Genomic DNA, 128,317 nt, shown 5'->3' with positions numbered 1-128,317 from the left:
TGGCTAGCTGGTAGGTTTGGTTTTTTTTAATCAGGCAGGATTTTTTTTCAATCTTCGACAATATTGAGAAATGTCATTTCATTCGGCATATTTCGCCATATCAAACATAAAGGCGGAAACTACCGAGATTAGCCGATTGCTCCATTTCTTGCACTTATCATGTTTATTGCAGAGGTGCAGAGGTGTGGGATAAACGACAAATATTTGAACTGCAATAATCAACAACAGTGTCAAGGTGAAACATGTCCAGGAGATAAATATTGTTGCTCTTCCAAATGTGGAAATATTTGTTGTAAGTATTTTATTTACTTCACATTCATCCCAACTCCGCTGATTTCGTACTCTCAATTCTTCACAACTCGGCCGATTCCGTAGGAGAGTTACGGATTCTACCGATGATTGCCGAATTTATTGCTTCATTGACTATTTTCACATTACCGACTTTTGACTCTCAGACTGAATTAGCCTATATAATTTTTCGACATATCCAGAAATCAACGCCACTTTGCTTATTTGCATATTATACTAAAGAAATCGGATACGGGTCACGGAAATTATATTAAAATGATAGGGAATTTTGAAAAAAAATATCTCTTTTAACTTTTATTTAAGTGATAGACTGGTTGCCGGGACAGAAAATAAATATACACAACAATATACACCATTGAAACGAAACATAATGACTGTTGTTGCAAAAATCCAGGTTCCTGAGCTATTTTAAAAATCGAAGCGAGAGGCTTTTAACATTGCAGTATAAAATACAGGCTAAAATGGCTGAAACGTCAAATTTGCAAACTTCGTGTCGAAAATTGGCTTACAAGGTCATTAGAAAAACAGGTTGCCGGGGTGAAATTTAAAACTTGAATGTCCAAAGAATAAGCAAGTCCAAACCTTGTATGTGTAGTCGTTAAACTATAGGTTCCCACGTAAAGTGAAAATGGCCCTATTTCAAGAAGAATTAACTCACGAAAACACGAACAATTGACTAAATTCGCGTTCAATGTTTTGATTTTGACCGCCTGACAACTTTACGGAAATACCAGAGTGATTATAATCAAGGACTCTGTGACGGGCAACTTATAATATCCGTGTATTAAAGATTTTATTGATATCAAGCCAGTCCAGTTCAAACTATTATCACGTGGTACAATTCTCATTTACATATTATGAATATTAATTAGCAAAAGCGTTACTAATTTTTGGCTATGACAGGTAACCCAATCTTCATTTAGTTGGACATCCTGGTGCTCGGTCAAAGGGGAGCAACTTAAAGTAGAACAAATATATCAAATTGTATGCGTTGTGATCTGATAAAACCGAACTTCGGCCAAAACCAAACAAAATCTTAAGTCCCGAAGAGCTTCGGTTTAAACAAGTTTCCCTGTTCACCTAAATATAACACATGGTACTAAACTCCATTTTTGAAAAATGTCTCCTGGTCGTGAACTTCCGTTATCTGTATTTCACTGTTGTCAACCCTTCCAAAATTTGTTATGCTGTAAATCATTTAAATTGATGTAATTATCTTCACAATGATGTGGGATATTTTTTCTTAGAATAGTGCCTGTGACCTTGTCGACTTTTCTATTTATTTTCATTTTTTTCACGAAAGTTACAACCTATTTAAAGACCATGATTTACATATATGTAGTTACACATAAATGAATGTGATTGGTCAAACGATATTTTTCTTTTGTTGCACCTCGATAAACCATGAAAAGGTATAAAAGTTTATAATGTTACAGCCGATTTCATTTAGTGTATAACCAAAGGTTATATCTTTGATTGGCTTGCTTGTTAGCCGAACCGTGAATTCATTGTTAGGTCAGATAAACGACCCTCCTTAAAGAGTAGACTAGTCCAGCAGACAACCAATTTATCTGTCTGTTGGACTAGGCTACTTTGAAAAGAGGGTATTATACCTGACATAATAATGATTTCACGGCTCGGCTTACAAGCAAGCTAACACCAAAATATAACCTTTGACTACACACTCAATGAAATCGGCTGTAAAACTAGTTAAATACTTGCTAATAATTTTATGTCACAACTAAATGAGGTTTTTTTTTCAGTATGCCATCCCATTCCACAGAACTGTTCCAAGCACTGTATATATGGGTACCAACTTGGAAATAACGGCTGCTATATCTGCGAATGTAACACCAGCAAACGAAGTAAGAACTTGTAATCCTAGCTTTTGAATGTTCCTTTTTAAATTCGCCGTTTCATAATTTATAGGACTATGGGAAATTACACTGTTCGTGCCCCAAATAGAAATAAGTCATGTTTTTGTTGATTTAAATTGTTACAATGTTGGTTTATTTTTCCCCAATCGCAACTGATTGATATAAGTCAGTGCAATGCTAGATAAAAGACGATAAATATTAGATTAACGTCGATACATCTAAGATTGAAGACGATACATATGACGTTATAGACGATTAAGAATTACCGACTCCGCTCCATCAAAAGTTTTAAGTTTTATGAATATCTTTAGAAAAATTATAGATATGAATCCTACGTATATTTTTATCTTCCGTCATCTATGGTTTTATATGTCTATCGATTTACGAAATATAATCATCGTGGAAAAGAGAGACAATAAATAGAAGATAAAACGTACGATGACCTTTAATTTACATCATCGTTCTTTTCGTGTCTGATAGTTGTCCCATTGACAAACATACCACATATCCTTCTTATAAAAAAACGGCCAATCTATTTATAAAGCATGTAGTCTACATATATATATATATATATATATATATATATATATATATATATATATATATATATATATATATATATATATATATATATATAATGTCTAAGAATATAACTAAAACACACTAATTGATACATTAAAAAGTTCTATTAGATGTTAAATAGAAATACGCAATATTTCGCTAAACAAATTAGCTTCATCAGGCGTGTGCATCTCTCAAGGTGAAATCGGATGCATGACAAAAAAATATTTTTGTAGCTTAATCTATACAAGATTTGAGGGATGGGTGTAACATATTAATTCGGTCATAAAATATGTTTGTAGCTACAACTACATGAAGTTGGAATAAAAGTTTAACACATTTATAGATGTTCGATTAATTGTATGAATTTTTATAAATTAATCTGTATGATTTCAAGATAGCTATGGTTTTGATTTGCTTTGAAATCTTTTTTCGTCTCTCTCATTGAGTCCATCAGGTTCAAGAGTTCGTAACTGGTGCATCCAAAATCTCTCTCTTTTTTGTCTTCCTTGTGTATCCCAATTTTGATTTTTCTCAATGATTTGAAATGTGATGTTTTCAAAATCATGTCCTGCTCTAAAAAGGTGTCTTGTAATTGGGCAGTTCCTTTCTTTTGTATAAAATGACCGATGGTTATTTAGTCGGATGTTAAATGGGGTTTCTGTTTCACCAACATATTGTAATTTGCAAGTTCCACACGTTAGAACATAAATGCAATTTTGCGTTTTGCAATTTGATGTTATAAATATGTTGTAATTTTTCTTTGTGACTGTGCTGATGAACTGGGTTTCTATATTGGCGACTTTGCAGCACTTACAATTGCCCCTTCCGCATTGTTTATAACCTCCGATTGTTGATATCTCCCGTTTAGATACTTTGGATGATACTAGAATATCTTTGAGGTTTTTTGGTCTGCGGTAAGCCATAACGGGAGGTGATGGAAAAATCTCGCTTAAGGAAGGATCATTTTCAATAAGACGCCAGTGTTTGTGGACAATTGATGAAATATTTGTCAGATGAGGATGAAAGCTAACAACAAACGGGATTTTATTTGTCTGGGCCGTCTTTTCTTTGTATTCAAGTAGGTTTGTTCGTTCTTTTTCGTTTGCTTTTCCGAAAGCTTCTGAAATGCTTTTGTTCTTATAACCTCTTGATTTGAGTTGCTGTCTGAGTTGCCCTAAACGATGGTTTAACTTTGATTCCGATGAACAAATCCGTTTTAACCTGATGGCTTGGCTGTACGGAATGCTCCGGGAGCAGTGTTTCGGGTGACAACTCTTCGGAGAGAGAAATTGGTGTTTATCAGTTTTTTTGGTGTGAAGGTCTGTTGTCATGACTCCGTTTTCTAAAGTTATGGTGGTGTCGAGAAACGCAATTTTCTCATTTGAAACTTCAGATGTGAACTTGATCGATTGATGAAAGTTGTTACAGAAATCGAGAAATTCTTGCAGGCGTTCTGCAGTTTCGTTCCATTTGATGTCGATGTCATCAATATAACGGAGCCAAGACAAGGGTTTGTATGGTACATTCGAAAGGATGCGTTCTTCGAGACTCCCCATGAAAATGTTGGCAAAAGAAGGTGCCATTTTGGTTCCCATACTGGTACCGTCAACCTGCAAGTAGTGCTGGTCGTTGAATACAAAATTGTTGTTTTCAAGCACTAGTCTCAGCAACTGAACCAGACAGTCTGTTGGGGGATGTTTATCCTTACGATTGTTCCATACCTGTTCACAAGCGACTATTCCTTCATTTTTGGGAATATTTGTGTACAAAGAAGACACATCCATCGATACCAAAATTGTGTTGTTTGGTAAGGGGTTTAATGAATCCATTTTCTTCAAATAATCTGTAGTATCTTGAATGTAAGATGGCATTGTTCTAACATGTGGTCTGAGATGGTAATCCACGAATTCAGATATTTTTTCGGTTGGATGGCCATTTGCAGATACTATCGGTCTTCCCGGAATCCCTTCTTTATGGAGTTTTGGGAGCAAGTAAAATCGACCGGCTGTGCAGGTTTCATCAGGTCGTAGATAGTCGTACGTGTCGGATGTTGCCAATTGTAAGGGGCAATTGTAAGTGCTGCAAAGTCGCCAATATAGAAACCCAGTTCATCAGCACAGTCACAAAGAAAAATTACAACATATTTATAACATCAAATTGCAAAACGCAAAATTGCATTTATGTTCTAACGTGTGGAACTTGCAAATTACAATATGTTGGTGAAACAGAAACCCCATTTAACATCCGACTAAATAACCATCGGTCATTTTATACAAAAGAAAGGAACTGCCCAATTACAAGACACCTTTTTAGAGCAGGACATGATTTTGAAAACATCACATTTCAAATCATTGAGAAAAATCAAAATTGGGATACACAAGGAAGACAAAAAAGAGAGAGATTTTGGATGCACCAGTTACGAACTCTTGAACCTGATGGACTCAATGAGAGAGACGAAAAAAGATTTCAAAGCAAATCAAAACCATAGCTATCTTGAAATCATACAGATTAATTTATAAAAATTCATACAATTAATCGAACATCTATAAATGTGTTAAACTTTTATTCCAACTTCATGTAGTTGTAGCTACAAACATATTTTATGACCGAATTAATATGTTACACCCATCCCTCAAATCTTGTATAGATTAAGCTACAAAAATATTGTTTTGTCATGCATCCGATTTCACCTTGAGAGATGCACACGCCTGATGAAGCTAATTTGTTTAGCGAAATATTGCGTATTTCTATTTAACATCTAATAGAACTTTTTAATGTATCAATTAGTGTGTTTTAGTTATATTCTTAGACATTTATATAATTTTAATTCAGTAACTGTATCAGTTTATCTTCACAAACTGATCCACGCTTAATTAGATTGAATGTTGATTGTTGCTATTTTTAGACATTATATATTATTCTCGCAGGCAACACGCATTACACATATTTTTGTGTGTAATCCTTTCATATCTATTTCCTGTTACGATCATGGAACAAAGAACTTATTTTAACAAACTACGAAGTTTAACAAAACAGAAAATACAAGTTGAACATCACGTTTCAAACATTAAATCATATATTTATAACAACAAAATACCAAACGGGTTAAATATTAAATTGACACCACAAACACCGGGTGTAAAGTCCTTCAGATTTCTGAAACGTTGGGACGAAACTTTATTCAATTGTTCTTTTCGGCTTCTCCAACTTTTACTCTCCTTTTCTATCTATTCATATAAACAAATCAACTCTGGAATAAATGAAATGCTTTCTACACCACCAATGTCCATTACTAACGGAGACATGGATTTAATCAAGAAAAGATTATCCGATATTGAAAGAATAGAAAGTCAAAATTACAAAACCAAGCAACAAAATAAATTTGCCAGAGATGGTCTTAAACAATTTTCAAATTTTGATACAAATAATATTTTAAAAGAGAGTAAGTTAAAACAACCAAGAAAAAGACGTTTTAAAAAACGGACACGACCTGCGGAGAATAATTTAGTTGTTAATCTATCGTCAACAGAATTAACCAACTCCGAAGAAAAATTATTAAGTAGAGGTCTTAACTTCTGTCCTATACCAGCAAACATTAACAACCTACAACTGGAGACAGATGTGGATCAATTTGCTAGACGCCTTCGCCTAAAAGAACATTTTAATAGGCAACACAAAAAAACCTTACAAGAAGCCGGAATGAATGATTCGGAATATGAGAGTGATAAAGAGGACAAGTGCATCCCAAGATTTAAAAAGAAAAGCGAATGGAATCCACCAAGGAGTAAGAACGACAATTTAGAATCCTTTATATCATCAATTAAAACTGAAGTAAAATCATCAGTCAGTGGCAAACGTTTAAGGAATCTCTCTGAACAAGAAAGCCAGGCCATAAATAATTTAAAAAGCCGTGATGATATTGTTATTAAACAAGCAGACAAAGGAAGTGCAGTTGTAGTGATTAACAAAACCGACTACATTGAAGAAGGGAATCGCCAGCTTTCAAATACAAAATTTTACAAACATTTAGAAAGTGATCCTACAAAAGAAATAAGTAAACAAATTAATGAGGTCCTTTCAGACATGAACAGCAAAAAACATATTGATGACGACACGTACGACTATCTACGACCTGATGAAACCTGCACAGCCGGTCGATTTTACTTGCTCCCAAAACTCCATAAAGAAGGGATTCCGGGAAGACCGATAGTATCTGCAAATGGCCATCCAACCGAAAAAATATCTGAATTCGTGGATTACCATCTCAGACCACATGTTAGAACAATGCCATCTTACATTCAAGATACTACAGATTATTTGAAGAAAATGGATTCATTAAACCCCTTACCAAACAACACAATTTTGGTATCGATGGATGTGTCTTCTTTGTACACAAATATTCCCAAAAATGAAGGAATAGTCGCTTGTGAACAGGTATGGAACAATCGTAAGGATAAACATCCCCCAACAGACTGTCTGGTTCAGTTGCTGAGACTAGTGCTTGAAAACAACAATTTTGTATTCAACGACCAGCACTACTTGCAGGTTGACGGTACCAGTATGGGAACCAAAATGGCACCTTCTTTTGCCAACATTTTCATGGGGAGTCTCGAAGAACGCATCCTTTCGAATGTACCATACAAACCCTTGTCTTGGCTCCGTTATATTGATGACATCGACATCAAATGGAACGAAACTGCAGAACGCCTGCAAGAATTTCTCGATTTCTGTAACAACTTTCATCAATCGATCAAGTTCACATCTGAAGTTTCAAATGAGAAAATTGCGTTTCTCGACACCACCATAACTTTAGAAAACGGAGTCATGACAACAGACCTTCACACCAAAAAAACTGATAAACACCAATTTCTCTCTCCGAAGAGTTGTCACCCGAAACACTGCTCCCGGAGCATTCCGTACAGCCAAGCCATCAGGTTAAAACGGATTTGTTCATCGGAATCAAAGTTAAACCATCGTTTAGGGCAACTCAGACAGCAACTCAAATCAAGAGGTTATAAGAACAAAAGCATTTCAGAAGCTTTCGGAAAAGCAAACGAAAAAGAACGAACAAACCTACTTGAATACAAAGAAAAGACGGCCCAGACAAATAAAATCCCGTTTGTTGTTAGCTTTCATCCTCATCTGACAAATATTTCATCAATTGTCCACAAACACTGGCGTCTTATTGAAAATGATCCTTCCTTAAGCGAGATTTTTCCATCACCTCCCGTTATGGCTTACCGCAGACCAAAAAACCTCAAAGATATTCTAGTATCATCCAAAGTATCTAAACGGGAGATATCAACAATCGGAGGTTATAAACAATGCGGAAGGGGCAATTGTAAGTGCTGCAAAGTCGCCAATATAGAAACCCAGTTCATCAGCACAGTCACAAAGAAAAATTACAACATATTTATAACATCAAATTGCAAAACGCAAAATTGCATTTATGTTCTAACGTGTGGAACTTGCAAATTACAATATGTTGGTGAAACAGAAACCCCATTTAACATCCGACTAAATAACCATCGGTCATTTTATACAAAAGAAAGGAACTGCCCAATTACAAGACACCTTTTTAGAGCAGGACATGATTTTGAAAACATCACATTTCAAATCATTGAGAAAAATCAAAATTGGGATACACAAGGAAGACAAAAAAGAGAGAGATTTTGGATGCACCAGTTACGAACTCTTGAACCTGATGGACTCAATGAGAGAGACGAAAAAAGATTTCAAAGCAAATCAAAACCATAGCTATCTTGAAATCATACAGATTAATTTATAAAAATTCATACAATTAATCGAACATCTATAAATGTGTTAAACTTTTATTCCAACTTCATGTAGTTGTAGCTACAAACATATTTTATGACCGAATTAACATGTTACACCCATCCCTCAAATCTTGTATAGATTAAGCTACAAAAATATTTTTTTGTCATGCATCCGATTTCACCTTGAGAGATGCACACGCCTGATGAAGCTAATTTGTTTAGCGAAATATTGCGTATTTCTATTTAACATCTAATAGAACTTTTTAATGTATCAATTAGTGTGTTTTAGTTATATTCTTAGACATTTATATAATTTTAATTCAGTAACTGTATCAGTTTATCTTCACAAACTGATCCACGCTTAATTAGATTGAATGTTGATTGTTGCTATTTTTAGACATTATATATTATTCTCGCAGGCAACACGCATTACACATATTTTTGTGTGTAATCCTTTCATATCTATTTCCTGTTACGATCATGGAACAAAGAACTTATTTTAACAAACTACGAAGTTTAACAAAACAGAAAATACAAGTTGAACATCACGTTTCAAACATTAAATCATATATTTATAACAACAAAATACCAAACGGGTTAAATATTAAATTGACACCACAAACACCGGGTGTAAAGTCCTTCAGATTTCTGAAACGTTGGGACGAAACTTTATTCAATTGTTCTTTTCGGCTTCTCCAACTTTTACTCTCCTTTTCTATCTATTCATATAAACAAATCAACTCTGGAATAAATGAAATGCTTTCTACACCACCAATGTCCATTACTAACGGAGACATGGATTTAATCAAGAAAAGATTATCCGATATTGAAAGAATAGAAAGTCAAAATTACAAAACCAAGCAACAAAATAAATTTGCCAGAGATGGTCTTAAACAATTTTCAAATTTTGATACAAATAATATTTTAAAAGAGAGTAAGTTAAAACAACCAAGAAAAAGACGTTTTAAAAAACGGACACGACCTGCGGAGAATAATTTAGTTGTTAATCTATCGTCAACAGAATTAACCAACTCCGAAGAAAAATTATTAAGTAGAGGTCTTAACTTCTGTCCTATACCAGCAAACATTAACAACCTACAACTGGAGACAGATGTGGATCAATTTGCTAGACGCCTTCGCCTAAAAGAACATTTTAATAGGCAACACAAAAAAACCTTACAAGAAGCCGGAATGAATGATTCGGAATATGAGAGTGATAAAGAGGACAAGTGCATCCCAAGATTTAAAAAGAAAAGCGAATGGAATCCACCAAGGAGTAAGAACGACAATTTAGAATCCTTTATATCATCAATTAAAACTGAAGTAAAATCATCAGTCAGTGGCAAACGTTTAAGGAATCTCTCTGAACAAGAAAGCCAGGCCATAAATAATTTAAAAAGCCGTGATGATATTGTTATTAAACAAGCAGACAAAGGAAGTGCAGTTGTAGTGATTAACAAAACCGACTACATTGAAGAAGGGAATCGCCAGCTTTCAAATACAAAATTTTACAAACATTTAGAAAGTGATCCTACAAAAGAAATAAGTAAACAAATTAATGAGGTCCTTTCAGACATGAACAGCAAAAAACATATTGATGACGACACGTACGACTATCTACGACCTGATGAAACCTGCACAGCCGGTCGATTTTACTTGCTCCCAAAACTCCATAAAGAAGGGATTCCGGGAAGACCGATAGTATCTGCAAATGGCCATCCAACCGAAAAAATATCTGAATTCGTGGATTACCATCTCAGACCACATGTTAGAACAATGCCATCATACATTCAAGATACTACAGATTATTTGAAGAAAATGGATTCATTAAACCCCTTACCAAACAACACAATTTTGGTATCGATGGATGTGTCTTCTTTGTACACAAATATTCCCAAAAATGAAGGAATAGTCGCTTGTGAACAGGTATGGAACAATCGTAAGGATAAACATCCCCCAACAGACTGTCTGGTTCAGTTGCTGAGACTAGTGCTTGAAAACAACAATTTTGTATTCAACGACCAGCACTACTTGCAGGTTGACGGTACCAGTATGGGAACCAAAATGGCACCTTCTTTTGCCAACATTTTCATGGGGAGTCTCGAAGAACGCATCCTTTCGAATGTACCATACAAACCCTTGTCTTGGCTCCGTTATATTGATGACATCGACATCAAATGGAACGAAACTGCAGAACGCCTGCAAGAATTTCTCGATTTCTGTAACAACTTTCATCAATCGATCAAGTTCACATCTGAAGTTTCAAATGAGAAAATTGCGTTTCTCGACACCACCATAACTTTAGAAAACGGAGTCATGACAACAGACCTTCACACCAAAAAAACTGATAAACACCAATTTCTCTCTCCGAAGAGTTGTCACCCGAAACACTGCTCCCGGAGCATTCCGTACAGCCAAGCCATCAGGTTAAAACGGATTTGTTCATCGGAATCAAAGTTAAACCATCGTTTAGGGCAACTCAGACAGCAACTCAAATCAAGAGGTTATAAGAACAAAAGCATTTCAGAAGCTTTCGGAAAAGCAAACGAAAAAGAACGAACAAACCTACTTGAATACAAAGAAAAGACGGCCCAGACAAATAAAATCCCGTTTGTTGTTAGCTTTCATCCTCATCTGACAAATATTTCATCAATTGTCCACAAACACTGGCGTCTTATTGAAAATGATCCTTCCTTAAGCGAGATTTTTCCATCACCTCCCGTTATGGCTTACCGCAGACCAAAAAACCTCAAAGATATTCTAGTATCATCCAAAGTATCTAAACGGGAGATATCAACAATCGGAGGTTATAAACAATGCGGAAGGGGCAATTGTAAGTGCTGCAAAGTCGCCAATATAGAAACCCAGTTCATCAGCACAGTCACAAAGAAAAATTACAACATATTTATAACATCAAATTGCAAAACGCAAAATTGCATTTATGTTCTAACGTGTGGAACTTGCAAATTACAATATGTTGGTGAAACAGAAACCCCATTTAACATCCGACTAAATAACCATCGGTCATTTTATACAAAAGAAAGGAACTGCCCAATTACAAGACACCTTTTTAGAGCAGGACATGATTTTGAAAACATCACATTTCAAATCATTGAGAAAAATCAAAATTGGGATACACAAGGAAGACAAAAAAGAGAGAGATTTTGGATGCACCAGTTACGAACTCTTGAACCTGATGGACTCAATGAGAGAGACGAAAAAAGATTTCAAAGCAAATCAAAACCATAGCTATCTTGAAATCATACAGATTAATTTATAAAAATTCATACAATTAATCGAACATCTATAAATGTGTTAAACTTTTATTCCAACTTCATGTAGTTGTAGCTACAAACATATTTTATGACCGAATTAATATGTTACACCCATCCCTCAAATCTTGTATAGATTAAGCTACAAAAATATTTTTTTGTCATGCATCCGATTTCACCTTGAGAGATGCACACGCCTGATGAAGCTAATTTGTTTAGCGAAATATTGCGTATTTCTATTTAACATCTAATAGAACTTTTTAATGTATCAATTAGTGTGTTTTAGTTATATTCTTAGACATTTATATAATTTTAATTCAGTAACTGTATCAGTTTATCTTCACAAACTGATCCACGCTTAATTAGATTGAATGTTGATTGTTGCTATTTTTAGACATTATATATATATATATATATATATATATATATATACAAATTTCATTTTGATCTTTTCAACAGGTTTTAAGCAATTTTTGACCAGATTACTTCAAAAGGATGAAGAGAAAGAAGAAATTGAAGACGAAGAACGCAAAGGTGAGTCCTCCTTATATAACAGACTTCTTCGTGTGGAGTCTGTATCATGTGGTATAGTCTCCTGTTTACAGACGACCTCGTGTGGGGTCTGTAACACGTGTCATAGTTTTCTCTTTACAGACGACCTCATGTAGGGTCTATGACACTTTGAAAGACTACGTCGTGTGGGATCGGTGACACTATTCATATAGTAACGTATTTACCTACTTCTTAATGGGATACTATTTCCTTGGGGTTTTCGACTCTTATTCTTTTTACCTTTATTTCAGAACGTTTCTTCGAGGTCTATGGTCCTATGTATTAAATTCTTATCATATAATATGTGTAATAGTCTTTGTTTCGAGTTTGTTTTTCATACTACAGTGAAACCTGGCTAAACCGAATCCTGCATGAACCGAAAACCTGTATAAACCAAACATGTTCTTAAGCACCACAATATCAAACAAATTGTATTCGTTGAGAACCTGGTAAGACCGAACAAAATCTAAGTCCCGAAGAGGTTCTCGGAGATCAAACATATTACACTAGAAGTGGGATATATATCTACCAACTGATTGTGAACTAATTTTATTTAAAATAGCAGGCTACTTTTCAAACCAGATGCTGAAATAAATGATTGAATGATAGGTCATCGGAATGGTTACATAGTCTTTTTTATCGTTAGCAATATGAAATTATTTTTCTGAAAGAATTTTATGGATTTTGACATAATATACATAGTTCGCTTGGATGATATGTATATAATAATTTAAGATTATTTATCTTTTCTTTTTTAGAACTGTCATCTGCAGAGAAATAAACACAGAGAAGAATCGTTATTTTTTTTTTTTTTTTTGTCATCGGCTCACAGTACAGCAGTGAAGACGCCATTTTATAAACATTTTTGTTAACATGCTGTCAGCCGGATATTTTCTATAACACAACTTTGTTTTACATATTTCTCAAGATTGAAATAATTGCCTTCAAAATTAAAATAAATGTGTTATTTTTTTCACTTAAAAAAAGTCATTAAATGAGCAAGATTGCTTTATTTATTTTATGCAATGAAAGATGAGAGAGTAATGCGTGTTATTTTAATGATGGTGCATCTATGCACATAATTAGCAATAGTATACATATAGAGTCAAAACTCCCAGTTGATACGATATTTGAAAGCTTGAATTTCCTTTCACGATTTCCTTACAATTAAGAAATTAACCCAAGATTTTTAATTCGTGAAGTTGAAAAAAAGCCTTACAATTTCTTTCGGACGCAATCAAAATTTGGTTGACCGTTATGAATTATCAATACGACAGCTATGTTCCAATTATCGTAACCACACCCCCTCCTCGAATGTGACCTACCGAATTAGACTCATCATTGGTGTGTAATAACACGAGCAACAAAAACGTAGATCAGGATCTTCCTATCCTTCCGGATCACCTGAAATCATCCACAGTTACGTCACCTCTCTAACGCAATATTCGCCACTGTTTCGTAGTTACAATTTTCTTTTTGTCATATAGGTTTCATTGTTAAGGTAAGTTTCTTCAGACAACGATACAGGATGTATGACATTACGACATGATATAAGAGATTTGCAATAGATGTTTTGAGTCATTTCATGCTTTTCTCGCTTATGTGAATAAACTCTTCATAGATACCTGGATTGAATTTTATATTTGCACCAGACGCGCGTTTCGTCTACAAAAGACTCATCAGTGACGCTCGAATCAAATATATTTAAAAAAGCCAAATAAAGTACGAAGTTGAAAAGCATTGATGACCAAAATGTCCTTACAGTTTTGCCAAATACAGCAAAAGTAATCTATTCCTGAGGTAGAAAAGCCATAGTTTTTTTTTTTAAATTCAAAGTTTTGTAAACAGTTAATTTGTAACTATATGACCGTATCAATGAAAATTCTAGTCAAAACAGAAGTACTGACTATTGGGGTGGTAATACCCTCGGGGAATAAAAACTCCACCAGCAGTGCCATCGACCAAGTGGTTGTAAATGAACTCTATTTACATGTAACATTAAGGCTGTCTTCACTGACAATATTAGCCGTACTACTTTTAATGTTTTGGTTTATTTTTATTTTTTATGTAAATTTTAATGTCGTCATTATATTGTTGTTATTACATGTAATTGTCATGCCTTTGGCCCTCTTATGGGTGTAATTTGTACTTTAATAAAGAATTTCAACTATTTAACAAAAAATCAAACATATTATTGATGTTGAGTGCCATAGCATGCGCAGTCCTCAAGAACAATATATGTGTGCATACATCCTTTAGTCCCTTGCTGACCATAATGAATATGAAAAGAATAAAAAGTAGAGCAGACATCAAAAGGCAATGATAAAAAGTTAACACCATAGTCAAAGGTCGACTGACATGTAATAAAAAGTGTCAAGTACGCAATACGCAATACAACAAACATGACAATTGAGCACCCATTGAAACATCCACGGTGAACTCAGGTGCTTCGGAAAGATTCAAGAAGATAAGTATTAATTCCAATCGCAAAGATAGAATATTACAAAAAAATGACACCATAGTTACAATAAGAAAAACGCACACACACTGTTGAACAGGTTGAACACCATTGATAAATCTGCGTTTTCCTTGGCAACCAACCAAATAAGTGTATCGACATGAGGTATGTGAATACGATGGCTAATAACATCAGCGTGATATCTCATAACAACACGTGACCTTGATGTGATGATTAAAGTTTCATTTGATAGAAGTGGTCTTGAGAAATTCATTCTATAAAAACCCTTAATATAAATTTCCAGCAAACTATTTTGTCGAGTAATTTGATGATTCATTAGACAAGGATATTTTACTATTTTTTCCATAGGCTCTAATTACAAAATTGTTGCCCGTTCCCTTTTCACGAATGTGACCTACCGAATAAGACTATTTACCGGGTTTGAAATAACATGAGCAACTCAACGGGTGCCACAAGTAGAGCAGGATCTGCTTACCCTTCCGGAGCACCTGAGATCGAATAGGGTTTGTGTTGCTTAGTTTTTAGTTTTCTATGTAGTGTCTTGTGTACTCATATTTGACTCTTTGTCATTTTCTTTTTAGCCATGGCATTGCCAGTTTATTTTCTATCTTTGAGTTTGACTTTCCCTTTGGTATCATTCGACCCTCTTTTGCAAAAAAAATGACAGTAGTAAAAAAAAAAACTTCCACATGGAATACTTCTGTGAATTTGGTTTCAGAATGTTCAACTAAAAGATATAAGTTTTCTTGACTTTTTTCATGTCCTTAATTTATTTTCACTAATCTAACAACTTGCAGTTCCATTTTTAATATCTCTGCTGAATACAAGTTTGATATTGTTTTAAACTTGTAAAACATTTCCAAACATTGATTTACCTATTTTCAAAAGGCTCCTATCAAAATTTAAGCTTTGCTGACGTTAAATTTGGTTAAAACGTTCTTAAAAAAATATTGATTCGAAACTTGAAAAATATCCCGGTACAATACAACGTTAAAAAACGTAAAAAAATTGAAAATAAAACCGAAAAAAATCTTTGAATTTATAGAAAATAAATATTCAAATAAACAAGAATGAAACACAAAGAGATCATAATTGCATGTACTATATAAATGAAGAGAAGAAGCATTAAATAATACACGCAATATCTTATATAATAGAAAGTTGTGTGAAAGTGTTAGTGATATCCTTGGTGACGAAAAGTCCGCCAGCACTGGCATCGACCAATACAACCCGAGGGTATCACCAGCCCAATAGTCAGGACTTAGGTGTTGACATGAATATTTATTATATGGTAGTTTTTATAAATAGTATGAATTATTCGAACGACTAAGGATTTTCTTATCCCAGGCATAGATTACCTTAGCCGTAGTTGGCACAACTTTTTTGGAAGTTTGGGTCCTCAATGCTCTTGTTTGGCATTCTAACAATTTGATCTGAACGTCACTGATGAGTCTTATGCTGAAGAAACGTACGTCTGGCGTTAAAAAAATGTAAGACTGGTACCTTTGATAACTAAATACTACAATTTTTATTCTGAGGTAAAAAAAAAATAATTTTAAAATGTATGTTCTTTGAATTTGTTTGGTAAGTGACAGGTACCCGAATATATTAGGGTTTCACTGTTCACGTTTCCAACTTTTACGAAGGGTGCAAATAACTGAAAGCGAAATAAAAATTCACATGCATAAACAGAAAATTTTCTAAGATTACGAAATTGATCCAACAGCAAATAATTTAATGCTTGTTCATCTATATAGTCACAAGGAACATGCGCAAAATTACATTGTTTATCAAGCTATTGACGTGGACCTTTTTTAAGTCTCCCAAACAAAGTTTGGAGACTTATTGTTTTTGCTCAGTTCTTATTATTTTTATTATTCTTCTTTTTCTTTTTCTTTTTCTTTTTCTTTTTCTTTTTCTTTTTCTTTTTCCGCCACTTTAAAAAATGAACTTGTCCGCAGCGTTTCTCCAAAACCACTTGTCAGATTTACTTAGGATTTCATAAAATGTTAGACTAACATGTCTAGGTGAGCCATCAATCGTTCGTTTGTACATTGGGGTCTATTTAGGGGTATTTTGGGGGGCTAAAAGAAGGGAGGGGTTTACTATAGAACCCTATGGGATTTTATTTTAGAAAATTTTCAAATGAATATAACTTTAAAACTTTAAGTGATAAACACACACAGTCTTCAGAAATGATCAAGTGACAATAAAACAAATCACGTGAAATAAAGGGGGAATCTCTAGGGGGTCATCCCCACCCCCTTAAATTTGAGAATATGCTATTATCTTGTAAAGGGTCTAAATCCCCACCCCTAAACCATGTATATTCTTGAATGGGACGATAAAACAAATTTAATGAATTAAAGGAGAAGTCCCTGGGGTCGCCCCCACCCCGTTCAATTTGAGAATGTGCTATTATCTTGTAAACGGTCCAGATCCCCACCCCTAAACCATATATATTCTTGTAGGGGAAAATAAAACAAATCAAATGAAATTAAAGGGAAGTCCCTGGGGGTCGCCCCCACCCCGTTCAATTTGAGAATGTGCTATTATCTTGTAAACGGTCCAGATCCCCACCCCTAAACCATATATATTCTTGTAGGGGACAATAAAACAAATCAAATGAAATTAAAGGGAAGTCCCTGGGGGTCACCCTCACCCCATTCAATTTGAGAATGTGCTATTATCTTGTAAACAGTCCAGATCCCCACCCCTAAACCATATATATTCTTGTAGGGGACAATAAAACTAATAAAAAGAAATCAAAAGGAAGTCCCTAGGGGGTCACCACACCCCGTCGTGTTTGAAAACTTGTAAACGGTCCATATCCCAACCCCTAAACCATGTATATTCTTGTATGGAACAATAAAACACAACAACTGAAATATAGGGAGCGTTCATGGGGGTTACCCCTACCCCGCTCAATTTGAGAATGTTCTATTATCTTGTAAACGGTCCAGATCCCCACCCCTAATCCATATATATTCTTGTAGGGGACAATAAAATAAATGAAATGAAATAAAAAGGAAGTCCCTAGGGGGTCACCCCACCCCCTCTTGTTTGAAAACTTGTAAACGGTCAAGATCCCCACCTCTAAACCATATATATTCTTGTATGGGACAATTAAACAAGTCAAATTAATATGGGAGCTTTGTTTGGGAGACTTCGTAACAGCATCCTGTTACAATTACTTCTTGTTTTAATAAGCCTTTATACATGAAACTTGAAACTGCCAGACTAAATATGAAAACAAAGAGCTCTTCTAAATCCTCCACACAATTTGAGTCGAAATTGCGTGTACTAAAGCAATGACACACATTTGTATAGATGTAGATGAATGCAAAATTTTATCAAAATCATAATTACATAATAAAAAAAGTATTGACAACGATGTGTGAACAAAAGAAACAGATGTAAAAGGTAAAAATGTTTTTAAAAAATGGGCTTCACAGTAGTCAACATTGTGTTATGATATTAATCCCAATTACTTTAAAAAAAATATATGTATCAAAGAAGCACAAAATGACATTTATAAGCAATCATACAGCAAACATTAAAGACAAGAATACACAAATGTACCACCTTACCATAACACAATGACGATATGTATAAGTACATTGATTGATTGATTGTAGGTTGCTCAACATCCAGTGGCAAATATTTCATGCATATTCAGGACGAGAACAAGTTCACAATAAATACAATATGTAGGTTGTTGTAATAGAAGCCATCTAGGATGATGGTCGGGGAAATTTGGACTGCCACTGGAAAATGAGGGTATATTGGATAGGGACATAAATTTTGCCTTCCAACAGGCCACCTATGGACCCCTCAAAGAGTTGTTGCAAGGGTTCTTGACGTGCAAAGAGCGTGACACTTTCTTTACACGAGGCATCGGATTTAACGTCCCCCTTCTGACCGGACGTGACTGCTAACTTGATACATCCCGCACAGCCAAACGGATGCCCCACTTCAGCAAGCGTTTTACTGCCGGAGAAGACCCAGTGACCATATTTCTAGACCCCAGTCACCCTTGGGGTTTGTATAAGTACAGAGTCACGTCACATTTGTATCACAGAAACATAAAAAGGCATTATAGAAAAAGCACATTAGCAAAAAATGAAAAGCAAGAATACAAAAATGTTTTACAATAGCACAATAACGGGATGTATAAGTACAGGGCCACGCCATTTGTATCAAAGAAACAACACAGATTATAACTCATGTTTTCAATTAAATATTTATAACTGTTACTAATAGTAAATAAACAAAATATAAATAAATAAATAATAAATGATTTACAATGATACTCATTATAAAAATAACTTACACAAAGTAAAACCGCTTAATTTGTTTTTGATCTATGTAACAATCTATACAGCCAGAATAAACATCCACTTACAACACAATACAATACAATACAAATATGTTTATTACAGTGACATTGTGTATAACAAATTATGTACAATATTGAAATATTTCAATTAAATTACACCCGGCCCAATGGACCTATAAGTCACTTCAAATAGATACTATAGTATTAATTCAGATTGTCATCAGGAATTATATATACATTTTGTACATGTTAATTATTCAAATATAAGTGTTGTCTGCGTTTTGTTAATGAATGTTCTAAGTATTGAGCTGTTTTCGAGGATATTATTCTGACAATAATAAATTTAACTTTTCACTGTTATTCAAATTTAATACGGTTTCACTAAGTCCAGAGAATAATTTATTACGTAGTCCATTGTAAAATTGGCATTCAATCAGAAAGTGTAGTTCATTTTACACAGGTTTGAATATACATTTTAACTTTTAATTGATTATTTAAGGTGATGACTAGGGCAACAGCTCCTTCTAATGATTTTCCAGTATATTTATACGTAGACGTCACATACCATGATACTTTAAAATGATAATTCCGCATTTTTTAAATAAAAGAGCTGTCACATACCATGATACTTTAAAATGAGAATTCCGCTTTTTTTAAATAAAAGAGCTGCCACTTATGCAATGACATAAAAAAGAAACAAAAGTTGTTTTAACAGATTTCAAAAGATTATTTTACAATCTATATTATCTTTGTATGTCTATATGCTTGTATGCATATTGTTAGCGTTTCATGAGCCTCTGATATAACATACAATTGTAAATGTATTGAATTGTAATTGTGGTGTTAAATTTATATGTATATTGTATCAGGATGCACTTTAGATCATATAAATTTATTATAAATCTAATCTACTTTGTACATTCTATATAAGAACAACGTCGGAAAAACATCGACCTTTTGCAAGTGCACATGTATATACTCATGTTTAAGACTTTGATTAATATTTGAATAAATAAGAAACAAAGAAAAACTTTGGTCTGTTTTGTGAGTTTTAATTTCAACACATTTTTCAAATAATTATAGACCTTAAATAGATATTTTAACAGCATGAAGTTAACAGATGTATTGATATTCATTTGGGTAAGCTCGATTTTCTATTTAGTGTTGGTCATTTATACATACCTGCCAACTGCCACTCTTTATGGGGGGATTTCCCCGATGAAAATTTTGAAAGAGCAAGTTCGTCTACAAGTTTATACAAAACGGTAAATTTTCATTGAATTTAGGCTTTTAAAGTATAAAGAATGTAATAAAAACAACATAAAACTCTATTGGAGGCCCCCTTGAAGGTGTTTGTGGACTTAAAGAGCCCTTTTACACGTAAAACCCCCATGGACATTTTGTTGGCAGGTATGATTACATTACCTTTAGTAATGATAATAGAATATAAAGCTCCATGTCAACTTACATGACCGATATCCTGAATATAGAATCAAATCTAGACAATCTTCTAATCAGGTCAAATATTATCTATTTACAGTAGGTTTGGAATTATTTACAATTATGACAGTGCAAGCTAAAACATTGCTACGTAAGTAGAATAGAACTATTTCATCACATAAGACCACCTTAGAGGGTTGACTTTACTGCATTTGTTTGTACCTATCCTTATAGTTATCAAAGGTATCAGGATTATAATTAAGTACACCAGACGCGCGTTTCGTCTACGTAAGACACATTAGAATCGCTCATATCAAAATAGGTATAAAGCCAAATAAGTACAAAGTTGAAGAGCATTGAGGATTCAAAATTCTAAAAAGGTTGTGCCAAATACGTCTGAGGTAATCTTTGCCTGGGATAAGAAAAGCCTAAGTTTTTCGAAAAAAACAAAGTTTGGTAAACAGGAAATTTATTGATATTTATGTCAACACCCGTCATCGAAGTGCTGACAACTGGGGTGGTGATACCCTCGGGGACAAAACGTCCACCAGCAGAGGCATCGACCATGTGGTGTAAATAGTTATCAAAAATAGGAACCTGATGTTCAGTAGTTTCCGGTTGTTAATTTGGTTTATAAGTGTTATTCGTTTCTCGTTTTTTTTATATAGATTAAACTGTTGATTTTCCCATTTGAATGGGTTTAGAATACTTTTTTGGGGGGCCGTTATAGCTTTATGTTTGGTGTGAGCCGAAGCTCTGTTTTGAAAAATGTACCTTGACAGATAATGGTAATTTTTTATTAATTGTGACTTTGATTGAGAGTTGTAGCATTGGCACTCATACCTCATCATCTTAAGCTTATATATATATTAAATCATTCAACCACTATAATGTTTTGCTAAATATGTATATACTTTAGTTCCCTGTAATCGAAGATGTCGTAATCAATTTCATACTTTATTGTATGAAATTGTTTACGAGCGTCAAAATATTTAACATTGCCATTAAGGCGCGAGTTTTGGCTAGCCGCAAAACCAGGTTCAACCCATCATTTTGTCTTAACATCTCCTGTACAAAGTCAGGAAATTGGCTATTGATATCTCATAGTTCGTTTCTGTTGCATTTGAGTGTTTCTGTTGTGTCGTTGGTCTCCTCTTATATTTGATGTGGTTCCTAAAACTTCTCTCAATTATAGACAGTAGTTTACAGTTTCCGTTGAGAATAAATCTAACAATTTTATTATTCATTTCGTTAAGAAACATTATCTATCTAATAGTATAGGCCAATAGGTTAACTTGAAATGTATAAGGTTCATAGACACGTTATAAATATAAGCGAAGAAAGGGAGATAATCTAATTTTATAAAGCAAAAAAATAATTTGAACATTCCAAGTAGTGAAATTAAAGCTGCCTGGTTAAGGAAGACACAATCTCTAAATCTTGCAGCTATCGTTCTTGTGGCTCTGAAGGCTTTCCTCTTTAAACAGTGGAACAATTTACCTGTAAATGGTCGATGAATTATACATTCATTTGATGTTTTGAGTTATTTCAAAGGACTTTCCTTTTGAAATTTACTTGAAGTTCAGTATTTTGTGATTTTACTTTTTTACACTCTTTTTAGGAATGTGTATACTCAATAGATCTTTCTGAGATTATTAACATATGGAGAAAATGTGATTACATAATTTCCTAAATTATCTGATGTCAACTTATGGACTGTTCTGTTCTAATAAATAACCAGACATTGTAATCTTAAATATAAATTTTCCATGTTCAAAAACACATTTCTTTTTGCTGCATTAACGGTAATTGAATTTTATAGTATTTACACATGTTTTAAAAATGTTGTTCAAAATTTCTATCGATTTTGAACCTCTCCCAAAAAAACTTGTTTTATATTGTAAATAGTGTGGATTCATTTTCGTGGATTGAGGAAATTTTAAATTTTCGTGGATATTTGATTTTGTAGTGTTGCCATTCTGCGCATACAAAGTCTATATCAAATATGTAATGTGTTGAACATTTGAATTCGGGGTTCACCTGTTCCCTCGAAACCCACGAAAATTGATATTTGAAGAATAATTATGAATCCACAGTAAATTGTTTCTATCTTGATATCGCTACTGCAAATTTAGCCTTAGTAAAATATCATTACTTTTTTATTATTTTTTTTTACAGATTTGGTTCTTCTATCTTACGCTTGTTATAATGTAGTAGGTATGTATTGTATTTTCTGACAGAACAGTGAAACCTGTTTATACCAAACCGCTTCGGGACTTAAATTTTAAATTAATTGATTTGCAAGATAAATTGCCCTTAAAATTGTAACGTGTGTGCTCTACTTTACACACACTACTGAGAATAAGTGAATTTGTTAATGTGGTTGGTTTTTTTAGGTATGTTCTAAGATGTTTTTTAATTCATTTTTTAAACTTGAAATTGTTTTGTCTTTTAAAACTTCTGTTCGGTATGAGCCAAGACTCGGTGTTGAAGGCCGTACTTTGAACTTAATTGGTTTACTTTTAAAAATTTTGACTTGGTTTAGTTGGAGAGATGTCTGATTTGCATTCATACCACATCTTCTTTAATCTATTTAACATGTATTTCAAGAAAGGTATTTACACTTCTTGCTTTGCATGAAGTTGATACCTAAATTTTAGACCTGATTCTAAACTGGTAGTTGTTTCATTAGCAATGGCGCCACTCTCCTGACTTTTACAGTGGAAATGATCAAAGCCCTTTCTGATACCTGGAAATTATACATAAATATGACCAGTAATTGTTCTCATCACCAACGAATGAATAAAAAAAAACAGATCCAAAGATGGAGGAAACAAAATTGACAAGGTTCATGTTGTAAATGTTTGAACACTTTGACGGGAAGAATGATAACAAAAAGTAAAAACACAAAAATACTGAACTCCGAGGAAAATTCAAAAAGGAAAATCAAAAATCAAAAGGCAAAATCAAAAGTCCAAACACATCAAACGAATGGATAACAACTGTCATATTCCTGACTTGGTACAGGCATCAAACAAGAAAGGTATTTGTTGAAACACTATAAAATTAAGGTTTTATGGACAACATTAGAAATTTGGTAAAATGTAGATTTGTTTGTTTGATTGTTTCACACATTATTGACAATACAATGGAATTTTATGCGACTGTCATACAAGTGACAGGTTAAGCTAGCAATAAAACCAAGTTTAACTCACTCATAAGTCAGGAATATGTTTTCCATTACTGTAAACTAACTTATTTTCGCAAATATTTTTGCGTTTTACCCTTTCTAGTCCAATTTGCAGATATTTGATTTCGCGATTTTCTAATTAACTTGATGAAGTGTAAAAGGGAAAGATCTCAGTTTAACATATTCGCGACGATTTATTTTCTCGTTATTTCTCTACTCGCGAAAGTCACGAAAATAAATCGCTCGCGAAATTAAGTTGGTTTACAGCAGTTTGATGTGTTTGCACTGTCCGTATGGCCATTTGATAATGGACTTTCCGTTTCAAATTTTCCTCGGAGTTCTGTATTTTTATGATTTTACTTTTTATAAGACACATGTACCAATATGCAATTCAAAGACGTAGACGTAAGTCTATAGAAATATAATACATGTTATCAAAGAAAGTATTCGATCTGATATACAAAAGTCTCAAAAGCCATGCAAGCAACAAGTACCCTTACCAAACAGGGGATAAACTTGTGTGCTTTGGAAGGGGTTCCTTCTTCCATCGTTTTGCTATTGACATAAACAGAATATTGTTATGCATTCACATTTGTCATCCAAGATCATATGATGCTTGTTGTAATGAAGCTGATCAGGGTGTGTTTTTCGTGGCAGGTTTAACTTGTGGTAACTGTCAAGACGTCCTTAAACCAGAACAATGCACAACAAAAACACAGTGTGGGGCTGACCAGGTATGATTTTTCGTATTTAGCTATAAGTAGATGAGGTATGAGTGTCAATGCGACAACCCTCCATCCAAGTCACAATGTGTAAAGGTTAACCATTATAAGTCAGAACGGCTTTCAACTCAGAGCATTGGCTCGCATTGATCAGCAAGCTATAAAAGGTCACAAGAATGACTAGTCTTAAACCATTCAAACATGAAAATCAACGGTCTAATCATTAGAAAAAACGAGAAACATCTATGAACAATGTCAATAAACGACAACTACTGAACAACAACGTGTTAACCATAAATCGATATAAGAAAATGTGGGTAAAGTGCCAATGAGACAACTCTCAATCTAAGTCATAAGGTTTAAAAAGTACAACCATTCAATCAGGACACCCAACGGTCTAATCACATACGAGGGAACGCGGAACACTTGTGAACAATATCAAAAAACATCAGGTTCCAATTCGCAGTATAAAAATTAGCAAAAGTTTGAGGCCCGTGCATACACAAATTAAGGATTACCTATTAAACACTAAGGCGACACACAGAATGTTCAAATATTGTACTAAATATATACGTTGACAGCTCCATTTGCATATTTAATATCAAACACATCGTAACTAGATGTAAAGTTGAGTATAATAGGTTTTGAGGTTTATTTTCTGTTAGATCAAAACAAGACATGTGCGTTTGTTCAATTCGAATAGTTTTTAACAAATTTATACGAAAATACATAGAAATGAAATATACCGTATCGCTGACTTATTAGATACAAATACTAGTACTTATACATATATGTAACATCCTGTTATAAAATAATCATTTTACTAGAAGAGAAAGAATATCGGTTGGTTGATTCATCTGAATTTTGATCCATTGTAAATACTCTTGGCTGTGTCATGTTGGCGAGTTTGTGGAATGTCTTGGGTTTTGTATAATGCTTAGTCCGTTTCTGTGTATGTGTGGTGTGTGTGTGTGTGTGTGTGTGTGTGTGTGTGTGTGTTACATTTTAATGTTGTGTCGTTGTTCTCCTCTTATATTTAATGCGTTTCCCTCAATTTTTGTTTGTTACCCCGATTTTGTTTTTTTGTCCATGGATTTATGAGTTTTGAATAGCGGTATACTACTGTTGCCTTTTTTGATTCATTTGAATGTTGATCCATTGTAAATACTCTTGGCTGTGTCATATTGACGAGTTTGTGGAATGACAGTCAATAAGCATAGATTAGTGTTGATGCAGGCACATGGTTAATGTATGTTAGCCACTAACACCTGTTAGCCACAGACGAACCGCGAAAATGAGAAAGAAGATAGAGATACAAAGGTTCTGCATCAGACGGACAAAATAACAAAGATATTTAGAAGTTTTTACAGGATTAAACAAATTTGTATATAGTTGTTGTGGATAAAAAGAATGGGCCACCGTAGAATGCAAAATTCTACATAAAAGACCATTAATTGGATCACGCCAGTTAAAATATTAGTACACTGAAACTTGTTTAAACCGAACTTCTTCGGGACTTAAGGTGTTAATCGGTTATGGCCGATGTTCGGTTTAATCAGGTTCACAACTTATACAACTTGATATGACGATGTATAAAAACATGTTTGGTTTATACAGGTTTGCGGTTAGTCAGGTTTCACTGTAGTACTTTTAAACCTCTGCGTTACACTTTTGCAACTGTTTCAGCTCAATGTATTCGCTAAGTTTCCGGCTTTGATAGCTACTTCTTAACTGTCGAAATTCTGTAGACGAATTATTTTTTTTCAGTTGTGTGGAATTAATCAATTCATGTCGAACTTTGCCTTAGAACTGAGATTTCAATTACGATGTATGACAAAATCAGTAAGTACTTTGCATTATTAAATCTTCATAGATAGGTTTGGTCTCAGTCCGCTATTTAGAAGATGTTCTCTCGTTAAATAATTCCAAACGTGGTGACTATGTTGAACGCATCTATCTCATCAAACTAGAGATAAAGGATACAGTTGAGTCTGCCTCCTATCTTGACATACCTTGCTTTACATTATACAACTTCTATCGACAATGACGGATTCGGGCGCTGTTAGTTTGAAGAAAACATTCGAAATATGTAAATATGTGTGGAAATATAAAAGTTGGTGATACGGTTTCAAATGGTCCATTTTGACCTTGATTTTGAACACATTTAATTTTGATATGACTTGTTTGATAGTTGAAAACATCAAAAAGTAAAATAACAAAAATATCGTACTCCAAGGAAAATTCAAACCGGCAAGTAATTTCAAATAACATTTTATTCAAGTTAGAATCATTTGATCGTTGTACCCCTATTTTGACATTTTTACTTATTATGTCTGTTTATTATGTTCACACAGCGATGTCAATATAATGGAATTTTAAACGACTGTCAAACAAGGGAGAGGTCAAGCTAGCTGCAAAGCCAGGTTTAATCCTTCATTATCTATATAAGGAAATGTCTGTACCAAGTCAGGAATATGCAAGTTGTTATCCATCGACGCGTTTGGTGTGCTTGAGCTTTTTTTAATTTTTAATTTTATGCAATTATTGATTTGTTTAGCTCCTTTTTTATTTATGTTTGATTTTGCCATTAGATAAGGGATTATCATTAGAGTTCGATATTTTTGTAATTTTACGTTTTACAGTTTAAACAAATTCTACAAAAAAGGACATTTCGTATTTTTTTTGGTTATTAATCATTCTATTTGTTACATTTCAGCTATGCAGTAATCTGCAGTCATTACCGGGTGATAATTTATGTGTTCAGTGTTGTAATACCAGTATGTGTAATACACATGTATGCCGTGAAGGTATAAACTTATATTTGTAATACCAGTATGTGTAATGCACATGTATACAGGGAAAGAATGAATTTATACTTGTAATACATGTATGTGTAATACACATGTATGCCGTGATGGTATGAACTAATATTTGTAATACCAGTATGTGTAATACACATGTATGAAGGGAAGGTATGAACTTATATTTGTAATACCAGTATGTGTAATACACATGTATGTCGTGAAGTTATGAACTTATATTTGTAATACCAGTACGTGTAATACACATATATGCAGCGAACGTATGAACTTATACTTGTAATATTAATATGTCTAATACACGTGTATTCTGTGAAGGTATAAACTTATACTTGTAATATCAGTATGTGTAATACACATGTATGCCGTGAAGGTGTGAACTTATACTTGTAATACCAGTATGTGTAACACACATGTATGCCGTGATGGTATGAACTAATATTTGTAACACCAGTATGTGTAATACACATGTATGAAGGGAAGGTATAAGCTTATACTTGTAATACTAGTATGTGAAATACACATGTATGCAGTGAAGGTATGAATTTTTATTTGTAATACCACTATGTGTAATACACATGTATGCAGGGAAGAAATGAACTAATATTTGTAATAATAGTATGTGTAATTTACTTGTATGCCGTGAAGGTATGAACTAGTATTTATAATACCAGCATGTGTAATACACATGTATGCAATGAAGGTATGAACTTATATTTGTTTTGTTTTTTACTATGTGTATTACACATGTATACAAAGAAGGTATAAACTGATACCTGTTATTTCACTATGTGTAATACACATGTACACAGGAAAGGTATGGACTTATACTTGTTAGTTCACTATGTGTAATGCACATGTATGCAAGGAAGGTATGAACTTATACTTGCTATTTCACTATGTGTAACACACATATCGTCGCTGGGCTTCTAAAATGTTGTAAATAACAAATTTTTCAAGAAAAAAATATCTCACAAAATGCATGCTTCCAAAATGTCGTATGTGAACTTGAACATTTTTGTAAAAAGCAGTGAAATAAAAACTCTGACATTTCTGGATTATCCAAGAACTTAAATTATTTTCACAGAAATAAAGAAAATTACAATTATTTTTTTCCCAAAGCCATTCTACAACGATTTTCAAGTTTTCATACAACATTTGGAAGCAAACTATCCAAACAACTGACATTGGCAATTTTGTAATATGTCTTATTTCACACATTTTGATTGGTCTAACTGTGCGCTATTTTGTAATACCAAAGACTTCCTCCCGCCAAGACCATTGGTGTCAAAAAGTATTTTTAGCCAAAAAAGTCATATACGACATTTTATAAGTCCAGCGACGATATATGCATTGAATGTATTAAGTATGACTTGTGATACCACGTTGAGTGACACACATGTTTGCAACGATGGTTAAAACTTATACTTGTAACACCAGTACGTGTAATACACATGTATGTAGTGAAGGTATGAATTAATAGTTGTAACACCAATCTGTGTATAATTAATATGTATGAATTGAATGTATTATAAAGTAAAACTTGTGATACCACTTTGGGTAAAACTTATAATATATAAATGGGTAAAACACATGTTTTAGTGAAGATACTGGCAACACCATATCTGTAATAAATTCGGTGTCCGAGTGGTTTAAGTAGTTTCTATTAAAAACACTAGCCAGTCATCACTGGGGTTGTGACTTCGGACCCCGCCCGTGCGGGTGCACTCGACTCACTCCAATCTTAATTGACTAGGATTGTCATTTTTCCTATCGAAGGTCGGTGGTTTTTTCCGCGGGACATTTCGGCTTCTTCCACCAATAAAAACTGGCCACAACGAAATAGCCTAAATGCGTGGTTAAAAGTGGCGTTAAAACACCAAAAATCAAAGAAAAGAAAAGAAAAACATGTATTAAGTGAATGTATGAACTAAGACTTGTACTACCACTTTGTGTTATACACATGTACATGCAACAGTGAACTATGGTATAAACTTACATGACTTTTGTATACTTTTACAATGGTGTAATACAACTATGTTTCATACAGATGTCTCAACTGAACACATACAATAAAAATTACACTTTTTTCAATATATTGCGTCTGAGGCGCTGATCACGACAGGTTGGCTCCTATTCTGTTCTGCCTCTGTGATTTTCTTCATTTCCTTCACAATGACGTAACTTCGCCAAATAGAATCCCTAATAAAGTATGTCGCACTATTACAATTATTGGACAATAAATAACTTGTGTCATTTACCGGAGTTGTTGGGTCCATTGTCATTTTCTAGGGACCAGGAAATTTTAAATAGAACATTCTGTTTAGTTTTGTTTTGTAGCTATGGATTGTATACATTTTATTTTCATACAGTTTGTTTCAACTGTTCTCTTTTTAATTCTTAACACATCGACAAAGAGGTTCCTTAAAATAGATTATTCAAAAAATTGTTATTTACGCACGTGAAAAATGGCTGACGAATTTCGAAATTAATTGAAAATTCAATAGAAAACATTAAAAAAATAGATACACTTCAGACAAATGCTTCAAGTCTTCTTGTATATTATCTTTCAAAATCAGGCAACTGACATTGTCGCTCTAAATACACATTAATGTATTGACTGGTCCAACATTTTCAGCAACAACAATACCAACAACATCAATAACAAAAGTTCCGACACCTCCTACAATGAAGCATTCAACAAAAGTTCCAATATTATCAACGAAAATGCAAACAACACCAACAACGAAGCTCGCAACGCAAGTTCCAGCAACAACCATGACGCCGCCTTCACCACTAGTTCTGATTTCTAAAAGCATAATAATTCTCCATTCTGGACATAGTAGAGACCAGTTCACCTGTATAGCTGAAAATGTAGATCACTTGAATATATATGTCGATGGAATGGTAAGTGTTTGACGTATATGTCTTCTTTCTATGTTGTGATGTTACGCTGTTGTTTCAGGTTAGGGTGAAGATTGGTACCTATAATTTTTTTTAAATCAAACTAAAAGCTTAATCACGCATTTTTAATCTTCATTTGAATAAATATCATAGCTAAAAATATCGAAAATTATAAAGTTCCAATTGATCGATCTTATCTTCATATAATCAAATTTACTGTTGAACGATAACTTAGACACGTAAACTAAACAAACATGGAAACAACATGCCAGTAAGACGGACTTTATGCGTGCAATAAAATTATAAAAACAATTATTCAAATTCAGTTTGTCATTTTGATATAATTGTAATTTATCCGTATCAATTTGATTACATATATTTTTATCTATCAAAAGACAGAAATAACAATTAAAAAAGTTTTGTGTAACATATTTTTGTATCGTATATATACACGGACAGAGAAAACAAACTTACTTGGATGAGCGAAACACTTATACTGCAGTATTAATTTCAGAAAATAAAAACAATATCTAAGATAACTGTGAGTAATATTCGATATGAAGGCATAGTTACGATCTGGAGAAATGCAACGTATAAATGTGAGGGAGTCAACATAGGAACGAACCAGAGAGCCAGTGCATCAGTCTCTATATTTGTAAAAGGGAGTAAGTTAGCTATTTTAAAAACACACACAAAGCAATTATCAGGTACCAGGCTTATAATTTAATACGCCAGACGTGCGTTTCGTCTTCATAAAACTCATCAGTGACGCTCAGATCAAAATAATTATATGGCCAAACATGTACAAAGTTGAAGAGCAATGCAAAAAACGTTGTGCCAAATATGATTTAGGTAATCTAAGTCTGGGATAAGAAAATCCTTAGTTTTATAAACATTTATAACAATTACCATATAATTGATATTCATGTCAACATCGAGGTGCTGACTACTGGGCTGGTATTACTCCCGTGCAATCTGTATTACATTTTCGAGAGCGATTGATTATCATTGACCTGAACATTAAAACACGTGAAAAACTTTTTTTGTTTGTTTGAACGATCAATAACACTACCCAAACTTCCGTAAATGCGGAAGTGTTGATAATTAAGTAATGGAAAACAATGGATGTTATTAAAAGGGATACATTTCAGTTCTTCAAAATCTAAATGAGACATGTCAACTTCAACCGACTATGACAAAAGAGGATAAACCGGGAAATATATAAAATAAATATGTTCACGAGGAAGACAATGTATCTCGATCGTCTATCCAATTTGTTTCCATAAATTTGATCCCTTCCACTTTATCCTAATCCCCTTCTCATTTTTCGTATTTTGTTTATTTTTCTGCCTTCATTCTCGTTTCTGTATTTTATTTCTCGTTCTCATCTCTCAATTCCATAGAGTAAGCGTCCAAATAAAAACAAAAAACAAATGGAGATCAGGTTTTTAATTATTCAAAATACTGCCATAGATATATGCTTTTCATGTTTTTCTTTATTTTTTAAAGGTAACGTCTTGAAATTTATTACAAATTGTATTACATTTCAAATATTACAGCTGTTCCTTACTTCCCGGTTAAAGATACGAACGATGTGTATGTACAAGGCGGGGAAACAGTTGGATTGACTTGCATACCGGAAGGTGACCCAAAGCCAACGATCACGTGGACGCTTCCTAATATGGTGACTATTAAGTGAGATATCAGCAAAACATTGATTAATTTATTTGCTAATAAAATCCTCATAGATACCAGGATTAAAATGTGTACGTCAAACGCACGTTTCGAACAAAAAAAATCATCAATGAAGCTGCAAAAATTTAAGTACACTTTAACTAACAAATAAAGGAGAACTTTTGGTAAATTTTCATTTTAACAAAATGATCTTTTATTGAGTTTTGTTATTAAGATCTATGTTTTTAATTTTTTCGAAAAGACTTCATTTTTCATTCTGAAACGTTTGTAACAAACTAAAGCGTTTTTATATATGTGGTCTAGATGGGGCTCAAAGAACAGAGAATAGTTGCAAAACATTTACTAAACTTAGGAAAAGGAGCACGAGAATAACGGGATGCAAAAGAATAAATATAGATTAGCGAAAATAAAACATAAACAAATACAATAACCATTATCTTACAGAAAAATCTAATACAGTGAAACCTGACTAAACCGAATCCTGTATAAACCGAAAACCTGTTTAAACCAAACCTGTTCGTAAGCACCGTCATATCAAATAAGTGCATTGTGAACCTGATGAAACCGAATACCTTCCAAAACCGAACAAAATCTCAAGTCCCGAAAGGGTTCGGTTTAGTCAGGTTTCACTGTAATAATATAATTTATATTAGAATTTACGGAATGAGTGTCATTTTAAAAGATAAAGAAGTATGTCCTGTAAAATAAAAGAATACAGAAATTAAAGACCCCATCAAAACCCCCGTATATACAAGCAACATTTGAAACAAATTTTCTTTTACAGGACAGCAACACTAGACAAACTTTTATTGATTTCTATTATGAACGAGTTGAAATAAGATTAAAGAATATGACACCAATTCTGGCGGGAACGTACACGTGTGCTGCTCACAATCCTCTTGGAACTGCAACGTTCACTTATCATGTTTTTTATAAGAATAGTAAGTTGTAACAATCGATATGATTGCAGTATATTTGCATAATTATATAATAAAAACAAAATATCATATTATTTGCGTATTGCTATGGAACAAGCCATAAAGTTTGATTCTAAACATATGTCAGCAAAGGTTTATTCCCTTTTACAATAAATCGTATGGATTGTTTTAGAATCAAAATACGTGGTGAAAAAAAGAATATTCTTTAGAAATTTAAATGTTGAAAGAATCAATTTGACAATACTTGAGTCCTCAAGTATGATACACTGAATATGATTTGCACCATAGACATATAAAAAAAAATAGTATATGAGATATTTTTTCCTATATTTTTTCATAAAAACCGTTAATATCATTAAAGCACAAGCTTACGGTTTTATCTACCTACGGTGATATCCAGATGACACAAACATTTTATTTTACTGCTCTTTAACAAAAACTGTTTAACTTCGTAATTCGCCCACCTGTTTTGGTGTTAAGCTTCGCCTATTAGTTTCATGTAGACAAAACGCGCGTGTAGCGCACTGAATAATAGCATGAGTTTTTTTTTTTACAACTTCTGGGTATATTACATTGCTGATAAACCTCGTGTTCACCGACATGCAATATCAATGCTGTCATTATCTTTAAATTAATTGTTCCTACGATGGTATAACTTTCGTAACTTTTTCGAATTAATGATTTGCAGTGCTTTTTAAATATAACATTGCACTGTGTTTACGTTGCTTTTGATGATTATTCGTACCGAGATGAAATATTCATGCGTGCTAAATGTTACGCATTGTATTTTTACGGGTTTATTAGCCTTTTTTTCACGTTTCATTTTAATGACTTTATGGAAAAAGACGAACAAGCAAAAATGTCACTTAATCTTCAAAATAGAAAATGATAAATGTGTTTTAAATCGCGGGTGTTATAAAATACTGTAGATGACGTTGGGGTGAGAGAGTACAATCTTTTCTGCTGATTATAATATTGCGAAGGCGAGTTGCTGTATAGTCATCTGTATTAATTGTTTCGCTCGCTTAGCTTTCAAAATATATCAATTGCAAGTTAAAAAAGAAATTATATTTTTCAGCTTCAATAATACCAATCCTTACTACTCAGTCTACGGCATCCTTGCTGATAAAACCAGACATATTCTTACAGCAATCCATAAATGTAACAGAGGGCAGAACCACATTGGCTATCCCATGTTCAGCAGATGGTATTCCTGTTCCTAAAATCCATTGGTCAGTTGACCAGGTAACTAACCTGTGCCATTGTTATTACTTAAATTAACGTTTTTTAAATGTATGTGCGTCAGACGCACTGTCTTGGCTTTCTCTTCTTTCGAAACGCTCAAAACCAAAACATTTTAGAGCCAATATTGTATAACTATAAAGTTTCTTTGAAATTTTTGTATGTACAATTTGCGTGCTAAAATATAGCAGGTCCAAATGGCTCAATAAGTACAATGGACTATCTAAGGTTCTTAAGTGATTTTATTCACACTGACTGCATGTTGTTCGTTCGTTTGATGTGTTTGTGCTTTAGATTTTGCCATTTGATTAGGGACTTTCCGTTTTGAATTTTCCTCGGAGTTCAGTATTTTTGTGATATTACTTTTTGCATATAGTATATGTATTATTAAATCCTACAACATATACAGTGAAACCTGACTAAACCGAATCCTGTATAAACCGAAAACCTGTTTAAACCAAACCTGTTCGTAAGCACCGTCATATCAAATAAGTGCATTGTGAACCTGATGAAACCGAATACCTTCCAAAACCGAACAAAATCTCAAGTCCCGAAAGGGTTCGGTTTAGTCAGGTTTCACTGTACATCAAAAATAAATACTACGTATACATTAAAATCAGGTTTAATCCACTATTTTCTACGTTTGAAAATGCCTGTACCAAGTCAGGAATATGACAGTTTTTTTCCATTCGTTTTTTATGTGTTTTGTCATTTGATTTTGCCATGTGATTATGGACTTTCCGATTGGATTTAATTCTGAGTTCAGTACTTTTGTGATTTTACTTTTTACATAGACAACACATAACAACAGAAAACAAAATCATAGACAAAAGGGGAATAAGTGAAATACTATCTTATACTAAAATGAAATGCACACATACAGTCTCATTATCATGTGCTATAAAGTGTCCGAAAAAAAATGTTTTGAAACATATCATACATATGCAGGACGATAACAAATCACTAAAAAATCGGTAATGTTTATAAAGGTAAAACAACAAAAGAAACTAACTCCGAGAAATATTCAGAACATTTGTCCTTTATCAAATGGCAAAATCATATCAGACGAAAGGATCGTAACAGTCATATTCTAGACTTGGTTTAGGCGTTTTCTTATCTAAATAAAAATATTGGATTAAACCTGTGTTATAGCTAGGTATACTTCTCACTTGCATGGCAGTTGCGTTTAATTCCATAATTTAATGACAGTTTTAGATTTAAACATACACAAATTCTGTTATAATCCTTATTACTATAGACGTATTAAACAAATTGGTTAAAAATTTAGGAATGTTTAACTGCATAGATCAGGGAGTGTATGTTGTATCGGAATATTTATTTTGCATCTTTTTACCTTGTTGTTCATAACTTTACTTAATCATGTATTCCTTCGTTGCCTTTTAATACTTTAATTCGAATTGTTTTGACATTAAATTCTATATCAGACAAGTTATTCATAACAAAAATCGGTAAATAAATATGAGGTAGGAAAACATTGCAGAAAATACGTATCATGTCTAAAGTGTTTATTCATCAGTAAAGTCTTAATATTTGGTTAAAATAGGGCCTTTGGGTGAATACAAAACAAACAAAAGAAAACTAAACTATCGTGGAGAGAAAATACCTGACTCAAGTCCTTTCTATTTGTTGAAATGGGCTTACTGTGTCCCTTGGTCTAAAAGGGGGGTATTCCTCTTAGTTAATCTTCTGATACCATCCCCTTGAAGTTATGTAATTGTATCCACACAATTTGGAGAAAAAGAGTCACCATAATTTGTTCGTTTTAGGGGTCAATGCCAACCAATATCCAACAGTATCAGAATTATCTGATTATACACAACGTTGGTCTACAGGACAGTGGGTTTTATAAATGTACAGCAACAAACAAAGCTGGAACAACAATGAAAGGAATCCGTATCATTGTCAACCCGAAACGTAAGTCCCTAGTCATGCTTCATGCACGTGTTTCGCAATTAACTGCGCATGTTTAACTAATTTCAAAAATATAAAATCACGCAATATTTTCATCACATTTGTCGACTTGAGGATTAACAGTTAATAAGCAGTGACCATGCAGACCTGGAAAATATAAAAATAAACAAGTGCTTGCGTTTATTATCTTTTGATATATCATTGGTAATTTCACTGCATAAGGTAATGTAGTCAAAAGTTTGATGATAGATAAAAAGAAACCATTTGAATAAATATTTTAGCATGTTCCGAGAATTTGAAAAGGTTTATGCACATTTTGTTACGAAAGTGCTATATCATTTTGTGTGAAGTTAATTGTAAAATTTAGTTTCCAATGAATTGATAGATCATTATTGTAGTCATTGATCAGAACTTCAATAAACAAATATAAAACACTTTGAAATAATAATATATTATAATTTTGACAATCTGTTTTTCCAGCTCATATCCCTCCAACAGTTAGCCTAATAACAAACTTACAAGTTCAATACGGATCAACTGTTCACCTCCATTGCAATGCAACAGGTTACCCGGAACCGGAAATCTTGTGGTTTGTCAATGGTGTAAGTATTTTCCTATTGTAATGTTCCCGTTTTTCTAAATTTTCATCATCAGCAACAACAACATCCAGATAACTGTTCATTACCTTTTCATTTCTCTGTCTTATACCCTGTTTTTAGTTATCCTGAATTAAAAAAAAAATAAGAAAGAATTTGGTAAAAGTGGATGACACAACTCTCCAACAGATACCACATAACAACCTACAACTATAAATCAACTATAGATCAGCACTCAGTCTTCAACAATGAGCCAGACTAAAACCACTTTCAAAGATACTAGAACAAAAGGATAAACAATGACATATATAAATCTATTAAAACGAGAAAAATCAAGGGTCTGATTTCTGCATGATGTGTACACATATTTAAACAAATAACAGTTATGATATACAGCAACAAATGGAAACTACAGAATGCAGACTACTGACTCAGGACATAGCAGAAAATTAATTCGTATTTGAATCTCATAGTTCTAGTGTACTTTTATGTAATGGGACAAAAAGAGGTTTTGGAACAAATTTAAATAATTACATTAGATGTATGTTTCATTATAATATTTTATTCTGATTGGCTAATTGCACACCACGTGTTATTCCGTAAGCAGTTCCATTGCTCAATACAACTTTTCATTCATGATAACACGTGCTCCAACAATAAAGTGCACAGGTGAATTAAATAATAAAATATATAAAATTCGTGTTTTCATGATCATAGCTAAAAAATGTAATTATAAGTATTGAATGCTTCTTTTTGTAATTTTATAGGGTTGTAAAAGCGTTGACCGTGCGTACATTTTTAGAATGAAGCGCTTCCGCGCTTCATACAAAATGTACTTCGGTCAACGCTTTTACACCCCAATAAATTTACAAAAAGAAGCATTCAATTCTTAAGTAAAAATCAGAATCTTTAGCATAATATAGGAGAACTCACCTTGTAGATGTAGCTGGGCCTAGCTGCTTTGGGAGTTCATGTTGTTCCCTCAGTTTTGGTTTGTCTGCTCGTGAATCATTTACAAGATTTCATTACCAATAATTTATGGCCTCCTTGATTCGTGCACAAACTCATCATATATATCAGGATTAAATTTTGTATTTACGCGCGTTTCGTCTACAAAAGTATTCAATCTGCATCTAACCAATCATAGTGTCAACATCAAAAGAATAATGTATGAATGTATGATGTTTTATATGGGTACAGAAAAGTGAAATCGAATGAGTTAAAAAACATTATTGTCAACTTCGAATGAATAATGTATGAATATACAGTGAAACCTGACTAAACCGAATCCTGTATAAACCGAAAACCTGTGTAAACCAAACATGTTCGTAAGCACCGTCATATCAAATAAAGTGCGTTGTGAACCTGATTAAACCGAACATTGGCCAAAACCGAACAAAATCTTGAGTCCAGAAGAGGTTCGGTTTTAACAGGTTTCACTGTATAATGTTTCATATATCTACAGAAGAGGGCAATCGATAGAGTCCAATCAAATAAATTGTCGACATAGGAATAGTGTATGAATGTTTGAGGTTTTATATAGCAATGTATAGGTACAAAAGGGAAATCGAATGAGTTCAAACAATTATATTGTCAACAAAAGAATATTGTAGGAATATAGCGGTATGTTATAACTTTGAATTTTTGAAATACTTAGGCTTTTTTTCCGCAGGAATATATAACCTAAGCTGTATTTTGAAAAACCTTTAGGAATTTTTGGTACTCAGTTCTCGTCAACTTCATATTTATTTGTCCTTTTCAACCGTTTTTATACCCCACCTACGATAGTAGAGGGGTATAATGTTTTCTGGTATGTTCGTCCGTTCGTCTGTCGTACCGTCCGGTCGTCCGTCCGTTCGTTCGTCTGTCCCGTCAGGTTAAAGTTTTGGTCGAGGTAGTTTTTGATGAAGTTTAAGTCCAATCAACCTGAAACTTAGTATAAATGTTCCTTATGATATAATCTTTCTAATTTTAATGCCAAATTCGAGTTCGTTTTGACCCAATTTCACGGTCCACTGAACATAGAAAATGATAGTGCGAGTGGGGCACCCGTGTACTGGGGACACATTCTTGTTAATTCGAGCCTCCGGTTCTTTTCTACACTAAACGCGAGGATGGCGCAAAGAAAAAAAAATAATCCTATTATCTGTGATGAGTTTATTGTTTCATATAGGTACAAGGTGGGAAATCAAAGGATTTTATAATACCCATGGCTAAACTTATAGATACAGGAGCTTACGTATGTGTTGCTGTTAATGATGCAGGAAGAGATCAAAAGACGTCAATTCTACTTGTTTCCGGAAGTATGTTTAGAAATTTATCGCCCGGGTTTTACTCCAATATTATCAGAACCCACGAATCCAAAACTTTTGTTTTATATGAAAGCATGAAAAATGGGTAGGAAACATTGTTTTTTCCACTGATAAAAGTCTGATAAAAAAATTATCGTTAAGAAATGCACAATGCCATTGCTTGTTCATGTTGTTGAAACGAAAGCAACGTAAGATGAGGAAATCTTAATCTGCTCTATGACGCAAGGGACAGTTTAAGATTCGGTTAAACAATAATATCATAATCTGAAATTACACCTAACAATATAAATTAACTTCAAAAAAGGAAAAGAAATTACTGTCGCTGTGAAATAAAAACTGTTACCGAATAAGAAATGACATTTTGAGGGCCTCAGGGAATGTTAGTTTATTGTAACTAACTGAGTTGACCCTCTTTAAATAAAGATTTTTTTTTTATTTTTATTATTATAATTATTAAAAGAGAACCAAAAAAACTATAACGATACTTAATCACCACTTTTTTGCCGTTCATCTCATTATTTTTATTGTATAATATTGTATAATATCATGATTAAGGAAATCCAAAGCACTCCAGAACTTCGAAAATTAATCGAATTGAATAAAATTATCTATTATTCTTATTTTAAAGCTCATCCTTCTATTGTGACATCGACGCCTACAACTGTCCAAACAACTTCCACTAAACCTGTGTCACTGACGTGTAATGCAACTGGAAATCCACCGCCAACAATCACATGGAGGTTTCAAGCAGTAGGTAAATTTAGAATATGTTTACAAATGATATCGGATATGTTCCTTACGTCGTAACTACAATCACGAGTTGGTTGACCGTTATGGAATAACCGTTTCACAAATGATATCGGATATGTTCTTTACGTCGTAACTACAATCCCCTTACCTTTCATGAATGTGAACTACCGAATTAGACTATTTACCGGATTTGTAATCACATAAGCAACACGACGGGTGCCACATTTTGTATCAAAGAAATGCAGATTGTTGCCATGGTTACACCCGATTGGGGTCATATTTCACCATAATGAACATTAGAAATTAAATCTATGGAAGATTCTCTTTTTATAAATATATACATTCATAACACAAATATAAACCTTATTTGTAAGACAGGAGGGGAAAGAGGGTGTTTAACTGTGTATTGCTACCAAAAGAGCTGTTAAAACCGAGGTCGGTAATCGGAAGTAGTACGATAATTATTCCGACACGTTTGTGAAACGCTCGTAAACTTGGTCGGTAACTTATCCTACGACAAGTCGTAAATCGTACGATTTACGATCTTTTGTGAAACGATAGCCTGAACTTTTATGGCGTTGCTGTATGAGACCTACTATGAAGTAAAGCATCCGGAATTTCGGAATACCACTAGATTAGTTTTCAGCATATATATATTCCCTATTTTAAACTGAGGTAATACAAAGAGGATGGATAAATTGAGAATCTAAAATGAGTAAGTTCCACTGATTCAAATGTTTTTACGCCTATTGTAGAACAAATAATATCATTTTTTGGTGATTTCAGTTTGTAGGACCTAGTCATATTCAACAGACATTATCGTCAGATAATTCGACCTTGACATTGAGTCATGCTGATAGATCTGGGAGAGCAATGTGCACGGCATCCAATCCACTAGGACAAGTTCAAGCCTCTTTTTCAATCATTTTAGTTTCACGTAAGTACTGCATATACAAATTATTTTGAATAGTTACTATTAATTATTTCAGTCTCTACGTTTACCTAGAATGCATTAAGACTAGTCATAAAGTAAATTTAAGAATGGAAATGGGGAATGTGTCAAAGAGATAACAATCCGACTAAAGAAAAGACAACCGCCGAAGGCCAGCAATGGGTCTTCAGTGCAGCGAGAAATTCCCGTACCCGTAGGCGTGCTTCAGCTTTAAATCTTGTATCGGATTATAAACATAAGAACGGCGGAAACAGAAAAAACAACTGTTCACAAAACACAACATTGAGAACAACAACCCCATCTAAAACTAGTAGTGACCTCAGATGTTCTGATAGGGTAAGATGATCCCGCAGAACAAGCAGTAGTCTACAAAACATTTCGCAGAACTGAGTGTCGGTGTCCGGTAGTCTTGAATGGTAAGCAGTTCCAGTCCCAGTTGGAATTAAAGACTTGAATCCAACACAAAAACCATTTTTGGAAAACGCAGTAGTTCATGTAATGTCAATGCTACAAGTTGATACCTAACGATGGGGAAGGTCAACAACAATTACCAATTACAAAGATGAAAATTCAACAGGTCTAACAGTCAAACATATTCGGCATTGTTTGCTATCACTTTTAATGCGTGCAGCTGTTAATTAAGTAACTTTTGGTATGTTGTCCTTATGTACATGAAGGAAAAGGTAAATTCACAAAAATACTGAACTCCGAGTAAAATTCAAGAAGAACAGTCCCTAATTAAAACGGCAAAATTAAAAGCTCATACACATCAAACGAATGAATAACAATTGTCATAATCATGACTTGGTACAGGCATTTTCTTATATATAAAATTGTGGATTGTACCTGGTTTTTTAGCTAGCTAAACCTCTCACTTATATGACAGTTGCATCAAATTCCAATATATCACAACCATGCACAACAATTAGACGTACTATAAGACATTTTCATTACATTTGTACAATGAACAACTATGAATTAAATTAAATAATTAATCTGTTGACTAACAAATGTCGTTTTAAATATCATAATGCAGATTGGAATTTCTTTTACAGAAAGTACTATCCTAGGCAGATAATTCATCAGGTCAAGTGTAGAAGTTAAAATAAAACACATAACTTGACATTAGTTGCATTATTTTCAAATCATATACAGTCGTTCTATTTTCTCCTCTTTGATTGGGTTGGTGTTTCTTTGACACATTCTCAGTTTCCATTCTCAATTTTATGCCTGTCCTTTTGATCATCCAATTATAAGTCAATTTCATGTTAAAGATATTTCAACAACTTATGTAGTCACCTAGCAACAAGAAAAACAATCAAAAGATCATTAAGATATCAAGATTCAGCATTGACAACATAAAAGTATGAAGGTCTTAATGCAATATAATGAATGGAGAATGATTGGCAAATGCATCTAATAAAGGATAAAACCACAAGGAAAAAAATTAAATAATCACAAAAACATGTGAAAAAATGGGGTGTTTTAATACAAATAATTGCGGTTAAGATAGTTCAGGGTTATACCCCAATCTCGAATTGTACTATCACAGTAAATAATCGGTCTAGTTCTTTGCCCAAATCTGCAAATTTGAAGACAGATTTGCAATTTATTGATTACACTGTTTATATACAGAAAACTTAGTTATTCATTGCTATATCAAAAATTATTTTAAAATACCAAATATTTGTGTTTTCAAAATAATTTTTTCAAATAAGCCATTTAAGGAAAGACAACTCTTTTAGTACAAATTTATACTGGACATATAGGAAATTTTAATTTTTGACTTGTAGCAAGAAAAAAGTTCGGTAACACAATTTTTTCTTTTTATATTTTTAAAATATATTATAAAACCTATCTTCTCATTTTTTTTACAAATTTTGTCTCACAGATTTCTTTTTATGCACGAAAATGTGTATTTTTCATGAACAATTAAAAAAAATTGGCAATTTTGGACGATTTGTACCTTGAAAAAAACGCGACGATCCATACTTTTTATAATTTTTTGAATTAAGCATAGTAAAATCTTCATTTTTGCAAAGTATAAAAAATTCTGTCATTTCTTTCTATACCCCTGAACTATCTAAATGGGCCAGACAAGTACAAAAAGGGTGAAAATGTCAAAATTTTAAATACAATAATAGAGACCCCAACCCCTATGGCCCATCTTCCAGATCATTAGTTTCTATGGATAATTTGTAATGTCATGTATTGTATTTTATGGACTGGTGTTTGTTCGTTAGTTTTTTCTTTCGACCACAGGGTTTTCTTTTTTCTTCTCTTCTAAACGTTTTTTTTACACATTTTCTCTCAAATGTTTTTATTGTGTGTTCTTGACAACATTCACCCCTGTTGGACTGTCACATTTATAAGGCAGCAGTTGCACTTAAAACTGCTACTTAAGGGAATAATCTGTTAACCCTCATGGAGCACCTTCAACTATCTTAAATCTTAACATTATCGACTACATGTACATAATATATATAGATATACAGTGAAACCTGGCTTACCGAATCCTGCATAAATAATAAACCTGTATAAACCAAATATGTTCTTTAGCACCGTCATGTTAAATTGTATGCGTTGTGAACCCGGTTTAAACAGGTTTCACTGTATATACTAGTAGTATGAACGACAATAGTGCAATATTAATATATTCTTATATCCATTTTTTTTTTCTAGTTTTTTTCTTATAATATGACGTTATCAAACAAGATATTTAGATATTATTTTAGATTAATGAAGTTTCGGTTTTTCACTTTTGCACTGTAAAAATTGACAATTCGGTATATTCAGCTTTTGGAATGAAGTTTTAAGTGAATATATGTTTCCATCTTAAATTTAAGAAGCAAACGCCTGCTTTAATCAAATTTATATTCTACGAAAGATTAGTCGACCGAAAGTTTCTGTTTCATGCGATGTTAACATCATGGTAAATAAGCGTACTTTATTTTTAGAACAGTTGTTATTTTTAGAAACATTATATAAGTATTGCGTAGTATCAAGATATTTTTAGAAAATTATGACAACTTGCATTCAATGTGGAAAATTAACTGTAAACGGACTCTTTACTTTAACTGTTTTATACTGTATCAGTTCGTCTTTCTATATAGCTTTCAACGTGGATAAAATTTATTGATATTCATTCCTTTTGGAGTCATCTAATTTCTTTCACCAATCGATGTGTTTTAAGTTATTTCGAATTATATTGGATTTTCCGTAACTTTGTAACAGTTGTAAAAGGTAAACAAATGGTTATAAAATGAAAACGTTCTATAAAATAATATGTGTGTGTGTGTTTTGTGTATGTGTATATTTATTATATGTTTATCCGGGCAAAAATAAAGGTACGGCAGTTAAACATGTCCACACAGACAAGATAGATGATTTAGGGAACTACATTCCATTTCTCGCTTATTCAATCATATCTATGGCTGATATAACACCAAAACTATTTGAATTGTATAACGTATTTAATTCACCACCTTTTTCAAAATACTACAAAGCGCTTAATTATACCACGTATCACATGACAGTCTATAATATGTGGAATCAGCGGGAGAAACTACTTCCTTATCAGATCGACCAGAGCGGGCGAGCACCAAACAGAGCGTTTCACGCAATGAAAAGTGTCATGAAACCTGTTTTCCTAAAGATGGCCAACAAAATCGGGGAGTTTAAAGATATAAATGAAATACAAGTTACTCCTATCAAAAAGCTTAATAAAGGGAAAGCAGGAGTTAGCTTAAGAGTGAAAATACGGGACCCAATGCAAAAAGCTCAAATAAATAGATTGAGATCGTGGTGCACAAATAACTTTTACAATGATGATGCAAAACTGATATTTCATATTACTCTTGGATATCTGTACAAAGAAATTGAAGAAGACCTCAGCCAATCGATACATCAACTTGAAGAATGGATAAAAAATAACATTCCAGTAATAGTAGTCAGGCGACCCTCACCAACTATTTTTCTAACTATGGAACACTTTATGCCGTATAATAAATTCATCGATAAATAACCCTTGCTACGCAATGGAGAAATTTTAGTGGTTAGGCGATCTTAACCAATTACATTTCTGTCGATTGAACACTGTATGCTGTAAAATATTTAAATTAAATTAACCCTTGTTAAGCAATTTTGTGTGAAACTTACATGCACTGGGTCATAAATATGCTAGAAAGCAATGGTGTAGTGCAGTTCATTGCAACAATTAACGCATATGAAAAACCAGCGTGATTTACAATAAAGTATTGTCGGTGTAATGTATTTCTTTAAAAAAATATATATAGAACAATAATAGAAAAGACAGACTCTTATAAATAGACAGCAACAGTATACAGTTGTACGAAATTCATAAATCGATTGAGAAAAAAATCAAATTCGGGTTACAAACTACAACTGAGGGAACGCATCAAATATAAGAGGGGAACTACAACACAACAGAAACACAACGTGGTCATGTATCACACACAGAAACGAACTATAATATAACAATGGTCATTTTCCTGACTTGGTACAGGACATTTTGGTTAAAAAATGATGGATTGATCCTTGTTTTGTTGCATGCCAAACCTCACGCTTTTATGGCAATTTTACATATAACATAAAATTATTTATAAACTACGTGTTTACTTTCGAAACAGGACAAAAACACAACTTTACCTAACGTTTGTGACCTTAATGTTTATTTTACAGGAAGAACATCTTTAATCCGACTGTCTTACAAGTGAACTTTAAAACTAGGTTTCGTGCAATATTTTCTGAATAATAAAATGCCAGTACCAAGTCAGGAATATGACAGTTTTCCTCAGTTCGTCATAATGGCAAAATCAAACACATCAAAAGAATGTATAACAGCGGTCATATTCGTGATTTGGTACAGGCATTTACTTCTGCAGAAAATGGTGGATAAGGCCTGGTTTAATAGCTAGCTAAACCTCTCAATTGTATGACAGTTGCAGAAAATTTCATTATATTGACATCGATAAGTAAACAAAACAACAGACTTAAAATAAGTAAAAATATCAAAATAGGGGTTCAACGGTCAACATTTTGTTATAATCTTTATCACTATAAAATGTCACAATGAAACACAATAGAGGATATAGACAAAGAAAATAAGTAAAATTGAAAGACAAAAATAAAAACATTTACCATAGGCACAATAACACAATGACGGGATGACAAGAACTGAGTCAAGTCAAATGGATATCACTAAAAATACACTTCTGTTTATGTGTTAAATATTTGTTTTTCGTTAAAAAAAATTAAATAAATAAGGCCGTTAGTTTTCTCGTTTGAATTGTTTTACATTAATATTGCAGGGCCTTTTATAGCTGACTCTGCGGTATGGACTTTGCTAATTGTTGAATGCCGTACGGTGACCTATAGTTGTTAATTTCTGTGTCATTTTGGTCTTTTGTGGACAGTAGTCTCATTGGAAATCAAATCAAATTTTCTTGGTTATATATACTAAACAGTAAAAGTAATATAAAAAACTTAAAGAATACTACTTGTATAAAGTAAAATCACAAAAATACTGAACTCAGAGGAAAATCAATTCGGAAAGTCCATAATCACATGGCAAAATCAAATAACAAAACGCATCAAAAACGAATGGACAAGAACTGTCATATTCCTGACTTGTATAACACTTTATATAGATAATAACAACGTTAGTATTACCAATGTTATTTCAACTGAGCGGGCAGAGCTTACGTTTTAATTTGCATAAGGACAGTCTATTTGAAGATGTGTGTGATAAGGATGATTGCTGTTATAATTATTATTGATTTCTAATCACCTATCAGTGTCATGAAAGGATTTTACAAAACAATGACTGGACACGTTATTGATGAGTTTATCCTAAAACACCTATCTATAGATGGACTGGTTTAGTATGACCGAACGGGTTAAACTCCGCCCAGTCAGTGAAATAAATCGAGTAATAATCTGAATCTATACTTCAAGACCATCATGAATTATATGTGATGTTGATATGGAATAATTATCTACAAGGTCTTGGTATCGTCCGATGATTATTTTTTTACGAAAAAGACGGGACGTTGTTTGACCTACCACTGGTTCGTCAACTTTCTGTTCAGACACTGGTGATGTTTAACACACTTTGAGTAGCAGCTTCACGTTCTTGAACACCAAATAAGTTGAAATATATATATCCCATATGTAGGTGAAGGTTATACATTGCTACTAAGGTGTGTTTTACATTGATAATTTCAAAATTAAAATCGTCTGTTTTGTAAGATTCGGATTCTGGTAAAAAAAAGCATGTTTAAATGTGTCCCCGAACTAATGAAAGCCGATGTTCATTTTACAATAACATGTGAAATGCTACGGAAAATGTGCAAGAGTTGATAAATACATGTATGCAATGTTCATCGTAAAACTACAGAATTCAACAATAATGTTAAAACGCACATATCTTTAAATAAGTTTAAGCATACTTGAAAACATCATGTATTTTTTAAAGTTTTCAGCATATTCAAAACAAAGTGTAATATTACCTATGTAATAATACAATCCAGTTTCTATAACTAATTTATTAACAAGTACATCGTTTGATGGTCAGACTTCAGAATGACAACATGACTGTGTATAAGAACTTCAATTGATCTATGTGCAGACATGTGAGAGTTGCTGATCTGTCAATTATAATTACTGTAACAAATGTTACGGTAAAAAAGTAAGGTGGACTTTATAACACAAAGTTATACCCCCTTTTGGAAATGTGTTTCGTAATGTTTTTCCCGTTTGAATCGTTTTAAACTAGTAATTATTGGGGCCCTTTATAGCTTGCTGTTTGGTGTGACCCAAAGCTCCGTGTTGAAGGTCGTACCTTGACCTATAATGGTTTACCTTTACTAATTGTTACTTGGATGGAGAGTTGTCTCATTGGTAGTTGTACCACATCTTCATATATCTCTTTATATTACATACGAAAATACATCAACTGCCATTTCCAACTAAGATAACGATCGATGGTGGAACCAATGACTTCCTGCCTATCTGATTAAAATTCATAGGTCATGGGATGCGGTGATTACAAAACATGTAATTAGTTTAATTTGGGTGTTTTCAATAAATAGTTCAATAAATGAAATGTGTTTACTTTATTTGGCTTTTTTAACTTTTTTGGATTCCAGCGTCACTGATGAGTCTTTTGTAGACGAAACGCGCGTCTGACGTATATACAAAATTTAGTCCTGGTATCTATGATGAGTTTATTTATATAGTATAATTAAATTAATAAATGATTTTTTATTTTAAAAATCGCGTCAGGTCTCCTTTAATAGAATATACTCGTTTTGCAAAAGTAGTGAATATGGTGCTAAAAAGCATTCCATAAAAACTTCAAATTCTAGGATTCTATTATAGGCATCTTTTATTGAGATGAGTTAATAATTCACTTCAAGTTGGGGTGACTTTTTTCTTGGGGACGGGTGTTATGCCTTACAATTTGTATAAACATTCATTATGACATGTTTAACTTAAGCATTGTACCATCCATTATTCTAAAAATATTTTATGAAAGATATAAGATGATGTGGTATGAGTAGCAACGGGACAACTCTCCATCCATGTCATACAATTTGTAAATGTAAACCATTATTGGTCAAAGTATGGCTTAAACATGGAGAAAATTAAGATATAAAGGGCCCTACACGTTACTTGCATTTCCTATCATGATTGCCTTGATAGAGGGTTGTTGCTCACAAAGAAGCTATCTCTTCGTAAATTTTACGGACGCCATCACGAGTTGGTTGACTGTTATGGAATAACAGTTTCACAAATGATATAGGATATGTTCCTTGCGTCGTAACTACAATTCCCTTCCCTTTCATAAATATGACATACCGAATTAGACGATTTACCGAATTTGTTATCTCATAAGCAACACGACGGTTGCCACATTTGGAGCAGGGTCTGTTTACCCTTCCGGAGCACTAGAGATCACCCCTAGTTTTTGGTGGGGTTCGTGTTGTTTATTTTTTAGTTTTCTATGTTGTGTCATGTGAACTATTGTTGTCCTTTTCATTTTTAGACATGGCGTTGTCATTTTATTTTCGATTTATGAGTTTGACTGTCCCTCTGGTATCTTTCGTCCCTCTTTTACTAGTGAAAACCCATTCAAACAAGTAAACCAACATTCTAATCTATATTTAGAATGTGAATAATGGCAAAGTGTAAAACATTATTGTTTGTATTCTATTTTTTTTCTTCTATATAGTTTACATCCTGGATCACATGTATGAGTTTGCACTAAATTTGTGGTTACATGAGTGACGTGTAAATTTCAATCAATAAACGATTGGTGGTACAGGTAGATTATACATACATATAGGATCTTACGTAACACTGATCATTTACTGCTGTGCAGGGAAGCTATATTCCTATGAAAGAAACAATCAATAATACCGTAACAGTTATAAAAGGTAAACAAATGAAAAAGTTCAATAAGATCATATTTGTGTGTGTGTTTTGTGTATGTGTATATTTGTTGTACGTTTTCCTGAATACACATAAACGTACGGTAGGTGAGCTAGGCAAGATAGATGATGATGGGAATTACATACCGTTTCTCGCCTATTCAATCATATCTATGTGTGATATAACACCAAAACTAATTGAATTGTATAAAGTTTTCAATTCATCACCAATTTCAAAGTACTACAAACCTCTAAACTATACAACGTATCACATGACAGTCTATAATATGTGGTCTCAGAGGCGGCCATTTTATCCTTATCAGATGGACCTGAGCGGGCAAGCACCAATAAAAGAGCCTTCTGTAATGAATGGTGTTATGAAACCTGCTCTCTTAAAAATGGCAAACAAAATCATGGAATTCAAAGATATAAATGATATACAGGTAACTTTTTCTAAAATTAGAAAAGAATCAACAGTAGTAAGTGTACGTGTTGACATACGGGTTCCGAAGCAAAAAGCTCAAATAAATAGTTTGAGAAAGTGGTGCGCATCTAACTTTTACAATAGTGATGCAGACCTGAAATTTCATATTTCCCTTGGATATCTGTACAAAGATATTGAAGAAGATCTTAGTCTACCGATCCATGAACTTGAAGAATGGATTAAGGAAAACATTCCAGTAATAGTAGTGATGCGACCCTCACCAACTATTTTTCTGTCTATGGAAAATTTTATGCCGTATAACGAATTCATCGATAAATAACCCTTGCTAAGCCATGAGGAAAGTTTAGTTGTTAGGCGATCTTAACAAAATATTTTTCTGTCTATAGAAAACTTTATGCTGTATAATTTTTTTATTGATTAATAAATTAACCCTTCCTAAGCAATGAGGAAAGTTTAGTGATTAGGCGATCTTTGTCAACTCTTTATCTGTCTATGGAACACTTTATGCCGTATAATAGTCGCATCGATAAATAACTCTTGCTAAGCATTGTGGAAAGTTCATGCACCAGGACACTTATATGCCAGAGAACACAACCAAAATGTACAGAATTACTTAAGAATATAAACAAGATAAATGCAAATCTAAAGCAAATGTGTTTTCCCAATAAAATGTTTTCGACGTAGTGTATTACTATAAGGATAAATTGTATCAAAATTATGGATTAATCTGCCAGCTCTGACTAAAAATATGGACAGTTTATAAATAGGAATTGAAAAGCATTGAGTAAAGAGTCGGCTTAGTCCTTGAAAGATGTAAAAGAGATGCAATACATGCTATAGTAACAAGTCTTCAACTAAACTGACAACCTCATGAACAAAACGAAAGAAAAAATTAAAAAGACTAACAATAGTATACAAAACACAGCACACAAAACTAAAGAATGAGCCACACCAAGCTAGAAAAAATTGAGGGTGATCGATGATGCTCTCGTATAGTAAGCAGATTCTGGTCCACATGTGTTACCCTTTGTGTCAGGTGATCGATGATGCTCTCGTATAGTAAGCAGATTCTGATCCACATGTGTTACCCTTTGTGTCAGGTGATCGATGATGCTCTCGTATAGTAAGCAGATTCTGGTCCACATGTGTTACCCTTTGTGTCAGTTTGAAAAATAAACTTGTATTTGGTAATTATTAATGTTGTAGCTAGACATGAGAAGTGTTGTATCGTGTAAGTGGAAATTGTGTATGCTGTAAATGGAAATAATCCTGATTTAGATAAATTTCTCGCAATTTGATTGGCTGATATTGAAATTGTCTTTGTTGCAAATGGTGTATTATACAGTGAAACCTGGCTAAACCGAATCCTGCATAAACCGAAATCATGTATCATCAAACATGTTTTAATCACCGTCATATCAAATTATGTGCTTTTTAAACCCTTAAAACCGAACATCGGCCAAACCAAACAAAATCTTAAGTCCCGAAGAGATTCGGTGTAAACAGGTTTCACTGTACAATCGAGCAGGGTGTATGATTCTAGCACCTTCATCATAAGTTCATGTATTTCAAATATTTTTAGTCGTTTGAATGGTGTATTATTGTGCTTGATTCAAGTGAGATTGATTGATTGATTAATTGATTGGTGTCTTACATTACTTTCAACCCTATTGTGCTATTTCATGCCGGTCAGTTTTTATTGGTGGAGGATGCCTCAGTGTTCTTACAGAAACACAGACATTCCTAGTCAATTCATTAGGGGGCGGGTTCATGCACGTGCATGATTTCCGTTCACAACCTCAGTGTTGTTTTTTTTTTTTTCTGTTGTATTTGTGTGTTATTGCAAAGATGTCCTGTACTAAGTCAGAAAAATGGCCATTGTTCTATTATAGTTCGTTTCTGTTTGTGTTGCGTTTTGGTGTTGTGTTTCTGTTCTGTCGTAGTTCTCTTCTTGTTTTTGATGTATTCACTCAGATTAAGTTTGTAACCCGGATTTGTTTTTCTAAATCGATTTATGAATTTCGAACAGCGGTAAAGTACTGTTGCCTTTATTTACAGGCTAGTGATACAGTAATAGTGTTTGATAAATGGTGAAGTTGGGAACAATTTAAGTGAAAAAGTTGAGGACAGCAAAAAGGTCAGGAAAACTTCAGTCGTTATAAATATATTCAATCAATTAAAAATATAAAAAGATATGGTAAATTCAGGAACGAGCTGTTCAGTGGTAGTTGTTTGTTAATGTGGTTCATAAGTGTTTCTCGTTCTTCGTTTTTTATATAGATTAGACCGTTAGTTTTCCTGTTTGAATTGGTTTACATTAGTCATTGTGGGGAACTTAATAGCTTGCTGTTTGGTGTGAACCAAAACTCCGTGTTAAATGCCGTTTTTGTTATGGTTTACTTTTTACACCTAGTGACTTGGTTTTATAATTGTCTAATTGGCACTCATACCACATCTACTTATTTCTGTGAACTGGATACTTAGTAGAAAATAATGCATGAAATACCAAGAAACAATCCGAATAAGTTGAGTACATCAAACTGTCTTCTTAACAACAATTATGTTGTTTGTAAACATCTATGTCAATTTGTCTCTGGTAGAGAGATAAGTAATATTAAGGGAGAGGTTTTGCTAGCTTTAAAACCAAGTTATATCCACCATTGTCTAAATAAGATCATGTCTGTGCCAAGTCTAGAATATGACAGTTGTTATCCATTCGTTTGATGTGTTTGAGCTTTTTGATTTTGCCATTTGATTAGGGACTTTTTCCTTGGAGTTCAGAATTTTGTGAATTTTTTTATGCTTATTTCTAAACTTCAAAGTTAACAACTGAAAGAATTTTCCCATGCTTCACATGAGCATCAAGTTGATCTGAAAACAATCAAGTCACATGAAGTCAAGCTACAGTTTATAACAGACTTACTTAGTTTTGAATTAAAGTTTTTAAATCAACGGTTTGTTGGCGAAATGCTTATGTTTATAAGTTGAACTATGATAGGAATATTTACCTGATTTTTCCCAAAACCCTTGTTCTAAATGTATTTTTCCTATATGACATTTTAATGAACTTTTGTAGCATTCATTTTGTATGTGCCTTTCGTCTATGTGCTGTTTTATTTGATGCTTATGTGTACCGTTATGTATTTTCATTGGTTAAGCGAAAATAACTCCTGTTGCAATTTTGCGGGAAATTCACCTTAACGTCGCTGCGTTGCAAGATTTTCTTTGGGGCATTTTTGTAACTTATTGTATGTCTTAACATACGTACTCTAAAAAAATACATATATAAATGCAAGCTATAAGAAAAGCTTCCAAATGCAATTGAATTAAAAAATAGACTGAAAAACTTTTATAACTTAGAGTTATATATAAATGCAAGCTAGAAGAAAAGCTTCCAAATGCAATTGAATTAAAAAATAGACTGAAAAACTTTTATAACTTAGAGTTATATATAAATGCAAGCTAGAAGAAAAGCTTCCAAATGCAATTGAATTAAAAAATAGACTGAAAAACTTTTATAACTTAGAGTTATATATAAATGCAAGCTAGAAGAAAAGCTTCCAAATGCAATTGAATTAAAAAATAGACTGAAAAACTTTTATAACTTAGAGTTATATATAAATGCAAGCTAGAAGAAAAGCTTCCAAATGCAATTGAATTAAAAAATAGACTGAAAAACTTTTATAACTTAGAGTTATATATAAATGCAAGCTAGAAGAAAAGCTTCCAAATGCAATTGAATTAAAAAATAGACTGAAAAACTTTTATAACTTAGAGTTATATATAAATGCAAGCTAGAAGAAAAGCTTCCAAATGCAATTGAATTAAAAAATAGACTGAAAAACTTTTATAACTTAGAGTTATATATAAATGCAAGCTAGAAGAAAAGCTTCCAAATGCAATTGAATTAAAAAATAGACTAAACAACTTTTATAACTTAGAGTTATATACAGCAAGAAAATACAACAAAGTTTTTGAACTTGAAAAACTTTGGGCCCCTATGCTAATTATTTATCCTGGATGGTAATCTAACAACCAAATTTATATCAATATATATCTTTTTGACCTATTTATGGAACAGAGCAAACAACATGTAATATATGCATAGCACATGTAAACCTTTTTTTTTATTCTATTAAATAATCTATAGATATTTCTATATGAAGAGATTGTGAAAAAAGAGAGAAAGAGAGAGTGAGAAAGTAGGAGAGAGAGAGAGTGAAAGAGAGAGAGCGAAAAAGTAAAGAGATTTTCAAAAAATTTATATTTTAGTTTGTGTAAAACTTGATAAAACAGTAGTCTTTTGTTGTTATATATTTGAAACCTTGTAACACCTTAATCAGGTGGTGCTGTAAGGGTGATGTTAAATCCTGACTATTGAAAAAAAAACATAAGTACTCTCAACCATTTTACTTTTTTACTTTCATCAAATTTAAAAAGTCTCACAACACAGATATACAGCTACTTTTGATTAAGTACTTCTGTATCAAAAACCTGTAGTGCTGGAAATCTTATTTTAAAATTCAGTACTATTTTGTTACTTTAAAATTTTTGTAATATTTAATTAAGTACCAGATTTGCAGTTGAAATGTATGTACTACAAATTTTTGGTTACATTTTCAACATTTTGAAAATTTGTTTATTTCAAATTACTAAAGTTATGATTTTCGAACATGAACTATTGTGATCACTGTTGGTATAATGTCTGTACCAAAGATTTGTAGTACTAAAAAATTTAGTACAAATCAAATACTGTTAAATACAGGTACCTAAATATTATAATATTTTTAGAGTAAAGAAATAGTACAAAATATTAAATGTTTATTTCCTGTCATACAGATGTTTAGTACAAAACAAGTACCAATGCAAAAGTAGCAGTGTGTGTCAGTAACATCCTTCGTACGTGTTGTTTCAAATTTGATGATGAGTCGCATTTGATGATGTCATGATTGAAGATAGAGGAGTTTAGTGTGGCTACGACAATCCGAACACAACCATGGTTTTACTGTGCGTATTGTTGTGTGTTTGGGTTTTTTCTACATTGGCTAGAGGTACAAGATGAGGGTTGAGTTCTCCAAAAAAATGTTTAACCCCGTCGCATTTTAGCTCTGTCCAAAGTCAGGAGCCTCTGGCCTTTGTTAGTCTTGTATGATTTTAAATTTTAGTTTCGTGTGTATTACGGGGTTTAGTATGACGTCCATTATAACTGAACAGTATACATTTTTGTTTTTAGCTGCATTGAAGACCCAATGGTGGCATTCGGCTGTTTTCTGCTCTGTGGTCGGGTAGTTGTTTCTCTTTTCTCTCTCTCTCTCTCTCTCTCTCTCTCTCTCTCTCTCTCTCTCTCTCTCTCTCTCTCAATTCTCAATTTTATTATCTTTTACAAAAACATTTCATAACGGTCAACATAGTTGTTAATTCGTCAATAAAAGTTAAAAATACACCACAAATTAACAAATAGGACCTCTTTGTTTATAAGAGTCTTGTAAACAGGAACATGATTTCACGAAAAGTATGACAGGTAACGGAAGCTCTAGAATCTAGTACAACCAACTGGAAGATTTATATTCCATATACAGACGCTGCTTAGATGTTGCTACTTAAAATGGATGGTTTACATTTAGATCCCAGATATGTTCCTTATGTCGTAACTACAATTACGTTCCCTTTTCACTAATATGACCTATCGAATTACACTATTTACCGGGTTTGTAATAACATGAGCATCACGACCGGTACCACAAGGCAAACTAAAGCATCTATTATAAGACAACGTCAAAACTGCTTTATTATGATCGGTGTATATATTTCAAACGTTGAGCACTGTGTGGGCAAGCTCCATTTTAATCATAGCTAACATGATATATCTTTATTATTATTTTTTATCCTTATTTTTTAAAAACTTTATTCAATGGTCAATAACGACATTTTCATACAAAACCAGCTTCTTTCATACTGGGAAACACCCAAAAGACAAGAAGCATTTTCAAACCAGATGACCTAAAACTAATTTAATTGAATTGTTTTATAATTTAAATCACTAGATTAAAAGGATCATAATGATTGATTTTATTAAAAGACATTACCAAACAGACGATCTTGTATGCATTACATAATGACGTATGAGGGTCTGGATGGGGGGGAGGGGGTCTGTTATTCTGTAAACATTTAGTTTTCACCATTTTTGTTCTCTAATCATTAAAAAACTAACCCCTTTTTTCTCTAATCATTAAAAAACTAACCCCTTTTTTTTCTCTAATCATTAAAAAACTAACCCCTTTTTTCTCTAATCATTAAAAAACTAACCCCTTTTTTTTCTCTAATCTTTAAAAAACTAACCCCTTTTTTCTCTAATCATTAAAAAACTAACCCCTTTTTTTCTCTAATCTTCATTTGTTTTACCCGTTATTCTCTTATGTTCATTTTTTAAGGGCATTATTCTTACATTTAACCCCATCCAAACCCTCACGTATGTCGTATTGACAAAACCATTAATTATAATACTTAAATTGAAAGACGGTTTTGTTTTGTGTTATGTAATATTTTGCTGTGTTTCGTAATCCAAATTGAGTATCTATCTACTATGATTTTTGTGTGTAAGGCACAATCATACAATTTATCTAAGTTGAAATTAGAATTAAATTATAGGGAATGACTGTAACATATGTTTTAGTCTATTCAAAATAAGGGAGTTACCATTTGATTTTTATAAGGGGGGAGGGGGAGGGAGGGGGGGTGCTAGGATGAAAAATTTTGTCCTGCATTTTTTTAGTTGCAATCCCTGTCCTGTCTTTTTATTTTTCACTCTAATTGGTCCTGCCTTTTTTTTTTTTTTTTAGTTTATCCTGACTTTTTTTACCTAAATTATCATCCTTACCTTTTTTTGCAAGTGTCTCATCCTGTCTTTTTTTACTCAAAACTCCTGTCCTGCCTATTTTTTTCAAATATCATCCTAGCCAACCCCCCCCCCCCCCCCCCCCCCCCTAAATATCAAATGGTAGCTCCCTAACCCAAACAATGTGGTGCAAACTTTTATATAACGCAATACGTGGATTATTTATTGTACACCATATGTTTTATCTTATTCCATCATATATAGACAACAAAATATTACAGTCATTCCTTATAGTTTTATAATTCCCTTACATAATTATGTCTAAGAGCTGATAGACAAAAGCTTTAAGCCATTCAGAAGATGTGTTACATCCAAAAAAAAATATTTTTTGTTGGAGGCAGGTTTTTTTTCTCTCGTGCAAATATATAGTAACAAGTAACTCTGTCAATACGGAATTTGTTTCAATTCGAATTTGTAATTATTTCCTCGTAGTTTTTATAATTCATAAACTGTTTTAACAGTCCATCTGAAAAATAATTTTCTCAAGAAATTTGAAATCACATGCACAACAATAATTAATGAATTAAAAACATTGAGATTATTTTTAAAAGTTTCTTTATTAATTATTCCACTTTCCTTTTCTGTTTCATCCTATAAATAAGATAAATAACAACCATGAAAAAAATCTCTACACATTTGTGACGTCAACATTCAATACAATACTGTTCCATTATATAACACAATCCTTAAAAGAACGAAGCAAACCGATGTGTCGTAAGTGTTAAGAAACTTGTGAAAACTGTATGATATACATAAAAATATACAGAGCGTAAAAAACACCATTGAAAGTAATCTAGTTGATGAAATCAGCACATACGGTTAAGTGTCATTTGGTTATTCATTTAAAATATGACTAAAGTTTCTTTAGTAAATTAGAATAATCCGTGTTATCAAGAACATTTAAAAATATTTGCGAAAAGGAATGACACACACTTATCAATGATTTCTGCTGTTAGACCTTACCATGTAAAAACAGTTAAGCGTACGATGCATTTATTCTAATCTTACATGAAAGAGCGATCTTTCAATGGTATTTTTATTCTGATCTTATTTCGATTTCACGACAATGTTCATTCCAGATAATAACTACTAATAACATCATATTTCTAAATCATACTTAAGACACAAATCTTCTCGCAGCTGCTTAGTATTTAATTCAACAGATATATGCCATAGTATGGGAAAAAAAGTATTTCTAATCCTTGATATTCCATGAAGTCTTTAGAAAATAAAGAACGTTGTATTTGTTGTAATACGTCCTAAAACTGTAACTATATTCTTGATGACTACAAGGACTGAACTCGATTTTTTTTAAGGAAATAGAGTACGATTGCGTAAATTACTTAACGACGAGAAGTATTCTGTTGTCAGTGAGTTCCCTTTATCTAACGTGCCAAATTATAGTTCTGAACTAAAGAAACATTACAAAAAGTCTCCTCCGACTGCTGCGAAATCATCTTTGAAAAGTACAGCTCTATTTGTTTAAGAGAACAAGACGAAAACCATATATCACTTCCGAGTAAAACAACCAAAACAGTTTATCCTACACTAAAAGTACTTACAAACTTTTGTCATCAAAACAATGCAAACAAATTTAATACGGAAAGTACATCTTAGGTTCATTTCAAACGAAACTCGTCAATTGTCATTAAGATCCCACCATGAAATCGACTTGAATCTGTCCAGGTTTGAGTTTTGTGGCGTGACCTTCAGTGTACATCTCGTTGTTTTCGTAGTAATACGTCCTAAAACCGTAACATTATTCTTGATGGCTTCAAGAGCTGAAAACGAATGGAAATGCACGAACATATCTAGGCTGTCGAGACTGCCATTTTCTTTCAAAGCTTTTAAATACTCTTGCTCGTTTTTTACATCGAATTCCATCCCCCTGATGCCAAGAAAATTCTGGAGGTCAGATGCGTAACGTTTCATGGCGTTGATATTTCGAATTTTCTTTTGAACTTTTTCTCTTCGATCGTCGATATCATCGATAACTCGTTGGATTCTTGACTTCATCTCCCTTTGTTTTGTTGCCATTTCATCGAGAAATTGACTTTCCATTCTGTCAAGATGGTCGTTAATGGCACGCTTCATTTCCCTGAGTTCGTTTTGGTATCGGGTCGCCTGATCATCTAGGGTTAATATGTTATCCGTTCTATCTTTTCGAACGCGGTCGATGGTTTGCAGTACGTGTTTCAGTCCCCTTTCTATAGTTATGCATTCGTTTGAAGATTTTGAATCTTTGATTAAATCGCTGATTTGTTTTAAATCACGACATTCCTTATGACGATCTTTTATGCAAATAATACAGCACGGTTTTCCATGGCGATCGCAAAAATATTCAAACTTCTCTTCATGATCATCACATCTATTTTTGATAGCAAGGACAGATGGAGCTAGTCGTTGGTAGTCGCTTATGTAAACTGTTTTGTGGTTTCTGGACATTTTCATCAGGCCGTGATATTGTTTGCATTCGGAACATAGTGCTTCCTCGCATTCGGAGCACCAGACAACAGCAGTATTGTATACCCGTCGGAGTTGGCAAACATTGCAGCGTTGCTCTCGGGGACTGTTCATATCACCAACGCTAAAAATAAAACACAGATATGGATGATTATCTTTGCAAAGATATATAACATGTAGAAAACTTTAATGGAATTAAAAGCTTGACACTTTGTAGAGACGTATGCCTTTTGTTAAAAACTGTATACTGACCTTTTAGATGTCTTTTCGTTATTTCTGTCGATGGATTGCTGTCTCACATATATCCCTTATTTTTTACTATATACTTTTCAAGTTTTCTTTGCGATCCCTTATTTCATAACTTCCTACGCCTTTATATAGGTACACGAGTAAGTCTTTACGGACTTGGTCAATTGTAGTTTAGTTGTCATGAAATCTAATAATCAAAATTTTTAAAAACGATAACATCTTTATATACTATATTTTTTAGTTTAACCTGAATCTTTTCCAAAGACGAAAATCTGAAATGGCGAGCAAACATCTGTGAAATGTCTATACGATTCTTTCTAATAGACTTAACTTAACTTGACTATCTTCTTTTTTATATTAACTATAAAGAATAGTAAATAATGAATATTATTTGTTGGAAACCAGTTTTCGAAGAATTCGTGGTCACCCGGGAATCAAAAATTATAATGCACAACTATTGACAAATTTTCTATTGGAAGTGATGCAGATTATGGCAAATCACGAAATCAAATTTCAATGAAAATGCAAGTTTTCCCAATCCACGAAACTTGGTACCCACGAAAATAATTAAATCCAAAGTAACTCTACCTTCCACACCTCCTCAGCTGATCCATAATTTTCGTGGCTCCAATTGAGCTACTTGTATATGTAATTCCCAAGTCCTATACCGATTATATCCAACTGCTTATATAAAATATAAAAATGTATAATAATACTTACAAAAAAATCAAAAACTCAGATCATACTACGAACTTATAATTCCAAAAATTATTGATGACGTCTACGAAATAAATTTGAAACAATTGCCAAAATTTTACAATTAATATTAAGATATGTTAAAATTGATGAATACGAACTTTTATTCAAAATTTGACCTATGTTGGGATTCGCGCCAAAACTTGTATAACGTCTGCCAAGTGATGACTTATGACAATTGCACAAATAGATAATGGCGGACTGATTGATTTAAATATTTTGTTGATCATTGTTTAATATTCATTCATCATTCGCCAAATTTTACGATATAAATCAATAACCGAAATACATGTAGTAGTGACTTTACGAATGTCTGCATAAAAAATAAAAATTACAGTGCAAATTCTAGTTTTAAATATCCCGAGAAATAACTTTGGTATTAAAGTTTTCCAATTTTCTCAGTTAGATGTGGTTTTCGCTTTTGTTTAACGTTCAAGAAAATATCTTAAGAAGAAAAGTAAACTTTTTTAACATCTACATTAAATTATAATGGCGAGAGACTGTTGTTGGTTTCAATGCCAATTATTCTATGCTTGTTCAAGACGAACAAAAATCAAACAATACATACAATAGATTGGTCCAGTGACAATAGATATAGGAAGATGTGGTACGAGTGCCAATGAGACAACAATCCATCCATGTCACAATTTATAAAAGTCAACCATTATAGGACAAGGTGCGGCCTTCAACACGGAGTCTTGGCTCACACCGAACACCAAGCTATAAAGGGCCTCAAAATATTACAAGTGTAAAAACATCCAAACGGGAAAACCAACGGTCTAATCTATGTAAAAACGAGAAATGAGAAACACTTATGAACGACATCAACAAACGACAACTACTGAACATCAGATTCCTGATTTAGGATAGGTCCAAACAATTGCAACGGGATTAAACGTTTAAATGGTACCAAACTTCTCCCTTGTGTGAAACAAATAGTATAAAATCACAACATAAAAAGACACACTTTAAAATATCAATTGGAATGGCTTGACTCAATTTAAATACGTAGTAACAGATGAACATACACTGAACGAATAAAATGTGATCTATGATACAATTTAAATACAAAGTTAATGAAAATAAGGGATGAATAATTAAAGTAAAAGTATTATACCGCTGTGAAATGCTAAACAAATTCAGAAAAGCATCAACTTTGAAAAAAAATTACGTCATATGAAACACAAGTCAATGAAGGGTTCGCATAGGTGGCGAGTTGGAAGTCAATACTTTATCCGCTATCTAACGTACCTCCTTTTCCATTTGCAGTAGAACCCGCTGTCGTCATTTAAACAGGTCGACCCATGCACTTCCCAGTACCTACCTATATTTACTGTTAATTCATTATAATGCATGACATATTAGCCACTGGACTTGACGCAAACATCAATCAATATAGTTTAAGGTAATTTTACAATATTCCAAAAATTAAAGAAGAGAATGCTGGAACGTTTATAAACCTGGTGCATTAAAAGTCTTTCTATCTTAATACATTAACTGTTTGTATGTGTCCAAACGATATCGAATTGACATAGGGACTACAGTTATAGAAAAAAATACTTCTAACCAATTAAGGTGGTACCTAACACTACAGAACTTCTGTAAGTTGTTGCAAGAGTTCTTCAACGAACAGATAGCATACGTAGAACCAATGTTAAACATGCGGCAAAGATGAATAAATAACGGTGCCTAAAATGCAAAACAAAACCATGTGTTTCAACACTGTTGATAGCTTCTTTTCTATACTGTCATTCTATCTCCTTATGTTTTTATTTCGTTAAATAACTTTACAAAAGGTCGAATATCGGTTAAGTAAACTGATCCTACCTTATAATGATCTGTAGATTTGTAAGTGATATTTCAAAACATAATTAATAAATTATATAGTATTTCCCTTCTTATCTTCTACCTTTAAAGTTATATTATATACACCATATTAGCTTGAACAATGACCCATGCCAAATATCGGAAAACTTCGTGTGAATCTGGTGCTCTCATAAAAGGAGGTACGGAATCTGCCGAATAGCGGCACGTGACGTGCCAGTTGATATGAAAGACAAGACAAATACCTTATTCATTCTGACGTACAAGAGCTGCATAGCCAGTCAAGATCGTTATTTCTTTATTCTTTGACTTTTTATACCATTTATCTGTAGTCTTTATATTTCACCCAACTATTCTTTTATTTATATATTAACCCCATCTAGACTGTATTACATGAACAAGCTTAGAGACTAACGCATTAACATATATTTCGTATGTACTTTCAATTATATCAGATTTTTTTCGGCCGGCTGTGAGGAGATCATATGATTTACCATAATTTTCCATCCGTCTGTCTATCCATGTTCTTTGTGAACACACAAACTAGGTTGACAGGCTAGTTTTCACAAAAGGTGACCCACTAAGGCTTCTCTACCACCAAGGCAACGGCATACTGTTGACAACAATGTCAACAAGAGTCCACACGCTGAAATGTCTCGCCTTCTTTACTAATCATTGATATTATTTTGGTAGTCCTTTACATCAAGCTTTACTACAACTATCACATAAACTTAACATGGTCCAAGAAAATGAGGTCTAGTTCATATAAACCAATCAAAAAATACGTGTACACCTTACAATTATTCAATACACTAAATATAGTTGACCTATTGCTTATAGTTTCTAAGAAACAGACTTAACAAAGAAAATTAGACATTGGCCAATGAACCATGAAAATGAGGTCAAGGTCAGAAGAACCAGGCCAGGCAGACATCTACAGCTAACAATTCTTCCATACAACAAATAAAGATGACCCATTGCTTATAGTATAAGAAAAACAGACCAAAATACAAAACTTAGCACTGCATGAACCTTGAAGATGAGCTCACGGTCAAATAAAACCTAAAATGAGATTTTGGTCTTGATTGACATTTTCGCTTTTAAAAATGAAAATAAATTCATTTATTTGGTATGACAAAAGCACTTTTCTTCGTTTCTCTTCATTTACCGAGGAACCCTTAAAACCAGATTTTGAAAGCCACAGATGTTATGAATAGCGAATAGCAAAAACCATCAAAGGTTTACTTAAACCGCCAAAGGTCCGCTTTGTCTGAAGGAGTTGAAACCTTTTATAAAACTTCAACAGAGTATTTCTAGAATGTACTATAAATATCATGTCAGTGAAGAAGCACAGACTACTGAGCTAAATGCTACTCTGGATGACATACAATTCCAACTTCAGAAGCAAGGTTATCGGCTCTCCGAACTTTCCCGAAGTCCTGCGTTTAACACCCTTGATTGCCGAGTTTATGAGCTTCGGTCCTTGCTTGGAATTCACCAGCAGCGGCCTCGATCTAGTATTGTAAATTACAAAAATATAACGCTTGGTAAATGTGATGCTTCCATAGTGCCTTTCCTGGATACGCGTTTATAGTAAAATAAAAACTTAACTCATATCTTGTGGAGAGTTGTTCAGTATTTTTGTGATTCAACTTTCAGTTTAAGATTAAAAATGAGGGCCCTCATGGGGTTTTTGATTATGTGATTACTTGGCCGTTTTTTTAATGATTATTTGATTATTAAGCCAAATATTTCATGATTATTTGATTACCTAGGACTGTATTTTTAGTTTATGATTATTTGATTACTAAAGATAAGCAAATATTTAATGATTATGTGATTATATGGGCAAAAAAATGGTGATTATGTGATTACTAGGACCCCCCCCCCCATGAGGGGCCTCAAAAATACAATGTTGAACTTGACAGCTGTATCCCAATATTTGACAATTTTACCTCTGTTTGTTTTGATCACAAAGTGTTATCAATATAAAGGAATTCTAGGAGAAAAAAGAATGTGTCCATAGTACACGAATGCCCCACTCGCACTATCATTTTCTATGTTCAGTTGACCGTGAAATTGGGGTAAAATCTCTAATTTGGCATTAAAATTAGAAAGATCATATCATAGGGAACATGTGTGCCAAGTTTGAAGTCGATTGGACTTCAACTTCATCAAAAACTACCTTGACCAAAAACTTTAACCTGAAGCGGGACAGACGGACGAACGAACGAACGGACGGACGGACGAACGAACGAACGGACGCACAGACCAGAAAACATAATGCCCCTCTACTATCGTAGGTGGGGCATAAAAAATAAAATCACAGAAGTACTGAACTCCGAGGAAAATTTAAAATGGAAGTCCCTAATAAAATGTCAAAATCAAAAGCTCAAACACATCAAACGAATGGACAACAACTGTAATATTCCTGACTTGGTACAAGCATTTTCTTATGAAGAAAATGGTGGATTAAACCTGGTTTTATTGCTAACTAAACTTCTCACGTTGATGACAGTCATTCAAATGAGAGGTTTAGATAGCTATTAAAACAGGTTCAATTAACTATTTGTACATAAGGAAATGCTTGTACTAAGTCAGAAATATGACAGTGTTTCCACCGTGCGCTGAGCTTTTGATTTTTGTCATTTGATAGACTTTCTGTTTTGAATATTTCCTTGAGTTCGGTAATTGTGCTATTTACTTTCCACTAGAAACGCTCAAAATCAAACAGTTCTCATACACAACTTTAACAAAACTTTATTTAATTCAACAATTAAGCAAACATTTATAACAGTAAAAATGCATTATTTTGTTATATTTACATTCAAAATACTCCCAAATATACACTCTCACACACTCATACACACACAGACGCGTGTGCGCAATCTGTTAAGTTAAGAATAAGTTAGATGTAAAAAAAAAATATCAGAAAAATATAAAAGGGTATCACGTTTAAATTACTTAGCATATAACACATACTGATGGCAATTTAGAAATTTGTTAGAAAAAAAAATTGCACGACACAAGCATTTAACACTTTGAATTTTGTCTTATGTATTTGCACATTAGCATTAAACTTTCATTAAGTGCAAATCGTCAAAAATGTCTAAAGGCCTCATTTTGAGATCTTCTCATTAATTATTTATATATGAGAAATAGCTATACCCAAAAAGTCATTCGCTACTCAATTAATTTAACAAAGATGTTAATTTGTGTAAAATGTCTGTTTGTGTAAAACCTGATCATTCATAATTTGACAAAAGCAGTATGCGTGAAATTGCAATTTTAGGTGCAACACCGTATATATATATACGGTGAGGGTGACATCACAAGCAACCTTTATTTATAAAAGTTTCCGGATAAAGGTAATTCGAACGTTCATTTATTAATGAAATTAACATATATTTTTTTGAAAGGCTTGAAATTATTTTTTTGTATTTTTGCAATTTCAGGGACACAAAATACAAATTGCTCGCAGCGTACCTATTCATTTGATTCATTCACACTGTGACAGACATGCGCACGCAAGTCATTGTCTCATTAAACTACAATTAAAGCACTGATTGGTCTATAAACAAACAACAATACTGTATCCTTGTTTTAGTTAAAGCTCCTCTATAAAAGCATGCAAAACAAAACTTTGATCAACTTGCTTGCTATGTTTGCTTGGATGTTTGCAAATAATAGGTAGGCGGAGTTTCAATATATACTGGGTTTTGATTAGACATGAATTGAAGTTAATGTTAACTGCCCAATCAAATTCCAGTATATAGTAAACAAACTACGTACCTGTTGTTTACAAACACCCAAACAAACATAGCAAGTAAGTTGATCAATGGTTTGCTTTGCATGCTGTCGTGGAAATGCTGTAAAGCTACATGTATGATTGTCTTACCAAAGCAACATTACATTGAAACACTCTCTTTGTGAAATATATGTTTATAATTTAATGTTGGATATAACGCGTCTTCTGATTGGCTGACGTTATTTTGTTATCAGCCCATAGACATAATTTAGTCATGTGACCGTGACGTCATCAACGTTTTTTCATGGTTTTCTACGGTTGAAAATGGAATTTAGAATTGAATTATAAGATATGACTATAATATTTTTTCTGTTTATTCGAAATAACATAAAAAAAATGTGGTGCATATTGTTAAATAACCCGCTACGCGCGTTATTCAGTGTGCACTACATTTTTTATGTTATTTCTTCATAGACAGAAAAAATATTACAGTCATTCCTTAAATAAATATAACAAATATAACAAATATATAAAAAAAAAACATAGAAGTATAAAAATCGATGAAATAAAACTCACTTTTTTTCTAAATATTTGATTGACTATAAAAGATATGGAACGACCATTTAACTTCAAGGGGGTATGTTTTATTTTCCTACAAAAATATTCTGTCCCCCAACTGTATGATCAATGGTTTGCTTTGCATGCTTCCATAGAAATGCTGTAAAGCTACATGTATGATTGTCTTACCAAAGCAACATTACATTGAAACACTCTCTTTGTGAAATATATGTTAATAAATATACAAATATCACAAATATAAAAACAACATAGAAGTATAAAAATCGATGAAATAAAACTCACTTTTTTCTAAATATTTGATTTCATATTTGATTGACTATAAAAGATATGGAACGACCATTTAACTTCAAGGGGGGTATGTTTTATTTTCCTACAAAAAAAAATTCTGTCCCCCAACTGTATGGGGGAAAATCGTATTGAGCAGATGACCAAAAATAATGTCTGAATGCAGATTTACCCCCATACCTTTAATTGATAAAATTAAAAAAAAAAATTTGATTGTTAGCATTAAAAAACTAAAAAAAAAAACACCCCTCCTCTTTGAAGTTAAAAAGTTACGTCATGTCACGTGCACAGTATCACAGTCATACTTACATGATCTATTGTGTCGATAGTCTTTGATTGTTTCGGATTTAGCTACTTATCGCTTGTACATGCAGTATTTATCTTAAGATGATATACTTGAATACGATATTGTTAAACTTTAAAATAATGCATCAGTTCTTGAAGGGCGATGAGATAGTGGGACTAATATTCTCTTTAAAATAGATATCAATATATAATACAAATTTGAAGGTAAACAGTACTGTTCCGTCGTTAATCATGATCTGCCAACTTTTGAAAGTCCCCATGGGGTTTTTAGTGCGCGACAACTATTTTTCTATGCGACGTATTTTGCGCGTGCTGTTTTGTGGTCTAGAAAAAGTGTCATATTTTTCTGAAATTTTATTTGCATGATTCTAGTTACTATATTCAGTAGAATGATGAACATGTAAATAGAAGACCAGGATTTATTTTCTTGTGTAAGGATATTAAATGACGATTGTTGACTTTTCCAATTTAAAATTATGCACATAAAGACCTTTATCTGGTTGGAACAACACCCCAAAGAGGGGTAACCCCTCAATGTAAGGACATTAAAAAACACTTTTAAGTACAAATGAGCACATATTTTTATTATCTGAAGAAACTTTTCCTATAGAACTATATATCTATCTGGTATTATATGGTCAAAACTTTTCAAGAATTTTATAATGGTCCAGGCCATTTTTTTCTTTATCATTAAAAATAATTGGACCCCTTATTTAGAAATGTTGTTAATAAATTTTCCCACTTTTAAGTTTATTAAAACATCTCTTTTTACAACAGTAAAATGACTCCTTGTCTTAGGAACAGTCCCTCATATAAGGGATATCCCTCATTAGCGGGATTGTTTCGAACCTGTTTGTTTGGTCCTTGTGAAAAATGAAGAATAGTGCATTGTACTTAAAATGGTTTGGTAATTTAATTGAATACAAAAAATACATATGTTACAGCAAGTGTAATGTCAATAAATTAGTTGATAAACTACTATCTTTTATCTTTATGGTGGTACTGCATCATTGAATTTTGTCGATCAGCTATGCTTTTATTCTTAAGCTGTAAAGGAACCTCCCTGCAGATGAAATTCATCTGCCATGCTTTCGATTTTACAACTCTGACTGACACAGAGGAATACAACTCAAGTTCAAAATCTAGCACGTTAGAATAACCTTGAGAGAAAACGTTTTTGATTGGCTTATTAATTTTGATCATGAGAAACACAAAATTTTATTGGCTGATCACAATTGTCTTCCTTTTGGGACAGTTCAAAATCGGGAACAATCATATTTTTGTGTAGATTTTCACAAAATCGTTTTTTGGAGGTTTTATCACAATCACGATCGTGCAATCGTGGCAAAGTGTCAAAATCGTGTAGTACTCGCCTAAATCGTTAAAGTTGGCAGGTATTCCTTTAGAATTGCATAACACAATTTTGTAAATATTCGCCAAAGGAATCGGTTAAAGACTGGATTATCGTCAAATTTGATTGTATTTAAAATTTCAAAATTGCAATTGAACAACTACGTATACTAAAAAAGAATTTTATAAAACTTGATGGAATTATAGCCATTCTCAAAGTGTTGCAAATTAACGAACGACGACGTACGTCAATAGAAGCGCCCCCTATGTTTCGCTACTGCTTCGATTACAGGGGATACAATTACGTATTTTCTACTATCTAAATTACTTATTTACAATGTTATAAAAAATAATAATAATGATTCATTATTAACGATATAATATATACAAATAACATAACAATAATACATTTCTTTTTAAAAAAAATCATTAAATTAAATATATGAGGGTGTGGATGGGGTTTTCAAAATAGGGGATAATGTGCAAAAAGTACAGATTAAAAGACAAAAAATAAGAATAAAGAAAAATGGGGTGTTTAAGATATATATATAAAAAAAGAGAAAACGGACAAAATAAATAGTGAATTGAGAATTATGGTGGATTTATAAGAACAAAGAAATAAAGGACCCTCATCCAGACCCTCATATATATACATTTCAAATTCAGCACCAATCGAGATAGCGACTATTTATGCATATATTTTCTCCGTATAGCGTTTTTCCTTTCTGTAAACTTAGTCTACTACAGTCATATTAAGTGTAGTGATACGAAGTAAGTACGGAACGTATTTGAGCTCTGCGCCGGAGATTGATATTCTCTCTACATGTTTTAACACTTTTTTACACATGTATTGTACATATATCTTAAACAGTGTCCACCTAATCTAGGAAACAATGTATCTACATTTGCTTAAAAGAGTATGCCTATTAGCCCAGTGTTTATTTCACGAGCAGGGTTAAATTCGAAGTTTTTGAAACGTAGAAGAATTGGCCGTTTCAGAAACTAAAGGACTGTGGGTAATTCAATTGTTTGTACCCAAAAATAAAAATAACGTCACGTCATTGGTTGAATGTCCATTGTTTAGGACGTGTTTAACCAATGATGATGCTTTGGTGTACGCTTTTGAAAATATTACCCAGAATGCATAAGATTCTGAAAAGAAGAATTGGGATCAAGCTGACTGAAATGCAGATCCATTTGTCAAGCTTTGATTACAAGAATATGAAAAGGCCCCTTTCTACTTTCGGTTTTAAACAACTTTTAAGATGCTCTGGCTTTTATCGGATAATAACACACTGTCAACAATTTGAAGATTGAAATTTCATTGGCTGATATAAAACAATTATCTGAACAGAAAGTAGCACGAAGCGTTTGTCAGATCATATTCTAAGCTTTGACACGTGTTCTGCTTTTTAATCAGATTAAATTGAAGTATACCAGCATCTATTTCGAAAATTAAATGGTCTATTTTGTCCCATGAACTTGGGCTTTTCCTTTTAGTCATACGAAACGCTGAATGGGAATTTTTTTCACCTAAAGAACATACCTAATTAAAGAAAAAGTAGAATATTTTTCATGGGACTTCTAAAATGTTACATTTTTTGTTATGTCTAAAATACTTCATCGTATGTCATGTTCTATGTTATGTCTTTAATGTTACATTCTATGTTTATATATATATATAATAATATCATCTAGTGTTTATATGTCTACAATGGTACATTGAATGAACATTTTATGTTTGTCTTAATTTAACATTTTATGCTTTGAATGGTAGATTACATTAAATACTATTTCTAAAATGTTACATCTATTGTTATATCTTAATGTTACATTTAATGTTTTGTCTAAAATGTTGCATTTCATGTTTTGTTTAAAATGTTACATTATACGTTTTGTCTAAAATGTTACATTTTATGTTTTGTTTAAAATGTTACATTTTATGTTTTGTCTAAAATGTTACATTTTATGTTTTGTCTAAAATGTTACATTAATGTTTTGTCTAAAATGGGACATTATATGTTTTGTCTATGATACATAAAAGACACTAATGAGGATGAGTTATAAATTTAAATCTTGAAAGGCTTCTTTCAAAACATTATTGTTTCAAGAGTTTTGAGATTCTCCGATTCGCCGTTTCAGAATCTAATGCATCCTGGGTAATATTTTCAAAAGTGTACACCACAACGTCCTGATTGGTTAAAAATGTCATAAACAATGGAAATTTAACTAATGACGTGGCGTTATTTTCATTTTGGGGTACGAACAATGAAATTACCCATGATTCTTAAGATTCTGAAACGGCTAATACTAAATTTATAAATTAAACAGAATCACCTTATCATACTCTCTCTTTTCCGAACATTGTAGTACAATTCACGACCCTAATCCTTAAAAGGAAAGTTTGACCTTAAGCACGGAATATATATCTTATCACAGTTTCTTTTCAAAAGTTTTGTGGTACAATAGTTTGCTAAACTATCTAAAACAAATCTTTAGTTATGATTACATGCTCCAATTCATACATTTTTGTTGTCAAAACCGTTAACGTTAATGCGTGACACGTGCGGCGGAACCTGTGACTGAATTAATTTGTTTTGTGATCCAGCAGCACTTATTGTTGACGCTGACATCGACTGGTTCAATGTTATTTCTGAATCTGTTTCCGTCTTTTCCGTCTTCTCTGTCTTTTTCAATTTATTTCTGCACTTGGCAAACAATGTTTTCAAACACCCTGTGTTGTTCTCGGGACCAAGCATTCCCATTAGTAGTGTAAACAATCCGAGGGAGAAAAACAGGGAAAATCCAATTGTGCAAAATAAAAATATCCCAAACTGCAGAAAAAATTGTACCATTGCAAAAAACATAAAACACGATGCGCCCAATGTTGTACATGCACCTGAAAACACGGATGTTGCCATTTCTTCCAGCATGTCACGTGTTCTATTTAATCGATCCTTGTGTAGTGATAGGTGATATCCTTCCGCCAAATGCACAACATAATCCACAGCTAAACCGACGACAATACACATGTTCAAAGAAACTAATAACTGAAATGAATTTAAAAAAAATGTAAAATTAAATTCAAAATACCAGTAAAGTTATTCAATTATTGATAACAAAGTCTATGGAAAATTATGACATTTTAGCGATGTAAAAAATCATCCCATATTATACAATTACTGATTCAGAAGCTGTATCTATTTTTATACATCTTCGGCTTCATATTTTCCGCTTAAAATGTTCCTGGTGAAGGTCAATAGAGAAAATCTATTCAGAACCATTCAGTTTATAAAGTTGTTTTTAATTGTTTCTGTTTTTTAGAAAAACATTTTCTCAAAATGTCATAACAACAAAGATCAAAAGCGTTTTTTATCAATGATTCATTAATAAAAAAACAAGTATCTACGCGAAAGCTACTTATACTTACTCCTAGTTTCCAACCAGCAAGGGGAATAACTCCAATAACACAAATTGTTGTACAACATATTGACATGGTTGCAAAAAATCCGATTATTACATTCATGGTTGTCAAGGTCAGGATAGGAAAGGCCAAGGTCACTCCTATAATGATTCCTTGCACTGCATTGTCCGCTAAACTCTACAATACATGGAGAAGCAAAGTTATCAAAACATTTTTAATTCGGTTATTTTAGCTGGTTGCTGTCTGTCGATTATTGTTCTAGCGTAAATCAGTATGTTGGATTTCTCGTTTTAATTGATTTACAATTTGTCATGCTTGGCCATTTTACAATTTATTATATGGTATGAGTGATTAATCACCAGCCCAGAAGTCATCACTTTAACTGCATATTAATAAAACTTAATACTAAGGATGTGCAACCCCCCCCCCCCCCTCCGGGAATAGACTTCATTAAACCCCTTCGGATCTTTGGGTCATCAATGCTCTTCAACTGCGTACTTTAGTTGATTGGAGTCACTGATAAGTGAAACACCTGTCTCGCGTATACAATATGTCATAGTCACCATAAAAGGCTTATTTAGTTGCTCTTACCTTCTGTACATAAAACCAGTGCCATGTTTGGAATGTCAGTTGGAATCCGCCTTTAAGACCAGTCGGCATTGTTGAGACCTGTACCAAAAGAAAACTTTAGTTTTTAGATAATACTTTTAAGAACTGTGAACCTTTAATGTAAACTCAACAATGTTCTTGGTGTATTCCCATTGTATGCTTTTACAAAAATTCTACAAGTAAACGTAATTTTATGGCGTTCGGATTTCACTTGACAATTTAATGTATCTTTTATTGTGTACTTGGAATTTAACCCGAGTAATGTTCTTGGTGAATTCTTAATGTATGCTTTTACAAACATTCTACAAGTAAAAGCTTTTTTATGGCGATCAGATTGTTAGTTGACATTTTAATGTATCTTTTACCGTGTATGTAATCTTAATAATGTTCTTGGTGTATTCTTACTGTATGTTTTTATAAAACTTCTACGAGTAAAAGTCTTTTATGGCGATCAGATTGTTTCTTGATATTTTAATGTATTTTTTATCAATTAAGAAAGGAATTGTAAGGAGCAGATGTTCTTTTCTGTGAACATTACTGTTAAATATACATCAATCGGAATTAGAACTATATCTCACCTGATCGTTAATGAATGTTTCCCATAATTCCACCAAAGGTATTCCAGTAGCATATCCGGTTGTCTTCCGATTTATAGTGGTATTGATCTCTACGGCTATGTACTTAAATTGTGTTCCATAATATATTGCTGTAAGAAGAGGTATATTGTTGTCAGCTTTAGAGAAATTTTATAAAGATGTACTAAAAGGAAGAATATTGATTCCATGATGCAAGCGCAACCATGGGTCACCTGACGGCTTTCAACACTGACCAAAACTCATACTGCATTGTCAGCTATGAAAAGCATCGACATAACAAAATGTTTAAACAAGAAAACCTACAGCCTAAATTATGAAAGAAAAAAATAACACATACGACAAACAATTTATGCGTCAATTTTTCGTGAATGGACGTAATGTACTAAAAAAGGGTGCCAACTGGTTGCATACATGTGTTGATCATTTCTCATCAATATTCACCAAACTCATTATTCAAAAAAAATAAAATTAAACAACTCTTTATAAATTCGATGCAAAGTTTGTTTATGTAGATCATACGTGTTTTTCGTTTCTCAATTTTATATAGATTAGACCGTTGGTTTTCTCGTTTTTAATGGTTTGTCTCTTGTAATTTTTGGGGCCCTTTATATCTTGCTTTTCGGTGTGAGCCAAGGCTCTGTGTTGAAGGCCATACCTTGACCTATAATGGTTTTCTTTTATAAATTGTTGCTTGGATGGAGAGTTGACTCATTGGCACTCATACCACAACTTCCTATATCTAGATAGGAAGCACTTTTCAATGTTAACCTTCACCAGAAACGCTCATTTAAAAGTCAAGGATTATCACTGAACCGATCGGTTGGAGAGCTTTATGACCAAAAGAAAATACAAAATAACCAAATCTAGCTAAATAAACTCTTCATAGATACCAGGACAGGTCAACTTTGCCTGATGGAGGGGAAACCAAAGTTTCTAAATAACTCATAAAGGAATAATTCAAGAAACATTTATTTTCAATCATGTCGGTATCAAAGTTCTGTCTAGGGAGCTGATGATATGGCGCCTCCGGGTGCGGGAGTTTCATTGAAGACCAATTGGTGGCCTTCGGCTGTTGTCTACTCTTTTTTCAGGTTTTTGTCTCTTTGACACATTCCCCATTTCCATTCTCAATATTACAAACACTTGATTTAAAATCAATTAAAAGGATTTACCTTAAACTGTTTTCTCAATCCGTTTGTATCTACATCTTAAAGATTTACTGTTTTAAACCAAAACACATCCCATAAAAGCACATTAAACTATTGGCAGTTCAAATATATTTCTACCTTATATAAATTAAACAATTATAGAAATACACCTTTAAATACTTCGAAACCAATTGATAACCATTGACAAACCCTTGATTAATAATCAAATAAAAGGGTGAGTTGAAATTGGCTTTGCTATCTATTCAAATATACTTTAAACCCCGTAGAACTCAACAACGTCTTTAAAATTTGCTGTTTTTTAAACATACGGATATCAGCATGTATTTTCAAGTGTTGATTTATTCGAAATTTAAAATACTAAAATACCGGTTGAAATTGCATTGTACATGTGTACGAATTCGGATTGTTAAATTAACTCATCATAGATACCAGATTAAAACTTTTGCAAAACCAATAGGTCATAAATTAAAGTTAACCGGTGTCCTAACCTCGTAAATCCATGGAAGTATTTTGTTTTGGGATTTTTGTTTTAATTCATAAAAGTTCTTGGAAACGTGAGAAGATATTGTACAAGAAAAATGGGTGATTAACTAAATCACATTTTACTGTTTTACTGTTTTAAATCAAGCCGGACACACATGTTTGAAGTGTTATTACAAATTCATGGAAATTTTACCCGAAAAAGAGATAATTAACCCCGTAGAACTATATGTCTTTAAGAATTATTGTTTTAAACCCAGTCGGTCACATATTTTTCAAGTGTTATTACAAATTCATGCAAAAGTTGAAGTATAATATTACCCAAAAAAGAGATAATTAACCCTGTAGAACTATATGTCTTTAAGATTTATTGTTTTAAACCAACCCGGACACATGTTGGAAGTGCTATTTCAATTGATTTGACTGTACTTGTAATTTTAATGACGACACATTACAACAGTTACTGACGTACGGGAATAGGAAATGTTAATAACTTATGGGTCATAAACTTAAGTTTACCGATATTCAACCCTAGTAAATCTATATTAGTATTGCATGTGGGACTTTTTTTTTAATTTATAACACATTCTTGGAAAACTTAGAAAAGAGGGACAAAAGATACCAGAGAAACAGTCAAACACATAAATCGAAAATAAACTGACAACGCTATGGCTAAAAATGAAAAAGACAAACAGACAAACAATAGAACACATAACACAACATAGAAAACTAAAAAATAAGTAACACGAACCCCAGAAGTTATTTTCAAACATTTGATGTACATGAAAAAGAAATGATAAGTAAAACACACCAGTTGACTATCTTTTCAATCCTATATGTACGTTATAAGATTTTCAGTCTCTCTGTTTACGTTGATTTAAGAAATTGGTATTGACTTCGAATATTACGTATTTTGTGTTTCGTTAAGTACCTTACAAAACAATTTCTCCTCACATACAAAGTCATAATAGAACTACACTACTAGAGTTCTTTTGAAACTAACTGTGTACCAATTACAAACAGCTGATTTATATTCATGCAAATGTATGTTTAGTTGATATGGATTTTTATCTTTAATTAATTTGTCTTATCCTGGTTTATATCATTGTTTATAAAGATTTACTTTTTCTAACCCGGAAATAATTAGTATTATTTAAACCAATGTCCTCGTATTGATTGGGAAATGAGACCAAATTGAAATGTTATAGAATTTCAGATACAAGAATAAAACAAACCGTAGCAAATCATTATAAAGCAGACGATATGATTTCTATTTTGGACGACAACCCATTATGAAAAGATTTTTTGAAGATCGATACAAAAAAATGTTTCAGAAATTATATACTGCTTGAATTCCCTGAAACCGATTTAGCAAATTATTAACAAACACTTGTTTAATAATCAATTAAAAACTTATTTTTTATGTTTAAAACCATTATGCATTTACTGTTTTAAACTTGGATATACCAATGTTTTAAGTGGTTTTTGAAATTGGTTAGATTACACTTGATTTACAAAATGAAAGCATGTTTTAAATTGGGTGTCCTTGAAAATTATTTCAACCCAATATATATGTCTTTAAGATGTATCTATACTATTAAACGAGAAGACCTCATATTGTGTGTCGCTTCTCTTCCTTCCTCGATAAATTAATCATCATGCCTCAATGTTCTAAAGGTAGCATGCATAGTGACTGTCGCATTTGTCATCCATTCTTATGATTATTCAGATTGAGTTATTTTGGGAGAAAAACGACAAAAAAAGGAGTCCGGATATTGATTCCGTCATCAGACTGACTTTTCGTCATAGATAAGACTTCCGATTTGAACCATGCACAAGTACAACCAATCGTATGATAGATAACAAAAATGAAAAATAAATAAGGCAATTACAGCGTTCTCCATATCATGGTGTTTAGATCGCAAGAACAACAACTATTATCATGATCATACCTCCTTAGAGAGGACAATTATTTTTCGAGTTTACCTACGTGTAAACTACGATTATACTACTTTAATATAGATACTATCTGTATTCTGTCTACTGTTTTCTTTGAATTTTTTACTATTGAAGGGGTTTATCTACATGTAAACTACGATTATACTACTTTAATATAAAGACTATCTGTATTCTGCCTACTGTTTTCTTTGAAATGTTTACTATTGTAGGGGTCATACCAGTTGCATATATATCACAATAGGTAAAACTGTGGAAACAAGAATGTGTCCATAGTACACGGATGCAACATCGGTATTATATTTACTAAGTTTCGAGTTGACTGGACTTCAACTTCATCAAGAACTACCTTGACCAAAAACATTAACCTGAAGCGGTACGGACGGACGGACGGACGGACGAACGAACGAACGAACGAACGATCAAACGAACGGACGCACGGATGCACAGACTAGAAAACCTAATGCCCATAAGGGAGCTACCATTTGATTTTTATGGGGGGGCTAGGATGAAAAATTATGTCCTGCATTTTTTTCAGCTGTAATCTCTGTCCTGACTTTTTATTTTTCACTCTGTTCGGTCCTGCCTTTTTTTTTTTTTTTTTTTTTAGTTTATCCTGACTTTTTTTTGCAAGCGTCTCATCCTGCCTTTTTTTTTACTTAAAACTCCTGTCCTGCCTATTTTTTTCAAATTTCGAAAGCTACACAAAACCCCTTACAAATATAGATTTATTTCGTCTTCAAGCCATTGTTCAACTACTAAATTGTCTATTCTTCTTACCAGCACACTTGGTACAATTAAAAACCTGATAATAAATTGTTCAAATAAGGCCTTCGAAAATAGAGGAATAAATTACTTTTGGAGTGTCAAGAACTCGTTGGAAGTACTTGATAAATTGCATGCTTATATTGGTGATTTTGAATCTGTTCAAAGTTTTGATTTTTCTACCCTGTATACCACATTGCCTCACATTCTCATTAAGAAAAAATTCACACACCTAATTAAATGGGCATTCAAAAAATCAGAATGTGAATGTATATGTTCAAACTCTTTTAGGTCATTTTTTAGTAGCAATAAACAAAAAAACTATGTTAATTGGACATGCTTTGATACTATATATGCCCTTGAATTTTTACTAGATAACATTTTTGTTCGCTTTGGGGATTCCGTATATCGTCAGATTATCGGAATTCGAATGGGGACTAACTGTGCACCACTTATTGCGGACCTGTTTTTGTATTGTTATGAGTTACAATTTATGACAAAAATAAGCAAAGACCCATCGAAACAACATCTGATAAACAAATTTAATAATACTTTTAGATATTTCGATGATATTTTGGCTCTCAATAATGACGACTTCAGTATGTATATTAATGAAATTTATCCTGTTGAACTTACTTTAAATAAAGCTAATACTAACAATGACCACTGCCCTTTTCTCGATCTTGATATATATATCACTAATGGAAAGCTGAATACTAAAATTTATGATAAAAGGGATGATTTTTCATTTCCTATCGTTAATTATCCGTTTTTAGATGGTGACGTTCCCTTGTCACCATCTTACGGTGTTTATATATCTCAACTTGTACGATTCGCTCGTGTATGTAACAATGTTTTAGATTTTAACGAGAGAAATTTATGTATTACTGAAAAATTATTACACCAGGGTTTTCGATATCACAAACTAGTCAAAACATTTACTAAATTTTATCATCGGTATAAAGACATCATTCGTAAATATAGCTCAACGTGCAGACTTCTAATACGTTCAGGTATTTCACATCCAATTTTTTATGGAAATATTCTTTATAAAGCACAAAGGTGTCAGTATTCAACTCAGAAACTTACAAAACCTTTGAATAGACTTATTAAGAAACAATATAATTACGATACTGTTGTCAAGTCATTAAAGATTGCATATGTTGGCGTTAATATTGAGTCACTGATAAGGTCTTTGCATCGGAACTAAACACATTTATTCTAAAAACAGTTATTGGCATGACACGGGTTATGTTCTTCTCATATATGTTATGATGGTATGATACTAAACCCCTAACGGGAAGGATTGTGCCTGATGTTCATATGATGAAATCATAATCTTTCAGTCAGTTTAATTGAAGTCTGGAGCTGGCATGTCAGTTAACTGCTAGTAGTCTGTTGTTATTTATGTATTATTGTCATTTTGTTTATTTTCTTTGGTTACATCTTCTGACATCAGACTCGGACTTCTCTTGAACTGAATTTTAATGTGCGTATTGTTATGCGTTTACTTTTCTACATTGGTTAGAGGTATAGGGGGAGGGTTGAGATCTCACAAACATGTTTAACCCCGCCGCATTTTTGCGCCTGTCCCAAGTCAGGAGCCTCTGGCCTTTGTTAGTCTTGTATTATTTTAATTTTAGTTTCTTGTGTACAATTTGGAAATTAGTATGGCGTTCATTATCACTGGACTAGTATATATTTGTTTAGGGGCCAGCTGAGGGACGCCTCCGGGTGCGGGAATTTCTCGCTAAATTGAAGACCTGTTGGTGACCCTCTGCTGTTGTTTTTTATTTGGTCGGGTTGTCTCTTTGACACATTCCCCATTTCCATTCTCAATTTTATTCGAAACCACTTGAGAACCATTGACAAACACTAAATGACTGATTTGTTGAAATGGGTTATATTTTTTATCAAATGCACTTGTTAACCCAGTAGATATCAACCGTGTTTGTAAGATTTACTGTTTTATACCCATCCGAATACATATATATATTTATATATATGTTTCAAGTGTTATTTCAATTGATTTGAACGTTATTACAAAGTTAGTCTTTAAAAAGTTAGTTACCACATTACTAACATAAAGGGAAGTTCGTAATGTGTAAACTTATTTGGTCATAAACTTAAGTTATCAATGATAAACCTCGGAAGTCTACGAAAGTATTTCGCGTGGGTTTTCTTTTATAATTGATAAGAGATTTCTTGGGGAAACATAGAAGATTATTTTCAATTATTTGATGTATACTTCCATATTTCCCATTTCCTTTCTCAATTTTATATTGTACAAGGGAAAGGGATGTTTACAACTACGTCTTGTCGATAGGAATGTCATTATGGCTTTTCGTCTCTGTTTAAAGCCTAGCTTTAGCAATTGGCGTTTTATGTACTCATCAAAGCATTTGATCCTCACATGAAAAGCGGGAGAACTTTTATCGGGAAGTCAGGATTGGGTTTTTATTTTTTGAGGGACTTGAATGAATGATTAATTTTTTTAATTAGAGGGTATTTTTTCGGGAACGCGGGATAATATCCCACTTCTATCTCCCTTCCACTGAAAAGGCAATATAGAAACACACTGCTAGAGTACTTTTGTAACTAACTGTGAATCAATAACAACCCCTTTATCTAAAGTCAAATAAAAATTGGTAGAAAGTTGGTTTTATTTCAAAATTAAATTTTCAAACCACGAGATATCACTGCCTCCAAGATTAACTCGGAAACACATATGCTTTAAGTATTATTTATATCGATTCCACTGTATTTATAGAGACATAAGACCAAATCGAAATGTTATAGAGGTCACCACGCCAAAACAATAACAAACCACGAAAAAGCAGAAGACGTCATGTTCATGCCAGACGGCAACTAACGACAACCACTTATTAAACAATTTAAAATACAACTAAAAAATGCATTTTAGGACTATACTACTGAAATTCTTTTAAAACGAATTGAGCATAATTGATATAGACCACTTGATAACAATTCGCCGTTTCAGAATGTAATGCATCCTGGCTAATATTTTCAAAAGTGTACACCAAAACGTCCTGATTGGTTGAAAATGTCATAAACAATGGAAATTTAACCAATGACGTGACGTTATTTTCATTTTGGGTACGAACAATGAAATTACCCATGATGCTTAAGATTCTGAAACGGCCAATTGAGTACCATTGACAAACAATTGGGTTTTCTTTTTATATATATTTTTTAACCCATATAATCACCGTCTTTTAAATTTACTGTTTTAAACCCGGACACATCTATTTTTCAAGTGTTATTACACTTGATTTGATGGCACTTGTAATTTAAGAGACTTAAAGATTACCAAAGCTACTGATAAAGCGACAAAAATCATGCTTGTCCTAAAGCGATCTTGTCAACACTATTATAAAGGACTGAATAGGGAGTTAGTTGTTTGTTATTCATTCCATAACTTTGAAAAATTGTTTTTCACACAAACTTTTTGTTTCCATATTTGATGTGTTTCCCTCATTTTTGGTTTGTAACCCGGATTTGTTTTTTCTCAATCGATTTATGACTTTCGAACAGCGGTATACTACTGTTGCCTTTATTTCTTTATTCTCTATTCTTTGTAACCCTTATTTTCTATTGCTTATATCTAAGTACCCATTAATCCTGGCTGTTCTTTATCTTTGGGCCTTTTTATGCACTTTAAAGCTATTATTTTCTATTCATTAAACCCTTCTCAGACCTTCAATCATATGTATCTTACTTTGACACTGGATTACAAAAGTTTATTTCTGCGTTTTTCGTTGTTACCTTCATGTAGAGTCATTCTACGCATGCACGTTCACGTTATCCCTTTTTTAAATTCAATAACATTAAGTAAAGAAGAAAAGCTTACAAGAATCTGAGAGAAGCTGTTGTGTAAATCCACTTGTATTTTTATATTCACCAATCAGGGCATCGTGATGTCCAAAATCAGACGTGTAATTTTTCTGAAACTCGTTGTAAAGCCAGTATCCAACAGGTATCTACAATAGATATTCTCTTATTGTATTTTATAAATTATGTGACCTTATTTTTGTCCATCTGATTTTTATAGTTCGTTCTTTATACTACTGTTAACCACTGTCCCAGGTTAGGGGGAGGGTTGGGATCCTGATTAGATGTTAACCCCGCCACATTATTTATGTATGTGGCTGTCCCAAGTCAGGAGCTTGTAATTCAGTGGTTGTCGATTGTTTATGTGTTACATATTTGTTTCTCGTTCATTTTTTATACAAATAAGGCCGTTAGTATTCTCGTTTGAATTGTTTTAAATTGTCATATCGGGTCCTTTTATAGCTGACTATGCGGTATGGGATTTGCTCATTGTTGAAGGCCGTAAGGTGACCTATAGTTGTTAATGTCTGTGTCATTTTGGTCTCTATTTGACAGTTGTCTCATTGGCAATCATACCACATCTTCTTTTTTATAAATAAGCCCGTTTGGTCTATTTGTTTACATGTAAAAGCCAGGCGGGAGAACTTGGTAGATAAATGATCACATTAATCTATGACGTTAGCGTGTGTTAAATTTCCTCCTTTACATTTAAACTAGCGGGGGTGTTCTTAATGAAATACATGGCATACATACAAACATGCATGGTTTCTGGGTTAACCAACATCTTGAATTTGCATCATAAGATGGGCGAACATAATTAGGACTGTGTAGCTAACTGTACACAAGAAGTGTAATCGATACGGCGGTCGAAAAAAACACAGATTTTTGCTGAACTCGATGCTTCCAATCGTAATTTTAAAAAAATGCACGCGTTTTCGTGTAAATCAACCCTTATCGTTATTCACAAAAAAGAAAACAAGGAAGTAGATATCTGATAGATTATAACAGTGCTCACTTGTACCACTCATCCATTTGTGATATAAACTCTAAATTAAGAGGGACTAAAAGGTGTTTTTGACAAAAGGACAGACAAACAGACAAGGTGGTTAAAATTCAGCCCCACTTCTGAATGAATGTGACCTACTGAATTAGACTACTAGTATTTACCGGATTTTTTTCTAACATGAGCAACACGACGGGTGCCACATGTGGAGCAGGATCTGCTTACCCTCCCAGGGCACCTGAGATCACCCCAGTTTTTGGTTGGGTTCGTGTTGCTTATTCTTTAGTTTTATATGTTGTGCCATGTGTACTATTGTTTGTCTATTTGTCTTTTTTCATTTTGAGCCATGTCGTTGTCAGTTTATTTTCGATTTATGAGTTTTACTGTCCCTCTGGTATCTTTCGTCCCTCTTTTCTAGAGAGAGGTTCAATATATTATATTTGTACTTACTGCTAAGTAGTCTTGGAAAGCTGTTGTAAAGGATGATGTGTCGTAGTGTGATGGCAGAGCATTCATAAAGTTCATAGTCTTTGTATAGTCCCAGGGGAGTGATAAGTCTCCAATACCAATGTCTGCTGATTTCGACTGAAAATGAAAATAAATAGTTATCGAAGGTACCAGGATTTTAAATTAATGCGCCAGACGCACTTTTCGTCTACAAAAGACTCATCAGTGACGCTAAGATCAAAATAGTTATAAAGCCAAACAAGTACAAAGTTGAAGAACATTGAGGACCAAAAATTCCAAAAGAAATGTGCCAAATACGGCTAAGGTAATCTAAAAAATGTATGCCTGGGATAAGAAAATCCTATGCTTATCGAAAAAACAGGAATTTATAAAATTGATTTCATGTCAACACAAATGACATCGAATTGAGCAACAGTAGGTCACAATTTGGTCGTCAACAAAGAGCACAATCCATACAGGGACAAATATTTATGTATCTTTATTTTTAACAAACCAAATTATAGAGATACACACAATAAATATTACATAATGTATATGTAAAGACTTACAAAAGTTATTTGAAAGCAAGAGAGAGTCAAATATCATAAATGATAGACTAAGTATATATTTTAAACTAAAATCAAGTAGGTGAATTTCCCAGGAGAGCCTACATGCATATTGATTAGCCTTATAAATTTGAACAACCTGTTAAGTTCAGAAAGATTTTTACTAATCATCAGTTCATTACATAGATGTTTTTCTCAGATTTAATATAAATATTTAATAATTTAAATTGCTAATCAGTCTCCTTAATAAAGGCAACATTAGTAAACCGTAGAAGGTCACAGAAGGATGAAGAGCATTGATGACCCAAAACTCCAAAAGGTTGTGCCAAATACTACTAAGGTTATGTTCCTTGGATAAGAAAATCCTAGGTATATAGAATAATTTATACTTTTGCAAACAGTAAATTTTAAAAAATGACCATATAATTGATATACATGTCAACATCGAACAACTTCTACTGTTTTCGACTGAGGACAAAACACATTTATAGATGTTACTGTCAGAAAGAGAATATGTTACAAGTGCAAAACATCACACATTCTTAATGACAGATTGACAATTAATATTCGAAGATACGAATCTGATAGTGTAGTGATCACTTTAGTATACCTATGATAGATGATTTCGATTATAATTTCATAAATGCAGCATTGTCAGATTGGCTATCAATTTTCAATAATTTGAATCTGCCAGGGTGGTGATGAGTTTCCTATAACACATGTCAGGTGATTTCGACTATCAAAGAGAAAATAAATTCATAGAAGTAGCTATATCCGAGTTGCTAAAAATATTCTGTAGTTTGAATCTGTCAGGATTATAATGGGTATCACATACAAATGTCAGATGAATTTGACCTAAGACAAAATATAAATTTATAGATGTTGCGATATCAGATTGACTAGAAATATTCAATCAGTTGTGTCTGTCAGGGTCGTAACAAGTCTGAAATAACAATGTCAAATGTTTTCGACTTAAGGCAAATTAAAATACATAGATGTAACTTTATGAGATTGACTTTCAATTTTCAATCATTTGAATCTGCCATGATAGTGACGTGATTTTTATACCAATGTCTGTAGATTTCGACTATTAACGACAAAAGTAGTTCATAGATGTCAGATTACATATATAATGAATATTCAATAATTCAAAAGAGTCAAAAACAAAAATTCTAAATGACAAATTCACTATGAATACATAATAATTTGAATCTGTCAGGGTAGTCATAAGTCTCCTGTACCAATTTAAGGTGATTTCGACGATCAATTACTAAATTAAGTCATAGATACTTCTTTTTCAGATTCACTATAAATATTCAATAATTTGCTTTTGCCATGCTAGTGACGTCACAAGTCTCATATAACAATGTCAAATGGTTTCGATTAAAGAAAAAATATAAAATCAAAGATGTTACTATGTCAGATTGACATATGTAGTATCATATACCAATGTCTGTAGATTTCGACTATTATAGACAATATAAATTCGAAGATGTAGCTATTTCAAATTACTACAAATATTCAAAAGTTTGAATCTGCCAGGACAGTAATTGGTCGCGCATACAAATGTAAAATGAATTTCACTGAAGACAAAATATTGATTCATAGATGCTACTTTTTCATATTGAGATTAATTATTCAGTAATTGAAATCTGTCAAAAAAACAAGTTCTAAATTTACGTATATATTCATTTCATAAAATTAAAGTATCTTTATCGGTCAAACCTGAATAATACAATTTTAAATTCATAAATGGATTCATAATACCGTAGTATCAGTATGTTAGATTAAATAAGGTCTATTGAAATAAGGATCAATGTTCTCACAATGATGAAGCTTATGATATATTAAATTGTTTTCAGTGCAAATAGTTGAATGAGTTTTCATAACTTTTCGGATTTCTTTTTTATGTTAGTGGGTTTGCATGGTATTTTTATTTCTGTATTATTTAATTATTTTGGCCGATCTTTATTTGTTTTGACTGTCCTATAATTTTGTGGCTATTCTTTATTTAATTTGGCTGATCTTCAATAAATGTGGCCTTTCTTTATTTATTTTGGCTGTTCGTTATAAAAATTTTCCTTCTTTGATTATTTTGGCCGTATATTGATCTATTTTTGCCGCTCTTTATTCATTTTAGCCATTATTTTATTTTATTGGCATGTTTTGTCCAATATTATCCCTTTTCTATTTGTTAGCATCCCAAGAACCCAGTATGCTCTGTTCTTTCATATGTTGTTCAATTTTCTCTATTCTTTTTAACCCAGCGTTTTTTTATTCTGTAAACCTTCTTTAGAACCTTTTGTAAGAGTTACAATGAACTGGGCGTTATGTAGAAATAAGAAATGTGGTAACTTTATAAAATAAGGAAATGAGTTATAAAATTTTTATCAAATACTGTAAATTCAGAAATTATTGCGTGCATTTATTATTGCGATTTTGTTGTTTTATACTTAACTGCGATTTTAATTTTGGCGATATTGAGAAAAATCCAGTTGAATTCAAACAAAAAAATTAAAATGCGAGTTGAAATTATTGCGTTTATAACCCTGTCGCATGTTTGGCCTTTATAAAAACCTCGCAATAATTTCTGAATTTACAGTACACAATCAAATAGCCCGTTTCTTTGTATGTTGACGTTTGTTTTTGAAGCAGTTAAGTGTCTATGTTGTTCTGTTGTTTTCCTCTTTTTTTGTGGTCAGTATTTGTTTTCGCTTAATCTATTTATGACTATTGAAAAGCGGTGTACTACTGTTGCCTTCATTTATAAAATTGAGAATGGAAATGGGGAATGTGTCAAAGAGACAACAACCCGACCAAATAAAAAACAACAACAGCAGAGGGTCACCAACAGGTCTTCAATGTAGCGAGAAATTCCCGCACCCGGAGGCGTCCTTCAGCTGGCCCCTAAACAAATATATACTAGTCCAGTGATAATGAACGCCATACTAATTTCCAAATTGTACACAAGAAACTAAAATTAAAATAATACAAGACTAACAAAGGCCAGAGGCTCCTGACTTGGGACAGGCGCAAAAATGCGGCGGGGTTAAACATGTTTGTGAGATCTCAACCCTCCCCCTATACCTCTAACCAATGTAGTAAAGTAAACGCATAACAATACGCACATTAAAATTCAGTTCAAGAGAAATCCGAGTCTGATGTCAGAAGATGTAACCAAAGAAAATAAACAAAATGACAATAATACATAAATAACAACAGACTACTAGCAGTTAACTGACATGCCAGCTCCAGACTTCAATTAAACTGACTGAAAGATTATGATTTCATCATATGAACATCAGGCACAATCCTTCCTGTTAGGGGTTTAGTATCATACCATCATAACATATATGAGAAGAACATAACCCGTGTCATGCCAACAACTGTATTTTAGAATAAATGTGTTTAGTTCCGATGCAAAGACCTTATCAGTGACTCAATATTAACGCCAAAATATGCAATCTTTAATGACTTGACAACAGTATCGTAATTATATCCCTTCTTAATAAGTTTATTCAAAGGTTTTGTAAGTTTCTGAGGTGAATACTGACACCTTTGTGCTTTATAAAGAATATTACCATAAAAAATTGGATGTGAAATACCTGAACGTATTAGAAGTCTGCATGTTGAGCTATATTTACGAATGATGTCTTTATACCGATGATAAAATTTAGTAAATGTTTTGACTAGTTTGTGATATCGAAAACCCTGGTGTAATAATTTTTCAGTAATACATAAATTTCTCTCGTTAAAATCGAAAACATTGTTACATACACGAGCGAATCGTACAAGTTGAGATATATAAACACCATGATTGCTAGTGAGACGTCTATTCACTAGAGTCAAAATGATGTCGACTTAAGCAACTATAGGTCACCATACTGCAGAGCACAATCCATACTGTATGGTCAGCTATAGATACCTCTTATCCTCTGTAAATCCATTCTCTATCAGGATAACCTCAAGTTCTTCCATAAGTAATATACTTACTTGAAGAAATGTATCTAAATCCTTGGTAAAACACGCAACCTCTAGCTGTCCTGTGGAGGAATCTGTTCGTATCTTGTACTCTTGTATTTCTGCTGCTGTCATGTTATACAGTCTGTTACAGAACGTCTATAAAATAACCAAACAAAATTAGCATTATACTGGCACAAGTTTAAAAGAAATGATTTGCGTCATCATTATCTCTATCGCTCATTGTCTCTTAATTGTCTCACTTTCACTGTTATTCTATTTCTCTTCCCTTCTCTCTTAAAAAAAATATGACAATACACTGCATCAGTTCAGACATAGGTTATTATTTTGTCAGTTTATAATTTTTGTTTATGCTCAGAAGACTGATTAAAAATGACTGCTGATTAGATCAAAATCGGTGTCATATACGTTATAGCCACGACATTACATAGGCAAAAAGAGTATTTTAAAGTTCTAAAAAAGTGTGTTCGTTAAATCAAATATTTACCATCAATGCCTGTATTAATCACTGGATCTAAATCATCGTCATATGCGTTATTGCAACCACATTAAATAAGAAAAGTATGTTTATAATTTTATATTCAGTGGGAACACAGACTTGGGTTGTTTGAGTGACGAATGGAAAATATGATTTGTTAGTTAATATATTTCCAATCAATGCTGGTTAACCACTGAATTTGAATCAAAATCATCATTATATACGATATTACCACGACGTCATACAACCAAAAGATGTTTCTAAAAGCCTTGGCTCACACGGAACAGCAAGCTATAAAGAGCCCCAAAAATGACTACTGTAAAGTAGATTTGTTTTGAAATAATTTATGAACTTGTATTGTTTGAGTGGCCAATTTCAATAGTGACTTGTAAGTTAAATTATATATTAACCATCAATGCCTCCTGATTAATCAACTGATTTGGATCAAAGTCATCGTCATGTACGTTATTGCTATGTCATCATGTAAAGACAAAAGGAGGGGTTTTTTTTACAGTTAAACAAGTGTGGACACAGACTTGAGTTGTCTGAAAGTCAAATTTTTATATTGACTTGCTAGTTAATTATACCTGATAATTAACCATTGATTTTGATCAAATCATCGTCATATACGTTATTACCACGACGTAATACAACCAAAGGTGTTCAAAATTAATTAGTGTGGACACTGATAAGTGTTGTTTGAGTGGCGAATTTTTGTAATATTTACCATCAATGCCTGCTGATTAGCCACTGTATTCGGATCAAAATCATCGTCATATACGTTATTGCCACGACATTGAATAGAAGAAAAGTGACAATGGCTACGATCCTTGTTCTTTAGTCCCCAGACCACGTGGATTTGGACGAGACTGTCGGCTGTGCTAACTAACATAGTATACTCCTGCGCGTATACGGCTTTGGAATAATGGTGGTCGTCTTGGAAAAGTTGTAACTGAAAGACAAATCACCACATAGTAAATGAACACAATAGCACAGAACATATGCAACTACAAATTAAGAGCCCACAAGGGACGGGTCATATAGAAAATACATGTATAAATAAAAAGAACATTGATTAGCATGCCAGATAGATAGAATTTTAGTTAACAATCATAATACAATTTTAGATTGTAATATAGTTCTTAGTTTTTATTATATATTATTGTATAGCAATATAATATTTCCCACAGAAAGTAACCAAAAGTTAGCGTGCAATAAATTCTTATATTGCACTAGTGCAATAAATCTTCAAAATTCATGACGTCATTAACGACAAAATCTTAGTTTAAACCAATTTTTACTTTTAAATATTATATTGCAATACAATAAAAGGGTTATTGCATGAATATTGGGGAATATTGTCCCTCGTAGAACATATATTGCACTCACAAGCTCGTGCAATATAAAATTCTACTCGGGACAATATTCCACAATATTCATGCAATAACCCTATAATATAGCTATAATATTAAAAATAAATCATATTGACTTTAATGAATTTTCCAACAGCATCAAGGACCTAATTGTCTTTACAGCTTCATAAATAAATGATTTTTACCTAATTGTCCAGTAAAGCAAACTTAAGAATATTTTGGTAAACAAATTCAAAGAGAGTATCTCTTTCAGAGTTAATTTTTTTCAAATGAACTTAAAAAAAATGATTAAGCGTTTGTTAATAGATTTATGTTGCCTTCAAATTTTTTCCTACATGTATGTGATCTGAGCCAATTCCAATTAAACGTAACCTTGTGAACTTTTCATCGTTGTACTGTTTGTTCTGTTTAGTGGCCTATCAATTTCCATAGAATATACCAAGTATATTTCCGGAAATAATACAATGTAGCTGTTTTCTTTGTATACCTATGGACATAGACGTATGTTGATCATTCGTCTCAACTCGGCCGATTCCGTACCCTCATCTAAGGATAGAAGGAGAGTAGCGGATTCTACCGAGGATTGCCGAATGGTATGTTGATGTGTAATACTATCTTTTTCATTATTTATTTATACAGAAAGTCAGGTTTTCAAATTTCTCTTTTGCTACTAGCATATTAAATAATGCACGATCTAGCATGCAATTAAACACTGTGTGGGCCATTACGTCGAAAAACGAAATAAATCCTCAATACACGGTTGCCTATAATAAATATATACATGCGTGCAAAACGGTAAAACTTTTATTTTATATCCTGTGATGTGATGAAAACATTTAAAAAAATTTCAATATCGTATGAAAATAGTCAACAGATTAAATAACACTTTGTGTTATAAAAATATCTGTTTATTGTTTGTTTAATTTTTAATATGGTATTATTCGAATTCGGTTTCAAATACAATCCAACATTGACCTTGTGAGTGATACAAACAGACAGAAAATCAGCCAAATTCTTCAAATAAAAAATTTTTTGGTATCTCTTTCAAGTGAATTTACTTTGATGAATTGTGTAGGATGACTTATTCTTTCTCTTGATATCATATCAATGTATGTAACGGACATATCATATAAAAACTTACAGCTATAATCAGATATGTTCATAATATAAATTTAATCATTACAAAAAATCATGAAATCCTACACTTTACCAATCTGTTGAAATCATGAAATCCTACACTTTACCGAGACATTGAAATCAGATATACATAATGACATACTAAATCAATATATAAGTAATCTACTATTAAATCTAGATACTTTTTAATATTATGCAAAATAGACTTAGAACTAGGACATATTATGGATCGTTGAAATTTCCTTTATAGATAACAGAGGACCATAATCCTTGAATGAAATAACAATTAGGCATAAAAGTACATTTTTTATATAAATAAGGCCGATAGTTTTCTCGTTTGAATTGTTTTACATTGTCATATCGGGGCCTTTCATAGCTGACTATGCGATATGGGCTGTGCTCATTGTTGAAGGCCGTACAGTGACCTATAATTGTTAATGTCTGTGCCATTTTGGTTTCTTGTGGATAATTGTCTCATCGGCAATCACATCACATCTTCTGTTATATATATATATAAAATATGAAAATTATTATGTTTTGATATTTTATCAAAAGCCTTCAATCCTTCTGGATATCAAGGTGTACTTTTTAATTAATTGTTATATATATCTATGTGCTTTTGGAATAGATTGAGGAGTGCCACTACCACCCCCCTTTGAAGCTACACGTATGGTTAAATTAAATGCATAAACTATCTACAAGTCCTCTGACTTATTGCCTTGGTACGCCCGGGCCCCATTTAAAAACATCGGAGCCGAAACGGTGCTTTTAATTGGGAAACAGATATTTTCTATCAATTTACAAAGCCAAATCGAACTGACTGCACTGGATGTGTTGTTAAACATTTAAATGATTCAAACAAAGGGGCAATTGATACCAGAGGGACAGTCAAACTCAATAATTGAAAATAAACTGACAACGCCATGGCTATAAAGAAAAGGATAAACAGACAAACAATAGTATACAAAACACAACATAGAAAACTAAAGAGGAAGATTGTTCGTATATATTATATACTCCCACTATGTGACAGAGGCGGATTTAGGGGGGGGGGGGGCAGGGGGCCCGGACCCCCCCCCTTTTTTGGGAAAAAATTTGGTTGCTTATATAGGGAATCATTGAAGCGTGACTGGAGCGGGCCCCCTCTTAGGTCAGTCAGTGGGCCCCCACTTATGAAAATTTCTGGATCCGCCACTGAATGTGTTTACTGCTTCGTCTCTGTTGGATAGTCTGATTGTAGTCCGCGATTACTCTGACGTTCACAACCCAGCTTGTCTGGCAAAACAGCCGTTGGACGTCAGAGTAATCTCGGACTAGTCTGATTGATATTTCTTGAGCGTAGGCAAAGTCATCTAGGGGACATCACTCTTTAGATAAACAAATATCTCCTTGTATATTGTTTTAATTATCACTGATTATAGTGAATCTAATTCGCTGCTGTCAACCATTTGTCGCTAGGAAATTCAAATAACATGATTGTTTGCGCCAATATTTCAAACAGTTACTGACAAAATACTTCCTTCATTCAGTAATTAGGCAGATATTCATTAATCCTTTGCATGGTTTAGTCACGAGTCTCCAACATTTGAAAAACATGAGTAACATGTATCGGCAACAAAATTTAACATGTAAATATAAAACATCCGACGTTCCTTGTGGCAGCATGTGTCACCCTGGGTCCGACAGAGTGCCCATATAGATATGTGATAGACAATTACATAATAAAATTGATAAAATTGAGAATGGAAATGGGGAATGTGCCAAAGAGACAACAACCCGACCATTGAAAAAAACAACAGCAGAAGGTCACCAACAGGTCTTCAATGTAGCGAGAAATTCCCGCACCCGGAGGCGTCCTTCAGCTGGCCCCTAAACAAATATATACTAGTTCAGTGATAATGAACGCCATACTAATTTCCAAATTGTACACAAGAAACTATTTATTTAAATTGATTGAATGTTTGAACTTATTCTCTGTATTCATCTAAGTTTCAAAATTCATTTTTTTTTATAAGATAAATTGAAAAAAAGGAATACAAAGCAACAATACGTAAACAAATAATTTTGATGATTTCCCTAATAGAAAAACCTATAAGTTTTAAAATTCAAACTTTAACGTCTAAAAGTAGAATTTTAAAATATATGTATGGTTTGATGTGTAAATTCATATGATTTTGTCGCTCCTGTTATGCAGGAAATCTTCGTCTTATTGTATTTTGAATAAGCAATTAAACAGCAACAATTTAATTTGTCATTGGGTGATAATGGTAAGACTACTGCCCGTCGAACAAGCTTGGTGATGTCATCGGTTTCTTTGTAGTAAGTCTGCGGTCCATATTTCTTAGTCTTTGTCAAATACATTAGGTAAAGTAGAAAAGGAAACGTTTGACTTGGAAAACATGGAAGACTATATGAGTTGCACTGTTCTTGTCTGTTTCATAAACGATGAAAATGGTGCTTAGTTGAGAAGTAGTTGGTGATGTTGAGATATATACTGTAGACTATATAAGTAATCTTGTGTAATTGTCTTTTCATGGTAAACTTGAAGCTGTCACGATGCCCTTGGGTACATTGCATCATTAACATTTTGTTTTATCAAACACCAACAAATTAAAGATATATTTTTCTCAAATTTTAAATATTTAGTTCACTATAACTTTTTTAAACAAGAGTGCACACGCTGAAATGTCTCGCCTTCTATACTAATCATTGATATTATGTTGATAGTCCTAAGTATAAAGCTAAGCTTTAATACAACTGTCACATAAACTTAACATTAACCAAGATAACTAAACAAAGACCAAAGAACCTTGAAAATAAGGTCAAGGTCAGATGAACCATGCCAGGCAGACAGGTACAGCTAACAATGCTTCTATACAACATATATAGTTGACCTATTACTTATAGTTTAAGAAAAATAGACCAAAACACAAAAACTTAACACTGTGCAATGAACCGTGAAAATGAGGTCACGGTCAAATAAAACCTGCGCGACTGACATAAAGATCATAAAATATTTCCATACACACCAAATATAGATGACCTATGGCATATAGTATTAGATAAAAAGACCAAAACTCAAAAACTTAACTTTGACCACTGAACCATGAAAATGAGGTAAAGGTCACATGACATCTGCCCGCTAGATAGATACACCTTACAATAATTCCATACAACAAATATAGTAGACCTATTGCATATAGTATGAGAAAAACAGACCAAAACACAAAAATTTAACTATAACCACTGAACCATGAAAATGAGGTCAAGGTCAGATGACACCTGCCAGTTGGACATGTACACCTTACAGTCCTTCCATACACCGAATATACTAGCCCTATTGCTTGTAGTATCTGAGATATGGACTTGACCACCAAAACTTAACCTTGTTCACTGATCCATGAAATGAGGTCGAGGTCAAGTGAAAACTGTCTGACAGACATGACGACCTTTCAAGGTACGCACATATCAAATATAGTTATCCTATTACTTATAATAAGAGAGAATTCAACATTACAAAAAATCTGAACTTTTTTTTCAAGTGGTCACTGAACCATGAAAATGAGGTCAATGACATTGGACATGTGACTGACGGAAACTTCGTAACATGAGGCATCTATATACAAAGTATGAAGCATCCAGGTCTTCCACCTTCTAAAATATAAAGCTTTTAAGAAGTTAGCTAACACCGCCGCCGCCGCCGCCGCCGCCGCCGCCGCCGGATCACTATCCCTATGTCGAGCTTTCTGCAACAAAAGTTGCAGGCTCGACAAAAAATGTGTTATCATAAATTAAGATGAAGATGAAAAGATATAAATCTGAATAAAATCATTTCCTTTCATTAGTTTACAAATAAATTTTTTTTATATTATAACCTCACTTAAAATTGTTATGACATTTATCTCTTTTTTAATTATATCTCTCTTTTTTTATTATAATATGTTGTCCTTTTTAAATCTCAAAATTGATATTCTTATAAAATTGATCTCTTTTTTTATCTTTAAAAAAAAAATTATATTCAATATTAAATCAATTTTAAATCAAGAGTATGTATTCTTTATAACCTTTTACAGGTCATTTACAGTTAAATGATATATAGATATAGGAAGATGTGGTATGAGTGCCAATGAGACAACTCTCCATCTAAGTCACACTTTATAAAAGTAAACCATTATAGGTCAATGTATGGTCTTCAACACGGAGCCTAGGTTCACATCACTGTAAAGGGCCCCAAAAATTACTAGTGTGAAACCATTCAAACGGGATATGCTTAAATGTAAGAAACGGACTTTGTTAAAACAACAATGCCCGCTATGTTTGTATATGGATGTCAGTCATTAAAGATGGACAAACCAGGATGACACCCATTTAATTGACGGTATACCAATATTATCTTCTTTGTCAGTTACCAAATATGGTTATTGTCCGACATAGGATCAATGAAATTGAATTAATAATTGTAACGTTATCTATGTCAAAAATTAGTGTCAAATATCTTTCACGGATATATAGTAGACGGATAAATATAAATTAAAAGATTGTTCCCGGATCCTATTAATTATTCAATTGCATTAATATGGTAATGCCAAATTGTGTACATTGAACTTGAATCTAATTAATAGTACATGTTTACACTAATATATGTTACAAAACACATATGGGTCCAGCTCGTATACCGTACGAATATACGCATATGGTTCGGACCGTACATGTACCATCATCAAATACTCGTATGGTCTATAAGGTCTCCATTAGAAATTTTAATCAAACTACGAATGATCAAGCATTGGTTTAAGTTAGTTACTAGAAAGTCTTAAGACAAATGTCCTTTTTTGTTTAACTTTTAGCCCGACTGCCAAATATGATACACATATTCAATGATTAAAACAAGTCAATCAAATCAATTTTTGACAAGTGTGGCATGCAAAACTTGTATGGCACAACATTTGTTTTGTCACTGTAACAAATATGGCTGAATGTAACCATTAAATAGAACATAATAGATCAGTTCAAACAGAATTGGTTTGCAAGTCTACGGGAATCACTAAAAACAGTTATTCATTGTTGAGTTAAGGATATTTTAAAGTTTGAGGAATATTTTAGTATTTTGAATGACGGACAGATATCTTAATTTTAAATTTCCAATCGAAACTTGAAGATGTCAAAACTTAGAAAGAGAAAAAAGAAAGTATTTAATGTAGATGCCATTGGTGATGAATACCATTACATTTTTAATTGTTCAACTCTTTGATAACTGTAAAAAGAAAAAAAATATCAGATTTCATTAAAAGAATACTTCTTATCATGTAGAATTTTCATGACTTCATGAATTCAAAAACATTTCCAAAACTAAATGAGTTATGTAAACTTATAAGGGAGGTCAATAACAAATTAAACTTTTCTTGGTTAACAATGGTAAATGCCTCAATTTAATTTCGTACATTATTTATTTGTGTTATTGTTTTAAAATATGTATAATTATTTATAATATACCTTTGTAATTTGGTTTGTAAGAATACAGATATAGACAGTGATCTTATAATCTGTTAAACTGTTATAAACCATACATAATTAAAAGTACTACTGTCATTACAAAAAAAATGTAAGTTGTTTTTTATTATGTCATTCATTTTACGACTTGACTTGTGTGTTTGTAACATAGGGGATTATATGGGTGTATATATTCAAGTGATTTCAAACTATCTGACAAAATATACAGAGACTCACAACGACACGTTAACGTCTTCGTGAGTTCACTGAGAGACTTCATTGTAAATTTATTTTGACATTTATCTTCGTCAATCAAAATGGTATGTCTTATGTAATTTTTTTATTTTTTTTTATTTTTTTTATATAAATATATATATTTATAAATTCAAGATTTAATTTTTGGTATGTTTTGAATCGTGTAAATCAAATACATTTAGAATTTACTCAGTTTTGAACAAGATCATGGGAAACAAAGATGTTCTTCATAGATTTTTTTCGGATTATTCTTTCATTGAAAAGTTAAACTGAGATCAGGCTTTTTAATCATCTTGTGTAAATCAAAATTTGCGTTAACATTTCACATTTGTATATTAAAATGATCATTGCCAAATAAAATTTATTTTTTATTTTTTGAAAAATGATAGTGAAATATGCGTAGTTTACTTTCCTCTTTTTGATCATTATTGAACATATTTATATGTTACTTTTTTTTATAGAGGGAATGCATTTCAGTCCACGTCGGACAGGCCGGAGTTCAGACCGGAAATGCCTGCTGGGAACTGTACTGTTTGGAGCACGGTATCCAGCCTGATGGTCAGATGCCCTCAGACAAGACCATTGGAGGCGGTGACGACTCCTTCAACACCTTCTTCAGTGAGACCGGATCTGGTAAACACGTACCCAGGGCTGTCTTTGCTGATCTGGAACCTACTGTAGTCGGTAAGTGAATAACAATTCTAATTCTATACGTTTAAGGATTCCATTTTTTATGTACGATAATTTCATTACTCATAGATTGTGAACAACAGAATATATATAAATGTAAATAGTATGTAATGAAAGAAAAACTGATTGTTTGCTTATGTAGTTACAGCAATGTAGCGGGAACGTTCTTTCTTTTTTGAATATATTGATAGTACAGCATTCGATAAAAGAACTACGTAAAAGACACTGTTTTATCTGAATAAACTTTTTGGTTTACATTGTCAACGTATATTTGTTCCGCCTAATAAAGTTCCACTGGAAACTTTTGTTATAAAAATGTCATAATGTCTGTTACTGTTGGAACAAATATTCTATGCCATTTATTCCGTTAGAAACATGTACTGTAATATTTATTTTAGTGGAAATATTTTCCATATGGAGAAACATGTTTCGTGACAACATCCATTGCCCTAAGCTTCTAAACAGTATTGATACAAGGGGAAGCAACCATTCAATTTTCACGGAATATGATGGTTGGATTAAAATCATTCACTTGGTTAAGTTGAAAATGACAATATGTTGAAAACAATCTACTGACTTGAACCTCCTCACAAGGTCGCCGTTTAAGGGAGCAACCAATTAACTCCAAAGGGAGGGAAGTATGGTTTTTAGTCTGAGTCAGATTAATTTTTTTTATTTTTCGACGCTATCAATCAAATTTGTTTTTTTCTTCAGTATTGCACACTACAAGGTATGTGGGAAATATGACATCTGCTTTCCCAAATAATTGTTATCACCATATTGGGGATCAGAATATTTCTTTTTTGACCCATCTCCCATGAAGTTAAATGGTTATTCCCTAAATGCCTAGAAAACTATGGAAGCATCCAAAATTAAAGAAATAACATAACATTGTTTTTGAAGAAAAATAATCCACCTAAAGTTAACCGTTGGTAGCTTAAGATGTTGAAATGTGCACTGTACGGTATGAAAAAAAAATGCGATTTGTAAGTATATAAATCACGGTTTCAATCCAATGTTGAAATTTTAATAATTTGGACATGCAAGACTTTTTTTTAAAATCTGCAAAATTTGCATTTTGCTGATATTACAGGCTTGTCATTTACATATGTAGTTTATTACAAATTTACAATATATGAATTTCTCTTTTAGATGAGGTCAGAACTGGTACTTATCGTCAACTCTTCCACCCAGAACAACTTATTACAGCCAAGGAAGATGCTGCAAACAATTACGCCAGAGGTCATTACACAGTCGGAAAGCAAATTGTCGATCAAGTTTTGGACAGAATCCGTAAACTGGCTGATCAATGTACTGGTCTCCAGGGGTTCCTAATCTTCCACAGTTTCGGAGGTGGAACCGGATCAGGATTTACATCACTACTCATGGAACGTCTCAGTGTTGATTACGGAAAGAAATCAAAACTTGAATTCGCCGTCTACCCAGCACCTCAAGTTTCCACTGCCGTCGTAGAACCATACAACGCCGTCTTGACCACTCACACAACTCTTGAACACTCCGATTGTGCTTTCTTGGTAGACAACGAAGCCATCTACGATATCTGCAGACGTAACTTGGACATTGAGAGACCAACATACACAAACCTTAACCGTCTTATCGGCCAGATCGTCAGTTCAATTACTGCTTCCCTTAGATTCGACGGTGCTTTAAACGTAGACTTGACCGAGTTCCAGACCAACTTGGTACCATACCCACGTATCCATTTCCCTTTGGCTACATACGCACCAGTTATTTCTGCTGAAAAAGCTCATCATGAACAATTATCTGTAGCCGAAATTACAAACGCAGTGTTCGAACCAGCAAATCAGATGGTCAAATGCGATCCAAGACACGGCAGATACATGGCTTGCTGTATGTTGTACAGAGGTGATGTTGTCCCTAAAGATGTCAATGCCGCTATTGCTACCATCAAGACAAAGCGAACCATCCAGTTCGTCGACTGGTGTCCAACTGGTTTCAAAGTTGGCATCAATTACCAACCATCAACTGTTGTACCAGGAGGTGACTTGGCTAAGGTACAGAGAGCAGTATGTATGTTGAGTAACACCACTGCCATTGCTGAGGCATGGGCTCGTCTTGACCACAAGTTCGACTTGATGTACGCCAAGCGTGCTTTCGTCCATTGGTACGTCGGAGAAGGTATGGAAGAAGGAGAATTCTCAGAGGCCCGGGAAGATATGGCTGCTCTAGAGAAGGACTACGAAGAAGTCGGTGTAGATTCAGTTGATGAAGAGGGAGAAGAAGAAGCGGAAGAATATTAAGTGCATTATTCAGAAACAAGCAATAAACAATATATATATACTAATGTATACAATGTATACGAAATATAGCAATTAAATATGTCACATCAATTAGGTAGTAGTTTTATTTGTCATTTTAAAGGACGTACAACTTGATTTAATAAAAAAAAAAAAAGGCAATCCACAGAGAATATTCCCGTTTATCATAATGTTTTCGGCTTTTCTATTACACATCTTATGCCTTATGCATATACGACAAAGGGAGATAAATGTTAGATCATTTTGCCAAACACAACAAATATGTTCTTTATCTCGTTTATGTAAAATAGCTAAAGCTTCTCTTCGTACGTATTGTGTACAGCCGACAAGCATACATTACTAACTTTTCCCCACTACCTTTAAGTAAAAAGATAAGCACTAGAAGTGCTTTAAAAATTTATGTGCTTATTTATAATTGCCGTGCGAGATTGGTGATTATGTAAATAAGAAGATGTGGTAAGCCAACTTTTCACAAGAGACCAAATGACACAGAAATTAACAACAATTAACAATACATTAGACGTCAATTTCGGAATATTCATTTTATTTGTTTAATTAATTAAAAATGTTTTGCAAATTACATGCGTACAAATATCTAACCACAGTTGTAAATGTATTTTGTAAAAATATTTTTGATGACCATTTGATATATATATATATATATATATATATATATATATATATATATATATATATATATATATATATATATATATATATATATATATATATATATATATATATATATATATATATATATATATATATATGATAAAACATCAGGTTATCATAATTTGAAATTTAACTACCATGTATTTAAAACATTGTTTTTCCAACTAGCTGAACAAATAATCTATTCACTTATTATTCTAAAGAAAAGTCTTATTATTTCCCAGTAACTACTCTCCTACTGTTTACAATAAAATAAATGAGCAAGGTGGATCGAGCAAATGAACCCTTTATAAAATGTAAGTAAAAGATGTATCGTCGCGTTACACAAATTGCTCAGAGTACCCAAATTATAGTAGGGGAAGTCTTCAAAGATTTACAAGAGACTCAATATGATTTGACATTATGCACGCGGTTCAACATTACTACATATGTTTGAATACGCACAAAACATTCACAGTACTATGATTTAGGTACTAGATGGCAACTTCCAAGCAAGGACCGAAGCTCATAAACTCGGCAATAAACGCAGGACTTCGGGAAAGTTCGGAGAGCCGATAACCTTGCTTCGGAAGTTGACTAGATGGATACTGACGATGATGCTTTGTGAAGTGAAATGCGAACGTATACGTCATAACAATATTGTCCTTGTTATACATGGTATATATTTAATGTATTTTGACAAAAACTTGAATATGGTCCAATCAACGATGGAGTTTCAGATCTATCTTTAATGAAGTTCTAAATGGTTTGTCTATATTTTATCAATTTTTTTAGCCGTCGGTGTGAAACAAATTGATGTCATTCATTTTTAATGAAGAAATTCAGATACCATGTTTACGCCATTGTTTCAAACAGTTTCTGACAAAACACTTCCTTTATTCAGTAATTAATAAAATACCGGGGTATTCATTTATGTTCTAGACGGGTACTAGGTACTGATGGTGATGCTCTGTGAAGTGAAATGCGAACGTATATCATAACAATATTGGCCTTGTTATATATATCTAATGCACTTTTGACAAGAACTTCAATATGGTTCAATCAACGGCAAAATTTCAGATCCATCTTTAATGAGGGTCAAAATGGTTTGAGCTATAAAAAAGATGTCTTATAATTGTCAATGAGACAACTCTTCACATGAAACCAAATAACACAGAAATTAACTACTATAGGTCACTGTACGGCCTTTAAAATTGAGCAAAGCCCTATATCTATATGATATTTATTTTTAAGTTATTTGTGTGGAGCTAATTTGCTGTCATCCATTTTTCACAACGAAATTTAGATAACATGTTAAAGGCCATTGTTTCCAACATTTGCTGACACAGAACTTTCCCCGTCTAGTAATTAGATAGATATATAAGTAGGTATTAAGGTAAACTAGTACTGACGGTGATACTTTCCGAAGTGAACGTATCCAATTACCAGATTATCGACTGTACTCGCGACAATAACTTGGCCTCAACAGGGTTCTATCGCCAGTGAAGAGTTCATGTCTGTCTTTTATACCCAAATGAACGTTATGCCAGTTCATACAAGTATTTCAATTGTAATCTATCCCTTTTATTACACAGTATATTCTTCTATATTTTCTTCTATATTAATTATTTATTCAACCAACATTTTACAAGTTTAATTATAGCTATATTTAACCGCAGTTACACTAGGTTTGGGTCTATCTTTGTATACTGTGGGTTCATTATTATTCGTTTTTGGTGTTTTATATCCAGTGGCAAATATTTCATGCATAGAGGACTTTGTTGATTAGTTTATATCCAGTGGCACATATTTCATACATTTTCAGGACTTGTTCGTGTTTTATATCCAATGGCAAATATTTCATACATACTAAGGACACTATATATTATTTAATTTCCAGTGGCAAATATTTCAATTATAATCAGGACGTTAGCATCATGACAGAAAAAATGATTTAAGATTATAGAAATAGATAACAATTTTCGTGGGTTTCAACCAACATTTTACAAGTTTAATTATAGCTATATTTAACCGCAATTACACTAGGTTTGGATCTATCTTTGTATACTGTGGATTCATTATTATTCGTTGGATAACAATTTTCGTGGGTTTCGTGGGTACAAGAGAACAACAAATTTAAATATTCAACAAATAGCCAAATTTTCTTTATAGGCTTTGTATGCACAGATTGGAGGGGGAGGACAGGGGTAAGGGAGACTGGGAGAAAGGGGGTAGGAGAAAGGAGAAAGGGGGCGGGAGAAAGGAGAAAGGGGGTAGGAGAAAGGAGAGGAGGGCTGGGAGAAAGGAGAAAAAGTTGGAGAAAGGAGAAAAAATAAAATATCTCTCCTTTTAAAAAAATTTCTAATATTTCAAGAAAAAATATCTCAAAAGGAGATGTTTTATTCTAATGGGAGAAAGGAGAACGGGGGTAGGAGAAAGGAGAAGAGGAGTGGGAGAAGGGAGAGGGGTACCCCCTGTCCTTCCCCTCAGATTGGCAAAACCACGAAATCAAATATCCACGAAAACACAAATTTTCCTCAATCCGCAAAAATTGATATCCAAGAAAATAAATGAATCCGAAGTATTCCTTTAAATTACTAAAAGATATTACGTAATACATGTATGGTTCGACTTGAAGTGTTCGAACTTTACACGGGGGTGTGGACGTGGTGTCTTAATTTCTATAATCTTAAATCATTTTTCTGTCATGATGCTTACGTCCTGATTATAATTGAAATATTTGCCACTGGAAATCAAACAATAGACAGTGTCCTTAACATGTATGAAATATGTGCCACTGGATATAAAACACGAACAACTCCTGAAAATGTATGAAATATGTGCCACTGGATATAAACTAACAATATACATGAAATATTTGCCACTGGATATAAAACACAAAAAACGTCCGAATGTTCTGGTATATGTACGGAATATGAATGAAATGTTTGCCACTGGATATAAACCACACACATCTATCTTACTATGTATGAAATATTTGCCACTGGGTATCAACCAATTAACAAAGTTCAAGTATGTTTAAAATATTTGCCACTGGATATTAACATTAAATATACAATATAAAAAATGTTTATACATAAAAAAAAAGTGTAAATTTGCCCTGTTTTCTTTTAGTGTTACAAATTAAATGTCAAATTAGTTGAAGTATTCTCTACAAAAAAGATTAACAACAAAGGACATTTTAAGTTCCATGGACGATTTTTTTACTCATCTGATAAGATAGAATTTGGGAATTTTAATTACCTTCAATGCATTTATCTTTGTAAAAATCATATCCGCCCTCGTGTCAACGCCCAAAAATATATCTATTATTATTCATACCCAAATCAAAGCAAAAATACTTTCCCTGACAAAACCGCGAGTTCTCTTTGAACGTACACCCTTTGACACTCCGATTTCTAGACAATATTGAATTTTTAAGCAAAAAAGGAGAAATAAGCTGATTCGTGTACCCTCTGACCTTTTGATTTCTAGACAGTACGGAAATTCTTGATAAAAAAACGGAAATAAGGTTATTGTTAATTAAAATCGGAAGTGTGTCCTACATATTTGAATGTCAGACTTAGGTAAAGTAACGGGTCTCTTTTATTAATGAAATACCCGATTCGACATGAAACGTCAAGAAAAGAGTAGACGTTGATCGATTGTATGTACATGAAAAGTGCAGTACACGTAAGTCAGTGCACGCCAAGTGGCTAATTGCTTTCACGGTGCAATCTCTCGATCGTAAAACAAAATAACGTTTGTTCTCAATTTTATTTCACAAAAGTAGGGGGTACGAATTTTGTCCCACATTGACTTTTTTACGCTCGTACTTGTTCGTAAGATTTAAAACCCTAAATTACACAACAGATTTATTTAATTATTTTCCTAATATATTACAATAAGGTTGTGTGAACTCATTTGATACGCTATAATTAATATATAACGACCTTGACGAATACACATCAACATTGAGTTTATTCAATGGGGTGTTTAAAGATCTTTAAAGTTATAACGTACTTAGTTTAATTCAATGTTAAAAGTTGGTTATCGGCCATATCTCATAGTTTGCTTTGACCGGTCTTTAAAATTCCATACTAGATTTGATAACAGGCGCTTTGGTAATAGACCTTCTTTTCTAATATTTCTTTGTGTGTTTTTAAACTTTTCGAACATCTAAACTGTGTTGTTTATATAGATATAGGAAGATGTGATATGAGTGCCAATGAGACAACTCTCAATCCAAGTCGCAATTTATAAAAGTAAACAAGTATATAAGTCAAGATACAGTCTTCAGAGGGTGGTAAAGGGTTATTTTCGTGCAACGTGTTTTGCCATTTTTATTTCACGTGAAGTCGTGAAAAAAGTTCGTTATTCACCGTGTTTCGTGAAAATCGGTAAAAAGATCAACTTGCAAGAAATTTTTAATTGTTCGTTCATCGTGAAATGGCAATTTTATTTCGCGTTCTTCCGTGCAGATACCCCCCCCCCCTTTTACGCCCCTCTCTTCAATAAGGGCTTATTTTCACTTATTTTATATGGTCTTGCTCTTATTCATACGATATTCTTCAGTTTATAAATTTTGACTCTCTTTCGAACCTGCTTTGTGAAAAAAATAAAAATTAACGAATTTGAAAACTTTGTATTACTGAGGCCCCTCATGGGGGGGTCCTAGTAATCACATAATCACCATTTTTTTGCCAATATAATCACATAGTCATTAAATATTTGCTTATCTTTAGTAATCAAATAATCATAAACTAAAAATACAGTCCTAGGTAATCAAATAATCATGAAATATTTGGCTTAATAATCAAATAATCATTAAAAAAACGGCCAAGTAATCACATAATCAAAAACCCCATGAGGGCCCTCACTTACGTTTTCGTTGTCTGGTTCCAATGTAGAAGCATAATAACCAAACACACACACTGTTGCTATGAAAACCGGTAAGAGGGCAAATCGCGTCCATTTTGATGTTATAAATCGCCAGTAGTGATCTCTAAAAAATACCACTAGCTTTTTTTCCTTTTGTTTTGCTTTTGGAATGCAAGGAGAGTTAAGTTTTTGTTTTGTAGTCATAGGTTTGTTAATATCATTGTCGTATTCGGAAACGCTCCGTGTAGTGTATCCGTTTTCAATCTTACTTTTATCAGAAAGTTCCTTGGCTTTAATAGGACTTAATCGGACCGATGGGCGAACAAAATCTCCTTTAATTGGGCTTGAAGGATCTTTAGTGTCATTTGACTGTACAGTATACACATTCTCAGGTACGACTTTGGACATCGAGTTTGTTCTTTGGTCATTTTCTATTTTGCAATTGTCTCCCTTTTTCCTGCATCGGCAGCAGGGCCAGGTCCAATCCTCATATTTTATATGATAAACCATAACAACCGTTGGAAAGAAAATAATCACAGATAGATAATTATAGATAACCAAAATGGCGGCAAAAACACCAAACGACTTGGTGGCAAGTAAAGGGGATAAAGCACTAGCTGTGAAAGCGACGGCCGTTGTGATAGACGTTATTAACATGCTTTTACATGATTTGGAATATGCTTCTGTGAGACGATGTGCTAGTGAGGGATACGATGAAAATGCTGTTAACCGCCACGAGTCATAGAAAACAAACAAGTCGTCTGCTCCTATACCCAAGATTATAAATATCGCTAAAACATGGAAGAATCCTAGATACTCAAATCCTATTATACATCTGTATATCAAATTGGTCCCGGCAAAGCTCGTTAAAATACTCATAACAGCCAAACCGGAAACGAACAAGGAGCGCGTGTGGAATGTCATGAAACAGAATATGAAGAACATACTTCCAATAGCGAACATCATGTCTTTCATTGCTTGTTGAATTACGTCATAGAATAATAAGTTTGACGAAATATAATAAAAATCAAACTGTGAAATATCATCCAGAAGAGTTTCAAGCCTCGGTTTCATTGTTTTCCCAAGCCATTCCCTGGCTGTATCTCGCATTAAAAGGCATTTTGTACTTCCGGATAAGGAACAGCCAATTGCAATTTGTGTCCTAGTTACCGAGAACGAGGCTGTTGTCGGGGTAATGCTGTAGCTCTTTGGCAAGAAATACTCAAAATCTGCTTTCGTCAAATTATTGGTATATGCTTCATAAATAACACCCGCAATGTTGCTGAATGTCGGATCATTAAAAGTCGGGCTAACAGATGAAAAAGTCCCATCAAAATATCTAATCAAAGAAGTCGGATCTTTGCAGATTAAGGATGAATTTTTAGTATGACAAAATGAAGTACTATATCCATCCGATGCTATTAAATGTTCTTCTATATATTTGATAGTCTGTAAATTTGCTTTTGTCAAAATGTTTCCGCCATCCGCATCAAAAAATAGTTCGATATTTGAAAACGAATATGAGAGTCCTCTTTCGTACGTAGGGTACCCTGTATCTGTGAGTGATCTGGTTATACTGTTATCAAATTTGTGTTTGTCTCTATACGCATAGTCTCTTACTCTGTACGGTATGTCATAGAGTTCCATAGGTAAAACTTCAAAGTTTGTCGGAAACAAATCATAGTTGACACCGAACAGAATCCCAGTTATAACGACCGGAAACAACTGTAGAATAAGCGTCACAACTGCAAAATAAAGAAACAGTCGTCATTAATTATTGCTTGGCTGGGGTATCCTTTGTTTCTTTACTTTGTATTTTTCTCTTTTAATTTATTGTTTAAGAACTAGGGAATAAACTAGAAAGACTATCAAATTAATACATGTGCAAAAAAGAATTCCTAAATTTGTTGTTGTTGGTGGTGTTGTTGGTGGTATGGTGGTGGTGGTGTTGTTTGTGTTGGTGGTTTTTTTTTGTTGTTGTTGATGGTGGTGGTGGTGGTGGTGGTGGTGGTGGTGTTTGTATTTGTGTTGGTGTTGGTGTGTGTTGTGGTGTTGTTTGTGGCGATGGTGGTGTTGATGATGATGATGTTGTTGATGATGTTGTTGGTAGTGGTGTTGTTTGGGGTGATGTTGATAGTGTTTTTGATGCATGGTGTTGTTTGTGTTGTTGGTAGTTGTGTTGGTAGTTGTGTTGGTAGTTTTGTTGGTATGTTGGTGATGGTGGTTTTGTTTGTGGTGGTGCTTGTGTTGTTGTTGTTGGTGGTGGTGGTGGTGATGGTGGTAGTGTTTGTTTTGTTGGTGTTGTTTGTGAAAGTGTTGTTAATGATGGTGGTGGTGGTGGTGGTGGTGGTGTTTGTGTTGTTCGTGGTGGTGTTGTTGATGGTGTTGTTTGTTGTGTTGTTGTTGTGTCAACGATTCTTTTCTATTTATAGTTTAGCAACTCTTTATTCCCTATTTTTTTATTTTCCACTCATCATTCTCTCTTCGGAGTTCCAGACCCGCATTTACCAGCAGCAAAAAAAGCATTTACAAAAACGTGATTGAGATATATTTACCAAGCGGAAATTATTTCATCAGAACTTTGTCAATTTACGAGGATCCGAATGGGTTTGGATGGATAATGAGCGAAAAGTGTAAAATAAAGGAGAAAAGATAAATAAAAGAGAGAAAAAACAGGCCAAATAAATTAATGAATTGAGAATAGAGGATTACTTCATTTATAATAATGAACAGCGAATTATGTGTTAACTAATAAAGAATAGAGATAAAAATGAATATAGGTCCCCCATCCAGACCCTTAATCTTTTTACCACGTGAACATTTTCATTAGTGTTCTATGTTGTAATTAATTCCTTCCGTATACTGACTGTTAAATTGCTGAGAATTACGTCAAAAGAAGAACCAAAATCAAGTAATAATTGATCTCACCCACGCGCATGAATTTAACCTTTACACTGCGTCATCCGGAGTTAATACCGATATTGATTTTCTCCAGTTCTAACAGCTTCTTGATGGATTCTTTGAAATTTGAGACACTAATTTCCATTATTTCTAGTCTTGATTAAGGAAATACGCTATAAACAATATACCAGTGCGCCTGACTGTTATAAATATCGAGGGTTGAAGGATTAAATACATGTAAACTACCTTACATGAAAAAGAGATCCTAGGTTCGTGATACATAACAAAAGGACATTAGGGGCTTTAGTGGCCGAATGGTTCAAGAAGCTCTTTTACAGTGATGACTAGCTTGTCAACTCTGAAAGGGCGAAGTGTAATAGACTTAAATACTCCAATCTTGATGGTGAATAATTGGGGCCCAAGAAGATCTCCAAAAGACCGTCACACTTCAGGGCAATCATAACTACTGTCTATCCAAATATATAAAAAAAAATAGATGTGGTATGATTGCCAATGAGACAATTCTCCACAAGGGACCAAAATGACACAGAAATTAACAACTATAGGTCACCGTTCGGCCTTCAACAATGAGCAAAGCCCATACCGCATAGTCAGCGTAAAAAGGTCCCGAATTGACAATGTAAAACAATTCAAGCGAGAACACTAACGGCCTTATTTATGTACAAAAAATGAGAGCTAAACAAATATGTAACACATAAACAAACGACAACAACTGAATTACAGGTTCCTGACTTGTGACAGGCACATACATACATAATATGGCGGGCTTAAACATGTTAGCGGAATCCCAACCCAAACGCAGCTCTTATTAAAATATATTGATAACTGGCTTCCTTACTGCGCTTAGAAGGAAATATTGTATCTGAAGGTTTTACATATAAAATGGTATACCATCATTAGATGTGATACAATCAGGAACTTTAGGGATATTAGTTATATCTTTATGTTCTCTTTTTTTTTAGAATTTAGGAGATGATGGCAGTTTTAGTCTTTTGTCGTAAAATGTTTCCCTAATCTTAGATATTTTGATTATAACCTAATACCTACAGAACATGAGATAAGGACGTGTTGCCACCCATCTGCAGTAGAAAAACGGCTTCCGGTTTCTTCGTTCTTGTTGTAATTTTTCCGCATCATGTGTTAAAGCCTCATCACTGTTCGACCAAGCCGGTTTAGAAGTTTCGTCACTGGCCATTTCTTTTTCTGTAAAAGAAATATTTGATTGATTGATAATTGGTTGATTGATTTGTTGATACATGTAGATTGATTTATTGACGTTGAGTGACAAATATTTCAAACATGTTTAGAACGAGAAAAAAATACCAAGTAGGTTCTAAGAGTACAATGGATAACCATATGCCCATGGCCATGGGATAACAGTATTATAGGAAATCGTTTTTCTCTATTTTTGAGGAAGAGGAATTCGTCAGGTATTTTGTTAATTTTTAATGGTGTTATATATCGCGTCTCTGTACCTCTGTACTAGTTGATGAGAATAAAGATATATACTAGGCAAAAAAAGAAACGTTACATTGGTTTTTAATTTGAAAATATCACATATATAAATTTGAAATATTTTCATGATTAAAACTAGTAACCTGAATGATTTATCTATCAAATTTACTCATTTATAAAAATATCGGAATGACTCAAGTGCAGGTTGCAAATCATTTTAATGTCTCTAAAATGACTATTGCAAGGCTTAGACTCGTCTTAGAGATACTGGCACAACAAATTATCGCCCGAATCTCCGTAAACGCGTCACAAACTGCACGACAAACCCACGGAAGACATAACAACAGAATATCTGCTCAAACAGTTCGTAACCGATTGCGTCAAGTTGGTCTAAGAGCTCGTCGTCCGTTGAAGGGACCAATCCTTACGCAGCGTCACAGGATGGCGCGACTTCAATGGACACGGGTACGGATTCGATAGAATGGGTAAACATGGAGACAGGTTCTTTTTACCGATGAATCTAAATTCAACTTGAAATTTAGCGACGGCAGAACCAGGGTCTACCGGAGACGCAATGAACGATTTTCTGATGCGTGCGTGCAGTAAACAGATCGGTTTGGTGGTGGCGGAATCATGGTATGGGGTGGAATTACCTACCAGGAACGCACCGAGCTCAAAATCATCGTTGGTAACCTAAATGCAACAAGGTATAGGGACGAAATTCTGGCTCCAGTTGTTCTCCCGTTTCTCAGAAGACATCGTTTTAACAACGTTTTTCAGCAGGAAAGCGCCCGTTGTCACGTGGCACACATTTCGATGACCTTTTTGGAGAATAACCATATTCGTGTGTTGACTTGGCCAGCAATGTCTCCAGATTTATCACCAATTGAACATCTTTGGGACGAACTTGGACGACTTATCAGAAATAGCAAAAATCCACCGGAAACGCTAGCCCAGCTCCGAACAGCTCCTTTCAGGGAATGGAACAACATCCCTCATGATTTTATTCGACGTCTTATTGATTCCATGCGACGGAGCTGTCAGGCGGTCATAAATCCAAGAGGTGGTCATACAAGGTATTGCCATGTTAACCCGAATTCTGTACTCGTCCCAGGGGCGGATGCAGGAATTTTCGAAAGGGGGGGTGCTAACCCAGGGCACTTAGGACAAAGGGGGGGGGGAGCAAAACATATGTCCCGATACAAATGCATTGATCGGCAAAAATAAAGGGGGGGTGCGCACCCCCGGAACCCCCCCCCCCCCTTTGGATCCGCCACTGCGTCCTGTTAAAATTGTCCGAAAATGTGCAATATTATTTTCAATAAAAAAAACTTGTTATTGTTCTCTTCAAAATCATGTTAGCTAACTATTCCATTAAATTATTGTTATCAATTTTTTGTTATATAAAAATTAAATGATCTTATAAGCATGTAACGTTTCTTTTTTTGCCTGGTATATATAGATAACTGATCCTGTAATAGTATATTCTTGATTTCCTATTAATTTTTAATTACTACTACATGCATGTACTCGAGTCTCGAGTACAAGTCCTTCTGTCTTATAAACGTATACATTGATTTGTTCATAATAACAAAAGCTCGTTAAATATTAATATCCATATATCGAACTAAAATTGCACATTACCTTTAGTAGAATGACGTAAATGCAACGTGTTCGCATCAATTTTATATAGTTCAACATCCTGCACGAATTTTCAAGTTTGTAATAAATTTAGAATTAAGAATTGATTAGATATAGTAATTGTCATTTGTTCAAATTGGACGGGAGAAATTGGAATTTACGATCTAAGATCACGAATTGAACAAAACTAACACATACATTTTGTTTTGTAAAAATTAGATAATTTGAATTCTAAATGAACTGGGAGTAAGAAACTGGTACGAGCTAACAATGAACAGAGATGCATAATTCATTGTGATTAGTCACTGTCGTATTTGTTACGTGGGAAATTGAGGGACTGGATGGCTGGGTATTCATTTCTGTGTGTCTTTAAACATATTTATTTATAGTGGATTGGGAAAAAAGTTATTGCAACTTATATACTATTCACTTTCCACTTTGAGGGTGCGAGTGCTGACTTGTAGCGGCATTAGCCTGCTCTTTTTCGAAATCTACAAGGGTGTCTTTTACATGCAAGAGATATGGCTCTCTCTTAACATAGGTCAGCCATTTATCGTCCCCTCCCGACGGACTATCATCGTTTCCTCAAGACCATACTCGCTAACGGTGTCAAGGGAGAGCCGAAAATTTCCTGAAATTTTCCTCCCTTGAACCGGTATCGAGCCAGGAACCTTTGTGTTAGTAGTCCGATGCACTAACCACTACACTACAGCTCTCTTCACGTGGGAAATAGAGGGTCTGGATGGTTGGGTATTCATTTCTGTAAACTTTTTTTAATTGTATGGGCTATGGTTCTCTGATATGTATTGTTTGGCATATACTCTATTGATATGATAATTCTATATATTTTAGCCCCAATTTTTCTCTTTTATTTTTTGTCCTATTTTTCTCTATTCTTTATTTTTGTCCAATTTTTCACACTTATTAATTTTTGCTAAGATCACGAATGAAACAAAATTAACACATACATTTTTTTTGTGAAAAACAGATAATTTGAATTCTAAATGAACTGGGAGTAAGAAACTGGTACGAGCTAACAATGAACAGAGATGCGTAATTCATTATGATTAAGTCACTGTCGTATTTGTTACGTGGGAAATTGAGGGACTGGATGACTGGGTATTCAAATCTGTATATCTTTTTTTTTATTTTATGGTCTGTTTATAAAGAGTGTGCCACCTTCTCTGCACTTATGAATACATGCATTAACTATAAGAGGTTTCCACAGATGGCTTGATAAAATGCCACTGTCCAAGGTTAGGGGGCATTGGATCCCGCTAACATGTTTAACCCCGACACATTATGTATGTATGTTCCTTTCCCAAGTCAGGAGCCTGTTATTCAGTGGTTGTCGTTTGTTTTTGTGTTACATATTTGTTTTATGTTCATTTTTTGTACATGAATTATAGGCCGTTTGAATTATTTTACGTTGTCATTTCGGGGCCTATTATAGCTGACTATGCGGTATAGGCTTTGCTCATTGTTGACTAAGTTATTAACTTCTGTGTTATTTGGTCTCTTGTGGAGAGTTGTCTCATTGGCGATCTTTTTTTTTAATACCTTTCGGTCCTTATTTAATATACTCTGATTTTCCAGTGCTAGTCCACATTTCGCGACCTTCATTCCGGTCGACCACTATAACAGAAAAAAGTAATATCACAAAAATACTGGACTCCAAGGAAAATTCAAAAAGGAAAGTCCCCAATCAAATGGCAAAATCAAAAGTTCAAACACATCAAGCGAATCGATAACAACTGTCATATTCCTGACTTGGTACAGGCATTTTCTAATGTCGAAAATGGTGGATTGAACCTGGTTTTATAGCTAGCTAAACCTCTCACTTGTATGACAGTCGCATCAAATTCCATTATATTGTCACCGATGCGTGAACAAAACAATCAGACACAATCGGTAAAAATAGGGGTACAGCAGTCAACATTTTGTTAATGTTATCATCTTAATCACTATAAAAACAACAAATGTAACGAAGAAGCACAAAAAGGCATACATCAAATTTAACATCCTCATTTTGCTTATATTATACGATTTTATTTATCTAGTATGTAAAATGCACCCATAAAAGATGGAGGGTTTTAAGTACTGGTGTAAAATTGCGCGTTTGAAATTCGCACAGGTAGACATATAATAATTTTGTCGTTCAAAGTATGACGGGATACATAAATACAGTCACTTAAAATAGATATAACAAAAACTGACTTAACAGTAAAAGTAATAATAATAAATAAATTAATAGTGTGGTTCAAAGTATGACGGGATACATAAGTACATAAGTAACAGGACCTACCTACGTACTAGTATTGTATTTGTTAGTTTGATGTTCTCTTACTGAATATACACGCAATATTTGCCACTGGACTCAGGGGCGGGTCCAGCCATTTGAAAAAGGGGGTTCCTACCAAGGACAAAAGGGGGGGTTACAATAATATTTCCCCTTTTAAATGCATTGATGGTTAAAAAAGGAGGGGATTCTAACCCTCGGGTCCCCCCCTTACCCGATCCGCCACTGGGACTTAATGAAAACAACCAACAATTATTTATTTTTATGTTATAAACAGAATCAAGACCCTTTATTGCTTCAATGTAACAGATACTGCATTTTAACAGAACAAATTGTATTTCTGGTGAACTTGAAATTGTTTAGTTCATATAGTAATAACTGAATATAACGCTACATTTTGCTGCAAATACTATACTTATAAATCTTACTTCGAATGGCGTCTCTAACCATGTTAAGTATGTTCTATTCATTAAGCTTAACAAAAATTTGGTTTCAGTTACGAAATTATTGTCGTTCTTAGATATAGGAAGATGTGGTGTGAGTGCCAGTGAGACAACTCTCCATCCAAATAACAATTTAAAAAAAAGTAAACCATTATAGGTCAATGTGCGGCCTTCAACACGGAGCCTTGGCTCACACCGAACAACAAGCTATAAAGGATCCCTAAATTACTAGTTTAAAACCATTCAAAAGGGAAAACCAACGGTCTATTCTATTTAAAATTAAAAAAAACGAGAAACGAGAAACATGTATAAATTACATAAACAAACGACAACTACTGTACATCAGATTCCTGACTTAGGACAGGTGCAAACATTTGCAGCGGGATTAAACGTTTTAATGGATCCAAACCTTCTCCCTTTTTCTGAAACAATAGTATAACATCACAACATAGAAAAACACACGATAAAATATCAATTGGCAGGCTTAACTCAATCAAAGAACGTACATTTATACACTACAAACGAATAAATTTGTACATTTTTTGGTTTTAATACTCAAAAATTGCTAATATCTGTCAAAATAAAGAGTTCTATCAATGATTTTTGAGGAAACAGTGTTATCTTTGATTTTTTATATGAGAGTGTTATTTTTGATATTTGTGAGACATATTTTCAGTGATTTTTAGGGAGACAGTGTAATCAATTATTTTGGAGGGGGCATTTTTATCAATTATTTTAGGGAGACAACGTTTTAGGTAATTTTAAGGGAGACATTTTCATCATTGATTTCGGAGAAGACAGTATTTTTCAATGATTAAAGTTGGTGACAGTACAAGTGTTATCAATGTTTTTTTGGGGGGACTGTAAATTCAATTTAATTAGATAAACCAATGCTGTTTAAAATTATGTTTTGTCGCTTTTGTCTTTTTCATACAATATACCATTTGCTAGACCATAAGAGGCACAGCTTCTGTCTGTGTCCTTTCTATGCTCTCTGTTTTACTTCTGTACATATCACTACCGTTATTGTACTGTACTATCCATTTTGATTTACGGAAGAAAAACATATACGACTGTGCAAAATATAAACATTTTTACCACAAAAGAGTTTTTAAAAACTCTAAATCAACTCAAATGCATTAATTTCTTGTAGTACATTACGTTCTTAATTTTGTATCTATATACATCTATAAGGTGTCCCTTATAAGACTAAAATCTGTGCTAGTGTCCTTTATTCTAAAAATGTGTCCCTTAAATTGGCCTTAAATTTTAGGTAGAACAATTGTCATTATAGTGTGGTCATCTGTCAGATATGAGGGGGGATAGGGGTAAGGGAGACAGGGAGAAAGGGGGTAGGAGAAAGGAGAGGAAGACTGGGAGAAAGGAGAAAAAGTTGGAGAAAGGAGAAAAAATAAAATATCTCTCCTTTTAAAAAATGATCTAATATTTCAAGAAAAAATATCTCAAAAGGAGATGTTTTATTCTAATGGGAGAAAGGAGAACGGGGGTAGGAGAAAGGAGAAGAGGGGTGGGAGAAGGGAGAAGGGTACCCCCTGTCCTCCCCCTCAGATATTTATCATTTTTCTTTAGCATGTTTTCATGATCAATACTATGAACATATAATCAAATAGGCCTACCTTCTTTTAACCGTGTATTCATTATTAAACCACAAATATTTTTGAACGGATTATAGACATAAATACTCACATAATTAAAATATATCCGCTATGGTATTGTAATATGTCCCTGTACACACATACACACATTATTTGTAAAACAACACTAATAAACAAATCCTTAAATGACTTGCAATTTTTTTTCTTTCATTGAAAAAAAAAATACTTTCACATTTTTAGTTCCTTGTATAATAAAAATACATTCGCTAATAAATTTTGTTTTATATAGCCATGTTATGGGTATATCGGTATCTCTGTTCTGGTTGGTTGGATTCATTCGTTCTTTTACGTAATTTAAAGTTTTTAAAACATGAGGGTCTGTATTTGGGTTTCTTTATTTCTGTGTTCTTTAATTGATTTTGGTCTTTTTTTCTCTACTTTTTATATTGTTTTGATCATTACTCTGTTATTCTTTATAATTAGCAACAATCTAATTAAAAACCGATCTCTCATCGCTCCTGTTTCTGATATGTCGCGTGGGAGATCTAACGAAACCCGCTTTGAGGTCACATGTGAGTGACCTCGTAGGTGTGTCTTTTTCGACCAATGAAATTGAGTCTTCCACGATCTTGGAAGTTTAACGCAAGGCAAAGGGATGTAACTCATTTTATTTACGACGAAATCGTCAGTCAAAATAATTCATAAACTTTTTTGATTGGCTTATTAATAGGTCGTCAACTCATTTGCATATCTTTATAAATTCATAACTTTTAGTTCACTCACATGTGACCTCAAAGCCGGTTTCGTTAGATCTCCCACGCGACATATCAGAAACAGGAGCGATGAGAGATCGGTTTTTAATTAGATTGAATTAGCAACCCACTACTATCTATTTGTTTCAACATAAAATCAACCCATTATATTCTCTATTTTTTAATTGTTTTGCTCAAATCCTTCTATATTTTTTTTATGTTTTAGCAACCCTTTATATATTCTATATTCACTATATTTATAAACTCATTATTTTCTTTTTTTATTCCCCCCTTTCCATTATTCTCTTTTCTGTATATTTAAGCACCCCATTATTTTCTACTCTTTATATTTTAGCCCCTAATGGTTCTCTATTCTTTTTTTTTTACATCTTAACAATTAATTATTCTATTTTATTTTTTTGTCCTATTTTATATTCGTTACGTTTTCGGTCCCTTTTCCGTAGATTTTTGCCAATTTTTCTCTGTTCTGTAAACCCCATCGCGACCCTCAAGTATTAGTTCAAATGTACCCCGGCTTGATGACAAAGGGTTTTGTTATAAAGATAGCTGGTATTGTTTGTAATCAGAGCATTTAATGTGTAAAAAAAACAGTTACGTGTGTCTGTGTAAATTTTATTTATCCAAATGTTATTGTTATTGTCGTAAAATTGCAGGTAAACTGCTACTAGTAATAGACATTGTCCAGAAAAGATTATTAACGCCAGATTCGGTGTCGACATATAACAATGTTCTGGAATTATTAACATCAGAAATTTCTTTCTGTTATTACTTATTGATGAGCAAGTTTATATTTATGATCTATTATAGCGGAAAATCATTTTAGAGAAACATGACATCTGCGGAATAACATGTGATGTGCGGTTTAAGTCAATGGGGCGGTTAGGGTACAGAAAGTCATAGGACAAAAAGTCACAAGTACATTGTAGGACAAAAGGTCACAGGACTGGAAGTCACAGAACAATAGGTCACAGGACAGAAAGTCACAAAAGTCACAAATTATTTGTTTTAATATATGAGAGAGAGTTCTGAAATCATTTCTTTTTGTTACATGTATTTATTTTACAGTTTAACTTAATAAAATTGTCCATCTTTGTATTTGTCAAATTTTTATCAAATAAAGGGTCTATTTTGGTACCATGGAGCCATTTAATACCAAGCCACTCTAACATTTTTTTTAGGATTAATTACGTTTCCAAAGTTGTTTTTATAAGATAGTTCAAGAAAATTAATAGAATTATTTCAAACAATAAGTGTTTTGAAATTCTTATCCTAAGAAAATAATCTCAAATCTGAATTGTGACTTTTTGTCGTGTGACTTTTGTCCGGCACATTTTGTCTTTAAAATTTTGTCCTGTGGCTTTTTGTCCAACATACCAATAATACAACTGCTAACGTAAATTGTTCATCATATTAAAAAGAAGACTCATTGGACATTTTGTTATTCACATTGAAGTGTTTTCATTTATCAGCAAAAAGGTTTTGGCAATTAAACTAAAAAAATACAAGATAGTACAGTGATTTCTATTGCCATAGAATGTAAAACAGGGAAAAAGACGCAAGTAAGATTTTATATTCAAAGTCCATAACTAAAAAATCAAGTTTTACTTCGTCTAGGAAATTTGAGATAATGATATTCCGGTTTTATAAAAAAAAAAAGTGATTGCTGTTTTTTTTAAAACTGGAGACAATATATACACGGCCGACACTCGGCTAACCGAGAGATTGGTCGGTTAATCTATATTGAGTATGCGGCTATATCGACGGTTGGTCTGTTAATCGGGTTGGCTAAAGTCTGTTAATCAGGTGTTATCGAAAAAATCATTGAAAGTTCAGCATGTTTCATTGTATAACTTTTTAAATATATTGTTATCATAAAGATTATTCATGTCTAACAAAACAATTCAATGTAGTGAATGCAGTGGTGTAATTATTATTTTTCTAGCTTCAATGTACGATCTATAAAATGAAAAGGCGGGTTACTCATCAATAAATTTATACACATTTTACACACACATAAAGTACACAAAATGACACGTTGGTTGAATTGACTTGTATGCAATAATTTGAACATCGAAAAAAGACAGGCATTATGTTTGTTAACCATATTGATATCATTGTGTGAAAAATCTACACGAAAATCTGTATTTTCGTAACATAAATCAATCTTTATTTAAAACTTGGTCTGTTAATGGGTCGGATGTATAAAACCCGGTCTGTTAATTGGTCTGTTAAGAGTAATGAATGGCAATAAAGTATTTTATTGCTATATTGGGTGTGATCGAATCAAATGGGTAGGTTCAAGACGAGCGGCTAAAATATACGACATATACGGAAACAGCACATGGGCAATGAAACATAAAATATACGGATCAACATATGAACAATGAACAATTTATACAATGGAAAATGAAAATTGATAAAAATGGTTTCAAAAAGTGTTATATTGTAGTAATATTAATTTCATCTAAGAATGGTCGCATATATCATGTGGATTCTGTTTAATAGTCATGAATGCCATCAATTTGTCATCTACATTGGTAACCAGATATAGGAAGATGTGGTGTGAGTGCCAATGAGACAACTCTCCATACAAATAACAATTTAAAAAGTAAACCATTATAGGTTAAAGTACGGCCTTCAACACGGAGCCTTGGCTCACACCGAACAACAAGCTATAAAGGGCCCCAAAATTACTAGTGTAAAACCATTCAAACGGGAAAACCAACGGTCTAATCTATATAAACAAAACGAGAAACGAGAAACACGTATATATTACATAAACAAACGACAACTACTGTACATCAGATTCCTGACTTAGGACAGGTGCAAACATTTGCAGCGGGATTAAACGTTTTAATGGATCCAAACCTTCTCCCTTTTTCTGAAACAATAGCATAACATCACAACAAAGAAAAACATACGATAAAATATCAATTGGCAGACTTAACTCAATCAAAAAACCTATGATTAAACAATGAACGAATAAATTTGATCTGCGATATCTGAATACAAATGCACAGTTAATTAAATATTAGAGACAAACATTCATGACCAAAAAGCTAACAAACAAATTCAAACACAGGACATGACTGAGAAATATTTAACCAATCAATGTTCACTTTAGAAAAAAACCGGTTTTTTTATAATCTTGAAGTTTATACAAATGTTGTAAGAATAAGTGAAAAATTGAAGATATTACAAATAATCAAAGCTGGTGTACAGACAAGATCCATATAAATAAAAAATTACAAAAAAGCATTATAAACAGTATCAACAGGTCGAATTAACAAGAAAATACGATTTGAGAGTACTCGCAGTTACTGACAGCTAGTTAAAAGCCAAAACCAATTAATAATAAAAAATCATGCCTCAGAGACTAAAATCGACTAAAACACATCACAGGGATTTAGTATTTTAACGTCATTAATAGTCAAAGAAGACATGACTTGTGCAATGCCAAAAATAAATGTATCGACAGGTAGTAGTATAGTGAAGAGCGACTTCTATAGAAATAAAAGTTAACGTGTCTGTGTCTCTATACATCTCGCCTCAAAAGATAATGAAATTTAGTTATGTTTTAATTTGCTAATGACAATATCAATATTAGTGCCAATGTGAACTATATTCAGAGATCTTATTACAATATTGGTACGATAACCCTTACTTATAAGTTTGTTTAAAGGTTCGATGAGTTTACAAGGATCACATAGTGATTTCCTCGCTTTAAGTACAATATTATCATAAAATTTAGGATGTGAAATACCATTTTTAATAAGCTTTCTACAGGTATAGCCAAATTTACTAATCAAATCTTTGTATCTATGAAAGAATTTAGTAAAAGTTTTAAGTAATTTATGGTATCGAAATCCCTGACACAACAATTTACCAGTGATGCATTGATTACGTTCGTTAAAATCTATGACATCAGAACACACACGGGCAAACCGAACGAGTTGCGATATATAAACACCGTATGATGGAGCCAAAGGCACATCGCCGTCTAAAAAAGGAAAATTAACAATAGGAAATGAAAAATCGTCTCTTTTGTCGTAAATTTAAGTGTGAAGTTTCCCGTTTGAAATTGAAATGTCTAAATCTAGAAAAGGACAACTGCTGCTGTTTATGTTAGATTTAGTTAAAGTAAGTTCGTTTGGGTAAATTTCTGAAGTATATTTAGAGAACTCTGGATTATTCAACGAAAAAATATCATCCAGATAACGGTAGGTATTTTTGAATGTATCAACCAAATGTAACAATGATGGGTCTTTACTGAGTATATAAATCAGAGATAAACGTCGTAATGTAACTCAACATCAGTAAGTAAAATATATTGGGATGCTTAAATATAAAGAATAGAGAAAGAATAATGAGTAAGATAAATAAAATTGAAAGAAAAGTGACATAACAATTTAAATAGCACAGAAACAAACAACACCCCGATCCGGACCCTCGTGGTATACACGAGAATCTGGATGGAGACGCAGACTATAGAATAATAGATAAGAACAGTAGAGACTGATGCATTGCTAAAAAAAGAGAGAACAAATGATATTTTTTTAAGAATACATACATGAAATCCCTGAGTGTTGAAACAGTAACGGATTGCAATGTACTCATATTTGTGACACATGTTATAGAAGTTTACATGTGTAGTTCTCCTCTGCACTTATGTAGAAAGGAACTAGAAATGGAATGAAATGAGTTAAAACTTAAGATAACCTTATGTAGCTGCATTCGCTCCTTTCCATTTACTTCTTTAAAATGATTTGTAAACAACATATGATTAAGTAATAGAAGAAAAGAATCAATTGAATGATTCTGACGAATTAGGATTAACGTCCAGTGACAAACATTATGTGCATATGAGAATGACAACACGTTATATGTACCCTGTGCTGTATTAGAAAGACACGTTCAGTCGGATTTGAGAACGTGCTACTCTGAACACACACACAAAAAAAGGCTGATTTGAAAACGTTAATAATAAATGCATGCATATTCCAGCGGCCAATCCCTAGACACATCCTTCCATAAAATGCAAAGAAAGTCAAAATAAAAATGCTCTTACTAGAAGGATACTGTTGCACCGTTTTCAGTGTCAATATTCTTGATTTTTTTACTCAAGAACATCTAATTCTTAACTTTTTCAATGGGAAAATGTAAAGGTAGCAAAACTATCATCGTGGCTAGATAACTCTTAACTGACACAATTTCAATTGTCCAACCCATTAACAGACTTTATTCCCATAATTTTCACTAAAAAGTGGTATTATTCACGTTATATTACAATTATGAAATATTTACTAATGTCAAATTATTTTTTTAGAACCAAAGTACTATTTTGTGTCCTTTAAATGATATCTAAAATTGTTTGTTTCGCCTTTTATTAAAAAAATTGCTATGCGTATAAGCATAAATTAAACATACTTGCGCGACGCCTTTTAGTTTTACTGAAAACTGTGCAGACTATGAAATGTTTTTACAGGTGGAAAATGTTCTATGATAGTTATCATTTTGTCAGACACTTTTCTTTTTTGATTTGGTTCTTATAATATGCCAAAACTCTGTACATTAAATAGAGTTTAACATTAAATTGTGCGTTTTACTCTTAACAGACGTATAACCAACCCGATTAACAAACCAATCGCCCATATAGCCACATACTCAATATAGATTAACCGACCAATCTCTCGGTTAGCCGAGTGTCGGCCGTGATATAAGGAATATTGATTAATTTACATCTATGTCAACTCAGATATGATAAGATTAAATATAACAAACAATGCTTTAATAGAAGTCCATTTCATCCAAATATTTTTTTTGAAAGGTTCATGTATATTAATTGCGCCAATATGCGGAATTCATTTTGCGCTATTTATACCTGTACTCATAATGATCATACAAAAAAATCATAGATAAAACTAGATTTGTAATTGCTAGCAATAACAGATGGCACCCTTCCCCCATTGCCAGGGTAACGGCAGCCATTTTGAAAATTCCAAAGTCAAACATAACTTTTACACATGTCAATGAACATTGATGTAAAATTTTATAAAGTTTGGAGCATTTTGAACTTCAGTAGTTGTCGTTTGCTGATGCGGTTCATACGTGTTTAGCGGTTCATACGTGTTTATCATTTCTCGGGTTTTTTTATATAGATCAGACCGTTGGTTTTCCCGTTTGAATGGTTTTACACTAGTATTTTTTGGGGCCCATTATAGCTTGCTGTTCGGTGTGAGACAATGCACTGTGTTGATGACCGTACCTTGACCTATAAGGGTTTACTTTTATAAATTGTGACTTGGATAGAGAGTTGTCTCAGTGGTAATACGTTACAGAATATTTTTTCCCCTTGGAACTTTTATTATGGTCTAACAAGCAGGTTTTCAAAGAACAAAATAGTAGAATAATAATAGATAGGAGAGGGTCTGGATGGGTCTTACAGGGAATAGTTAACAATGGAAACCAAATTTACAGAAAAATCACCAAAATTAAAGAAAAGTGGAAAATAGGATAAAACAATAATTGATAGAGAATAAATGGGAGTTTAGTATAAAGAATAGAGAATAATGGGCAAAAAATATAATGAATACAGACAAATTACCTAAAATATGAACGAATGCAAAAATGATGTACCCCTTAGGGACGACATCAAAAGTTCAATGAAGGATAAAACAAAACTTAATTCACATAGTTTTTTCGCTGAACCACCCTCTTAACTTAATTTGGGAAAAATTGATTGACCAATAGGGATATATGTAAAATCGATTTTAGTTTAACAAAACTTGCAGCAATGTTGACAAACCCCCCACAAAACCCCCACCCCAAACCATTTGATTTAAGTTTTTTATGCTACATCGATCTTTTGATGTCGTCCCTTATACGGACCCTCATAGAAAATCATATTTATTTATGTACTGCACTATGGAACAAATCATATTGGTGATAAATGTCCTCATATTTCAGATTTTTACTTAAATTTTACATTTTCGATATTTTAATATTACTAATATTTAATTTAATATAGGAAGATTATGACATCAAACAGTAACTATGATGGATAAATTTAGTAAATTTATTAAGCGTATCATGAAAGGTGTATGTGCTCCTGGCTAAGATCGTATCTCACGACACCGGTTCTCACGACACAGGTTCTCACGACACTATCGTTATACAAAAACAAATATAAAAGGTATACAATTATTTATGTACTCTTAATATAATATATGGTCCGAGACCACAATTGTCGTCAAATATAGTCCCTAGTGTTGACAGTGGGTTACTTGCCATTAATTTTTATACCCCTTCTAAATTTATTTCTCCATGTTTAATGCCTCATATTGCAAGTAGGGGGTGAAATTACACTGTAAAAAAATTTGGGTCCAGAATTTTAAAGGAAAGTAGTGATTTGGTCCAGGTGAAAAAGGTTGAAAAATAGCACTTCGGAAGCTGTCAAAAGATTTCAAGACGCCCTAAAGATAAAATTGTCCATATTTTGAGTTACAGGCGATGAAGTTTTCTATAATTTTGATATAATTTGTCCCAAAAGTAGTACAACACACTGTAAGAGTTTCTTTGAGAAAGCGCAGGTGGGATTTTTTTTATTTTCATTTATGTTCTAAAAGAAATGCACTACGAAATAATTGTGGTCTCGGACCACATGTAGTGCAAGTGACTTTTCTGTACCTATATCAATATATGACCATTGAAGGACTACAACATTTTGTACATTGGGATTTTATATGTCTTTTCATCAAAATACGGTAATATGAAGAGACATTTTTTTAAAGTATGCTCTGGGGACTGTCTTTTGACCATAATTAAAGGGGCACTAGCTACGAGATATATAAAAAAAATCTAAAGTATGATTTGTTTTTGTTCAATCGATAATGGAAGTGATATAGTGAAATAATAATTCACATTAAGTTTGAGCAGCCAAAATGGTTCAATTTGTCAAATAAGACAAAATAACATTGATAATGAATTATTCACTTGCAAGTTAATAATTCGACCTCATTAAATCCGTATTCATATGAACTTCAATTTAACCCCTTCACTATAGATGGACAACGCATGCATTGTACGTGTACTGGTTATTCTAAAGGATATATATACAATATTAGGTCAATGTCAGAAAAATATCAACTTTTTTGTATGAGGCTGAGAAACTGGAAAGGGCAAGGCCCTTCTCCAGTTTTGCGCCGAGTACAAAAATGTTGATATTTTTCTGACATTGACCTAATATTGTTTTTATACTGCAACGTAAATTACATGGATAGCTTTTTTAATCCTTACACAAATGTCAAACTTATCTTCATCTCTTAATGGACCCCTGATTGTGGAGAAAGTGCTCCATGCTAAAATTGACATTATACAAAATATAACTATGTTACTATATTTAGGAAATAACAGCTAGTTGCAGTATGAGGGAACAGTCATTATGTACCAGCTGGGGGGTTGGGCAATGTTTTGGGGGTAAAAATATTTTTGATGATCTTTTTTTTCGGGGGGGGGGGGGGGGTGTCAAAAACATGTTCCAATATTAAATGGGGGGTCAATTTTTTTCAAACAGTATTTTCAACAACTACAAAATTTTATGTTCTCCTTAAAAATAAATACTGACATCTGATTAGTATCAGATAAGTGTGATACAATCAAGCCATAATCTTTGCCTAATGCTACATTTAATCTGAATGTCTCACCCTTTTAATACATAATAGAGTATGGAATAGTGACCTATTCCAGCTGCCCATTCCTACAGATCAATTACATAGTAATAATATTGACTTTAAGCAATTTGTTTATCAACACAGTCTTATTTTAATTAAAGATGGATAGAGAAAAGAAGGAAAATGCTAAAATATTTCAACGTAAGATTTATAGAGAAAAAAGAACTTTAAAAAGAAAACTTCAAACAAAATATTGTGAAAATAATATTCGGATTTCTCTTCAAACATGCTCTACAATTTTGGAAAATCGACAAAAATCAAATAGATACATGTATGAAGCACAAAACTCCAAGTTTGATTTTCGTTCTCTGCTGTCATTATTTATTATTTATGCATTGAATATTGTCTAACATAGAAATAACCTTTCTAGCAATTGTTGAAATTTTGGGGTTTATTTTGGGGCAGGTGTTTGGAAACAACCCCTAGATGACTCCCTAAAGCCCCTACCCCCAAAATCAACTGGTCCCGCTTATCTACAGAATGAATACAAAAGAAATAGATTTCAACAGCATGTGTTAATAATTATAAATTAACTGTTAACACATTTTTGAAATACTAAGGCTTTTCTTCCTCAGGAATAGATTACCTTAGTTGAACTTTTAGGAATTTTTAGTCCTCAATGCTCTTCAACTTCGTACACTTTTGGGCTTTTTTAACATTTTTTGATTCGAGCGTCACTGATGAGTCTTTTGTAGACGAAACACGCGTCTGGCGTAAATATGAAATTTCAATCCTGGTATCTTTGATGCCGGAGTTTATTTACAAGCACATGTTCATGAAAAATGCAGCAAATTTTCCAAAAGCCGAGTATCCCTATCTTGATTGACCGAGAAGATACAAGCCTATGAAAAATTCGAAAATTTGATTATTTTCAAGGCTTTGTGACGGGATTGCTTCCCTTAGAAAAACTTAGTAGATACTTAGTCAGCCGTAAGCGGTTGAGCTAAGGAAGTACTTATAGTCGGTTTGCGCGCTGCCTTGTAACACAGAGGTACCGGATTCGAGTCCCGGTGGAGACAAGCAATTTTGTAATGGAAATTCGTGCTCTCCGGTTACAGCTTCTTACTTTTTAAAACCCATAAATAAAAATAAAGTTCTTTTGTAGAAGTTGTTCCGTTTTCTATAAATTTGTGCCATTTTACCAAAATACCCATTCTTAGAAAATTTTAGTTTTTAGTACTATGAAATGATTATCAAATGAGGGGTTGTTACTCATTTGGGGAACTGTTCCTCATTTGGCGGGTTGTGCCCAACCTGTTTAAGACACATTCACCCTGAAATATCAAAATATCTCACATTACCTTATGACTTGTCCTCATATACACAATCCTAGTTTTTACGCAATGTTATTCAATTTCAATATCATAACAATATCCAATACTGGTAGAAATGAACATTATATGTAAGCTATTAAAGATTTATGTATGTATAACTTCATAACAGTGCTTATATTGAGTAACATTAATGAAAAAGATTATTGGAAATCTATTCCAAAACTCAACCAATCAGATCACGACTTTTTGAACTGTATTTGTTTTTACAGGTAATCTTGATGGTTGCAATTTATTTACGTTCCTGGTTATTTTTAATAACTAATTCTTTTTAAGTTCAATTTTAGGGGAAAAATCAAACAATATATTTTTTTTAAATCAATGTCCGTCTGAAAGTATGACAAAATATTCTGCCATGTCATTCTTGTAAGAATCGATTATTGTGGTACCACACTGTTATAGATTCTATGCGTATAAAGCTATTGTAATGGAATAGAACTAAAATGAAAGAAATATTCTGAAATCTTATTTCCATTGGCAAAATTATTCTGGAATATTATTTCCATGCTCTGGAAGAGTTAAGCCTATTTGCTGGAATATTATTTCTTATGAGTAGCAACCCTCTATCAAGACATCATGATAGGAAATACAAGCCCGGGGATATCATATGCTGCGTATGCAGGCGGTGCTGGAATGTTGCTACATAGAAATGGAATGTTCACAATTGGGAAGCTGAAATCATATCTTTTGTCTTAAAGTTTTGTTTTCAACCGACCCTCATTGTCAATTTACAGGCGACAAAAACATATAAAAGACAACGAAACAATCCAAGAGACTATGAAACAACTCATCATAGATACAAGAATAAACAAATCGTGTACTACACCAGGCGCAAATTCGTCTACAAAAGACTCGTCAATAACGATCGTATCAAAAAGGTTAAAAAGGTCAAAACAGTTATATAACTTATAACATACTATTATATAAACTGACTTGTATGTGCCATTATATAAACGTATTATCTCTGTGTATCAATTTTTCTTCTTTCAGGGATCGCTCACTTCAAAGCAGAGCTAGATTTGTTACCCTGGGTTTATACAGCCGACTGCATGCTGTCATTGTCACGTGCTGCAGATAAACATGCAAACTAATTCAACTCGCGCAACTCTTAACAACAACAAAAAACAAAATAGATAAACTGACTTTACATGATATTTAGTAATCGTATACCTTTTTCATTTTTTCAAAGACTTTTATGCATAGAATTGTTCCCCGAGTTTCAGTCTGCTACTGGCATTCTATTACGTGCAATAAATATACATGCAAATAAATTCAACAAGGGAAGCTCGGTACAACAACAACAACAAAAAACAATTATATAAACTGACCTATTGTTTATGACGTCTTTATACTAAATCCATTGGATGTTGGATGTGTACGGATTGACAGTTTAGTCTTAGATGCATGATTTTTTATTAGTTGTTGTTAGTGGCTTTGAACTGGCTGTCAGATAAGTGCTAGTACTCTCAGATCTGTTTTTGTGTCTTTTTTTGTCGGGATGTATAAGTACCCGGTCACGTCCAATTGTATTTTTGTCCATCTGATGAGTTGAGCCTTTTTCAACTGATTTTCATAGTTCGTTATTATGTTGTACTGTTTTACCACTGTCCCAGGTTAGGGGGAGGGTTGGGATCCCTGTCCCAAGTCAGGAGCCTGTAATTCAGTGGTTGTCGTTTGTTTATGTGTTACATATTTGTTTTTCGTTCATGTTTTTATATAAATAAGGACGTTAGTTTTCTCGTTTGAATTGTTTTACATTGTCTTATCGGGGCCTTTTATAGCTGAATATGCGGTATGGGCTTTGCTCATTGTTAAAGGCCGTACGGTGACCTATAGTTGTTAATGTCTTTGTCATTTTGGTCTCTTGTGGACAGTTGTATCATTGGCAATCATACCACATCTTCTTTTTTAAAACTTTACATGAAATTAAAAAAAACGTATAGTATTTTTCAAATTTTCAGGTTCTAGGAGTCTTCTTCATACAACAGGTACAAAGCATAGAAAATTTTCCCAGAGCTACAGTCTGCTGCTGGCATTCTCTCATGCGCAATAGTTAAAAAGGAAAACAAATACAAGTCGGACACCTCTGGACAAAAACTTTATATATAAAAGTTCCGTGTATTGTTACTTAAGAATTGAATGCTTCTTTTTGTAACTTTATGGGGTGTAAAAGCGTTGACCGAAGTACATTTTGTATGAAGCGCAGAAGCGCTTCATTCTAAAAATGTGCGCACGGTCAACGCTTTTACTTATATAGAATATTTTCTCAAATGTGTTAGACTTGGATAAAGGCTATCATATTTAATCAATATGGTGACCTGCAAAAAATACTGTTCAAATTCAATGTTGTTCGAAATATATAAAATGTATTGTACGAGTTTTATAAATTGATCGAAAAGTGAGAATGTTAAAACATTGCCAGGCGCGTAGCTACGTTTACGTCAAAACGCCCGGGCGTCAATTGAATTTTTTCAAACGAAAGGTATCATATATTATAGATTTGTTTATTGTCTTTCATAGTCTGAATCTACTAGTTGAGAATCTTCAGAGAATTTTACCAACTTTCCTTCTATTTAAATGAATTCATTATCTTCTGTGAATCTATATGTGGTTTGCATTTTTGTTGAGCCTGTGATATTTCTATATGTCGCAAAAGCAATACATATGTGATTCTAAATTTCGTCGGTGGTGTCACTAGGATAAGTGTGTTGTTGAAAGCTGTTTATTCTAAATATATCAATACCTGGAGCAAACCTTTGTATGGAAGTTAAACAGAAACTGTTCACGACAAAAGAGTATCTAGAGCATAATGATGAAATTCTATGTTTAATTTTGTCATATTTAGAATAAAATAAAAGCTTTGTTGCACAAGACGATACAGTCTGGTATAAAAGTTTGTCATATACCAATTATTTTGTCAAACCTTTATTGGATTTTATGACAGAAGAAGCTTTTTTCTGAATAATGTTTGAATCAAAATTTTGAAAACAT

At 33.1% G+C, this 128,317-nt stretch overlaps 4 protein-coding genes and 2 long non-coding RNA genes across 8 annotated transcripts in view; 4 read left to right on the top strand and 2 right to left on the bottom strand.

Annotated features, from left to right (window-relative positions):
• LOC143051739 (uncharacterized) overlaps positions 1–13,981 on the top strand; it is a 17,050-nt gene extending 3,069 nt beyond the window's left edge. Inside the window, exons 3-6 of the mRNA XM_076224650.1 lie at positions 173–292; positions 2,073–2,174; positions 12,259–12,333; positions 13,110–13,981. Of these exons, the coding sequence (XP_076080765.1) occupies positions 173–292; positions 2,073–2,174; positions 12,259–12,333; positions 13,110–13,132 (320 nt within the window). The 3' untranslated portion in view covers positions 13,133–13,981. The remainder of the gene's footprint in view (positions 1–172; positions 293–2,072; positions 2,175–12,258; positions 12,334–13,109) is intronic.
• A 6,671-nt stretch (positions 13,982–20,652) lies between these two features.
• LOC143051732 (immunoglobulin superfamily member 10-like) lies at positions 20,653–41,784 on the top strand. 2 transcript variants are annotated; one of them, XM_076224644.1, is made up of 16 exons: positions 20,653–20,760; positions 22,788–22,826; positions 24,457–24,533; positions 26,289–26,363; positions 27,238–27,328; positions 29,979–30,247; positions 30,759–30,909; positions 31,804–31,928; positions 32,724–32,880; positions 33,956–34,122; positions 35,907–36,054; positions 36,532–36,653; positions 38,821–38,950; positions 39,588–39,709; positions 40,496–40,646; positions 41,717–41,784. In XM_076224644.1, exons 1-16 carry the CDS (start codon positions 20,733–20,735, stop codon positions 41,737–41,739), a joined length of 1,875 nt encoding a protein of 624 aa, XP_076080759.1. In that variant the 5' UTR covers positions 20,653–20,732; the 3' UTR covers positions 41,740–41,784. The 2 variants fall into 2 exon arrangements, with proteins under 2 accessions (XP_076080759.1, XP_076080760.1); XM_076224645.1 differs by lacking the exons at positions 20,653–20,760; positions 22,788–22,826; positions 24,457–24,533; positions 26,289–26,363; positions 27,238–27,328 and adding an exon at positions 27,678–27,713.
• Positions 41,785–48,874: 7,090 nt separating this feature from the next.
• Positions 48,875–50,857, top strand: LOC143051731 (uncharacterized). The gene is made up of 2 exons (XR_012970884.1): positions 48,875–50,595; positions 50,660–50,857. It is a non-coding gene; the product is annotated as an uncharacterized LOC143051731 (long non-coding RNA).
• A 6,129-nt stretch (positions 50,858–56,986) lies between these two features.
• LOC143051729 (uncharacterized) lies at positions 56,987–59,866 on the bottom strand. Its single transcript, XR_012970883.1, has 2 exons — positions 59,755–59,866; positions 56,987–59,041 (listed from the first exon to the last, which is right to left on the bottom strand). It is a non-coding gene; the product is annotated as an uncharacterized LOC143051729 (long non-coding RNA).
• A 4,624-nt stretch (positions 59,867–64,490) lies between these two features.
• On the bottom strand, positions 64,491–125,422 carry LOC143051730 (protein dispatched homolog 1-like). 2 transcript variants are annotated; one of them, XM_076224643.1, is made up of 11 exons: positions 125,297–125,422; positions 108,087–108,242; positions 104,121–105,862; positions 88,068–88,292; positions 86,875–87,000; positions 82,319–82,453; positions 80,885–81,014; positions 72,626–72,753; positions 72,030–72,107; positions 71,445–71,615; positions 64,491–71,064 (listed from the first exon to the last, which is right to left on the bottom strand). In XM_076224643.1, the coding sequence occupies exons 2-11, from the start codon at positions 108,232–108,234 to the stop codon at positions 70,534–70,536; spliced, it is 3,414 nt and encodes a 1,137-aa protein (XP_076080758.1). In that variant the 5' UTR covers positions 108,235–108,242; positions 125,297–125,422; the 3' UTR covers positions 64,491–70,533. The 2 variants fall into 2 exon arrangements, with proteins under 2 accessions (XP_076080758.1, XP_076080756.1); XM_076224641.1 differs by lacking the exon at positions 125,297–125,422 and adding an exon at positions 114,585–114,753.
• On the top strand, positions 95,552–98,657 carry LOC143051728 (tubulin alpha-1A chain-like). The gene is made up of 3 exons (XM_076224640.1): positions 95,552–95,660; positions 96,057–96,279; positions 97,438–98,657. The coding sequence occupies exons 1-3, from the start codon at positions 95,658–95,660 to the stop codon at positions 98,565–98,567; spliced, it is 1,356 nt and encodes a 451-aa protein (XP_076080755.1). The 5' UTR covers positions 95,552–95,657; the 3' UTR covers positions 98,568–98,657.
• Positions 125,423–128,317: the final 2,895 nt, after the last annotated feature.

The sequence above is a fragment of the Mytilus galloprovincialis genome, chromosome 11 (genome assembly GCF_965363235.1).
Source record: "Mytilus galloprovincialis chromosome 11, xbMytGall1.hap1.1, whole genome shotgun sequence".
NCBI lineage: Eukaryota > Metazoa > Mollusca > Bivalvia > Mytilida > Mytilidae > Mytilus > Mytilus galloprovincialis.
The sequence above is the reverse complement of the archived record's forward strand: the minus strand, read 5'-3'. Positions and strand labels throughout refer to the sequence as shown.

Coding starts and splice junctions, on each gene's coding strand:
- LOC143051730 (XM_076224643.1), bottom strand. CDS start 108,234: ATGGCCAGTGACGAAACTTCTAAACCGGCTTGGTCGAACAGTGATGAG. Junction 71,616..72,029: donor ACTGGTTTTATGTACAGAAG/GTAAGAGCAACT, acceptor CATGTATTGTAG/AGTTTAGCGGACAATGCAGT. Junction 71,065..71,444: donor TTGCTGGTTGGAAACTAGGA/GTAAGTATAAGT, acceptor AATTCATTTCAG/TTATTAGTTTCTTTGAACAT.
- LOC143051732 (XM_076224644.1), top strand. CDS start 20,733: ATGACAGTGCAAGCTAAAACATTGCTAC. Junction 26,364..27,237: donor TACGATGTATGACAAAATCA/GTAAGTACTTTG, acceptor GTTACATTTCAG/CTATGCAGTAATCTGCAGTC. Junction 39,710..40,495: donor TCACATGGAGGTTTCAAGCA/GTAGGTAAATTT, acceptor TGGTGATTTCAG/TTTGTAGGACCTAGTCATAT.
- LOC143051728 (XM_076224640.1), top strand. Junction 96,280..97,437: donor TCTGGAACCTACTGTAGTCG/GTAAGTGAATAA, acceptor TTTCTCTTTTAG/ATGAGGTCAGAACTGGTACT.